Source organism: Trachurus japonicus, chromosome 5, assembly GCF_045865225.1.
Source record: "Trachurus japonicus isolate A0001 chromosome 5, Traja_1.0".
NCBI lineage: Eukaryota > Metazoa > Chordata > Actinopteri > Carangiformes > Carangidae > Trachurus > Trachurus japonicus.
In genome coordinates this window covers 29,842,179-29,962,558 of record NC_140911.1, presented here as the reverse complement: position 1 = coordinate 29,962,558, position 120,380 = coordinate 29,842,179, and the positions used below count along the sequence as shown (strand labels likewise).

The following is a 120,380-nucleotide window of genomic DNA, read 5'->3' as shown; positions in this document are numbered from 1 at the left end:
GCTATCTTGAACCAGTGGGTTTGGAAAGATTTAAATCAAATTTCTACTTTTCCTTCCAACCGTTGATATAGTACATTTTAAAAAATGTTTTCAATTCAACATCTTCTTTGGCTGGATGTTTTCACTTCTAAAATGTGTAGCTAATACAGTTTATATCAGTGTTCTCAGCAGCAGAAAGATCATATTATCATCTGCGCCTCTGTATTACAGTCATATCATGGTGTAACCCTATAGATTTCAGTGATATTATAATTTGATATAAATATTTAACTGAATGCTGTCTGCCTCCTTCATCACTCCTGCACTCGCTCTAATCTTTATTCACAGCTAATGTTTGATCTCCTCCATGAAAGACTTAGACACCTCTTATTATAACAGATCCAGTGAGGGGAAAAAAAGAAATGTACAGGCAAAATGGGAAAAGGGTAACAGACTCATTTCACACAGGTTACTCCAATGTACTGCCATACCATAGTGTAATGCAGCCATAATTGATGTGGACTGTTACAGCTGTATTTAGTATGCATGCAGTCTGCTCTGAGAATTCTTTATTTTGACACTTTTTCAATGAGAAGTCACTGCATGCTCAATAATTAATAGAATGAATTTGTAGTACAGATTTGCATACCAAGTGCACTCTAGCGGTGCCAATTTCAATGGATCAAATAGCCTAACGGACTGACCTTCGTCTATAGCCTCCTCCAAGCAACACATCCACACCGACGCTCCCCCAGGATATTACACAAAAGATCAGGAGCACAAAAACTCCCTATTTTTAATTGACCTCTTTGACTTTCCATCAAGAAATGTCAATGCCAACTTCACACAGCGGCTGTGACAGAGGGGCTCCTCCATCCCTGAAGCTCCCGGGCCTGTGCTATGCCCGACAGGCCTGCTCAGTGATTGATCGCCGCTCATGGTCATCTGAAATGTGTCAGGGGCTACTGATGAGTCAAAGCTTTAGGCTATTTATTTATTTAATAAATTGTGTGACAACCACAGCCATAGGTTTAATATTTAAAGCAGAAGTAAGCGAAATGTTTGTGTTAATATAAGTCTTAAATAGTTATATCTTCCTATCACTTATATAGAGTGTTTGGTCCGAAACACGGGTCTGTCAGTCACTCTGCTCTGCTGTAAGCCGAGGAGAAAACTTTCCTTGTATCCTACAACCTTTATCCAATGAGGAGAGAGAACGGCATAAAGGGGCGGTTAATGGGCCCATTTTCGATAAATATATCGTTTTGTCTCTATCGTTATTTTGTTATTATTAGTGGTGGCGGAAATGCTGATCGAGCCGACCAGTGTTTCTTTACTTTCAGTTTCGTGGCGAGTCATGAGAATAACGTCGCCGAATCGCTGTTTATGGTCGGAACTACGACGGTATGTGATCGTCTTCCAACCTCTGACTTTAATTCTTGATGAATGTAAACATGAGTCTGTCTTGCGCCGGTCAAAGAATTTTACGGTGCGCGCGGAGGCTCATAAATGTAGTGTGAAAACGCTTCGCTTTTCCAAAACTCCTCGTTGTCCATCTAAATGTCCAAAACCAGGTGACTTGTTGTAAATGTGAGGGCCCTTGGGGGTTTGGCCCAGTTGGTGACACAGAGAGAGAAGACAATTTTATTTATTAATTTATGTATTTTGTAATTTTTTTTTTTTTGCAGTCATTGATCCTTTAGGGCTTTAACTCCAGCATCCTGCCGGGCTGGCCTCCGCTCTCTGTTGAATAAAAACTAAATTTATGCCGATGACAAATCCCACGTGGCTCTGCAGAGATAAATAAAGCCAAACTAGGCTCTCCGACTCCGACTGCTCCTCTGTTGCCTGGTGAGCGTGAACGCGCCCTGGATCCACGGTGCTGCTGGAGAGAGAGAGAGGGAGCTGTCGTGCACGCGCCGGCCTGTGAGCTCGTGGCGGCGGTGCTGCTGGTGTATGTGGGAGCAGGAGGAGGAGGAGGAGAGACTCTGCAGTGTCTTGGCAGCTGCATTCGTGCATCTCCCACCGTCCGCGATGCCTCCACGGCCAATGCCTGCCTCCTCCGCGTCCACTTGACAATAGCAACCGACATGAACTCTTGAGGAAACTGAGCTCGGAGGTTCTCAACCACAGCTCCTCGTTTTTATTTTTTATTTATTTATTTTATTATTATTATTATAACACCCCCGGAGACGGTCCCGGAGCACTTCATTCACGCACCGAAACCTCGCGACGAGAATAGCCTATATTTTTTTTAATGGAAAATGGCGATAGGCAAAAGGTCTTGCAGCATCGTCTGCTTGGTATCTATCCAGATTATCTTGATTTTCAGCGCATCGTGGCCTGGAGCAGCGGCTCTCACATTCCCACAGCAGTACACGTAAGTGAACGGGCTCTCTGATTGAAAACATAACGGGGCTCTGATGGGAGACAACTTTGGGCTTGTCCACTCTCCTCTGTTGCCAGGAGATACTTCAGTCAGCCTGTTTGGGTTTTCTTTTTTTTTTTTTTTTTTTTTGCCGTTATATAATTTGACAGTGTTGGCTATTACATCAATGTAAAGGCTGTGTATTTAAAGCTCCGGGCTGTGGAAGGTGTAGTCCTCACTATGACTGGGCACACAGGAGAAGGCTGTTCATGTATTGTTTCAGTCAAACACAGGAGCTCATTTATGTTGATTCCTCAGATTAACCTGAATATGTGGTATCATTAGCTAATAGGACTTTGACAATAATTTATACTCATCAACAAGCCACTATGTAATTAGTTGTAGCCTTCATTTGTTATTCCTTAAAAAGTGAATGCTTTAGAATAATGGGCACATTTTCCTCAAATGAGATGTGTTTATATAAGTCAACATTACACGGATGATTTTCCCTTAATGTTAAATCTGTGGGTCATTAGTTTACAGAAATAGTGACAGAGATGGTGAGCAGTGATAAGAAGTCAGACTTGACTTTGAGTAAATGACCAGCGGTGAAGCGACAGATGAGCTTGACGACGGCTTTGATTTTAGTTGAAACAGTCAGAGACTAGATAGGACAGGGATCATCAAGTCTGTGCAATTGTTGCAAAACTGAGAGGAGCTTTTTCTTTTTTTTCTTCTTCTTCCTCTCAGTCTTCCCCCCTGCTGTTCTTGTGCGCCACTACTAGATTTTTCCATGCAAGCTTTCAAGTAAAGAACAAAAGCTTTCTTTCATTTTGTGAAAACAGCCGCCTTTCCTACAGCCTATTGAGTCAAACAACAGCCTACTGTAATAGCCTCTAGTAGTACTGCATCCTCAGTAGTACCAGTAGTAGATCTACTACATTGCATACAATAATAAAGGTGTGGTTTTTATTGTGAATGCTGGCTGAATTCCTGCATTGGAATGAACATTTCCTCATTCCTCCTTTTTTTTTTTTTTTAATTTAATCAATGGCGTGCTTAGCTCTTCAATCTTAACCTTTCACCCATTGCTGTTAAGTACAGCTGGCATTCAACTTGAGACTGCAGTTATCCGGGTCCACCTCCAGGCTCTGCAATCAGGATGCTCTGGAGGGAGGAACAGGCCAGATGGTCCACTCATCTTCCGGGCGCACAGTGAGGGATTTCTGGCCAATCACAACTGGAGAACAGGGATGTATTTACCAAGTAGGAATAGGGGTCTATAAATCTGGGAGGTGTGTGTATGTGTGCATTTTATGATGAATTGGGTTATTTCAGACAGGGTATAGCTGCTGCTTTCTCCTCCTCCTCCTCCTTTACACGGATTTTCTGCTGAGTGCTCCGAAACAGCTACACAGCCCTCTGCCCTGGGTCTCTTCATGTAAGCTAAGTGAAGCAGAATCACGATGCTGAAGAACAGCATCTCATTCCAATTAAGAATTAATACTGCAGCAGTGAGGATTTATTCCTCTTCTCCCCCTCTCACTTAGCCCTTTCCACTCCCTCCCCTCCTGTCTTGACACTGCCTCCTGCTCTCTGTCTTTGCTTATAGATGGATGGATAGATACATATAGATGGATAAATGAATGGATATATGTGGGATTTTTTTCTTTCGGTTTTGGAAGTATAGCACAGTCATGCTGCACAGAACAAGATACAGGGATTTGCATCTTACTACAAAAAGCACTCAGTTTAAGTGATGATGAAAATCATGGTTTTAAAGGTTTTGGTTGATTAACCAATGAGTGATCGTCATAGTGTGGGAAATGCATGACCATCAGTGGGAAAATGTGGAATAAACCTAGAGCTGGAGGAAATGGACTCGTGTGAACAATAAACAAACAACAGTGCCCCAGGCTTTCAGCTTTTCAGATCGCAAGATTTATTCTCTAGAAACAATAGGACAGTCCAAGTTGGATGGAAGAAGAAAACTAAAGTGGTGGTGCTTAACTGGCGATGAACACATGATAACATGACCAAAACCCAAATGTAATTAATTTACAGCGATCTAATCGGCTGCAGCTCTTACCATTAGTGTCTCATAACTGACCCGACAGATGTTCTTCCTTTTCTCGTGTGTTCCCTTGTTGATTAGGCTTCAATGTAGAGCTTTTCTATGGTGGCTTAATGCGCTATAGTAAGAGAACACACACAAAAACATCAGCAAAGTGATGGAACATCATCAATTTGACCACACATAGGCTGCACATAAACGCAACAATATAGAAATGTCTTATACACACATTTTCTGAATCTGGTTACATTCCGTCTGTTTGCATGTGTTTGAAGTTGAAGAACCACTCTCAGGGCACAAACACTGTATGTTTCCCTCATCTGTGCCCAGTGCTTCTGAGCTGCCCTGAGCACGGTCATAAAAATGTTCCTTACAGTGTAGCTGTGGGGATATAATAGAAATGTCCAGGCACCTGGTTAACCTGCTGAGGGAGGCAGAGCCCAACGTCTGTTTGTGTAGGGGACTGCTGCCAATAACTTCATAGCGGGACAGACAGTTTGCAGCCATGCTAGCAGCTCTGTGAGCCGGCAGTGGTGCTTTCAGCTAAATCTAATGTCAACATGTTCACAATGCCAACATTGACATGCTGATGATAATTTTGTTTACCCCCCACCCCCCTTCCTCCAGCACCTATAGCCCTAACAGATGGACACATAATGTTGAAAAGTAAAAAAAAACAAACAAAAGAAAATGCAAAAAAATATGGGTTGAAAGGAAGAGAGAAAAAGGATAAATAAACAAACAAGTCTGTCCTTTTTTACTTTACACCTCTCTTGTAGAACCAATAATGCTGACTGCTATGGTTCTGATGCTGTGCAATGCTGCTTTGTCTGTATGTCTATTGCCCGCATGTCTGCCACTGTACTTATGTCTATTGCCCGCATGTCTGCCACTGTACTTATGTCTATTGCCCGTATGTCTGCCACTGTACTTATGTCTATTGCTTGTATGTCTGTCACTGCGCTTACGTTTATTGCTCGTTTGTCTGTCACTGTACTTATTGTATTGTTGCTTTACGGCTCTATGCGCACTTTTGCCCAAGACAAATTTCCCCTTTTGGGGACAATAACGTTTATCTAATCTAATCTAAAGTAAATAAATGAATAAAAGAATAGCTAAAATAAATAATAATAATAATAATAATAGTTATACTTAAATTAGAAACAAATAAATAGATGGATAAGATCAATAAAAAAGGACAAACATCTAAATTGGCTGATACTGTCATAGCCTTTTTAGTTTAGTGTGTTTGGATGCTTATAGGAGAAAAGCTCCTGAACTAATAAAAAAGATGATGATGAGTCATACCAGTTCATCCTGAGAGGGATATGAAACAAATTCTTGACAATCCATCTAACAACTAGGACACACAATAACTTTCAGTACCGATTTACAATATCAGGCCTATCCGCCTGATATTGTAAAAAATTCACACTCAGTCCGATTATTAATTTTTTTTGCCAATTACTAGAGGTTTTTGCCCAAAAATAAACGCTAGACTTATACAAATGAAATCCGGCTTAATCATCACCTGTGGGCTTCTAGTCCTGTGTGGTGGTGACTGTGTCTGCAGAGCCCCCTCCCCCCTACGCTTCAGGGTGGAGAGTCATGTTTTCTCTCCAGCCAATGACAGCGCTAAGGTGAAGTTCTGTGCATCATGAGTACAGTAGAGGGGCTGCTAGCTCCACCACCTGTCACGGATGCAACAAGCGAGGCTAGCGATGCTCGAGCAGCTAGCATCCGCCGCTAGCACCCACGTCTCAGCTCATGACGGCGGCCCTCCTACTCATTACAGCATTTACTCTAGGCTCCCGTTGTTGGGGACGGCTGTGGATATAAACTATTAAAAATGTTAGCGGTTATGAGGGGCAGGAAGTTATCAGTATTGGTGGAAAAAAAGGTTATTGTGCAATGTGCATTCCTACTAACAGAGGAAACATTTCATTCTAAAAGCTTAACTTCACAAAAAGAAAAGTGAAGGGATCAGTGGAGTCAAGGTCAAAGTAGAATTCATCCTCATATGACAACAAAGGTGCACATTCAGTAACTAATGAAATATTTCAGTCTGACTGACAGACACTTTAGTCAGGACAACTATGGCTACACTGTAGCTGGGACAATGGTAGCCTAGGTTATGTCAGAGCGATAGATATAACAGAGTGGCGACACTCCCATAGGACTCCGTTGTAAAAAATGGCGGGCCGACTTCCGGGTTATGGAGCCCTCAATAGTTCCAAACATTCCTCCCGCGGCGCTGGACCACGTCTGTTTCTATGGCTGCACAGCAAGAAACTACTGAGCTACGTTGACGAAATACCGACCAATTTTAAGTTATAAAGTGGTAATAATCTTTCCCAAGTACAGTAACCATGTTGACTTAACAAAATAAAAATTATTAGACTGATCGTTTCATTGAAAAACATTTATTTATTTACGTAACTGTGGTGATTTCAGTCCGTAGCCCAGAAGCCCTGCTCACTTTTCATTCAAACAAACTAATGCCACTGCTACAGTTGTTAAATTTCATCAATTAGACCAACATTAATCTCTTCAAAATAATTTAACAAGCCAGCGGTAAACCTCTAAAAGCATGCGGATACGTTACTTGGCTCGTTTTCTCCGACGGGAGGACGGACGGTCGGCCCCGGCAGATCAGCTCAGTAGAGCGGCTGCTGCTGCTGTGACAGCCGCCTCCCCTGGTCCCCGGTCTGGGCTCACACAGACTCTGCACTTCTCCCAGAACAGACATCGGTGCAAGTTCCTAACAAACGTTATGAACTGACCACAGACTCCGGATTAAACGGTGACTTTCTTGCATGAACAAAATATTAAAACTGTGACGTGTTGACAGCGCTAAAGCCAGGTTTTGGCAGCTTTACTGCTGTGGCGCGGTTGCCGCAAAATGGCGATATCGATGCTAATTTCTGTTAGCCCGTCTATGAGGTTTTGCATTATACGTTAGCATTAAGCTAGCGGGCTTTATATTTAGTTGTGATACTGGCTGTGTGTGTGTTTTGAACGTTGTTTCAAACTGTGTGGGTTTGATTGAACATCTTTTATGCTTAAATATATATATTCCCGCTTAATATATTGCTTTACTCCTCTTCTTATGCCATTTTTACTGTAGGGCAGGCTAATCTTCACTTTAGAGTGACAAATAAAACCTTGAAGCAAGAAGATTTTGCCTTTTGTTTGAAAACTGACATTGATGTACATACAGTAATTCAGTAACAGTTGTAAATATACCTTTGTACGGTTTATTTTTTAATATTTACCGTCCAAAAGCAAGCTCAGTGCTGTCTGCCCCATAGAAGAACATGGCAGCGGCAGCCTCGTTTGGAACTATTGGGAGCTACATGAACCACGTGACCGCGCTGGCGGCGACATCAAAGGCTGTCGCCACTCTGTTATATCTATCGCTCTGGGTTATGTTTTCTACAAAATATATTTATTGCTCCAAATGTAATGTCTTAATTTTGGGGTTCCATTGTGCTAGATGAATGGATGGTTTTGTACGATGGATAGAACACATGGAACACATACACAAAAGGCTCCTGTAAACGTCTCTCTCTGTGCCTCCACCTATCGCTCTGCTGCTCCACCCTCTCAACCCCTCGCTCTCTCTGCTGTAAGCGAATATGGGTCACATCACGCAGAGCTCCTCTCGCTCGTGTCCCAGGGGTCTGTGAGTATGGCAGGTAACAGAGTAGAGGCACAAGTACGCTGTGCTGCTCAGCCGCCTCATTGCAGCACTGCGATACAGTTTCCTGACATCCCTCTCTAGAGGAGAGCAAGTGGAGCACACAATAAAAAAACTTGGATTTGTGCTTTAGCTGCACTGACTCACACAGTTAACTCAACTCAAAATTTATTTATATAGCACATTTAAAAAGCAACCTTAGTTGTTGCTAGCAATATAGAACAGCATAAATCATCAACATTAACAATAAGAACAATTACTGTACTAAGATAAGGTAAAACAAATAAAAGCTATACTTAAAGATGAAAATAACAGGTCAGGGTGAGTTGAAGGCCAGTGAGAAGAGGTGGGTCTTTAAAAGTGATTTAAAATGCCCCAGAGTTCCAGCTGCTCTGATGTGGACGGGTAAAGCATTCCAAACTGAAAATGCTCTTTTCAGTTAAAGGTGCTCTGCAGCTCTGTGGGCTACATCCTGTAAGAAAACTAATATACACTAACGTAAAAACCTAATTCAAGGATTTAAGATGACACAGAAAATGAAAGCATGATGTTTCCCTTAATGTAGAGAAAGACACTGATAACAATCAGAACATGCCATATGTTAATATCACAAAGTAAGTACTGTTCTGGTGTGAGATGATTCAGAACATATTGTTTATTGTAAGGATCCCCATTTGCTGTGCCCTTAAAGCACTGCTGGTCTTAATTGGGTCCACATGAAAGCAATACATTTAAAACACCAATTTAAAAACAAGAAATAAAGAAAGACAAAGCAAAAAAACAAAAACCTTCTTAAAGGGACAACGAGGAGTTTTGGAAAGCAAAGTGTTTTCACACTACATTTCCCATGAGCTTCCACGCGCACAGTGAAATACTTGGAGTCTTGGTCCGTCTTGTGCCGGGCAAGAAGGACAAAGGGCAAAAAAACATTTGCCAAGAATGTTTTCATTGATCAAGAACGAAAGTCGGAGGTTCGAAGACGATCAGGTATCGTCGTAGTTCTGACCATAAATGGCGATTCCGCTGTGTTATTCCCAGCGTCTGTGAAACTGAAAATTGGAAATGTTGGGCGAGTCGACCACTAAATAATAATAATGAAAACAACAATAAAAAAATAACTCTATATTTTATATATAAACTCTATATTTATGGAAAATGGACCCATTAACAAGTGTGGGTAACGTAGATTCATCCAAATTAATATGAGACTTTTTTTTATAACCAAATACAAACTCCTCGTTGTCCCTTTAAACTTAACAGTAGCCTACACATAGATCATTATTCTAAAGCAAAAAACATACATGAAACATTTCAGTGTAGAGTAATGAGGTTATCAGGCCATGAAAATCCGATCAAAATACTCCTAAGCCTGTGCAGTGTGTGTGCATACAGTATCAAACAAATATGATGTTCCAAGGTGTTTCTTTATTTGCTTTGCTTATTGATTTCTGTGTCAATTTAGTCAGTAGCAGTGATAAAGAATTCCATGTTTTCATTTCTCTTTATGCTACTGTACGCAACAGAAAATTGGTGTTGATTCATGAAGTATTTGTTGTATCTGACAGGCTTCAAAATTAATATTGCACAGTGTGGCTAAGTTTGAGAGTGAGATTCAGTGACAATTAATCAATCTTTATGTCTGTGTGTAAGAACTTGTACTTACTGACTATATACCTTACATGAGAACCAACTTTGGTAAAATCACTGCTCAGAGAATAATCCCAAGGTTGCTTGTGAAAGTTTCAAGGATATTTTTATTTGAGATGTTTTATTTCTGCTAAACATGTTAAGAATTGTGTGAAAATCACAAAGATAGTGACTCACCGTTGTGCCATGCAGTGTTTTATATTTGGAAAAGTGTCTCTGTAGCAGGAACTGTTCATATATCATTTCATCACCATATTCATTAGATCAGCCAAGGTGGCCTTGGTTCCAGGGCTACATTAATGCACTGGCCTATGACAGCTAATAGGAAATTAAGTCAACTGACAGTTGAAGTATGTTTTTGACATAGTTTTTCAGGTGAAGCCTATTTCCTGACTGTTATTATCTTCCTGGTTGTCAGCATGGAAAGGTGCCCGCTGCCCCAAACTGAAAATAATTTCACTTTTAAATAGCGCTGGGGTTGTCAAAGGCTCTTCATCAGGCATTCAATCACATCTTAAATGGCCCTTAGAGGGAGAGTCTTGATGTTGCTGGATAGCTTACATCTTAGTTTTTCCACATTAACTTGGCACTTTCCAGAAAACTCAGAAGTGAATTTCTACCTCAATGTAAAAAAGTCTAGCACTGGACAAAGAGCTGCAAGTGTCTGAGCTCTCACTAGCATCAAAAGAGAAAAGAAAAGCTCTGCAACATCCAAAGAAATGTGTGTCTGTCAGTGGATCTGGACGGCTGGGTTGAGATTTGTGGCTCGTCTACCACTGGAAAGAAGCTCCACAAGACTTTACAGCGCTCTGCGATGCGCCGGTGTTTCTCAGTGGAGGGAGGAGGGGCAGAGACCTACTGCAGATATTAAACTTAAAGGGACAACGAGGAGTTTTGGAAAAGCGAAGCGTTTTCACAATACATTTATGAGCCTCCGCGCGCACCGTGAAATTCTTCGACCGGCGCAAGACGGACTCATGTTTTCTTTCATCAATAATTAAAGTCAGAGGTTCAAAGAGGTTCATTTACCGTCGTAGTCCCGACCATAAACGGCAATAGCTTGTTTTCAGTCACGTGGTTATGATGACGCGAAGGGGGCGGGGCGATGTCAGATGGAGGGCAGGAAGTGGAGAGCGGTGCCTGAAAATAATGGAAAGCGAGTACTCCGAAGCTTTTGGTCGAGCCTGCACGTAGCAGGTATCACCAAAAATTAGAGAAATATATCGGATACGATCCATACAACCTTAAATCGGGAGAAAGGAAGCAGTGAAACACACCGCCTCGACCAGAGCGATTGATATAACAGAGTGGCGACACTGCCATAGGACTCCCATAGAAATACCGAGTAATTTTAAGTCATAAAGTGGTAATAATATTTGCCATGTACAGTAACCATGTCGATTTAACAAAATAAAATGTATTAGACTGATCGGTTCATTGTAAAACATTTATTCATTTACGTAAATGTGGTTTCAGTCCTTAGCCCAGGAGCAGCCCTGCTCACTTTTCATTCAAACAAACTAATGCCAGCATTAATCTCAGCGGTAAACCTCTAAAAGCATGCGGATACGTTACTTGGCTTGTTTCCTCCTCCGGGAGGAGGACGGTCGGCCCCGGCAGATCAGCTCGGTAGAGCGGCTGCTGCTGCTGTGACAGCCGCTGCCCTGGTCCCCGGTCGGGGCTCACACAGACTCTGCACTTCTCCCAAAACAGACATCGGAGCAAATTCCCCAGCGTTATAAACTGACCACAGACTCTGGATTAAACGGTGACGTGTTAACAGCGCTAAAGCCACAATTAAAACAGTTTTTAGCAGTTTTACTGGCTGTAAACTGCATGCTAATTTCTGTTAGCCCGTCTATGGTGTTTTACATATACGTTAGCATTAAGCTAGCGGGCTTTATATGCTTAGTTGTGACACTGGCTGTGTGTGTTTTGAACGTTGTTTCAAACTCTTTGGGTTTGGCTGAATATCGTTGATGCTTAAATATATATTGCCGCTTAATATATTGCTTTACTCCTCTTTCTATGTGCCATTTTTACTGTAGAACAGGCTAGGACACCGTTTGTTTACTATGGTCACTTCCGTCCCTCCCACACACCGTTTTACGGTCAGTTGTTGAAATTTGAGTCCTTTATGTCTTACTACCTTAGGAACTCTCAAGTAACAACAACAAAACACTTCCTGCCCTCCATCTGCAGTCGTGACGTTCCGCGTGACGTCATCTGAAAACCACCTATACGGCGGCGTTATTCTCATGAGCGTCCGCGAAACTGAAAGTAAGGAAATGCTGGTCGGCTCGCCCAGCATTTCCACCATTAATTAAAATAACAAAATAACGATAGAGACAAAACGATATATTTATCGAAAATGGGCCCATTAACAAGTGTGGGTAGTGTAGATTCATCCACATTAACGTGAGACTTTTTTTTATAACCAAATAGAAACTCCTCGTTGTCCCTTTAATGGCCATTTGCACTTCATAGAACCCCACTTCAAAAAAACAGAACTATCACTTTATCTGCTGTCTGGTAACTCTGCTGGGAGACTCTGCTGGACTGAGTCTCTGGACACTTACTGAACTTTCTGGGTGTTGACATTTATTTCTTGTTCAAATTAATTTAGCTAAAAAAAAACCCAAAAAACTAAAGTAAGTGTTTCACCACTTCTCTTAATGCTTTTGGCCATGCAGGCTGAAGTGTAGGCCCACCTGCTCAGCCAGTGACTGAAGGTTGAACCAGTGAACGGAGGGGGCTGTGAAGCTGGGACCATGCTGTGATGGTCAGGGTGGCAACATCTGGACATGCAGGCAGTCTGACTAAATACTATAGTCCTCACTAATCTTTGGAGCACATTCAGCATCTGAAGCGGTTCTATTCCCTGTGGCTTTAAAGCAGTGGATCTATAAAAGCCACTACTGTAGTTCTCATGCTGCAGTGTGCTGCTTGTGTTCTGACATGTTGTGTAGGATTGTGTGTGCTTGTTTGAAGTTGCAGAGTGGGAAATGATTATGCTGTAGTACGTGTTGCTGAAAGCACATTTTGGAATAAGACTGACTGAACACTATGTGCTGCACTGGAGGCAGTGTGATACTGATTCAGTTGTTGTTTTAAAATCATCACACACACTGTATTTATCAAAAACTGCTTCACAGGAACGTTGGTAGTGTCAACTGTAGAGTTCCAAAAGTTCATGTTGTTGCCACCGGCTTTGTTTCATCTTTGAGAAATGAAGCTGTGTCATTTTGATGTGAACTACTACAATATCCATGAGCCTTTAGTCATGGGCCTTTGTACTTGTTTGATCAGATGCATATCACATGGAAGAAAAAACATTTTGTTTGCTTGTATCCTGTTTCTGCATATGGAGAGAACTATACAATAAACTGTATGTTGAGGAAAATTCTGTAAGTTAATGAAGAATGTGTCATAGTTGCAGTTGGTAAAAAAAGCACTGTAAACTGTAAAAGCAGTTCAACACTGATGCTAACAGGCTGAATAAGCTTTTTTTTTTGTTGTGTTCTGTTTTTGTTTTGTATGACATGACCATATTCTTTGAGCTTTTATGCCTCCTGTCTTTGTCCAGCTTTGACCATCTAAACCCGTCTAACCAGGAGGCCTGTCACAATTATAACATAATTGCCAGATCACAATTAGTTTGCACATTTCTATTCATCTGTATAATCAGCTGGATGAAACTAACAGAAATGTCATATTTCATCACTGTTTTCATTGTCATTTTCCACCGTTTGAGGTTTGACTCGTCCTCTTTTAATGACATCATCATGTTGCACTCCCTTCTTCTACTATGGTTGCACATGATTAAAGCGGCACAAACTGTTCATCTCAAGGCACTTCATTTCTAATAATCGACGATTGCATTTTGATGAGCATCTATCATGCATTAGTTGCAAAGCCTGATGGCTTGGTGAATGTGCAGGTCTCAACTTGTTCACAAGAGCGTTTTGGAGTTGTTGGATTGTGTATTTGATGAATTTGATGATGGAAACCTGGAAATACCATATGTCTCCGTAGCGTTAGCTGAGCAGCTCACGTCTCTGCCCCACCAATCTAAAAACAGCTTGCACCGACAATTGAAGGTAACAAACCTACTGCTAAGACTATAGGGATTATGGCAAAGGGCAGATTTTCCCAAATGTTGAAATATCCCTTTAAACTATGTTTAGGCTTATACTATAAAAGTGGTATAAAATGATCAGAAAAAGACAATTAAAAAAGTTGCAATTATTTGTTGGCAACTAAAGTTTCATGATTGTGACAGCTCAACTAACCAGTGATCATTTCCGCGCCTGAGGCTCTGGTTAGGGGCAGGCTACAGTAAGATCAGTAAACAGCTCCAGATTTTACAGTGATCTTTTACTCACAGAAAAGATTCATATCTGCATTTTTCTTGAAAGCAGAAAGAAACAGAAACTGCAATTTTCAATTTTCCCGACACTGGCAAGAAAGCAGCTGGCCTCTGAAGATGCATCTTGACTTTCCTCTTCTGCCACCTCAGTGCTCGGCGATTCTCACCGTTAGTTTATGCTCTAAAAATAATGATATTGATCGAGAGGGTAAGAGAAGATGGTGTTTCCATGTCCACGGTGGATTTCTGGACATGTTTCTTAGTAAGTCAGAGAGTAAAGGTCTCTCAAAGCTTTCTGTACTTACAGTACGTTTTCTGTTATGTTCGGTGCATCAGGAGCCTTTTATTAATGTGTGCGTCCTCAGTTCTTTGTCGAAGCCTCTTCAGCATCCAGGAGGATGTCTGTGTGGGCTGGGGTGGAATTAGCTGCCGGGGCCACATGTGCTGCTGCTCTGCTGCTCTGAGGTTCTGCTGTTTCTGTGTGGTGTGTATTTGCTGGTGGGTGTGATTAATGTGTCGGATCTGACATTTAACAGAGAGATTAGTAGGAGTGGTGCTGCTGTGGAAATCTTATTCAATTCAATTATCCAGATACAGTAAGCCAAAAAGCTTTTGTTGGTCAAAAAGCCCCCCCACCCCACCCCACCCCGGCCCACTCCATCATCAGGTGCACTGGTTGTCGTGTTTGATGGTGATTCTGCTGCTGCCTTTCATGCGTGTGCAACACACTGTCTCCGTGTGGGGACCCTCTAACTAATCCAGCTCATGTTGTGAGTGTTTGTGTGGAAGCCACCCAGTGTAAACAGAATTACTGGGATGAAAGTGGCGAAGGAACAGACATGTAGACGTGTAGAGGAGGATCATCCAGCTGGCTGGAGAACAGGCTGCTCTGTCTTCCTGCTTCATACTCTGGAAACTAGTGACTTCAACAAGTGGTTTTATTCTGCTGTCTTAGCTCATATGTGCGTAATATTTCTCTCAGAGCAGCGTGATCGATATCATGTCCTTTGATTGAATATATTAAATTCTCCCCCAGCCGGCCCCCCCTGCTCATGAACCAGCCTCTCATCCAGTGCTCCTATTAAACTGGCCTGCTCTCCCTGCTCTCCCTGTATGTCATAATTCATTTGTAGATATGGCCCAGCCTGCTCACCAGAAGCTACCTTCATCAGCTCTTCTTGACTGAACAATCTCCATTATTCCATATTCCATGTTGTAAACTGTTTTACAACTGTGTACAACATCTATTGCCCGTCTGCCCGTCCTGGGTGAGGAATTCCTCCTCTTGGGGTTTTTTCCTCGGTTGATGTGAGGGTCTAAGGGCAGAGGATGTTGCTATGATGACTGTTTTGTAAATAAACTTGCCTTGTCCTGCCATCAAAAGCATCTAAAAGGAGACATATTCTGCCCCCTTTCCACAATTTAAAATAGTTCCCAGGTGTCTTAAAGACATGTCTGTGACATGCTTTGGTCAAAATACTCCAAGGATCAAACATCTCAGCTCTTTTCATCCTCTCAAAACAGCCCTGTTCAGAACGGCTGGTTTCAGTGCCTGTCCCTTTAAATGCAAATGAACCACTGCTTGCCCCGCCCCTTCTACTGGTACCAGGTAGGAGTGGGATTATGCAAATTCAAATCCCAGTTACATCACTGGAAGACAACTGACAGCTCGTAAAACCATGTGGATTGCACATTACAGATTTTTTTGGTCAATTTTCGCATTTTGGAGGCCAGAAGGCAAGACAAACACCCAGATATATGTTAAAGAGCCTTCAAAAAGTGATACTTCCATATGTCCCCTTTAAAGTCTAATCTGATATAAAGTGGTCTTGGTTACTATTCAAGAGTTCTAATCTGAGCATGTGGCAGGCCAGAAAACAAAATATTAGAGTGATCAAGTCTATTCACAAGTTTCCGAACGTCATCTACGGTCAAAACCAGAAGCCAGTTTTGCCGGTTTGGTGGAATTGTACGTTTACGTTTCCATGGTTTTCAGTCATTGTCATAGTTGCGGTAAACGCATGGATCTATTAACGCTGGCTTTTAACACGGATGTCAATTTGTGTGATATCCATTGTTAAAAGCCGGTTTGATGATCCATGCGTATTACAGATTTTCAAATCCATGCATTTACCGCGACTACCGAAACCATGGAAACGTAAATATAAAATTCCACCGGAAGAGCAAAACCGGCTTACGTTTTTGACGTTCGGAAAAAGGTGGATATGAAAGAAATGCATGAATTAGGATTTCAGTGCCCTTCTTGTAAACTGTTTGTAAAAACGGGATATACAAAAAAAACTTGCCTTGCCATGCAATATTTTTTTCTGAATAGAACAGTAACTTTGTCCTAATTTAGATAACTTGACCAGGTGATTAGAAACAAAGCAGAAAACTATGGATACAGGGTTTGATACTGTATTGTACTATACAATTGGAATGTGTGATATCTTCAAAGGTTGTGGGCTGATTCTGTTGACGGTTAAAGGATCACTGGAGCCTTTTGTACAGTATGGTGTAGGTTTCACTGTAGAAACACACCTGCATTCATTCAGTACATTTAAAAACAATATTTTTTTATTTAGTGTATTTTAATGAGAACCAAAAGAAGTCATTTGCAGAGTATTGTTGTCTCTTTGAAGGCAATAATGAGTTTTTAGTTACAAAGCACATTTTCATAATTTGTTTGATCCTTACATTGCTAAAAGCTTTTTTACCTAAACCATCACTGTATGCTTATGTGAACACACACACACACACACACACACACACACACTGACACACATCTTTTTTATTTGTGAATGTTGTGTGACAATCGGCCTGTGATGTTTCTCCACAGGATAATGCACTGGGCCAGACGCATCGAGCAGGAGATTGAGAGAGTCTTTCAGCAAATCACTGGAGCTCAGCAGTTGAAAGGGGTGAGTGTGTAGCTCTCTCTCTCTGTCTCTGTCTCTTTTTGAAATAGAATACTGGTCTTTCTCATCGTAGTGCTGCAAAAGCTTAATTACAAAAGCACTGAGCAGAGAGGTCAATAGGCAAAGTAGCTGTAAATCCATTAAGTTTAAGGATAAACAGGTTCAAACAACAAGAAAACAATCAGAATCTGTCTTTCAGAAAACACTTTGTTTCTTCTTCCTCGATTTTCTGGGACACGCTGCAGAGTAGTGAAGAGCCGGTAACATCATGTTGTTGTTTTCCCAGGACAGACATAAAACTCTTCCTTATACCTTTTGTATTATGCAGATTAGCAGAATGTGTGCTCTGCTTTTTAGGTGTTGTTGCCAGACTTTGCTGGCACTCCTATTGTTTGCAGTAATTATCAATCTTGAAAACACTGTAGGATTCCTTTGAAGAAAGATGCCTGAACGCACGCCAGCACTGGCTGATTTAGAATATCTGGTGTTATGTTGCACGAAGTTGTGCGTTTGATAACTCGAACATTCATCAATATTGATTCTTTGGAAGCTGATCATGTGATACCAGAGTTATGTGTTAATGGTAGAACAGGTCATCTGTCACAGGGCAGGTATCTGTCATGGAGCTCTCAGTCAGTCATTACATATCCACATCTGATGCATTTATGTGTTAAGTTTTACATTACATACAGTAAGACAATCCAACTCCCAATGCTCTGAAGTAACCTGATTTCAAAACTGCCATTCCTCATATATAAGAATCATGGTTCTTTTGTGGTTACACAGTCTCAGTTACTGGATTTCTAACAGCGCATGCTTACAAAGAGATGTTTCTGATGAAAGTATTAGAAGGATAAGGCTTTTTATGTTCTCTATTTTTCAAATTGTCAATAAACCTAACAATAAGAGAAAAACCAGCACAAACTTGTTGGTCTGTGTCTCCTCAGCCTGTCTGTGGCTCTCGGCTCTCAGTTCTCCGGTTCCAACTGAGGGTGTAAATCTTTCAAATCAGGTCACAGGTCAAAACAGCTGCACACTGTTGTTTTCACAAGGCAAAATGCATTTAAAAATAGTGACTATTTTCAACCACTTTTTAATACTGTTACACAAAAGAAATTCAGTTTACCTTTATTATAGGAATTTGCAACTCAAAGCTGGACAGAAATAATAAAATATTCAGTTTTTGATTTGTTTGAGTAAAAGAGGAGAGGGAAGAGAAATCTGAATCAACAAAAATCAACTGAAATTTTAGGAGAAATTGCGTCTGACTGTTGACTGCACTTATTTCTTTAATAGACAAAAATACTGTTGATTACAAAATAGAACTAACAAAATAATTAATTAAATAAGTTACATCTCTAAAATAATTAAACTCCAAAGTCTGAACCGAACTGATCTTTGTTGAAGAAACAGAAAAGTTGAACCGCAAAATAAAACCTTTCCACCAAATGTACTGAGAACATGTAGATTCATCCAACTATAAAGTGCAGTTCCTGCTTTCTCTCACAGTAATAGGAATAATGCATTAACAATAAGAATCCAACAAATGATCAGGGTTATTTCACATCTTCACTGTAACAGGTGGCCTGGAGTAAGGGTTGTCCCTGAAAAGGCAAATGCCAAAAAATCAGGAGCAAAGATGGTCTGCAGGGGGCAAGAGAGCCGTGCTCTGGAAAAGATGTGTGGGGGCGTTCCCTCAGCAGAGAGCGGCGGCACGTGTCCTCTCTGTTTGTGTCACAGCAGAGCAGATGGTCGGCCTGCAACCTGCAGTAATGCCTCGATGTGCGACTCACTCGTTCATTCTATCCTCATTAATCCGTCCGTGCTCCTAAAACCGCTCTGGTTCTGGTAAGAAATTGTTCTGCCCAGCCTGCAGCGCTCGGAGCCATCTTCTCTTGACCAGGAAGCACCTGGAATTTTTAATGAAATGTCAGTATGTTAGCACCCAGGCTCCCCATGTGAGGGCTACTGAAATCCATTCATGCCGCCCAATCGGGTGGATGTTTAATCTGTCAGCATGAGTGTGCGTTGGTGTCAAACTACCTCTTGTGTTTGGCGCAAGTTGGACCAGTTTAAAGTGAAAATATTTCATGAACATCATCTTGTTTTTCATTTTGTGATGATAGCCTTGACCTCTGACCCTAACCTGAGCTACATGACAGTTAGTTCACACAGTCCATGTCATAGTAAGTGAATACAGAGCAGGAACATCCTGTCCAGGTTCCCAGTGTGTGCTGTGGGAACATCAGGACTTCAGACATAAACCTGAGACTTGGGCAAAATGTGTTTTTGACCTAAAGGTTTTGCTGGAAGAAAAGTGAAGGGATGTTGAAAAATATTACAGCTCCTGAAGGTGACATAAATGTTATGGACCACATTTTAATAACAATTTAACAGTTGTTAAAACAATTCAAATAACAAAATACAAGGACATTTCCTTATCACATTTCCTAATTCTGTGAAAAGATAGAATATTTTAGATCTTCTTTATTATTAGTTCTTCTATGCACTAAAACAATGTCTTACATGCAGGAAATTGTGTTGCCACTGTCAACTTTTGGAATTTGATGGATACAAAGAAAGGAGGCAAAGACATGCTTTTGTCCTTGTAAAGGTTATATTGTCAGAAGTTTGACAATATGTTATATTAAGGACAAAAATGGCACAAGCAAAACAAAAACAGTAACATTAAAAAAAGGTATTTATTTAAGCATTGTTAAATGTATGAATCACCTTCTGTACTGTATCTCTACATAACAGTATTTATTCTAGGTTTTTACATTTCCTCATTTAAATATTTGTCTTTATCTATATGTGTTTGCTTGGAGCTCGTTCTAAAGACAGACTGGTTCTAACAGTGCGATCGACTTGATGAAGCTACTGCCGCTGCCCTGTAAACAGCTTTAATGGAAATTCAGCTGTATTAAAACTGTCTATGTGAGCACAGACAGCTGGAGAGAAACAAACAGATACAGGACTGAAACAGACAGGATGCAAATACAACAAAATCATGCATTCAGAGACATACATTCATTTTCATCCTTTTTATTTGTGTATGTATTTATTTCTCCATTTATCTATTCATGTGCCATTTTTTTTGTCCTTCATGCACAGTTCACAGAAACACACTGTTCATTACTGCCTGTTCCCATCTGTGCAGCGTGGGCCAGGAAAGCATCTGGTCAGTACACGACTTGAGGGATGTGTTCAAGTTCAATATGTGAAGCCCATTTTTAGGTTGAGGGCTGTCACATGCTTTGCTTGCACATGCAGGTTTGCCAAATGTATTTATCCAGGTCACTGTCTCCACTCCTGTCCTGTCTCCATCTTCTCTCTGACACGATGGGCTACAACACACAAGATACACAGCCTTTCATTTATTTATTTATTTCACATTTCGTACAGAGAATTTTCTTTTAAATTATTGCTTTGTCCTCCTGATTGTGATAAATGGTGTCTGGAAAAAAAAGTACATGATCTGTCAAACACATAATTTGCACCTCCAGAAAATTCAGTCAATATTTTGACTGTTATTCTGTATATACTGTTATATACACAGTTGGATAAAAGCATGAACTCTGACAGAGCTCTTCAGTATTTGACAGAGCTGTTCAATATACTGTTATAATGAAAATGATGCAGTAACATGGAGTTGTCCTTATTCTCAGAGAGGACCATCTATTAAAAGCCATTTAGAGCCACATATCGTGTTTTAATGCTCCAAGTCAAATATTGTTCAGATTCCTAAGTACTCAATAATGTTCTTGTAGTTCTTCTGCTTCTTGGATTGTATACTTATGTTATTTATTCTGCGTTTTGAAGTTGGAGTGAGAAAAACAGGTCTGTAACCAAAATCTTACAGACATTTACCTCATGCAGCTTTATCTGCTTTCACTGTGGTGTCTATCCCAGATGTCTCCTGATCATCTTAAAGCTCTCTGGTGTAAGGCATCATGAGGAATAATTTGATTAGCCATATTTCAGGTCCTCTGAAGCTAACTGTGATGTGTTTCCATGTGTGGTCTAATTGAACTCCAGGCTGTCTGGAGAAGCGCAGTAACAACATCATCTGGGTGAATCTGGCTCTTTCAGTTTGCAGGAAGCTTTAGACCCAAGGACATGGAGTGTTTTGTCGCAGCCATGGAGTGTAGTCGGATGAATACATTCAAATGGGTTTTAATATAGACAGAAAAAATTGTTATCTATTCAGTTTTTACCTTCATTGGAACATTAAATAGAGCTCAATCTAAAGTGCAATTAACCTCCTCATATTAAATAATGTCACAGGGTTCTACATTTCAACCAGGCAGCAACAAGATTTTTAGTTGGACCACATTCCGGCATCATTATCTCATCTTTTTGAGCAGTTTATCCTTTTTTGTTAAAGAGTTGAAGAAGATTACCTTCACTTCAATACTTTTACATTATGGCCAGAAGAATGTCTGCCACACGGTGTCAGTGTCATTTAGGAATTAAACTCAGTGACGACAAATCCAAAGACAACTGACATTGTGTGTGGATAGGTTACATGAAAGGAGCCATATTTAGATTTGAACATACAAACACAACAACCCACTGTTCCCCTGTGTTGGTATTTAAATATAAAAAGGATTTGCTTTTGCAAATTCATGAGCCTGGAATAACAAGGTCTGTGTCTAATTCAGGAGCGCTCTCTGAGAGGCTGCAATTCATCACATCTTCCACTCAAGTGCCTCTTGCTTTCATTTTTTTTTTTTTTTTACAAAACGCAGACCTACAGTACCAAATAACATCGCTCAACCGCTGCCCGTAACGTTCAGCAGCATTAATGGCCACGCAGCTTTGTGCCAAGTCAGCGTAGACAATAAAAGTCATAGGTTACAATTTATCAATAGAAAAACATGAGGTCAGCAGAAACAGAATGCCTGTGCAGCTGTTATTGCTCTTATGCTTCTTATGACACTGTCCATTAAAAATGTTCAGATATACAATGAAGAAAGAAGACGATTCAGTCTGGTGAAGAATCAGCCCCGGAAGATTGTGGAGAAGGTGGCCTCGGATATAGAGAAGCTGCTGGCTAAGAAGCGCAAAGCCCTTGATGTAAGTATATACGTATACTGTATTTTTTTCCTGATGAATATGAAACTGTGTTGTATTAATGTGACTGTGCTGTTCTACTGGATGTGCTGCTTATTTTATAATGCTTCTTTAATGCGAGTGAGGGGATTTCTCTCGACTGAATTGTAGCATGGAGTGATAAAGTTTGAATAATTCCATTCAATAACAGTGACAGATTACCTGTACATTTATACATTATTTTATTTTTTGGCACAAAAACATTGGGAAAGAGCTTCTGCTCTGTAGGAGATCTATTCAGTGATGATCAGAATTTGAATAGTTTGCTCTTTGGGAAGCTCTGGATGAGTTTGCTGACAAAGCAACTTTCAACTTTCTTGCAATACTCACATTTAAAGTTTGGTGAATTTAAACATCCATTTACAGCAATTCATGCTGCTTCTTATCGTTATTTCCTCGCACAAACAGATGCAACTCCACTCAGTTCTAAACTGAGTGGATACAGGGTCTGCAGTACAGAAGCAACAACTTTACACTGTCAGGAGGACAGCTCTCCTCATGTTGTCAGAGCAGCACTACAAAAAAATCAGATTAAATGCAGAGAATGTGAAATGTAAATAGCAGTAAGTAAACCCAGGTCTGTCCCAGTAGTGACACTGTAATACTCTGTGGGTTCCTCTCAGTAATCTGTCCCCTCTAATGATTCTCTCTGTTGAACATTTAGAGGTTAGCCAGTGAAGCAGAGCGGCTCCAGAGAGAGCATCTGTGGCAGGATGGGATCAAGGTAAGACCTGAGAACTGTGCATAGACTTCAAACTTCAAACTTTATTTATATATATATCACTTCATACATATACAACATTTACCTGACCCCTCCCATCGCACGTGCACATATACACACAATCACTCAGGCATGCACACACAGCTGTGAACACAAGCTTTTTGAGATCTGGCTGGGCACTGAGGATCAGGGTGAGGAAGGCAGAGCGGTCCACACCGGGAAGTATCCCAGGCCAAGACCATTAGCACTCCCCTCCCCCTTCCCCTTCAGGCTGCACTTGAAAATAAGAATTTTGTTCTTAATTTGCTCGCCTGGTTAAATAAAGGTTAAATAAAACCACAAGGGGTGGTGCCACAGGGAGCACCCTGACCCGAACAGACAGTGGAGACCACACCGCGGCCGTTAAGCCAAGGTGCAGTGCCCCTCTTGGCAGTCCAGGCTCAGCTCCCGCTGTGGAGGCCCCCCCATGAGGAAAACACTGGAGCTAGAAGCCAAAAGAAATAGATAGATAGACAGGATGTAATTAACACTGAAAGTAGTTAAAAGCAACACTGGATTTCAATCTAGGAGCCTGAAAATTACAGATCTTTTTGTCAATTCTCACATTTTGGGGGCGGGAAGGCAAGACAAACACCCAAATATATGTTAAAGAGCCTTCAAATGTGATATTTCCATAATATGTCCACTTTAATTTTCTTACCAAATTCTGTAGTAGAATAATTTTAGAATAAAGACATAGATCATATTCTGTAACTTCGGATGCACATTCAGAGCAGATGGCGTTGTCTGTGAGCGCTGTGGCTGTGAAGGCGACGACCTGAGACTGACGGAACATTTCCAGCAGTCAGCTGAGCAGCCCCCTCAGCGACGGACAGGGTGTAACAGATGACTGAGTGCACTCAGCCTTGCGGTTCCGTTTGAGTCCTACGCACACTGGCATTCCACTTTTCCACTCGGTCTACCTCACACACCCGACAAAATGAGACAAGGTTAACCTCATCCTCTCACACGGCCTCTCACATCCCTCTCTAAGGCACTGCAGCCCCCCACCACTCCCCTCTCTCTCATTTTAGAGGAGTACACTTGTGGTTTTTCATGTTTTATCATATTCTTTCTTCATCTCACTGTTGATCATGCTGTGATCTGTTGGTTTTAATTCTTTTCTATGTACTTTTTCAATGTGTCTCCACATGACATACCTCAATTAGAAACCAAATCAGAACATGATGATTACAATTAGATTGTTTTGTCAATTGCTGCTTCTCAGGGTAAGAATGAACTCTCAGTTAAAACATCTCTTGCAGAATAAAGCAATACATGTCATCATGTTAAAACAGTTGAAACGTTTGTCAGAAGACTGGAGCGGTTCTCACGGGCTCAGATCTAAAGAAACGTGAGTTCTCAAGAGAAATTCTCAGGCAGGATTAGAAATGTCACGTCTCTGGACTGACTGATACGGAGCATTGGCTGATAATGTCTGCATGTGTCGGAGCTGTAGTCTGCTGAGAGCCAGGACCCAGATCTGTTTGAGTAACGGCAAAAAGTCAAACAGCAGACAGAGGGGAGAGTTGTCATGTTTGTTTGAATTGTAATGTAGGTTAAGGTCCTCTTTGGAGATATGATTTCATAATCAGACCGGGCCAGAAATAGAAACATTTCAGCCTTTGAATAGATGTCACGCTTGTTCTGAAGTATGTTGAATCTCTACAAAAACTAAGACTAACAGATGGCGCTGCTCTGCCTGCGCCCTGCAGCCTGTCTACTGAATCATAATGTGACAGTGTGGAGTAGAAAACAATGGCAAACATTTGGTGCTTACAGCTTTGCAAATGGGGCGATTTGCTGCTTTCTGCTATTTTGAATCATTATGTTCTTATGTCACCATGGTACATTGCACACGGGACATTATGTCATCACACTGGCATCTGTTACTCCTCACAGTAGAAACTTCAGACTTGCAGTGACGGGTGGATGATTAGACTTTGGAGCACCTTTTCTATCAATTAGCATATTGAAGGGATAGTTGAAGTGAGGTTGTATGAGATACAAATGGCTCCTCAGTTTAATACTATTATGCTGTATAGCAGCATGTCCTCCTGTTAGCCATACCAGCTCATGGTGCTGGACAGAGGTACAGGAGATAAACAGCTGTGAACAGCCTCAAACTAACAGTGCATGTTTGCTGGCTACAAGAAGTCCCATTTCAAAATAATACACTAGTTTAAGTGTACGCTATATACAAATTATTTACAGTGCATCAGCTGGCATTACTCCGCCTCTTCCACAAACTGCGAAAGAAAGAGTCTGACCCGAACAGCTGATAAGCAAGAGTGGTAGAGTGCGTTGTGCAGCCTGTCTGCGCAGAGGAACTCTGAGTAAGTTGGTTAGTTCCAGATAAAATTGTATTTTTCCAACCGGTTGATCCACCTTAATAAATTTGCATAGAGCGTACACTTACACTGGTTTTATTATTATTTTCTTGGGACTTTCTTGGGACTTCTTCTAGGCTACTAGGCAGCAAAACACACTGTTAGTTTGGTTACATTTACCGCCGTTTATCTCCTTTATCTCTGTCCAGCACCATGAGCTGGTATGGCTAACTGGAGGAGAGCAGAGAGCTGTCTACTGCACATTTTATACTTAGGAGTCATTTGTATTTTATACAGCCACACTTCAAAAAAACTGAACTATCCCTTTAAGACAGCATGGAATTGCTGCAGAACTTGAAGCTGATGAGTAATATGTGGTCTGTAAAATAAAACATTTTGTTGTGAAAAATTGAATAAGCCAATTGCTCATTCTAGAAGCATGAATTTACATATTAGTCAGATTAAAATTATATCGCAAAATTTCTATTCTATTAGCATTTTTTATTTATTGGTGCTCTAAGTTGCATCTCGGGGTCACTGGTTGTTTCGGGTCTTGTGTCAGTCTTTCAAATTGTTTTAACTCTTAACTTTGACCAATATAAAGTCAGAAACGTTTGAGCAAAGGTTTGTTTCCACACTGCAGCAATTTTCTGCTGTTATTTCTGGACTTGATGCTGTTTTAATCCACTACTTCCTGGTTACAGATTTGACTGATTGGATCACTGTCCTTTGATGAACTGTCACATTTGACATCCGTAAAAATCAATATAAAATGCATTTCGTAATTGGATTTTTCCAGGCAAAACCTCCACATTCCTTTAATCCATCATAGACTAACAACAATTAATTTCAATACATCTTCATATGTATTAAGCCTGGTTGCAAAGTTGTAGTATGTCCATATTGGAAATGAAACAAGTAAAACAAATGTAGATTTGGGGATTGATAGAGAAGACTGTTATAATAATCAATCCAAATAAACTTGTGTGACTAGTAGGTGAAGTGACCTACATATGAGTGATTATATGTCCTCATATTGTTTCATGGTTGTCATATCTGTGTCTGTTTTCCTCCAGGAGCTGGACATGGCTTATTATGACTCCAAGGCTGAGCTGGATTATGTGAGTAAGGGACAAATAACCTGATTCCTCTGCTTCTTTATGCTCATTTAGATTTTCCGGCAGAAGGAAGATTTTTTAAATGTTATTAATGTTATTAAAATGTTTGATTGAAATGTATTTTTAATAGGCAAAGGGTATTTTAAGGCAATGGAATCCATGTGAGCTGGTCTCTCTTGTTATCCTGCAGTATTCCATGGATGGAGAAGGAGAAGTGGAAAACCCTTCACATATCAAGCTGGAGTTTGTTTATGATGCAAACTTCAAAAACAACGTCAACTATTCATACACAGCTGTTCAGATCCCTACAGATATTTACAAAGGAGGCAAGTGGATCTCTTCGTGTGTCCTTATACTGTATATCTCACTGCAGCTTGTGATGATATGACACGCTTGGTTTTTATTGTTAATGTCTGTCATGTGTGTCCCTTCAGCTCCAGTCATCCTGAATGAGCTGAACTGGACACAGGCGCTGGAGAAAGTCTTCATGGAGAACAGCCGGGAGGATCCGTCACTGCTGTGGCAGGCGTTCGGTAGTGCGACGGGAGTGACCCGCTACTATCCAGGCAGGTTTCAATGGAGAGATACTATGAAGAGTGACCTAAGTGTCTACGTGAAGTCTAATTCAAATTGATATAAATGGCATGAGGGAAACATTTTCTTCTCTCTCGCAGCGACACCGTGGAAAGCCCCTGATAAGATCGACCTGTATGATGTCAGGAGGAGACCCTGGTACAGTGAGCCGCTGCTCTGTGTCTTTATTTTGTCTTTTCACTTCTGCAGTCCATTCTCTGGGCTGACACCGTCTCTCCTCTCTTTCCCTTTGTCACAGGTACATCCAGGGAGCCTCATCCCCTAAAGATATGGTCATTCTTGTGGACGTGTAAGTAGTCAATGTTTCAGAAACAGAAGTTGGCTATTGTCTTGTCCTTAGTAATTTCCTTACATGTGGATATACTGAGTATTTGGAGTAGATCACCACACCCACGACTAGCGTATGCCAAGGTGCCAGAAAACAATGAATTAGTGTACAAGAAAGGAGAGTATCTGCACACTTGGATCAGATGCAAGTTGCATCTGATCCAAGTGTGCAGATACTCTCCTTTGATGTTGGACATAGGGTTGTGCGATACTTCATAATCTGGAATTGATCCAATACCAACTAAATTCAGGACCAGTATCCTGCTGCTGATACTTTTTCGACTCTGCTAGGCTGCTTTGTCTCTGGGCTTGGGGTTTTTTTTGTTGAAGTTTTGTTTTTCTTTGTCGTGATTTTTCATGTACCTATTTGAATACATTTGTGATGTTTCCACAATAGCGAACAGCTTTCTCGCTCATATTCTTGCAAATATTGACGTCCACAACATTTTCACTGACATTTGTAAAATAGGTCCACATGGCGCTTCTCTTACTCTCTGACATAATTAGTGTTGTTCTGTCTGTCTGATTGGTTGGCGCCTGTTGTCAGGGTGTGCGTAGCTGTGCATACACACGACATGTTTGTTCATGTGACACGGGTCACAGCACTGACAGCAGCAGCAGTGAAGGGAGAAGTAGTATGCAGATTTACGACAACAGCACGTTGTTTGTACACATAGTTCTGGGTAACACTTTATAATAAGTATACACTATTAAGCTAGCCTGACAAGCCAGACTATATCACTAAAATGTCTAGTCTGGAAACGACCGGTAGACCTCGGCTCAATCCAGGGGGCAGGATGAAGGCTGTCTTTCAAACTGCCTCTGCACCAATAGGGTAGCGCTATGACTAATCAGATCAAAGAGCAGGATGACGTTAGCCTGACAAGCCAATTAAAATGTATCCCGCCATCGCATTAAGCCCGCCCAACGACTCTCAGAGACAGATAGAGTGCTGTGATTGGTGAACACAATCGGTGTTCGAGACTCAAAAAGTTCCTATGGCTCGTTTCTAGACCCACCTACGGAGCAAATATATTTGCTGCCGCTAGGGTGCGTCTAGATTTCTAGGCTACTATTAAGCATTAGTTAAAGGGACAACGAGGAGTTTCTTTTTCGTTGTTAATGGCTCCATTTTCGATAAATATATCGTTTTGTCTCTATCGTTATTTTGTTATTATTAGTGGTGGTGGAAATGCTGGTCGAGCCGACCAGCGTTTCTTTACTTTCGGTTTCGCAGACACTCATGAGCAGGGTTGCCAACTTTTGGTCCTGGGCTGGAGTGAGATTCTGTTGGTCTGTTAGCGCGGGGGGGGGGGGCTGTCTATAATAATAATAATAATAATAATAATAATAATAATAATAATAATAATAGTTATGTTTATTGTAGTTTTTCTCTCTGTCTCTCTCTCTCTCACACACACACACACACACACATTATACCTGCAAACTGAGTAGGCTAGAGGTGTAATAGGTGACAAAATATATCCCTCTAGGGGGGTCTGGGGGCACCCCCCCAGGAAAAAATTGTGATTTTAACATGTATTTGAAGCATTCTGGTGTACTCTGAGAAGAAAATAAAGGGAAAACACAACATTTGCTTCAGATAACAGGGGAAAAAAAGCAGATCGGTGGTTCCTATCATTGTATGGCTGGAGTGTATGAAACTGGTCTAGTGGGGAGCTGTGGCTTTTGGCCTGGACCAGCCCAGAGCGATAGATATAACAGAGTGGCGACACTCCCATAGGACTCCGTTGTAAAAAATGGCGGGCCGACTTCCGGGTCATGGAGCCCTCAATAGTTCCAAACATTCCTCCCGCGGCGCTGGACCACGTCTGTTTCTATGGCTGCACAGCAAGAAACTACTGAGCTATGTTGACGAAATACCGACCAACTTTAAGTTATAAAGTGGTAATAATCTTTCCCAAGTACAGTAACCATGTTGACTTAACAAAATAAAAATTATTAGACTGATCGGTTCATTGAAAAACATTTATTTATTTACGTAACTGTGGTGATTTCAGTCCGTAGCCCAGAAGCAGCCCTGCTCACTTTTCATTCAAACAAACTAATGCCACTGCCACAGTTGTTAAATTTCATCAATGAGACCAACATTAATCTCTTCAAAATAATTTAACAAGCCAGCGGTAAACCTCTAAAAGCATGCGGATACGTTACTTGGCTCGTTTTCTCCGACGGGAGGACGGAGGGTCGGCCCCGGCAGATCAGCTCAGTAGAGCGGCTGCTGCTGCTGTGACAGCCGCTGCCCCTGGTCCCCGGTCGGGGCTCACACAGACTCTGCACTTCTCCCAGAACAAACATCGGTGCAAGTTCCTAACAAACGTTATGAACTGACCACAGACTCCGGATTAAACGGTGACTTTCTTGCATGAAAAAAATATTAAAACTGTGACGTGTTGACAGCGCTAAAGCCAGGTTTTGGCAGCTTTACTGCTGTGGCTCGGTTGCCGCAAAATGGCGATATCGATGCTAATTTCTGTTAGCCCGTCTATGAGGTTTTGCATTATACGTTAGCATTAAGCTAGCGGGCTTTATATTTAGGTGATACTGGCTGTGTGTGTGTGTTTTGAACGTTGTTTCAAACTGTGTGGGTTTGATTGAACATCTTTTATGCTTAAATATATATATTCCCGCTTAATATATGGCTTTACTCCTCTTCTTATGCCATTTTTACTGTAGGGCAGGCTAATCTTCACTTTAGAGTGACAAATAAAACCTTGAAGCAAGAAGATTTTGCCTTTTGTTTGAAAACTGACATTGATGTACATACAGTAATTCAGTAACAGTTGTAAATATACCTTTGTACGGTTTATTTTTTAATATTTACCGTCCAAAAGCAAGCTCAGTGCTGTCTGTCCCATAGCAGAACATGACAGCGGCAGCCTCGTTTGGAACTATTGGGAGCTACATGAACCACGTGACCGCGCTGGCGGCGACATCAAAGGCTGTCGCCACTCTGTTATATCTATCGCTCTGGACCAGCCTATTGATCCTATTAATATATGAAAGGACAGAACAGACATGTCCTGTGATTTTCAGTCTTCTACTACAGCCTGATGATACAAGTCAGGTCCTGAAATGTGTGTTTCTCTTCTGTAATAAACATTATATTAAACACCCATTCGGAGTTTGCAGGTATGGCCCACGTGCATGCATGCGCAGTTGCGCACACACGTACACACAGACGTACACACACACACACACACACACACACACACACACGCACACGCACACACACACACACACACACACACACACACACACACACACACACACACACACACACACACCTGTTGCTGCGCTGTCTCTCTCTCCTCTGCTCTCTGCACTGAGCTGCCTGGCTGTACTTTTGTGCTACCCAGTCTGCATCTTGATTTTATAGTTTTCAACGGACTGGCCCAACCAGCCCGACCGCAGGCGTCAGTTCGAGCCGCGTTCAGTCCGACAACATAACTCGGTCAGGTCAGGTTGTGTCTCGGGCTTCGCTCTCTCCCTCTTTTTTTTGGCCATCGGATTCGGACCAAGTCGGGTCCAGGCTTCAGCACCGTGCCGCTGTTGGTGGGGGGGGGGTCGCTGATTGACAACTCCCCGTCCTACTGTGCTGTGCTTGAGCAGCCGTCCAATCGACACGCGGATAAGCATCGCGCACACCAATCAGAGAGCCTATTGATGAGTGCCAAAGCTTGCTTTAATTTTTTTTTTTTTTTTTTCCAAATCGCTTGATTTTGGCGTGAGAATTGTTTGAGTGGCGTGAGAGCGTGAGACAGGACCTAAAAGCGTGTGACACACGCCAGATGCGTGAGAGTTGGCAACCCTGTCATGAGAATAACGCCGCCGTATTGCCGTTTATGGTCGGAACTACGACGGTACTGTATCTGATCGTCTTCGAACCTCTGACTTTAATTCTTGATGGATGAAAACTTGAGTCCGTCTTGCGCCAGTCGAAGAATAAATGTAGTGTGAAAACTAGGGCTGACCCGATTATCATATTTTGGTAATCGAAGCTTCGCGGACATAAAATCGATTTTAATCAAACACTGCATATCTCCAAAATCAGGCAGGTTTCCAGGATGCCAAGTAGCCTATTCATTGTAATGTAAAAAGTGCCGATGAGAACCGGTGTCAAAAAGGAAAAAAGGAAGAAAAAAAACCAATCGATCACGGACTTCATGATCGATTTTCCACGGCAACGAACGAAGCTTCGAAGCTTTGAAGCTTCAATTTTTTTGGGTCAGTCCTAGTGAAAACGCTTCGCTTTTCCAAAACTCCTCGTTGTCCCTTTAAAGCGGAACTATGCAGGATTTGGGCTGTAATTATTGTGGCTCAGAGTCACTGTGATGGTTGAGTGACCTGTTATGAAGTGAATGGGGTCTAGGCCAATGCGCTCACCCCCCCCACTGGCTGAAAACCGCACTTGCAAGATCAGTCGTCCGTCTCGGTGTTACAAATCTCGTCAATGGATAGAAGTATCGCGAGAAACTGCCTTACGGCAGTACGAGATAAGACCGCACATGACGTCATGCATGTCACGAATCGTGATTGGTTTGAGTTCGGAAAGTCGGAGGAAACCATGGAAACATGAAATGTTTACTGATGAAGTTCAGCTTGTGGCTAACGGGGAGCTAATGCTAACACAGATACACACACCATGGGTCTTTATAAGATAATGTAATACATCATGACACACACACACACCTTCGCGTTTTGGAACCTTTATTCCTGTGTGTGTATGTCTGTGTCTTTGTGTCTTTGTGCCTGTGTGTGGCTGTATTAGCGTTAGCGCCGTGTTAGCGTTAGCTCCGTGTTAGCATAGCGTTAGCTCCGTGTTAGCGTCCCTGCTGAAAAATCCGGTAGAATACCATTAGAAAAAACCATTAGGAACCATTAGGTTCCTAATGGTCTAATGGGAATTGGAACCTCCATTAGGAACCATTAGGAAAACCATTAGGATATAAAACCATTAGGAACCATTAGGATATAAAACCATTAGGAACCATTAGGATATAAAACCATTAGGAAATAAACCATTAGGAACCATTAGGATATAAAACCATTAGAAACCTACTGGTCCCATTAGAATGTAATACCATTAGAAAGCTACTGGTTCCATTAGGAGCTAAAACCATTAGAAAACTGGTCCCATTAGGATCTAAAACTATTAGAAAAATGTTGAGAAACCTACTCCTGCAACAGAAATTATAGCAGAGTCCTAACACTGGGCACCAGAGACATGTCTATACATATGTGTAATTGTGTATGTATTCGGATATTTTCCCCTCCGAATTGGGAACAGGACATATGGGGCGTGACAACTCGTTGCAGTTTGTGATTTTAATTACATCTTTTCAGAACATGAACCATCAAACCATCATGAAGCAAGTAAAAACCTTAAAACATATTGAACATAAAGAGACAAACATGGGAGAGAGACAGGGACACGGGAAGTGGGGTGTAGACAGCAGGACCCCCACTAAAAAAACCTTCCAGCGTCCCTGGAGGGAGATGAAGTCAAGGGTCTGCAGGGATAGCAGTTTACTCCAAGTGCTGAGAGTCTTTTGGTTTTCCCTGGAGAGGAAAAGAAAAAGACAAAAATATTCATATTTTAGTCAAAGTCTGACTTTCAAGAAAAAGGAATTTCAAGAACATTTCAAGACTTAAAGAGGGAGATTTTGCTCCAGTACAAAGCGAGGGACTGCAGGTCCAAATCTTGTTGAATATAATTCAAGCTGCAAAACTGAGTTATGTTGTATTTTTATGTGCCATGACAAATAAACATTCTAGTCTCAGGGGTGCAAACTCATCAGGGGTAAAAAAGGTGAGAAGATACCGACCCCCTGGGGGGGTCCGGGGGTATGCTCCCCCGGGAATAAAAAAACAAAACAAAACAACTTTAAAGGTGAATTTACAGTCAATTTTAGCATGAGACTAGGGTCCAGATTTACTCAGGTTTGCACAGCTTTTGCTCCTGTTAAACCTGCACAATCTGTCTCTCTGTGTTTGGTTTTGAAACATGTGAAGGGAGAAACATTTATTTATTGATGTAATGTGTTTTCTGTACGTAGGCTATGCTCCGAGGCAGCGCTACTCTTTCTGTCCAATAACACACACGAAGCTTAAAAATGCCATAGGCTACATAAAACATATTAAGCGGCAATATGTATTTAAAAGATGTTCAAGTAAACGGTTTGGTTCACGGTTTTGTGGTCATGGTTTTCGGTTCGGTTTGGTATACTTTGATCGTTGGGAAAATCAATCATGTCTTGTATATTCAGGTTAAAACTGAAAGAATGAGGCAGTCTGACATCTGATCCATCATTGTGACAGTCTGAGGTTAAAAGTAAGATTCTGGCTGCAAGAGAGGAGACATTGATAGTTCCAACATGTTTTAATTTATTGGGCAAAGAAAGTTATCTAACAAATGCTAAGAACAATTAGATATTCACTGAAATATATAACCTAAATTTATTAATTGTGGTTCTTACAAAAATGATATCTTATAAAATATAAAAGCTAAAATGTCTCTTAAAGCTCTGCCCTTAGTGCACACAAAATAATATAACTTTAGCCTACTACTTTTACAACCACATTATTTACCAGCAACATGAAGTGAAACAGAGGCAGAGGAGTCCTGCCACAGTCAGTCAACCACCTCCTCCTCCTGCTGCTGCTGCTCCTGCTGCTGCACAGGTCGCGCTGGAGTGCTAATAAATGCTAAACGCGCTAATCGCTAATTGGTCGCGATTCTTCTTCTTGTTTACCCATAGCAGCCATGCTACAGGGCAGATTCAATCTTAGCACAGGCATGTTTTGATGTAGCATGTGCGACATATAAGTCGCGTTAGTTTGTATGAAACGTGAAGCTTCAGGTGTGTATTGCTGGACAGAAGAGCAGCGCTGCCACCACTTGTTTTCATCCAGATAAGGTGCACGCGCCTTAAAGAGACAGGTGCATTGCCTCGCCTCGCCGCGAATTTCACCGAAAGGTGACAAGTTTGCACCCCTGTAGTCTGCATCCCATCTATCACTTTAAGATACGTTTTCACTTACCATAGTTGGTGTCCTTAGTGTCTGGGTGCATCTTCCAGTACTGGCTATGCTAGACCTTCACGTAAGCCTCAATGGAGAATGGGTCCTCGCCACGAACGCTTGATGCCTTATGAGAGTTTTGAGAGAGAGGGGGGGGGGTGTGTTTAGAAATACACATCTGACTTGTCTGATGTGCACCACTGACTTTGGACATGTTTCTCTGGCTGGTTCTTGCAGGTTCTAACTTTTGAATTTAAAGCTTCCTTAAAAACCTATCAACATAACTCAGGAAAGCTCTGAAAGCATCATACACACGTACATACTCACCTTGATGTAACTGGCTCCTTGAGATTGTTGATGAATTAACTGAATTTGATCTGCTATTTTCAATGATCCTTGAAATGGGCACCATGGTGTCTGCGAGGCCTCACTCAACTGTTACACCATCCGCATCATTATCTGAAAAAAGTAAACAGAGGGAAATGAAATGGCTGCACACTTGACAAGGAAAGCAGTCAAGATAAACTCAGATAATTTAACTTAACTAGGGAGATATTTCTAGCTTGTCCCTAACCCAAAGCATGTCTTAGCTGTGATAAATAAAATTCAATAACATTCAGTGTTTCCTCCATCATATAGATCAACAGTTTGAGAAGCTATAGCCCATGTCAAAAATAATAACACAGTTCAACATTGGACGATCTAACTGTTAGGCTAACCTCCAGCTGATACAGAGCACACTCATCTGGCGCTGATCAGCCGTTGCAGCGCAGGTGTGTTTTATAACAGCAAAAAAATAAAAATAAATTAAAAAGTCGATGTTTTTACCTCATCGGTTAAGGAGCGTTGGTAATTGGTCATAAAAAAAGGTGCATCTAACTTCACTCTCTCTCTCACACACACACACACACACTCCACAAAGCTGTCTCGCGCGCTGCTGCTATAACCGTTAACAGATAACGGACTTTTTTTTTTTTTTTTTAAATAGAGCCCTTAACGTTAGCCCATTTTACATTAACGTTAGCTGACCATGGCTAGACTTTTAGCACGAATTGACATACTGAGAGCAGGACAAACTTAAAAAAGGCGAGCTACATACACTGCCTCACTTTCTAACAAAGCTATATTGGGTAACGTTAATATTAGCAACGTTAGCGAGCGAGCTACAGGCCCGTTTTGTGTTGCCAGGCATGCTAATGTTAATGCTAATGCTAACGCTAACGTTTTGTCAACGGACATGACACTCCGTTTAAATTTAAGTTTAGCACCGGTACCTCTGAATCTCTGGGCTTCCTCTCCGGTCACCACGCCTGTATCACGCATCCTTTTTCATAGTTCTTCCATCAAAAGGACAGGGAGCTGTTGCTCTGGTTCCTTCTCCTCCAGCCGTTGTCGAAGTGCGAAAATCACCGGAGATCGTTGGGTTTTCAACTGCCTAATCCAAGAGCCAATCACAGTGACGCTGCATGTTCGATGCACCAATCAAAAGTCGAGCTGGCTGAAGTTCCCCAGCAACAGGCTAGCAACAGGCAGAGAGCAACCTCCCTCCCTCTCCCCTAACTATAAATTCACATTTATCTGCGTTTTGCCTGTCAGGTCGCAGATAGTTGAATTTACTCATATTTGACCATGTGTGTGTTGATTTTAATTTTCGTATAGTCAGTATTGAATCAAAATTACAAAATTGACTGGATAATTGTATCAACTTTGCTTCATATTTGCTCAGAAAAATATTTTATATAAGTTAAAATCTAACTTGAATAAATAAAGATAGCAGTACACCTTCAAAATTAAGAGTAAAATAAATCAATAATTTAATTTTATTGTATTGTGTGTATGTTTGTCACCTCCATTAGGTTGTGTTCTTTTCCCTCCTCTTGGATGGATAAGTCATGACATCTGTGTTCCTCCATAACAGAGACCACTACACCCTGTAGTGACCACTAGACCACTGTATAGTGACCATTAGACTGGTATAGAAACACCTGTAGGAACCATTAGACTCCTGTTGGAAACCATTAGACTCCTGTAGGAACCATTAGACTCCTGTAGGAAACCATTAGACTCCGTAGGAACCACTAGTAGGGACCAGTAGGAGATTTAGAATCCCATTAGAAAAACAAACCGAACCATTAGGAAAACATAAGTAACCATTACAAACCATTAGAAACCATCAGGAACCATTAGAAACCCATAGAATATTCCTAATGGTTTCTCAGATTTTTTTCAGCAGGGGTTAGCTCCGTGTTAGCATAGCGTTAGCGTTAGCTCGGTGTTAGCAGGGCTTAGCAAACAGCAGTAAACACAAGCACGTGTAGGGGGGGTGGAGGAGGTGGCGGCGGCGAGTTTTTTTTTTTTTTACGACAGTGACATGTGCCTCCCAGAACTGTGGGGGAGCTCCGGAGAGGGAAAAAAAGAGAAACCAACGAAGGAGCGAGCTATTTCCGGCCGACTTGCATTGTTCTGCTTTAAGCATTAATAAATACTGAATTCTTCATTTATAACTCATAAATTCTCATTAGTATGTAGTTAATTATAAATAAAGTTAGTGCTCATCAATGATGAGTAAAACATTTTTTTAACTGTGTTTATAAACGACATACTAATGAGTATTCATGTGTTATAAATGATGAATTCAGTATTTAATGCTTAACTAATGCTTAATAGTGTGTACTTACTGTATTATATTGTTACCAGAGACGACTTTGTTGTTAGCCAGTTTTGCTGTTTTTACAACAAATCAATAGTATCGATAGTTAGATCGATCCGTCCTCTCTTATTGGACAGATGATTCATGTTACAGCATCACACACATGAGCGACGTCTTTGGGTCCTGCAGCACTGGAGAGAGATGCTTTACTAAAGTTGTCGTGGAAACACAGCTGTGCACCAAGAACCAACTCTGCTGCTCATCCTGTTATCATTCAGACACAAGAACAAAAGAATGTTGTAGTTTGATCTGATGAAACATCCCAGCATTTAGTGGAAACACAGTTTGATGTGACATGAGTTTTCTATTTATTCTCAGCTCATTCACAACTCTCTTCTGTAGCATTAAATATAGTGGATACACACTTAGTGAGTGTGTTCAGACCGTTGACAATGTTCAAGTGCAGCCGTATGTTGTCGTCACTGTTCTGTTCTGGCCCCAGGTTTACAATTCATTGTGTTGATGAAGGGTTTTTCATTGGCTCCTTTTCACGGGTTAATCCTATTATTGAGGCGGATGAGCACCACAGGAGAGAAACCCTCACAAATGAACTTTCATCAGCATGAAACAACCAGCCACGTACTCAAGTACAAATAGGAAACAACAACTAGGAACTATAAACATTTTCTAACCCTACATGTTGTTTTTACTGTGGTCTCTCTGGATTGTGTTTCACCAACACCGAAGTGATGCTGCTGAGTAAAGTGCGGGCCAAAAACAGAATCCATATGAATTCATTCTCACCGGGGTTTTGTTCTTATCATTTTAACTACGCTGTTGAAAATAGTGTTTCTATTTATACAAACTTCACATCAGTGCCTTTCTCTGTGGACTGTGAAATACAGCAGGGGGGAGTGGAAATACAAACACATGTCTGCTGAAAAGGACATATCACAACTGGTTAATCGCTGCTGCAGGGGAAACTGTGTCTGACTGAACATCTGGAGGTAGCACAGTAAGGTTTTCAGCACCAGCGAGGATGTAGTCAGCCACTTTGGGGGAGAGAGAGAGAGAGAGAGAAAGTGTGCATTGTAATAGAAGAAGTTGCTGTACTTTAAATAGGTCCAGCCTGAATGTATACCCAACAGCATAGCATTTGGTTCTGTGTTCTAGGCTCATGTACTGCACAACCTCTGCTCATCTGGAACATGTGCTGCTGTCATTTCACCATGCATATCTAAACTTTTTTCTCTTGTATCATTAAAGGGATAGTTCACCCAAAATTGAAATTTCACTCATTACAGTATCTACTCACCCTCATGTCGACTAAGGGCTGGGAGAAGTTTTAGAGTCCTCCGTGGCTTCTCTGAGTTACAGGGCGTCTCGGCGTAGCAGTGCATGTCAATATAACGGTTGCAAATGGATACCAACAGTCTTCATAACAAAAAGACACACCAAAAAACATCCAAATACCTCCATGCTGCTCGTATGTAATGTCCGTCTTGTATTGAAGCCCCGAAATGCGAAATTGTCCCGAAAAATTAAATAAGTCTATATTTTAAGCTTGTTTTGTAGCGGAAGCTTCTCGAAGCTCCTCTTCCCGGTTCTTCAAATTTGGACGAACTGGGAAGAGGAGCTTCTGCTACAAACAAGCTTGGAAAATAGACTCTTTTTTTTCGGGACAATTTCGCATTTCGGGGCTTCAATACAAGACGGACATTACATACGAGCAGCATGGAGGTATTTGGATGTTTTTTGGTGTGTCTTTTTGTTATGAAGACAGTTGGTATCCATTTGTAACCGTTATGTGGACATGCACTGCTACGCCGAGACCCCCTGTAACTCAGAGAAGCCACGGATAACTCTGAAACTTCTCCCAGCCCTTAGTCGACACAAGGGTGAGTAGATAATGAGATAATTGAGAAATTTCAATTTTGGGTGAACTATCCCTTTAATCATCATTATATCATTGTGTCTAAGGGTGTGTGTGATGTGTGTCCTCAGGAGCGGCAGCGTCAGTGGACTCACCCTAAAACTGATCAAAGCGTCAGTGATGGAGATGCTGGACACTTTGTCTGACGATGACTATGTCAACGTGGCCAGGGTTAGTATCTACAGTCTGTTCAGATTGTTCTTGCTCTGTCCTACGTGTTTCCTTCATTTTGAAGTCTTTCTTTACATTGTCTTTCTATATCGCCGTGTTTCAGTTCAACGAGAAGGCCGAGGCCGTGGTTCCCTGCTTCAAACATCTAGTCCAGGCCAATGTGCGCAACAAGAAGATCTTCAAAGATGCAGTCCAGCAGATGCAGGCTAAAGGCACCACCGACTACAAATCTGGATTTCATTTTGCCTTCAACCAGCTGCTAAATGTAACATTATGTCATATTGATCAAGATCATGTTGATACCAGTGTCTGCACACACTGTTTACCTGTGTTCTCCCAAATCCTTCTGTCCTTTCAGAAGACAAACGTCCCCCGGGCCAACTGCAATAAAATAATCATGCTGTTCACTGATGGAGGGGAGGACCGAGCTCAGGACATCTTCATGCAATACAACTGGCCCAACAAGACGGTGGGTTTCTCCTCATTCTTCTGATTGGAGTAGTGTTGCCCTGTGACAACTAGGGATGAGTAGAACCGATAGCCACTGGCGCTGTATTTTTAATTAGACCCACAGGTACACGTGTTATTGTCAGTTTTTGTTGTGTGTCACACAGAGCTGCTGATACGACCAGAATTTTTTTTTAAATTGCCTGTTTATTCGGCTGTGGCGATGCGCCTAGTGCAGTGGTTCCCCATTTTTACATCATAAATTTCTGGCGCCCGTCAATCAAGATACTCCAGCTCATTAATTTTTACATGCTGCATTTGATTTGAACTCGATTTATATTCGAGAAAGTGAAAGTATAGAATACAGTTGTTTAAGACTGTGTGTAGTGTTATTAATTACAATTTTGAAAATAATAATAATTAGTTAAAGCAACATTGTGGAGTTTATCAGCCTTAAAATTAGGGGTGGGAGAAAAAATCGATTCACATACATATCGCGATATCTTTTTTGACGATTCTTAAATCGATTTTTTTTTTTTCAAAAATCGATTTTTTATTTTATTTTTTTGAATTTTTTTATTTTATTTTTGAATTTTTTAAATAGCTATTGTGCAATGTGCATTTGTTCGCCTTTTTTACATACAGAGAGTCCAGGTTTTGAAAAGGGTTTAAGTTCACTTTATAATGGAGTATGTTAATTTATAGGCTCCTACAGTATTTGTGTGCAGATAAATGTTAAAAATGCAGACTAAAAATCGAGAGAATCGGCAATATCGTAGAATCGCAATTCAAATCGAATCGCCATCCAAAAAATCGTAGAAGAATCGAATCAGGAGAAAAGCATATCGTCCCAGCCCTACTTAAAATAGTGTTTCCAGACTCATTGCAATGGTAGAAAAATGGTTAATAGGATGAATGGTGCTGCCGCTGCAGCCTGAGCCGGTTTGCGTCGGCTAAAACTGCACTATGTAACTTCCCTGTGCGAGTAGGAACATCGCCCCTCCCCCCTCTGCATAGAGCCGTAGAGTGCGACCTGCCTTACGGCATACATCACACGCTTACCTGACTGTAGCCTAGAGTGAGCCAGCAGCAAAGAAGAGAGCATAGACAGCAGCTAAACAGAAAACAAAGCTATCGAATTCTCTAACCAACGCCATGACTGAACCAGCTAGGAAAGCCAAGAGGTTTCTGTCAGAGGAGGCAAAGAAAAGAAAGAGACAAAGTGATAAAGCAACTCGCGAACTCGTTAGGGCTGCAGCCTTGCGTACTGATCCGTGGAGAGCAATATGAATGGATCACGGATCAACAACGATCCGTTGCACCACTACCTGTCCATTCCTCTGCTCTGGTGTCGGTCAGCTGAACCAGAGCACAGTGGAGGTGGCGCTGCACAGCTGTAGCATGTGTATGTGTTTTATAACATCAGCAGGAAAAAAAGTGATCGACACAAGCTGCTGGTGTTGATACACTGCTGTTTTTATTATAATAATTATGATAGTTTGTTGTTGTTGTTTTTTATATTGGTTATTTTTTTCCTTAGTCTTAGTTGTATTTATATTATTTAAATTAATATTCTGCTCAATTTGGACGTCACAAAATACCTTAAAAATGAAAAGACACAAGTAAGACAAAGTTTTACTGGTTTGCACCGGTATCGGATAAAACCTAAACGATACCCCTCCCTACTGACAACTCATGTTTGACTTGCTCTGTTTGTCACCCCTAAGGTTCGAGTATTCACCTTTTCTGTTGGTCAGCACAACTATGATGTCACACCCTTACAGTGGATTGCATGCACCAATAAAGGTGAGCTGGATTTTCTTTGTCATTTTTGACTTCCTCATATCACTTGTCACTACAGTGCAGCAGCGATGGGCTCATATACACCCTGTCATCAACTCTCCCTGTCAGCTTCCAGAAATGTTCATGTCATAAACTGCATTTTATTTGACAATATTCAGAAAAAGCACAAATCTTCGCACATCCACTTCTCAGGCAGGTGCGTCGGAGGGCGACAATCAAGTCCAAATTAGAAAAAGAAGAGTTCCCGCACACATGGCCAACTTGCAGAATTTATTATGCAACGTTTCGGTACTAGACCTTTTTCAAGCAAAAATATTTGACAATATTGAAAAAAAAATCCCTCATACAGCCTAAATGTACAGTATGAGGGATTTTATGTTTTAATGTAGCAGTTTTGTGTTTTTGTTGTTGCTGACATACAGTATCTGTAATCTGTTCACACCCTATGATTGACTGACATTTCAGTGCTTATTGTTTTTACTTTACTTAATCCAATTTATCTGCTTAAAGCAGAAGTAAGTGGTCCGGCCGTTTTCGCTAATGCTGCGTTCCAGGCAGGCTTTTGAAATCGTAAATTACAGCTTCAAGTCACAACTTACGACTTTGTAGCGTTCCAGGCAACCCACTCGTGTTTTTCCGACCTGTTTTACCGGTGAAAGTCACTATAACGGCCACTCGTAACTTCCGACCAGTGAACTCGTACCAGATCGAACTGGTACCACTTCACGGTCGGAAAAATACGAGTTTCCTTGAATGCACCATAACAGTCCTCGTCGCTACGTCACCACATTCACGGCGTTCCTTGGCTGCACACACAGCCCTGCATGCCGTTCTCTCTCCTCATTGGATAAAAACTGTAGGATACGATAAATGTTTTCTCTTCGGCTCAGAGCAGAGCAGAGGGACTGAGAGACCCGTGTTTCGGTCCAAACACTCTATGTAAGTGATTGCTGTCGGAAGATATAACTATTTAAGACCTATATTAACACAAATATATCACTTACTTCTGCTTTAATTTCCTCTTTCACTGTTTTCTGTAGAGTTTGGATAATTAGTTGATGTTTTCACTCACCGTCTGGAAACTGGAAATGCCCCTTTTATAACATGAAAAGGAGATCCTCACTGGTTTTCACTGGGGTTGCAGGGGCTGCAATTCATTTGCAACAGTAAAAAAAACAAAGAGTCTATAAGAGTCATTACTTTTGTGTCAGTACAACCGAGATTGTTGTAATAAGTTGGATTCTAAATCCCTACTGTGAAGTATCAGCAGTAACTTGAGCACATGTGCTTTTATCTCAGCTGGTAAACTGCCCATCACAGGCTCACTCTGTCAGTCCATACGATGGAAGACTATATAGCTTTATTATTTTATATTGATTAATGGAAGGCATAATGAAAAAAAAAACTCACAAATGTACATACAGTTGTCCTGATAATGGGCCTGTGAGCCTGTGGGTCCAGTCAGTGATGGTTCTGTTTGTGTGCACAGAGCTCAGTTGTGGTTGTGTGCATCAGATTAGCTGTATCTTTACAGAAGAACTTTGTTGTATTTGTCAGGATTGTGGTGAGGATTGTTTGGCAGTGACCTACTGTACTGACAGAGCCAATCCTGAAGGAGCTGCACTCTGTTCATACAGAGCTGTTCTGGATTTGCATTATTCTGACTCAAATGGTGGATTTAAGTTTCATTTCAGCATCTTGGAAGACTATTTATGTTAATTAATAATGATGATAAACATTTTATTGCTGGATATCAAACCTCTGAAAATGGTTGTTAAAATGCTCCTAAATTTGAGTTAATTTGCAGATCAGACAGATGCTTTTTATATAAGGAGGGGGAAATTAATTTTAGCCTTGTCTGAGTCCATGATTCTTCAGTGCAGGCTGCAGTGGCGCAGTATTGTAAATGAAGAACTACAATCATGACTTCCCAAAATGCCCTGGCTGCACCACATCAAGATAAATCTGCAAGAAGGAAGTTGTTGACAGTGTCAGACATGTCATTTATTATTATAGTATTCATAAACATCACAAAGAAAGGACACAGCTCAGCATCATCTGTACAGGTCATGTATAAAATGTCTGTATATAACTTGAAAGATAATTAATTGTTGGTGATTTTTCAAATGAGACAAAAACAACAACATTAAAAATATTTCCCTAAAACTGAATAGCACAATTATCCAATAATAATTTCTGTAAATAAATAGTCATTTCTAACAGGAGAATCTTTTTGGGACTATTAAGTGCTTCTTTTTAGCTGTAGGAATGCCAACACTGTAATCTGAGGGGATGTACACATACTCACTAAGACTAAGACTTAACATTAAAAACATTTAAAAACGACCTCTTACATGGGGCAGATCCAGATTTGGAGGTCATGTGATCTGATGGTCTTTACTGAGCTGTACTGTACAAGCACAGATTCCTCAGTGTTAAAGCTGAGTGTTATTCCTCTTTAAGCTTCCTATCTGTGGGATTTAAGTGGCTGAGTCACTGGGTCTAGTAGCATCTAGTAAAATCTGGAATATTTATGAGCACCACTCCTGTGTTTTTTTTTTCTTTCCTCCTAATAACATTGCTCACACGTTCCTTTTCTCTCTCTGTTTGTCGTTTTTCTCTGCTGCTTGCCAGGTTACTATTTTGAGATCCGTTCCATCTGTGCTATAAGGATTAACACCCAGGTGGGTTTGTCTAGTGCCTCTGACACAGCTGATCCCCGTTCACTGTTCCCTAGTTCTCCTTGTGGCGCTCTCTCACTCTGTAGACATCTATTTCCATCTACTTCACACACCCTGCAGATGTGGTTGGTTGTTTTGAAGCTCAAGTCGGTCACGTACTGTATCTCTCTCGTTGTGTCAGGAGTACCTCGACGTGCTGGGACGTCCCATGGTTCTGGCAGGCAGCGATGCCAAACAGGTTCAGTGGACCAATGTGTATCAGGATGCTTTGGTGAGATCGCAGTGGGTTTTATCAAACACAGTGAAGGCATTCAGATATATGGTACACACACTGACAAGCTCATGGTTTATATTATTGGGGTTTGTTTTTGCAGGGTCTTGGCATGGTGGTGACGGGCACTCTGCCGGTATTTAACCTCACCATGGACGGAAACTCACAGGTAACTGAACTAGTAGTAACATGTCAGGTTTAGTGTTTTGATGTAAATATGTTTTAGGTTCAGTCACTATATCTCGTTGCTTTACGTTAACACATCCTATCAAGCTGAATTTTATACTGTTGTTTAACCTTTTATGGGGCAAGTATATATACAGTATATATATATATATTTAAAATAATTTATTAATAAATTTATTAATACATAGGACTCTAACTTTATCTGTTATTGTTTTGGAAAGGAATATAACCTTCAAAGGTTGTACTCTTCTTTTAATCTTCTAAAATTTTGAATTTCAAGTATGATATAAACCCTATAAAGGTTAAATATCACTGAATACCTCTTAGTATTTTCTGACAAGTAGGTATAAAGATTGATACTATTTATGTCTGTACAGTAAATAATAAACTGTGAGCCTGAGCCATCTTCACTTAACCCCTTAACAAAGGAACCGATAATTTTTGTTTGTCTAAAGATTATTTTTAGGACATTATATCTTTTTTTATTTAACCTGGAAAACAAACAACCAAGAAAAGAAACAGAAATATCTGAAGTAGGGGTTACCTTGACGATTTGATTCAGAGAGGTCAGCTTCGACCATCATCCTTGTGGTCAAATCACCGCAAAATGTGGTTATGAAAAAAAGGATCATACCATTCTGAATATATAGGGGTGCTCTCTGCTGCTGAACATCTGATTTTACATAGAATTTCTTTGTTTTGTTATAATATACTGTAGGTGAGACTGTTCAGATACACAGTGAGTGCTCCAGCACTAGCACATCCGTTTCTCTCTCTTTGATGTTGTTTCCCTTCAATGGAGGGAAAATTAAATTCGGGCCTAAAATTTTATTTACAAGATTAAACTAAGGGACGCATTCTCTGTCTATTGATCACGCACACATATGCACACACACACAAAACAGCGCTGTCCATGATGCTGTGACTTGACCCCTGAACCTGCTGTTTTCATTCTCCATACACACTCATTAAAGGATAATTTCCGTTTTTTACAACCTGGACCTTATTTCTAGCATAAAATACGATCATTTTACTCACCCAGACAACTTTGGTGTCATTTGGAGTTGTTTTGACGAAATTAGCCCCAGTGGAGCGGCGCGTATATCCGTATAATGCGAGAGCACGGGGCACGCAATGCAGCCTCCAAATAACACATTATCCGCCGCAAAACTCGTTCATTTCGCCAATATTTTGTTATGATACACTAGTGCTATTCCCCTCCGAGCCCGTGGTGGCATGTTAACAACATCCGGGGTCTGTATGTTGACCTACTAACCTGGATGGAGAATGTCCTGATGCCAACTGAAGAGTTTACATTTGTTTATTCAGGTGTTTTAGCTCTTTTCTCTTGATCGGAAAAAGACGCACATGAGATCATGAATCAATGAGGGAAAAAACAACATTATTTAACGATTAGTCGACTAAATGCAAAATCTGACAAATCAGATTTGACTATGAAAATCCTTAGTGGAGGAGTTATCTGAAGTATAAGAAACATGGGCTATGTTAGCTGAGCTACAGTACACTTGCATTCATTCTCATTCTACATGTTTACCACAGAGATGTGAAGCATCTTGAACTGTTTGCTTGTATTGCTGCTGTTGTCTCTCCAGAATCAGCTGATATTAGGCGTCATGGGAGTCGATGTGCATCTTGATGAGATAAAGCGACTCACACCACGCTACAATGTATGAACATCCCATTAGCACCACTATCAGTTACAGTACATATATTTGTAATGGACAATACAGACAAACACACTGTCACACATTCTGACTCACTTTGTGTTTCCTAAACAGCTGGGAGCCAATGGATACATATTTGCCATTGATCCAAATGGATATCTGCTCCTACACCCAAACCTCCAGCCAAAGGTGATCTGTGCTTACCCTGGAAAAAAAGCATGATGATATGATGATCAGTGGAGATAATCAGTATCATACAGTACTTGATCTGTTTTACATCTGATGTCTCTGCATTGTAATTGTCTTTTCCCACTGGACTCCTCAGCTTGTGAACCTCCCTGAGCCTGTGACTCTGGACTTCCTGGATGCAGAGGTGGAGGACAACAATAAAGAGGAGGTGAGTGGAACCGTAAAGTGTCTGGTGTCATCTGTCTCTGGACATTCTGTGGTGTCCTACAGGTAAGTGAAGGCCCGTGCAACATGTTCTTGTAAGGTGCTTGTGATTCATAACACTGTGTTTTCACACTTTAGATCCGCCGACAAATGATTGATGGAAGACCGGGGGAAATGCAGATCAAAACACTGATCAAGTCCATTGACGAGGCACGTCATTTCTTTTCAGTTTTTTTTTTTATCTGTTTCAATTCATGACCCACTTTAATGTGCACGTAAGGAGCTCAGTGTTTCTTTATGGTTGTCAATCTTGTGTTGTTGCAAACCAGATATCACTTTGTATTTTTCCATTTTTTGGAGAAAGTAAAAAGTCTGAAATCATTTGGCTTATAACAGTGACAGGCCATAAAACTTAAAACTGGGCTTTTAAACTGTAACAACAAGTAAACTAACTGTTAATGACCCAATTCCCCACAGATGATAATTTCATAGAATAGATTTTAGCAGACTAGTCTTGATCCAGTAAGCAGCTGTCTGTGTTGTTAAAGCATATTGTAACCATCAGTTCCCTTCCACTGCTTGAATTTGTCTTCTTGTTTAAAAGTGTCAAAGATATATATATAAACCAAACTTGCATCAGTGTCAGAACAACATGAATACCTGCAGGTGAATTATTGTAGCTGCTGTCTGTTGTTAAGGTGAGACACTATAGGTGAGGGTAAAAAAATAACCTACAGATATCACCATGAAACTTCCCAAGTTTATTACTTATAACATTAAGACAATTATTTTTTGTATTACAAGTTTTGTCAAATTTAATGTTTAAATATGTAAATGAGGCAACATCTAATTAAATATGCACTAATTTGCATACATTTCCAGAACTGAAATCTGAATAATGGATAAAGCCCCTTTCAAAATTCTTGTTTTATTTTGTTGACATATTAGAGTCACAAGTCTTTACAGAGGGGATTTTAGATATCTCTTTTTATCACTCTGTCACCAGCCCTAAAAAAATTATCAAATTTTGCCATGTTTTTGTATAGATCAGGCTGTGAATTCATGACAGAAACGCTCAATACAAGTATCTAAGCTGTAGTCTGGTTACTTTGATTGCCTTGACTGAGTTTTCCCATTCTCTCCTTCACTGTAGCAATACATTGATGAGGTGTACAGGAGTTACACCTGGACTCCTATCAACGGTACAGATTACAGGTGAGTGGTCACTACACATACAGTACTGTACTAGCCAACCAGCTGTGGCTTAGTGACACACAGGGATGTAATCACCTGTATGACCTTTCCCTCTCTGCCCCCTCCCCTTACCCATGTACTTTTCCTGTCGGGATGCTGCCACCTGCAGCCTCGGGTTGGTACTACCCCCCTACAACGATTTCTACATCCAGGCGGATCTGAGTGATGTGATGCTGCAGCTCCAGTGTAAGTTATTTGTTCTGTTGTTTTCATAAGACACACAGTAGATGAGACTGAGGGGAAAGATGTCGTCTTTGTGTTACAGATATGCAGTCGTTGCTGCCCAGCTCCTTTGAGTCATCCGGACATGTGTTTCTGGCTCCACGGTGACTCTGATCTTTCCTTCCCTCTCTTCATTTCCCTCTTTCTTCTGTCTGCTAGTAAAGGGAACATCATTATTTATTTATGCTCTCTCTCCCTCTCTCTTTCTCTGCAGGGAATACTGCAAGCGTCTGCACCTCTCTGACAACAACACACAGTTTCTGCAGAACTTCCTGTCACTCATGCTGGATATTTCTCCAGAATCTGACGAGTGTGAGTCACACAGGCTCCAGTAGTAGTTCATCTGCCCCGCTGCAGACACAGCAATGACATCATCTGCTTGTCTTCCTGTCTCAGGTGACCAGGGCCTCATCCACAACCTGATTTTGGATTCTAGGATCATTGGGCAGCTGGCCTCTCGCGTCTGGAAGAACAAGGACCTGAATTCGTGAGTCAGCTTGTTTTGTTGCTCTGCAGTGTACTCGCACAAAAAGTATATCTGTGAGGAAGAGACACAATCATCGCTCAAACAAAACCGATCCCTTCAGGTACGGCTTCCTGGCTGTGTTTGCGTCCACAGATGGAGGAATAACACGGGTTTTCCCCAACATGTGAGTAAAACTGACATGCTTGGCTCCCCACACAGCAATCTTTTGGAAAATCTGTTTTTTTTTTCTTCCAGAAAACACTGAATGATTTCTGTTGTGTTTGTACAGAGCTGCTGAGTTGTGGGATGAAGATCCTGAACCCTTTAATTCAAATTACTACAGAAGGAGCCTGGACAACAGAGGGTACATGTTCAGAGCTCCTTCCAGATCCGGTGAGTAACTGAGCAGATGCACTTCACTGTCACAGACCTCAGTTTATCACATCAGACTACTTGTTTAAAGGATTGTTACACATTTGGGAAAATGCTAATATTTTTTTTTCCTTTTGAGAGACAGATTTTAGAACAGTGGTTCAATTCATTATCCATTAGGGATTTTTAAATGTTAATAAGCAAATATTATTTTAACCTCTCTGCACAGTCTAAAGCCAAGTTGCAGCGCCTGGTCCAGACTGCTATGAAGGTGATGGGGAGGACTGACAAACCCTCCCTTCAGTCCATCTATGAGCAGTCTGTAGTCAGGCAGGCACGGAGGGTTTTGTCAGACCCGTCCCATATCCTTCTCACCTGTTGTGAGATGTGCAGCTGACAGTGACAGTGGCAGTTGTGCCACCATCCGATCCTCACAAAGCCTCTTGGACACACATGTGTACATTGTTTGTTTCTCCTCTCTTGATTTCTAATCGGCTCGTTACAGTTTTGGCCGGTAGACGAATGTGAAATCTGGTGTTTCTCTCGCGTGCTCCCTTGCCCTCAGTCTGTATGTAAATAAAAGTTATATGAAAACAAAACTAGTCAGGAAAAAAAACAGACGAGCAGACACCACAAAAATGAAATGTACGATAGGCATTGCCAAGAAAGATTCGATCTGTCTGTTTAGACTACAGACACACTGGCAGATATCTGATATGTATCTCATTTATTTCCACATATAACAGGGGCCTGAATCTGATCTGACAATATCTGATTCCATGCGTTTTTTTTCCTGTTTACACGTTCATGTGACAGATCCGATGTAGTGTAAAGACGGCCTAGTGTTATTGTTTTGACTGCAGAGACTTCACCTGACTGAGACACAGTCCAGCACATAACTCCATGAAAAAACTACACCATGTTGCTTTTATACTTCAGTATAATGTTAAATCCTGACCACCTTCTAGATTTATCTGAGCTTTTGACCACATCTGACTGTATTCACGAGCAAGAGGAAATACATGTCTACAATGTCTGTCTCAGTCTTTGAGAAGATCCACAATCACAATCTCTGCAGACACAAGTGAAAGTCACTCAAACTCGTCTCTTTGTTGATGAAAACCATTAGATGTGGTTGAAAGCTTCTGTAGTTAGTAGACCTTGAGTTTTGAAATTACTTTGTGCAGTTTGCTCACCTCAAGGTCAACATGTATCATCCATGTGAAGTCATTTTTAACAGCTAACGAGACATCTTTCATCCACAGCCCTGGACGACCCTGCAGGTGCAGAGAACGGCACTGTTGGTATTCTGGTCAGCTCTGCTGTCGAGGTTAATTTAGGAGGAAAACTGCTCAAACCTGCAGGTAAGAAAAAACGTTTTAAAGAGGAAGATCTCAGCGTGATGTAGGGTTCCTGGTATCATCCAGGATATAATATTTCAGCTCCCTCTGCTTTGGCTTTCTCTGATTAAAACGCTGCTTCTTGTCTCCTCGTCACTGTTTTGTTCTGCTGCCCTGCATCTCACCACCCAGTGGTTGGAGTCAAGCTGGACATGGAAGCTTGGGTCGACAAGTTCAAGATCCTGGCCAGCAACGTGTCAGACAGTCGACCGGGCGCGCAAAAGGTTCAGTCAAATCTCTCTGTTTCCTCTAATTAGCATTAATCACACAAATAAAAAAGTGAATGTACTTAATTTTTATGTCATTGCATATTTTGTTAAATAGTGTGGACCATCCAGAAGCTGTGAAATGGACTGTGAAGTGAACACTGATGTAAGAAGCTTTTCTTTATTATTTATCTAAGTCCAGTGTGAACACAGCCACTAGACTGGAGCAGAGCAGCCATTACAGCTATATGTCTGATTCAGGCAGCTAACTCACAGATAAAACAGCACTTAGAAATGCTCACATCTCCAGTTTGAGATAACAAAATCCCCACTGCTGCCTGAATGCGTGGAAGATGAAAAGGCTGCAATGTTTCACTCACTACAGTATGACATTGTGAAAAACCCCTAGTGAGTCTTTTAGTTAGTTTTATCAAGGCCTTTAATTCTGTTTTCTTAAAGACAAAGCAACATGAATGAATTTTCCTTCAACCTTGGCATTAGATCAGTGAGATTTTTCTGCTGTAAAACCCAAAGAATAAAAATCCAGAGCAAGTACACAGAAATGAACACTCTTTATTATACAGAAATTGGTATGGCGCAACAAAAAATAATTTATTCAAACTTATGGAGAGAAAAGCAAGCAAAAATGTGACACAGGTGATGTAATTAACTATGTGCTATCAAATTAAGGCAAAAAAGCCAAAAAATATACTTAAAAAAAGATAGATAGTTATATAGAGAGATGTAGATAGTTTTTTGCTGTATGAAATACCTATTTCTAATAAGTTGTATGTTGTATCATTACAGTATTTTTCTTTCTTTCCAGTAAGATCATGTTGACTTTTATTCTGAAATCTGCTGCAGTTCAAAGACACTGAACTAACTACTGACTACTGAACAGTTGCTGTCTGTGCTGCTCTGCTGTCTGTAGGACCTCCACTGCTATCTCATTGATGATGGAGGGTTCCTGGTTATGTCCAATCAGAGAGATCATTGGAGGAAGGTATGTGTGTGTGTGTGTGTATATATATCAAAACCTACACAGTTCACCAATCTCAGTTTGGTAATGCCAGACAAAAGGCATCAATATTCACAAGCTTTGGTAACACTTTATTTTAAGGGGTCCTTGTTCCTGTGTATCTACCTAATTAATTACAGTGTAATTACCTATGTAACCGTATGTAATAACATGTACTTACATTGTAAATACATAGTGTATTTTGGTGTACTTACAGGTCCTTGTTACACTTGTAATAAGAAATGCTTGTGCAAAGAGAGAGGCCACTTTGGCATTTCTTATTACAAGTGTAACAAGGACCTGTAAGTACACCAAAATACACTATGTATTTACAATGTAAGTACATGTTATTACATACGGTTACATAGGTAATTACACTGTAATTAATTAGGTAGATACACAGGAACAAGGACCCCTTAAAATAAAGTGTTACCCAAGCTTCTTGTTGGAGATACAGGTACCTCAAAAGATTGTGATCAACCTAGACATTTTAGTTCTCTCTCTATATATTTTCCATCTTATTCCATCACAGATCGGTGTGTTCTTTGGTGACGTGGACCCTTACCTGATGCACGCACTCTACAATAACTCAATTTTCGCGCGGCGTCAGTCTTTTCACTACCAGTCTGCATGCGAGCCTGTCAGCAGCAGCCACACCGGTGCAGCACCCAGAGGCATCTTTGTGGTAAGAGACGTTCTGCAGATTATGGATTACCGGTATGTGAGCGTGAGTTCATAACATCTGCTTTAATCTCTACCTACACTTTGTCTCTGCAGCCGTCCATCGCTGACATCCTCAGCCTGGCCTGGTGGACGTCCACAGTGGCATGGTGAGACTCTGTTTACTGCACATCAAATTACACCCAGGGCATGAGCCGCCAGCAATCTTAACTGTGTCCAGACGTTTGCACATGAAACCAGGGAAGAATGTTTTGTCACAGTTGGCAGCTGCTCCTCTGTGCTCGGCTATTTGCAGCTCAGTGTCACTGTATAGCCATGACACATGTTACGCTGTTATTTATTGACACTTCCAGAACTCTCGGAGCTGTCGTTCATCCTTTAACAAGGTGCAATGTGACAACTCTTTCAGGTCTGTGATCCAGCAGCTACTGTATGGACTGGTCTACAACAGCTGGCTCCAACAAGGTTAAGCATCAACTCCATCTGTGTGATGGATTCATTACTTTCTGATAATAACTGTGAAAACTGTTTTTATTTCTACTTAATATTTACTGCAGCTATTTGCATTTCTGTCCTACTTCCTCTTTAAAATTCTATTACATTTCCAGAACTGTCCTCGTTAAAAAGGGCACAACGACAAACAGTCTTCTTACACCAGGAAACAACAAGTTTTGGGAGAATAAGAACATAAAATCTGTGTGAAAATCAGTAAAAAAAAAATGCAACAATTACTCCCTTAAGTAAAATGATGTTTGACAAATGCCTCATAAAATGCTGAATTATTGTGTGCTTGCCTTTTAGATGATCTTCTAGTTGAAGGTTTTGAGACAAAGGAAAGCAGCTGTGTGACCATCCAGAGCCAGTTCTACTTCACAAACACCACCAACTCCTACAATGTGCTGCAGGACTGTGGAAACTGCTCACGGTGTGTTTTCTGGAGTGTCAGCAGAATTTGCTCGCAGTGTGTTTTCTGCTCTCAGACGCGCACCGTACAGTACATGTGGAGTCGGCTGATTATCCATCACTGTCATTGTCTTGCAGGCTGTTCCATGCCAAGCGGATAGAGAACACCAACCTGCTCTTTGTTGTTGCTGAGACGCTGCCCTGCAGCTCCTGTGAGATCGAGAGGTTGACCCAGGTCTGGACGAAGTGTATCCTCTCTGTGCTCACACTCTGTGATGTCTTCATTTGTGCTGAGAGTGGACAGTTAGTCCATCATGTGTGACAGGTCCAACATCCACTGTCATTGTTACCTTAACTAAAAACCAACAGTTCAGGAAGAGAATCCATGTGAAGTTCTGAGCAACGCACGATATCGTAAAGGCCCGACTTCCTGCTTTGACTACAGTGCCTTAGTAAGTAGACACACTAAAGCATATACAGGTTGGCATTTTATTAGGAACACTATGCTAAAGCTAAGGGAGTGTATTGCTACAACCCTGCTGTAAATCCTGCTTCATGAAAGTTATAATGTTCAGTTTTTGTTTTTGGCTTAATGAGACATGTTGTTTCAACCATATAATCGGTTTGGAGGAAGATGTAGCCTAATCTCTGGTGCTCTTGAACTGTTGCACTACAGAGATGTGTTGTATTTAACAAAATCCCATAGAAACATATATTTTACATATTACATATTATTTAAAGAAATATCACATAAAGAATAACTTGCTATTACCAAACAAAAATCCGTATGTGTTTACTGTTGTCTACACCAGCAAATCCTGACTTTCAAGGATCTAGCAAACTTAAGCCACAAGTACAAGTAGGCCTAGGCTACTACTGTAGCAAAGCAAACTGGCTAACCTAAAAAAAACTTTATTAGTCTAAATTGAAATAAATGTCAGTGCGTTGATAAACGTGCATGTTACGCCCCCAATTGTTATGCCCCTCTGGGCCAACAAGTAATTACGTTTTTTTAAAAGAACTACATCATTAAGCTTAGCTTAGTTAGCTAATGTGTTGGGGGAACGTCTATGTTCCCCGGGTCCGTCCTATTGTCCCTGTTTTTCCCCAAAAAGGGTCCTATGTTCCCCAGTCACAATACATACTGGGGAACATAGGACCCTTTTTCAAATAAAAGGGTTCTACTGTATGTTCCCCGCTGTTGCTGGTTGATGGATTCTCTCCATCTATCTGGCCTGTCTAGCCTCCACCTGGTCTTTTTACTAAACTTAACCAGCTCCTTTCTTCATTGCCTAAACCCAACCAATGGGGCAATTACACTTCTCACTCAAAGTCACAACTCCACTTCCGGGTATGGGACCAAAAATTAGATGTTCCGCGGGTCCTTTTGGGGAAAAGCGGGGAACTTGGGAGCCTTTTTCTAAAAAAGGATCCTATGTTCCCCCGGTCACATACAAAGCAGGGAACATAGGACCCGGGGAACATAGTGATGACCCCTGTTAGGGAAGGAGTTAGCTGTCAGCCAAAGAGGCATAAGGGCTTATTGAATTATTGAATTGAATTTATGAAGTTACAAGAATATGGATGGGTAACAATAACTATTATTTGTGTGATTATAATCACTGCTGCAATTTGTATGCTTTAAAAATAATCAGAATATCCCATAGCATGCTCAGCTCTGAGTCAGTTCTATATGAAGTGCAAACAACCACAAGGATTTCATACTGTAGTGTTCAACCTGCTACTGCTGCATCTGCTCTTGAGAAAAAAAAGAAAAAACATTGTTCACTGTCTTTACAGGAAAACACATCAGAGTGTGGACGGGGTCACTCTCTGCAGTCGTCCATAGGAGCCCTCCTCTCTATTCAGCTTATTCTGCCTCTCTTTCATCTCTGACATGTGCAAACATCTTTCATCTGTTTGGGTTAAGGCTTGGATCTACTGAAAGTCAGATCAAACAGCAACTGCAAAATACCTTCTTTTTAAAAAATCTACAAATAGCACATGGATCATTGTGCTAGAGGTAAAAAAAAATAATACCTGGACCAGCTCTTTGTTTTTTTTGCCTTACGCATTTGCTGGTGTTTGAGGGCTTCAGCGCAAAATATAGGCAAAGAATGTGTTGAGTGTGCATGCTACTTACATAAGGACAAGCATGTCTGAAATTCTTTGCACACTGGCTCAGCCACATAAACAAGGATGAAAAAGTCAGGGAGGCAACCAAAATATAGTTTTAATAGGAAAATAAATAAACAACCTGCTGGAACAGATGTCAATCACAGTTTTGGATTCTGAATGTGGGTCAGAGAAGACCTAAAAACTCAGCTGCAGTCATACAGCAGTGTTCACATGTTTTTACTGAAGTGAGGTTGTCATATTATCTCCGTAACATGAAAAAGTCAGAATTCACTACGGAAAACAAAGTGAGTATTTACACACACAGACACACACACACACACACACACACACACACACACACACACACACACACACACACACACAAAACATTATTAGTTTTCATAGTATTATGCCTGTAATAAAGTAAAATGATAAAGAGGAACAAAAAGTGCAATATTTTTCTAGTGAAGCTGAAGTATTAAAGTTCCCTTAACAAAGCTTGTGTTAACATGCATAATATGCAGACTTCAGAAATAAGAACCCACTTAGAGAAGCATGGCTCTACCAGTGGTCAAAAACTCCACAGGGTCCCTTTAAATAGCATCAATCTTAAATAGTTCAGTAAAGTACAAACAAGCACAATACCTACTGTAAATGCAACAAACTAAAAAGCACTAAACACTGGAGCTGGAGACAACCTGTTTTTTACTGACAGGGCTCCACAGCTGAGAGATACAACTACTCTGATAAGACTCAGATGTCTGAGGTTTTAGATCTTTGTATCAGATTGTTAAAAAAAAAAAAACTCTGAATATTCTCTAATTCATTAAAGTTTTTTGTCGGTTTTGATTTACAGTTTCCATAAAGTACAAGTGCTGGGTGAAGAAACCACACACATTGTGCACACCACACATTCAAACAACTGCTACAGCATGAGCATGTAAATAGATAGTCGGCTGCTGGTTGATCTTTAGGGTTCAAACTCCAACCTGCAGTTTTGCTGAAATGCTGCTTGTGGCAACTTTTGCTTTCTTTGACTTCAGCTTATCAGCTAATCTGTTTTTTGTTTTTTTTTGCATGATCGGTCCTGGAAAATGTCTCTGCACATGAAGAAGGTGCGGTACTTGTTCTTACTTGACAGTAGATCTGAGCCTGAACCTCACATTCACTTCAGTGTCTTTCAATCCACCTCTGACCTTTTGCAGACAATTTCAGTTTTATAAATTGTACCACATATGACCCAGAATGATTCCCTGATGCCATCTCTTAAATCTTTAACTCCATCAGACAGTACTTAGAGGGGATTTTCACCCTATCAGTGTTTTCAGAGCACTTTGACATATGGGACAACAGATGGAGAAAAGCCAGTATGATGAGTAAACACCAGTGTGATGATGAAATGAATCTGTGTAGTTCATTGTGATACAGTACATGGATTGTTGAAGTCATGGTTTTTGTTGTTGAACTGCTTCCACAGATACTGGGTAGGATCTTGAAGTGCTTCCAGTCAGTTCCAGTAAGAAGTTGTCAAAAGATGTATTTAAAAAAAAACTCAAACAGACAACAAACTCATCAAACATTCACTGACTTTGAGTAGAAGTTCGTCCTGAATTGACTGTAATATTTGAGAACAGGTGACACTACACAGCGTTAGATGCAATAATTCTATTAAAATTGGATCCCTTATTTAGCAGTTATATTGGTTTACAATCAAATGAGTAATGAGTAATTTAAATGCAGTGGTATCTGTGTAGTCTTATAGCACAAACTGTACTGATATCTGTGCGCGGCTGCCATGTTTTTAAATGTACTTGTTGTTTGATTGATGGGAAGCTCTTTGTCCCCGTTTTTGTATCTTGTGTCATCGATATTTGTCAAATCTGACTTTATGCACTTCTGTATGCTTCTGTATGGGGAATGTAGCTTCTGAACAGCTTTCAGTGTTATCAATATATTATCAGTATGTGATGCTTTTTGACCCTGGTCAGCTCAGGGTCGACTCAACGATTCCCCTGATGTCTCATTGAAAGATATGCTCTCTGTGGCAGAATATTTTCACTTTATCATGCATACCGAACCTTGTCTTCACAGTGATATCTGATTCAACTTCTTACACAGTGGTGAGGCTGCAGGACATGCAGCTGTCTGCCCAGAGCTGAATGTGAGGCCTAATTATTGCTGGAGCGAGAAATGTTGCACTACGCACCACTCATTTTTTTGTTGCAGGGTTAAACTCTTTTTGTTCTGTATAATTTGATGTATGTATGTTATGTTCAGTATTGACCCTATAACACAAAAATAACTCAACAGTAATTAGCGCTGCAACTTACGGTAGTGGTTTTCATTCTCAACTGTCAATCTGCTCATTATTTATTCCAACTTAGTCAACCGTTAAACCCAATCAGTTTCCTAGAGCCCAAATAATATCCTTAATAGATGTATTTAATTCAAATGGATGTAAACCACTGAGATGCATCAAATTCTCACATGAGGCTGAGCCAGTATTTGGTGTTCTTGCTTGAAATGCCTCAACAGTTCATTGATTATCAATTAATGGTAAATTTTCTGAGAAATCTTTTCAGTCAGTGCAAGGGAAGGTCAGTATAATGTGTGTGTGTTTGTTCTTCAAACCCCATTCATTTATTGAACAAACAAGCCTAGGGTGTAAGACTTCCAGAAATGCAGAAATGCTCTGCATAGATAATGACTAGTTCAATTTAATTTTTCTACGGTGTCCCAGCAGGTTAAAATTGCATCCACTCTTTCTTTTCTTGTTAAAAATTCTGCTTGCAAATCTTTCTCTCTTTTTTTCTTTCAAAAGTTTAAAGAGACGAGGCAGACTGACAGTGGTAGAGACGTGTAACCCCGGTGTACCCATAAGGAGTTATGCATGATAAAAACCTGAAAACATTTTCCCACAGTGACCTATCAGCCCCCGACTCTGCTCAGAGTCAACAGGGGATATTTTTAAAAAGCTTTTCTGAAACGTATTTGTAAATCGCCCGTCTGCCGGGGTGCTCCACCCCGCAGTGCCTTGTTGCACTTGTTTTTAGATGGCAGGAACATTTGGTCCTCTAGCTGTGGACGTTCATCCTGCAGGCCACGAGGAAGACACACTTGGCTTTCAAGGGTTGCTGTGGTTCAACTCTAAATGGACTCCTCTGTGAGAGAGTGTTGCGATAAAGATGCTCTTCATGAACTGGCGAAACATTCTGAAGGAGCACAACAGACGCCTCCCCTCCTGCCTTCTCATGGACAGATGTTTGTGGATAACCCCGCTGCCCTCCCGCTCCGTGTCGTCTTTCTCTCTCTACACTGTGGTTCAGCCTTGAATCAAAGCACAGACACTGTCCATTTTCATAGATTTCTACTCTGTCTCATCTGCACACTGTATATTCTGTAATCTGAAGCCTGTTGGAAACTTGTACTTTTTTCCAGCAGGACTGACTGAAACGAGTGAATGTTTATGTACAGCTGTTACCTACTGTTGTGCTTCTCTGCCGGACCCCAGCATGGTGGGGACCTGGAGAAGCCGGTTAAAGCTCAACACTGTTTGGAGACCTCAGTAAAAAAAACAAACAAAAAAAAAACACTGCTTACAAAAAACGACCAACAACAAAAAGGCTTTTACTCTGAGACCTGCAGTCGGGTCATGTTGCATTATTCAAACAACACTGTTGTATGTTGAGGCAAAGACATTTTTTTGGAACTCTTTATAGCCTACAATATATTACTACTGTTGAGGTCAGTGTTGTAGTTTTGTTTTAAATTACTAGTATTTATTTGCATGATATTTTGGACGATTTCTGGATTTGTGTACATAGCCTGATGGATATTTTACATTCCTGTCCACACCCAGCTCTCTGGTCACCGTGGGGAGACACGAGGGCGTTGTCTGGATACTTAGGCTGATGTGGAGGCATCGGAGCTCTGTGCTGTGTGTAAACAAACGAAGCTGGAAGTTTGACTTCAGTGAAGCCTAGAATAACTGTCAGTGTTTGCAACTTAGGTGTTTTGCCGCAAGTAGAAAGCACAGAGACGTTTGGAGTTATGAGCAACATACTGCCTGATCAAACTTTTGTCATTTGTTTATGAAAAATGTCTCCAAGTGACATCAAATGCTGATAATGATTTATGCATTTAAAGGCTGTATAGCAACCAAACAAGGCAGTGGCATGTGTGGGGATGCCCCTTTACTAATGAACTTTGTTTATGAAATAGACTTAAATGTTGCTTATTACATTTCTTTCTGTATTCTTTAAGTTCCATGTTGATTTGATTTGGTAATTGTGAGTAATATTTGTATTGAGCAGAAAGGAACTGAATGTGATTGAAGCTTGTGTGGGCACAATAAGCAGTTTACAAGAAAATCTGCAAAACAGACAAAAATATCTATATTTACCGTACGTCTGTGTCGTTTTATTTGCCGAGTATCAAAAGATAAGAATGTAAATGTTTCTGCTGTAACTTTTTGCTTTTCGTTTCGCTGACATTGTCGTTTTCTCGGGACAGTTTCCTCTCTTTGTGCCAGTCTCCAACGCCACCTCATTTTTGTACAGACGATGTGAAACAGTCTGCAGAAGATGAAGGTTAACTTTGTAAAGATTTTGTCAGTCACATTACAAAATAGATATTTAAATGTTTATATCTTTGGTGATTAAATGCTATTGATATTTTTCACTTCAGCTCTGGATTGTTATTGTTCATCACTGATTATTTTTATATTATATGACAGAGGCCTGCAGGTGGTCACACACACCTCATACAACTAGTAACATTTCATACACTAAGGCTCAAGTACATAACTTCAGAGTCATATCTCTGCATCATCAAATATGCCATGAAATCTAAATGAAACAGAATAGAAGAGAAAGTTAGACTGTAAGGTAAAAAGTGAAGAATAGAATAGTTTGCGTCTCTGGAAACTGACATGATTTTACAAAGACAAGTAGAAAACCATCATTAACCTATGTACTGTATGACCTCCTTACCTGCAGGTTTAGGCCACTATAAGACTGAGATTTATTTCTAAGGTCAGGAGGACATCAACAAAACATAACTATGGTACGAAATTGATAGTTCTAAAATTAAAATAATATAATGTTTTCCCACTTTTTATTCAATGACGTGGCAGAAAACAGTGAAAATAGTCTGTTGTCCTTCTGGGTCAAATTGACCCAATCTGTTCCCTTCCTCCATCCTTCCTTTTTTCCACAATCCTTTTTTCCTTCCTTCCTTCCCTTCGTCCTTACCTCTTCTTCCTTCATCTTTTGATCCAATTGACCTGGTCTGTCCTTCCTTCTTTCCTCTCTTCTTTCCCTTCTTCCTTCCTTCCTTCCTTCTTCTTCCTTGAACGAATCTGTTCCCTCCATCCATCTTTCTTTCCTTCCTTTTTCCCTTCCTTCTTTCCACAATCATTTTTTCCATCCCTATCTTCCTTCCTTTTTGACCCAATTGGCCCAATCTGTTCCCTCCTTTCCTTCTTTCCTCCCATCTTTCCCTTTGTCCTTCCTGCCTTCCTTCTTTCCTTCCTTCCCTTTGTCCTTCCTTCGTTGACCCAGGAGAACAACAGGAGGGTTAAGTTTGAGTTGAAGTAGGAATCTTATTTCTTCCGAATGAATGAATGAATTTAAAAATTGAGTTACAATGAGTACTTTATTGATCTTAAACAGAAATGATGTTGTCACAGCAGCCCTATATAATTACAGTTAGCGAAACATTCAATCACTTGAAGACCTTGCAATTATAAATGCTCATTAAAAAGCTTTATTGCAGCAGTTATAGGAAGGCCCACCTGCTGCGCTTCGACTTGCACTGGTGCAAATTAACTGATCAATTAGCTGAGAAATCATTTTACTGCTAAATGAAAGTGTGCTGCTGCTCCAGTGCTGAGGAGAAGTAAATATCTAGGTCCTGGAATAACTTGGTTGTTATGTGGCTAAAATATGAGGTTTCTATAACCTTTCTACGGTTAATTCAGGTGTGGTTGGTCAGACTCTCCCATAGAGTTACGATGGAGCGCTCTGGCGTGAAGTGAAGTTCCTGAAGGTCTCATCACTCAAGTTTACTCCAGCTGGCAGTCCCTCCATCTTCTGATGCAGAGAGACGCGTGTGTGTGTCAGCTGCTGAGGATTAAAACATGAATTTTGTGCGGCCTCTTGAGGACCAGAAAAGAAACCCCAAGTGTCAAGCATTGTGTGCATTTGCTCCCAATGTCAGTCAGTAAGGAGATTAAGCAGTGGGCTGGGGTCTTCAGATGAAAGACGATAGGTCACTGACCACTTCCACAGACAATTCCACAGTCCTGGGTGTGGGGTTGTGGGATGTTTCGGCTTCTTTGGCTCAATAAACCAACACTGCTGCTCGCCAACTGACTTTGCTTGGGTGAATGACAGCTTCCCTCGAGCAGCCATATTGGCATCATTATGTGGCCTACACTGTCTGATTTAGCTATGATATCAGGGCATCAGAGTTTGGCAAAGGTGTTTAAATCTAAAATTCATTTTAGTGCATCATGTGAGGTATAAACCAGCAAAGCTCAGAGTCTCCTGTCTCACAGGCTGAACATAAGAGCTGGTGAAGAGGTGAAGCTTTCAGGAGGGACGAGGCTTGGTGCTGCAGTGTGACCTCCCTCAGGGTAAAACTGCTTCTAGTTACATTTTTATCAAGAATAACAACCAGGTCAATGGAAGAACTAGTTTTTCAATTTTCAAATCTTACAAATATATGATGCACTGTTTTCATGTATATGTGTCATTTGCATTTTAAAGGTTATAGCTGCAATTTTTTCATCAAAACGATTATTTTTTCTAATAGCCTACATCCACAGAACGTCTAGAGGGGTGCAGAATAAAAGTATTAATTTTACAGATTTTTTTTTTTTTTTTTTTTAAATAGTAGGCTAGGATGAATAGGTACTCGTTTTATGAATTCAAAATATATAAACATTTACATCTCGTTACGTTGGCAACATCCACATGAAATGATCTCTGCAGCTACTGTAAGTAGCCTACGTTGGTGTCACGTGAGGCGGAGCTCAGGCATCGTGCTAAAGCTAACTTCGGTCAGTCGGTGTTGTTGTCATACGGTTGTTGTGCCAGAAAACCGGTACTGTAACGTTTCCGGTGCAGGCGTGATTCTACGGGTTAGTCAGGTTCGTCAGCAGGTGAGTTATGTGTTTCCAGTCCGCCGTCAACACTGCTGCTCGTTAAATGCGGTTAGAGTTAGCTTAGCTTTAGCTACTAGCCGGAAAAAAAATATAAATGTAATAGCCTATGAAAAGAATGTTCAGTGTGGTGTAAAGCTAAGATCAATTAAATATGTACAATTACACACTTTTTTTCAGAATCTTTTAACAATTAGTCCGAAAGCTTGTGGTGTCAGTGAAGACTGTTGCACTTCTCTGTTGTGTTCATGTGTTTTGCTTCTTTGAACTGTATTGTATTGTACCACCTCTGCCTGCACAGGACAGAGTTAAACTGCACAGCTGCCAAGAGAGTCCTCTAACAATAACTGCACTTGTACAAAGTCATGTCTGACTCACTCTGAGCCAGAGTTCCAGGGGCAAACAGGTGCAATAAGATCTGTGGCTGGAGAGAGGCAGCTGGCATTTGTCACAGTGTAAATGAAATGGCTCCCCGAAGAGGAAACACATGGTACTGAGCGGCTGCTCTGGCTTGGATTTAATGTTTGCATTTATGGTTCTCTACTGTCAGGTGATGTAGCATGCCAAACACAGTTCATCCTTACTCCTTGCCACCCCAAAAATATTGATTAAATGATTGATTTTGTGGGGGAAAAAAGTAGTATACCAAGAGCTGATATATGAGAGCTCTGCTGTGCAGCATGAACACTTCAGTGCAGAGGAGCCCCACAGACTGCAGTTATATGTGCCAGATGTTTTTTGTGTTCATCTTCAATACACAACTTGTCACGTAATTGCTTTAAATATGAAACAACACAGGTTTGTCACTGTCTAAATAATATGTAACGGTTGGCACTGGGTAACACCCAGTTGTTGCATCCCCCAGTTCTCTATCTGGTCTTTTTTTAAATGACATGTTTAAGGAATTTTGCTTTTGTATTAAAGGTCCAGTGTGTAAAATTTGTCAAGGTTTATTGGCAAAATCTGAATATACTGTTGATATCATGACTTGACAAAGGCCTTGTCTAGCTGAAACGTCAATAAATCTCTTGCAACTGGAGCTGAGTGTGCGGCGTTCCTCTTTTCTTTCATAACTTTATCCATCGCCAGCACCTCTACTACAATTATGGTGTGCATTGTTTCTCATCTTAACAAAATCTGAATATAGGTACTACCAATTAATATTTTGTATTTGTATAAGTGTATTATCACTATAAAATAAAATCTGTTTGGTTTTCATAACCTTATAATTCTTCTTGTATACATGTAATGGAATCAGTCCTGGATGTGTGCTTGGACATCAGTAGGCTACTGTCTCTCCCTTCCTGGTCTTCCCCAGAGTGTTTGTCCGTCCTGACGTGTGGAGACCAGACAAATAAGATGCAGCCATTCGTCAGGGTGAGGGTGCTTTTTGTTTGTAGTGCAAATAAACATTCACTGTAACACAACATAACAGCAACATGTATTTATTGAATTTACATCTACAGTATTGAGTGAGAGCAGTGAAATGAAAAAAATCATATTTTATGATTCTCATTTGTTTCTCTCAAAGATGTTGCAGGTTATTCTTCTGCCTCCTTTGCCTAAGATGAAAAGAAATGAACACAGTGAATGATCCAGAAACAGGAACACTATTCTGTCACATTGTAACAACATCCACGTACAGTATGCTGCTCTCTAACACAATCAATGACAGCTTAAACTCTTACTGTTGAGTTTCATGTCATACTTACTTTTCCAATCTCCCGACTCTTGGCCCTCAGCTTGTTGACCTGGGACTCAGCGATGTCGGCGCGCTCCTGAGCCTCCTCCAGCTCATGCTGAACCTTCCTGTACCTGGACAGGTGAGTGTTGGCCTGCTCCTCCTGTTAGAGTTAGAGTCAACAATGACATCAACACTCATGGAGACCAGAGATCCAGAGTTGAATTATTCTAATCATGTTTTGACAAAATAGAAGAATTCTGTTCTATTGCGTGTGGTTTTATTTCAGGCAATACACTGCATAACAAGTGTCTGACTCACAGCTTCCTCGGACTGCCTCTTGTAGGCCTTCACTTTCAGCTGCAGCTTGTCAACCAGGTCCTGAAGTCTGCTGATGTTCTTCTTGTCCTCCTCAGTCTGTGGTCACATGAATTCATGGTTAAAATGGATTCAAATGCATCCTGACTGGAGCAATAAATAATGATAATGATGGTAAAATAAAAAGAAATACCTGATAGGTGAGCTCCTTCACTCTTCTCTCATACTTTCTCACACCCTTGACAGCCTCTGCTCCACGTCTCTGCTCAGATTCCACTTCAGTCTCAAGCTCACGCACCTGGAATATGAAACAGTGTCTGCCATTACTTAGAGGAAAATAAATCAGACTTAACTAAACATAACTACAACTGAGATTTGGTTAGCCAGCAAATTCATCTTTACCCTGGCCTCCAGTTTCTGGAGTTGCTTCTTGCCGCCCTTCATGGCCAGATTCTCAGCTTCATCCAGACGGTGCTGCAGGTCCTTCACTGTCACCTCCAGGTTCTTCTTCATCCTCTCCAGATGAGCACTGGTGTCCTGCTCCTTCTTCAGCTCCTCTGCCATCATGGCAGCCTATAAAACAGCAGCCATGACTACAGACATTCCTCCAGTGAGAGAAATAAGGAGAAACATCTGGAATATTTGGCTCACATCAGTGATGGCCTTCTTGGCCTTTTCTTCAGCGTTTCTTGCTTCCTGAACAGCATCCTCTACTTCACCCTGGATCTGGACAAGGTCAGCCTCCAGCTTCTTCTTGGTGTTGATGAGGCTGGTGTTCTATGATAAAATAAGCAACATTGAAATCTCATGTATTGAGCTAGAAAAGAAAAAAGTTTACATTTTTCTTTGTCAGTCTTTGATGGTACCTGAGAGTGCAGTAGTCCCACACGCTCGCTGGCATCAACCAGCTCCTGTTCAGCCACTTTGCGGCCTCTCTCCGTCTGCTCCAGTGCAACTCTCAGCTCCTCGATCTCGGCCAACATCAGGTTGTTCCTGCGCTCCACCATGGCAACCTGCTCCTTCATGTCTTCCTGACTCCGGATAGCTTCATCAAGGTGCAGCTGGGCATCCTAGATTGTGAAACATTGATTGCTATATCAGCAAAAACATTCAGTGACCTTTTTATAAAGAGAAAATGCTCTGCAGCAGATACCTTTAGCTGTCCCTGCACGTTTCTCAGGTGTTTCTGGGCTTCAGCTGCCTGGCGGTTGGCATGGCTCAGCTGAATCTCCATCTCATTCAGGTCTCCCTCCATCTTCTTCTTGATTCTCAGGGCATCATTCCTGCTCCTGACCTCAGCGTCCAAAGTGCTCTGCATCGACTCAATCACTCTCTGGCTGTTCCTCTTGATCTGCTCCATCTCCTCGTCCTTCTCCGCAAGTTTCCTGTCAATTTCACTCTTGACCTGGGTGAGCTCCAGCTGAATACGGAGAATCTTGGATTCCTCATGCTCTAGGGTAGCCTGTGAACAAATGCAACCTTTATCAACTGGAGCACAGAACAGCTCCTTCATTAAAAATACAGAAACTGAGACTGTATGCCAGTGGTTCCCAACCTTTTTTGGCTCATGACCTCATTTTGACATCACAAATTTCTGGCGAACCCAGACCGGTCAATCAAGATGTGCAAGCTCAGATATTTATATATGCTGCATTTTATTTGAACTCGATTTATATTCGAGAAAGTGAAAGTATCAAATATAGTTGTTTAAGATTGTGTGTTGTGTTTTTAATCATAATCATATCAATTACTAGACATTTCAGGTGACCCCATTTGAATTCCAGGCGACCCCACTTAGGGTCCCGACCCCATACTGCCGTATGCTAATGTTACTAAACTGTCCTGCAGCTTAGAACTGTAGTGCATACAGTAACTTTCAAATGTCCTAATAAATAATCATGGTGGATTTACTGAACAAAATTCCAGAGAAAAAAACCCACTGCACTTGCTGGATTGAAAACCTTCTGGAAAGGATATTATTGTCCAGATTGCCCACCACAGATCGTCCAGAGGGTAAGTTTCTGATTTCTCCTCATTATGTTACGTTGTGTGTGTTTAGAGATGTTAAAACAACATATTAATGCTACTGCTATTTCTATGGAAAATAGAACCTTTTTTTGCGGGGAACATCTAACCTTTTTTCGGGTGAGGGGAAAACATAGAACCCGGGGAACATAGAACCTTTTTTCGGGTGAGGGGAAAACATAGAACCCGGGGAACATAGTACCTTTTTTGGGTTACTGGGGAACATAGAACCTTTTTTGCAGGTTTAAGAGGGGAATATAGAAACGCTCCCCCAGAGCACCGCGAGCGCTGCAGTCGATCACAGCGTAACTGTTAGCCGGTAAGCTAAGGGGAGGCGGTCTGGCTGTGTACACCTACGAATTATGTAGGTCGACAGAATTTACACACTATAGTATAACATAGTATAAGAGAAATACAACTTGATTTTTATTTTTTGCTACACTTTTGATTTCTCCCCTGCAATGGCTGAATGATTTGAACAACTCAAGCTATAATGACTGATGATTCAGTTTTACCTCTGCCTCCTCTAGAGCAGTCTGGATCTCCGTTTTCTCACTTTCCACCGTCTTCTTTCCCTTCTCGAGCTCATGGATTGTCTTACCAGTCTCACCCAGTTGTTCACTCAGGTCTGAGATCTCCTCTGTTGGAGCAGGTTTGTAAAACATGAATTTTATGATATTAGGCAGCATTTAAAAAACATTAAATAATGTATTTCTGATAAATTGAACTGAGTGTGTGATCTGACAGTATCCCTTTGGGATTTGTTGTCTTACGTTGCAGGTTCTTGTTCTCCCTCTTCAGAGTCTCTAAGTGGTCCAGAGCTTCTTCATATGAGTTTTTCATCTTGAACAGCTCAGTACTCATTGACCGAGCTTCTTTCTGAGCTCCCTCCAGCTCTGCCTGGCTCTCCTCGTACTTCTGCTTCCACTCAGCAAGAACCTGAGCAGAAAAGACACTAATTAGTGTTTTTTGTCACGTCATATTCACCAGTTGAAGATGTGCATCTAAAAAATATCAAACCTTGTCAAAGTTCCTCTGCTTCTTGTCAAGGTTAGCAGCCAGAGCGTTAGCTCTCTCCACATCAATCATCAGGTCCTCCACTTCACCCTGCAGTCTCTGTTTTGTCTTTTCCAGAGAGGCACATTTTGCATTCACAGCCTCAATGGACTCCTCAGCATCCTGAAGACGCTGGGCAAGCTTTTTCCTGTTAAGACATACAGTAAACAGGTTGAATGGTCAATGATCATATACAGAATCAGTGCATGTGAACAAAGTGTGACTTCAGGATGGTCCATTACTTAGCCTCCTCCAGCTCCTCAGTACGCTGAATAGCATCAGTCTCATATTTGGTTCTCCACTGAGCCACCTCGCTGTTGGCCTTGGACATGGCACGCTGCAGCTCAGCCTTGGCCTCCTGCTCCTCCTCATACTGCTCTCTGAGCAGGTCACAGTCATGACGGGCTGACTGAACCGCATGAGCCAGGGCATTCTTAGCCTGATGATCCAGATGAAAAACCTGATTAGCATTTGTTACCAATTACCTGGTGCCTTTCTCCTCTGTCTGTTTTCATAGACAGTTACCTTCACTTCCTCCTCTATGTGCCTCTTCAGCTCCTCAATCTGCTGGGTGTACGCCTGCTTGCCTCTTGTCAGCTGAGAAACAAGAGCTTCTTTCTCCTCCAGCTGACGAATAATTTCACCTAATCAAAGATTCCAGGTCAACTTAGATTCAGAATAAAACCGCAAGAGAATGACAGAACATTATACTAAGGTAAGGAAAATGTGTTAAGTGCAATGCACCATAGTATTGTGCAGGTTTGCAGCTTGTGTTATGCTAAGAGTACATTAAAATGTAGGGTAAAGAGTGAAGGCAGTGTAATAGGACAGTGAACATTGGGGAATAAACAATGGGAAATAAAGTTTGATTCTCGTATACAAGGAAGGATTTTTCTAGACATTGCATTAGCATTACTGCAACAACAGAGAAAGAACCTTCAACCTGACTCAGTTTGATCTAGCTAAAATCAGACTGATCAAAGATCAGCATTTATGATCAGGATGGTGCAACCATACCATTTTCAGTTTGAAGTCTTGCTTTTTGTGCACTGAAGTCATTCAGCTGACGGACGTTCTCATCATTTTTGGACTTGAGTTCACTCAGTTGATCCTCTAATGTCCTGCACAACTTTTCAAGGTTTACCTGATAGAACAAAGCATGTGTCAGTGTAAACTTGCAGTATTTACTGTTACATTTGGCTCTCTGTGTGAAAATGCAGTGGCCTCACCTTCGATTTGGCGAGAGACTCCATATTGCTTGAGAGGTCATCGATCTCCATCTTGAATTCACTCTTCTCTTTCTCCAGCTTCTGCTTGACTCTCTGCAGGTTGTCAATCTGTTCTCCCAACTCTGCCACACTGTCAGCCTGCTTCTTGCGCAAAGCTGCGGCGGTGGCTTCGTGCTGCAGGGTGGACTCTTCAAGATCACGACGCAGCTTCTGGAACTCAGCCTCGCGCTTCTTGTTCATTTCAATCTGAGCTGCAGTTGCTCCACCAGCCTCTTCCAGCCTCTCGCTGATCTCCTCAAGTTCCCTGGAGAGATCAGACCTCTGCTTCTCCACCTTGGCCCGAGCAGCCCTCTCAGCCTCAATCTCCTCCTCCAGCTCCTCAATACGAGCCTGAAACACACAAAGTGTTTGAAAATCATTCAAGGTATTTGACTTTTATCTTGCTTTAGGCTGACACTTTTCAAAACACACCTGAAGTTCTTTGATCTTTTTCTGTAGCTGGATTCCGAGAGACTGCTCGTCCTCGATCTTACCCAGGAGTTGGCTTATCTCAAAGTCCTTCCTGGAGAGGGAGGAAAACAATATCATGTATTATAATGGTGTTCTACTAGAATCTCTCATGGAATCTTTGTAAGTGGATGGATGAAATAGGATTCTGACTTCTTATTCTTCTCCTCAGACTGTTGCTTGTCATTCTCCAGATCCATTATGGATTCCTGGGCCAGTTTCAAGTCTCCCTCCAGCTTCCTCTTTGCCCGCTCAAGATCCATACGGAGCTTCTTCTCTTGCTCCAGGGAGCCTTCAAGCTATCAAAGAAAGAATTGCCCCATGAAATCAAGATTGAGAAATGATTGTTATGTTCATCATTTGTTCCTGTGTTAGATAGATGACATACATCATCCACTTGCTGCTCCAGCTTGGTCTTGGCCTTTGTCAGAGTGTTGACTTTGTCTTCCTCTGCCTGCAGATCATCAAGGACCTGCTGATGGGCCTCTTGGAGGGCTTTCTTTTCTTTGCTCAACTTGGCAATGGTCTCATCTTGAGAAGTCATTTCCTCTGTAAGGTTTTTGACCTACAAACATAAATCCGAATTAACAAAGAGTATTATCTACATAGATGTGAAAAAATATCTCATTAGAAGAAAATAATCTTGTCACCTTGTTCTCAGTGGCATGTTTCTCCTTTTCCACCTTTGCTAGAGTGAGCTCCAAATCATCAATGTCCTTCTTCAACTCGGAGCACTCATCCTCCAGCTTCCTCTTCTTTGCAGTCAACTCAGCATTCATCTCCTCCTCATCCTCCAGTCTCTCAGTTGTCTCTTTGAGTTTGGCCTCAAGCTGGATTTTGGCTTTAATCAGCCCCTCACACCTTTCCTCAGCATCAGAAAGGTTTTCACCCTCCTACAAGTCAAAATGAGCATGTTCATGTCATCAAAGCTGGAAATTGATGAAGGATATTAAGTGGAAATACACATCGAGCAGGATGGTGCAACTTACAGACTGCACTTGCAACAGGAGATCATTCTTCTCCTGCAGGAGAGAAACCATCTTCTCTTCCAGTTCTTTCTTCTTGGCCAGGGCCTTTGTTAGGTCATCTTTGGTCTTTTCAAAGTCCTCTTTCATTTGGGCCATCTCTTTCTCAGTCTCTGCACTCTTCAGCAGAGGCTTAATCTTGAAGTATAACTTCATCCATGGCCAAGTTTTGACATTCATGAATGAGCGGATGTTGTACTGAATAGCGTAAATTGCCTCTCTGTTATGAGAAAACCCCCCAGAAAAAGTAGTTAGCAATGTTAAGTTTTGTAAACACAGTTCTCAACATTTAGACAGTGATAACAGACACATTACTGTACCTTCTTTCCATCATTTTGACAAACTCTGTCCTCATGAGGAAACCTCTGCACAGAGCCTGAGTCATTGTGACCAGTTCAGCCAGTTTCTCATCTCTCATCTCCTCCAGAGTTCCCAGCAGACCAGCTTTGAAGAACACCTAAGAGTGAAAAATAGCATCTCAGGGTGAGTGAGCAGATGATGTTACACCTCTTTTCTAGACGGACAGTTTTGACTCTACCTTGGTGTGTCCAAACTTGTACTGAGTATGGTCCACATTAATGGATCCCAACAGTTTCTCTGAGGCCTTCTTGTTGTCGATAAACTGTCCCTCAGGAATGACACTGGCATTTAATACTTTGTATCTACAAGTAAACATTCCATTAAGTTAGAAAGCACTGGTTTGATGATAAACATGTTTAAGTACCTGCAAAAACAATATTTCTGCTACCTCTGCTTGAAGTCACCATAGAGGATTCTGCTGGGGAAACCTTTCCTGCAGATCCTGATACCTTCCAGCACACCGTTACATCTCAGCTGGTGGATGACCAGGAAGTTCTCCATCAGACCTTAAAGACATGCTAAATTCAGTTCTGTGTTGCATGAATACAGTATTTGTCTTTGTTAACATACATGTAACACTAACAGTAGAATTACCTGGAGTCTTTGATTCATTGGGAATCAAGCAACGTACAAAGTGAGGGTGAGTGCTCCTCAAGTTGGTCATCAGCTTGCCCAAATTCTCCTAAAGAATTGAGAGGACATTTAAACATGATTGCAAACGGCGCTAAAAAGCCATAACTACAGTGAAGTGTGAAAGTGATTCTCTCACAACCAACATACCCTAAACAAAGCAGACACAGTCTGGAAGGAGCCGCCCTTCTTCTTGCCAGCTTTCTTGCCGCCACCACCCTCAGCTGTCAGTGGAACAACAATCACATTAAAATGGTTAAATTCAATTCCAGTGATGAGTTATATCAGAAAGTGTTGAGAGTGATAATAGAGATGGATGTTAGCATGTACCTTCTGCTCCAGCATGTGATGCATACAGATAGGCCAGCAGTTTGACTGAGGACTTCTGGTAGAGCTGAACCACTGAGTCGTTCAGGGGATCCTTGTTCTTGTCCAGCCAGCCAATAATGTTGTAATCAACAGTGCCAGCATAGTGAACCAAGGAGAAATGTGCCTCAGCTTTGCCTTTGACAGGTTTTGGTTTCTGGAAGGAGCCGGTCTTCCCCAGATGCTGGTCGTACAATTTGCTCTTGAAGGTCATGTCTGTTGCCTTGGGGAACATGCACTCCTCTTCAAGGATGGAGAAGATACCCATGGGCTGTCAGGAGGAAATTATTATTTAACACAAAACCTCAGAGTCATCAGATAGTTTTCTGTATTTGTGAATATGTAGCATCTCCTCACCTTCTCAATAAGCTCAATGCAGGCAGCCAAATCCATACCAAAGTCAATGAACTCCCATTCAATTCCCTCCTTCTTGTACTCTTCTTGTTCCAGGACAAACATGTGGTGGTTGAAAAACTGTTGCAGTTTTTCATTGGTGAAGTTGATACAGAGCTGCTCCAAGCTGTTCATCTTGAAGAGATGAAAGTATGAAATGATATAAAATGTAAGCACAGGGCCTCAGCAACACCAACTATACCCCCCACCACCACCCCCCATCATCATCATCATTATCATCAGCCAGGCATACTTACATCAAAGATTTCAAAGCCAGCAATGTCTAAGACACCGATGAAAAAGCTTCTGGGCTGCTTGGTATCCAGCATCTCATTGATTCTGACGACCATCCACAAGAACATTTTCTCATAGACGGACTTGCAGAGAGCCATGACGGCATTGTTGACCTGGATTTACAAATGAAAGGTGCACACATATTGATTGTAAAATGTAATCAAAGTTATTTCTATGTTTTCGTGTTGAAACATGCTTAAGAGCACATAGAGCTGAGATAAGAAGTTGGTATGAGAGGCCCTTTGAGAGATAATCCATACTTCCACATGTAACATACACTTTACCATTACCATTCTCTCACTTTTTGACTAAAATACTCTGTCACATACACTACTACACTCCATCACACACATTACTATATTCTTTCACATGTACAGACAGTGTATGATGTTACATGTGAGAGCCATGTGATGTTATCTACAAGTAAAACCATCTTGATATGTGAAAATAGAGAACAGACTTTATTTGTCTATTGTCTTCTGTACCTGAGGGACAGTTTGACCTTTGGTCACAAACTCGTTCCCGACCTTCACTCTGGGGTAGCAAAGTGCTTTCAGCAAATCAGCAGAGTTCAGACCCATGAGGTAGGCGATTTTATCTGCCACTGAAGAAAAGAACACAAGTTGCCATCTTTAAAACACACATTACCAGAGCGAAGCTATTAGTGCAGTTCTAAATCACAAGTCAGAACATGTGCTCCTCCATTCAAGCTGATGGTGTGTGAGTTTCATACCCTCAGTGCCATCAGGCTCAGCTTGCTCTTCACGCTGCTTCTGCTTAAACTTCATGTTTCCATGATGCATCACAGCTCCAGTCAGCTTGAACATGCTAGCCTTCTCTTCACCAGTGAAGCCCAAGATGTCAATAGCAGTCTGCAATTAAAAGAAAAGATTGTATTGTATAACACTTCTTGGAAATAACAGGTGTCACTGCACCCTACCTCCTCTGCAAATGTTCAGCATCCAACACACACCTGTCACACAGCATATCAATCCATGATGTAATGAGCAGCATGCTCTTTATGTGTAAATGGAGGAATACCCATCTGGGTAATTTGATTACAGTACTACAACACTACCACCAAAATAACACTTAAAGGCTTCATAAAAATTCAATTTATTGCTCTAATGAATTGGCATGGTGTAAAAAAATCGTTACCAAAAGTTAACATTAGCCTGATTTGTTATAGAAATAAGTGCAACCATCAAACTAAAGTTGTTCTTACATCAGTTGCGACAAATTCTTCAATGTCATCGATACTCTTGACAGTGATCTCACCGTGACTGATCATGGGGAAATCATAAGGGTTGGTGGTGATCAGCAGAGCCTCTGAAGAAAAGGACACCAAAGGCATTAAAGTACAGCATCAGGGGGACATCAGTTTATTTAGAATAACTGGCATTAACCATTATTGACAATGACCAATCACACACCTATGAGCTCAGGCTTGTGTCCTGTTGCGAGCTGATAGAAGATGTGGTAGCTCCTCTCAGCAGACAGCTGGAACGTCACTCGAGACTTCTCCAGCAGATCTGTATTGGTTGAAGTTGTTAAAAGAAATTTCAGGGCAATCTCATGAGTTACAGCTGAAGGATTTGGCAATGCAGTAGACATATATGTGCAATGAGTTTCACAAAAAGTCTTACATGTCTCAATATCAGCTGAAGCTAGTTTTCCCGATGTTGCAAAGTGAATTCTGATAAATTTACCCTGCAGAAAAAGGTTAACATCAGAATCAACTCATCAGTGAGGGCATATCAGTGACTCACTGTGAATTATTTATACTTGGCAGAGGTAAGAGGACTAGGAGACCACAACCAACACACACTTTTTTTTAAGATAGCAGGAGAAGAACTTACAAAACGGGATGAGTTGTCATTCCTCACAGTTTTGGCATTTCCATAAGCCTCCAGCAGTGGGTTAGCTGCAATGATTTGATCCTCCAGTGACCCCTGAAAATTATATTTCATGGTGTAGCTTAGTATTCCCCTATATTAATGTTCATCAATATCATGTACGGTATCTGACATTATTTACCTGCATTTTTCCAGCAACTGGCTCAGCAGCCTTCTTTCCTGAAGCTACTGCGATTGTCGCAAAGTACTGGATGACACGTTTGGTGTTGACAGTCTTTCCTGCACCAGATTCTCCACTACAGTCATTCATGTGACAAAATGATATGATACGTTTGTTGGTGTAAGTCAGACATAATACAGCACAGAAATGATCAGTGTGAGTTGTATCAAACCACTTAAGGTCTGTGTTGTGTTGACTTACGTAATCAGGATTGACTGGTTCTCACGATCTGTTGAGAGAACGCAGTTTGAACAATCATGTTTTATTATTTCATCCGTTAACATTAATAGTAGGACTATGGAAAGACATTTTTAAAAGTTGGCTTCTCTGAAATAATTGATACCTTGGAGCATGAACTGATAGGCATTGTCTGAGATGGAGAAGATGTGGGGTGGAGCTTCAATCCTCTTTTTTCCTCTGTATCCTGACACAACCTTTGCATCATACACTGGGAGCCACTTGTAGGGGTTCACAGTGACGCAGAACAGCCCTGAGTAGGTCTGTGTTAAGAAGAGGACATGAACTGTAAGTATCTATAACAGTTACTCTAACTCTCTACCCAACTACAGTATTAGTGGTCTAAAGTGGTCTTACGTAGATCATCCATGCTGCATAGCGCTCTTTGAGGTTATACAGCACAGAGGGCTCACTGAGGTGGGTCATCATGGCCATGTCCTCAATCTTATCGTACTTAGGAGGGTTCATGGGGAAGACTTCATCATCCTTTACAGTTATAGTCTGTTACAGAGACAGAAAAGACACAGTATTAATTTACAGCAGTGGAGCAACTGAAACAAATACAATTCATGACTATACATACTACAGTCCACAGCTTAAATAATGAAAACAGATTTGCCAGGCACTCAAAAATCTCTTTAGTAGGAAAAAATGATAGATATACACTGATGACTGTTAACTTGTACTTTAAAAAGTTCTGCTTCCAACATTCTTTAAAACCACATCAGGATCAGTGTAGATATTATAAAGCTCTCCACAGCAGTGTGATATCAAAACTGATGTGGTTTTAATTCTTTTTTCTTTCATATGAACTATGTAAACATTCTTGTCTGTCTTCTTCCTCTTACCTTTCCACAGAGCGTGTCCACCGTGGCTTTGCCGCCCTCCCTCTTCGTAAGTTTCCCCTTGAGGTACATCTCTTTGGGCTCGGTCACAAAGTAAGCTGTTTTAGCATCAAAGGGAGTGTTTTGAGCTTCAATCCGCTCTCTTTCTGGCTTCCGGAGGTAAACGGCCGCCGGGCCAAAACACTCCATTTCTGCGTCTCCACTCATGATGATCCTTCACTGTCAGTGGGTAAAATAAAAAAAGGAGGCAGCACTCAGTTATTTCAGTTCTTCGATCTACTTAAGCTCTTCTTCAAGACGTTTCACTGGAAGAATTAAGAAAAACTAACAGGGCTGTGTTTTAGATATGTATTAATGATGCTAAATGAATTACCCAGGAACTATTTATCTTAGGTTGTTAAACATGATTACAGTGAACTGTTACAGACAAGACAGTAACATCACAAATGTTGATTGAAATGTCTTTAGATGGAAGAGACAGTGAAAGAAGTAACATACCTTCTTCCCTCCCACTTAGAAGAACAGATTGTGATGGTCTGATGAAGGAAGGCAGAAACAAAGACTGTAAATGAATAACTGCAATTAAGATATTTCAAATTAAAGCAAACTTACTGTACACCGCAGGGCTGGCATAAACACAAAGCAGCTCTGTATTCACTTTGCCTGGCAATGAGTGGTCATGCCCTGCATTGTTCATTAAGCTGTTGGCTTTCCTCCTGCTAATAAAAGACTGTAACTCACTCACCTTGACTGGTCGCCTAACAGTCCTTGAGGGGGTCCAGCCTTCCTTCTTATATAGTGAGATCAGTGTACACTCAGCAGAAATGACTGGCTTTATTTGGTCATGTAGTTTTACGCTCTTTGCTTGAGTATTTTTTTTTGTCACTAATCTGATCTCTGGCATCTTTCATCACTGATCATCAGGCAGTTCATCACTGATTAAACTCCTGTCACTTTTACTTTCACAGTCACTGAGGCTAGTTTTGGACAATGGCAAGGATTTAATTGGGAAATACTACAAAGACTTGTCTGAATGATAGAAATGATTGTGGTTAATTAGTGTGTATAGATGACAAAAGCCCCTTATTGGTGTCATCACCAGATTAGATAAGAAATATAAACTTAAACATACATAAACAAACTATTGTTTTCTCCAGTTATGCATATGAATATTGTTTAGTATAATTAATATATTTTACATAGAAACAATAAGTTTCATAGGGGCTGACATGTATGGTAAGACAAAGCACATACAGTAACATATTTGTGTTATTGTTAACTATTTTTGCCAGATGAGGTTAAAATGCAAACAGAATATAAAAGTGTAAAAATAGATCAAGACTTAACAATGTAGCATTTTTTTTTTAACCTTGTATAAATATTGTTCTGGCAGCTGTGCCAGTTACTGAAGTTCAGACATTGTTTTGGTCTTTACAATAATCTCTTTAATGCACCTTGGCACTGCAGAGGCTCTGAGTTTAGCCGTGGAGAAGCTCTCATATGTCACTGGTATTCTGTTGCAGAAGCCTTGCAAGTCTTTCCTGTGACAAAGGAGCAGAATTGGACCGAACAGTTGCTAATCTAAGAACTTGTGAGAATGATGATACCTCATGATAACAGAAACCCACGCTGAGGTCTGAGTTTAATGAAATCCCAAACCTAATTAGATTTGTTCTGTGTGGAGGAAGGACAATAGATAGTAGAACAATAATCATATTTATAGTGCTTTAATTTCCTCTGTCCACTAAAATGTGAACCACAGCCTGCGTCCTCTGAGAAAACACTTGTCAAACAAATGGTGGTGGTATTTGCTTTGATGCCCTCTGCTGCCCCTCTTGATGGAAAAGTCCATTTTAGAGCTTTAATGTGTGTATAAGTGAGTATTTTCCATCCAAATATTTTATTTTGACATAAAAGCTGAGTGTGGAGTGATAAAAACAACTGTTAAAATGAACAGTCATCTCATTATGTCTGCCCAGAGAGAAGATCTTGGAGCGGAGCCTGCGTTTGAGTTAATGTGATGAAATTACAAATGTGATAACATCACTGAGACACACTTCAAGCTGGAAAAACACATGTGCTTTATATCGTTACAACTCCAAACAACATTCAGCAGTCATAATAAGGAGATATGGAAACATTTAATAAACTGTTCATGACACATTGCATTATATGTTGATAAGTTATATGTCTAGGTTAAATATGAATGTAGATGTCAACTACTTTAAACTCTTCCTGTGGAAACATGATAACTATTGCAATCGTAGTGATGAAGAAGTGAGGTTTGGAAAATGCTGTGTGTTAATTAAGATCTAAAATGTCCCTATATCTGCTTATAACTATATCATAGTGTAAAAAAAACATGAATAAGGTGTTCACTTTCTTTAAATAAGGAAACTCTAAGTAAGGTGTTACCTGAATGTGTATAATTTTGACATTGTTCACATCTTAATACATGATAGAACACTGACTAATGGTAGAGAGTGATGTTAAAAGTTATTTCATATTTTTTAAACAACTGAATTTACATTACCAATGGGTCTCAGAAACACAGTCCTGTTTTTAGACTAATGACACATTATCCTCAAGAATTTCTGCAATTACAGTGGAATACTTCAGGCTCTGCAGCCATAGTGGGCTGATTATACTGCATAAAGGAACAGATAGATGACGATTGCAGGGTTCCTCCCTCTATTTTTGAACATGTTATTTCCCAACAAGTGACAGTCCGAGTCTTTTAATACTATCTTACACTGTACTGTTCCCAAGTCTTCGTTTACTTTACCTCTGCTCTTGTGTTCAACTGTTTCTTCACTATGTTGATGCTTTGTTTTAGTCTATTCATACCATGTCATTTTGAACTTTCTTTGTTTGAAGGTGTTCTGTGCAAATAAACATGAAAGTATATGAAGCATGTGCTCCTTCTTATGACTTGTGCCATGTGATGCTCTCATAAAAGAAAGTAAAGAAAGTAAGCTATATGAAAGTAAATGGTTGCCATGTTTATACTCTGAGTGTACATGACTTTGAGCATCTGGGGGAGGAAGGGGGGGAGGGGGGGGGGTTCCATTAATTTCACACTGACAGTACCAAACACAGTTTGAGGATCAGTTTCATCATTTTTGACCCACATTTGGCTCTGAGCTCACACCACTATAAACCTACAGTGCCAAATATGTAGTAATTCACTGGGTTGGGTTTCATTTTTGTTGTGCTTTCTGAAGGTGTGATAATCCTGCAGCTCAGACTGGTGACAGACGTGTCCGTCTTAATAAGGTTGTCTGTCTGGGGCCAGCCCAGGTTAAAGGGCTTCAGCTTTCGAGGGACCACTTCTGAAATCTGATACGTTGAACTGCCAGGAACACATTTAAATATCATAGGGCATTTGTAACTTTTTAGACTTTGTACAGTAAATGAAAAGTCTGTTCTACACCAGTAAATTACAGTACATACATTACCAACATAGACAAACCTATACAACATCTGAAACTTGACATAGTTACTGTAATGAACTTCAGTGTCTTGTTTTATTAATGGATATTCAGTTATAATCATCCCGTGGCAACAAAAATAATGATGACACCCAAATGACTATAGAGATACAGTGAACCTCTCTCTCTCTTTGGTCTATTATAATGTGTTTATGTTCCTGGACCTTTTCTAAAAAACCTCAACACTTCCAGTTGACTGCAGCTTTGTTGAATAATAATAACACTTAAATCCCTAAAGAGAATCGTCTTTCTTTCATCCCAGTTTACTCCACATTAGTTTGAACAAACCTTTTCTCACTTTCACCCCTCATACTTTCCAGCCTCTCAGATTGCATCTCTGCATTTCTGGTCAGGAAGGTTGAGGTTGGGGGGGCTCAGACGCTGACCTGCTCATCTCACCTCTGTGCTGCTGAAAGTCACAGACAGCTTTATCCTCGTGTCCAACCGCTGCTGTTGACAAGTCAGCTGTTTGATGTTTCTGACCCTACACCTCCTACTCTAGCTCTCCTTGTGAATTGTTGTGCGTCAACAACAGAGCTCCATAGTGTCCCGGGTTTCTTTGTCGGTGGGACAGTAAACCCTAAAACTGTTGGTTACAGCTCCATTGTCCGACGGGCAACAGGTGATTAGACGTGTGTCTCCAGGTTTTTCGAGACGGGCGCTTGTTTTGTCTCGAGGGTGCGGATGTATTTTTAAACCCTTTCTTTAAATGGTCTTGTTGCACTGTGTGTCCTGACAGATGGACTGAAGACAAGGCCAGGCTTGCTGCTTGACCTTTCTCTAAGTCAAGTGTTTGTTCCCCATACGAGGAAGAAGGGGATCATGTTATATGATGTGTAGTAGTTGGCATTCTTTCCTTGTTGAAAGATGACACTGAACTGGCGAAGATGGGCAGAGGGCATTAAGAGCTAAATACTGAGGACTTGACACCTGACAGAATAGGCCTATATATTCAATAAAAATGTGATACTTGATCTCTTATGCTCCTGGATGCTCTTATTTGGAAGAAATACAAATATAGCCCTCTCCTCAGCAATGTCCTCAATGCTCAGCCATTTGTCACTACTTCCAAGTCTTATTGTGGAACAACCTTTGATATAAATTACTCGATTCCTTGGTGGGTCTCAAATCTCCTGGTTGACAAAGGGGCACTGTTGCTCTACAACTCTAAGATGTGAGTCCAGTTTTATCTGAAAAATACACAATAACTCATCAATAGGTTAATGATGCTTATATGATTTCAATGCTAGTGATTTCAGATTTGTTCGATTCTATTGAATCATTGTTCAAATTAAAGTAATGATGACAAACTTTGTAAGAATACAGATGATGACACAGTGCACAACCATTAAGTCAGTGTTTTTCAACCTTGGGGTTGGGACCCCATGTGGGGTCGCCTGAAATGTCTAGTAATTGATTTTAAAAAACAATACTGATAAAAACATTTTTTAAACTAATTATTATTCTTTTTAAAATTGTGATTAAAAACATCACACAATCTTAAACAAGTGTATTCTATACTTTCACTTTCCCAAATATAAATCAAGTTCAAATAAAATGCAGCATACAAAAATATCTGAGCTGGCACATCTTGATTGGCGAAATTTATGATGTAAAAATGGGGTCACGAGCCAAAAAAGGTTGGGAACCTCTACATTAAGTTGTTAAGTGAAGCTGGGAATAGGAATAAAAACTCATGTAATTACTGTATACTCTTGCATTGTACTGTAGCATGAATAAACACTCTGTATGTATTTTTGGAAATTGCATTAAGGAATAGTTAAAGGACAAAATGACACAACTGGAAAAACTGTTTTTGACAGAAGTGATCTGAATACCAGATACATCTAAATACTTTATATTGCTGCAAAGGTTCAGTTCTGTCAGTTCAGTTTTGGATATAATACGTATAAATTAGACATACAGTAGAATCAGATCTGTAAAGCACTTTGTGCATTTGCTTGAAAAGTGCTATATAAATACAATTATTATTATTATTATTATTATTATTAATAATAATAATAAAGGTGAAGCTATCTAAATACAACAGAGGGATTTCTGTTTACTTTTTTTTTTAACTTACTTTTTACAAACATTCACTTTTACTTAACCCCTCCTGTAACTCCTGATGCACCAACTCTGATTAGTTTTTAATCAGAGTCAGAATTCAAGTCAAGTGTTGTAATTTGTTTGTGCTACTATCTGTACTCAGTCCTCTTTGCAGTCAGTAACACCTTCTCGCATAATCTGAGAAGATAAATCTTTCATTAACTGATTCGGCAGCAGTGTTGACTTACATCACATTAACCTAAACAGAGGTGTCGCTGCTCAGATGGAGTATCAGTGTGCATTCAGGTTAACTAATAGGTTTATTTTCATCATAACACCCCCAACCCGACATGGTGCAACATTTGTGTTGAAGCACATAGAAAAACTACAAGGTCACCAGAGTGCCGGGAACATTATCACCACTTGCAAAGATTTGCAGTTATCGTGACCCAGAAGACTTTTACGTGGTAACAGACGACAGTTGACAGCCATGTTACTCTGAATGATGGATGGGCGGCAACACTGTCCACATTTAGACACAAAACACAACACGTAGGATTAGAGTTCAAGTCCGGTGCTACTGCTGGTTTGTAGATTTATGTTCTTATGAAAATGAAAAAAATTAATCCGATTTTTATTTTTGCTGTGCAATTGGGTTGTAGCGATCTTGCAAAAAAATAGATATTTTCACAGAAGTTTATATATACAACATATATATATATATATATATTATATACAGTATATATATATATATATATATATATATATATATATGTTGTTTTAACTGTGTTTTTTGTAACCATGTGGTCTTCATTTCTGAGAGCCACAACAAAGATGAAATTTCACTGCTCTTGCAATGGACAATCAAGTTTTTTCGGATTCTGATTCTAAATGTATTTGTAATGTATTTTAATTTTGTATTTTTAATTTTGTGTACTTAAAGAGTAGAATAAAACTTTGATAGTATCTCAGTTTGCAGTTCTTTTGTTTTCTATTGTTACATTGTGTCAATAATGTTGATAATCTAGACAGTTTAATTGCCATAGTTGAGATCAGCACTCTTGTTAGAACTCATTCAGCTTCAGAATTAAGTGAGATATAAATTTAACAGCACAAACAGGGAAATGAAAAATTGAAACAAACACACTGACTTGCTTGCAAGTTTATTTTCATGTTCCACACTTCACAAAAACATCATATTGTATGACTTCTTGTGCTGTGTCTCATGTAGACTGGTGCTCATTCTTCAGCCTCCTTTCCCTTTAAAATCAATAGAAAGAGACAGAGTGAAGTTACTGGTCAAGGAAAGCGATGTGTTCAAATATAGTGAAATATACTAAAGTTTCTTTCATCATAATTATTTTGTAATCAGGACTGAATGAATCAACATACTCTGACGATCTCCCGGCTCTTTGCCCTCAGCTTGTTGACCTGGGACTCAGCGATGTCGGCGCGCTCCTGAGCCTCCTCCATCTCATGCTGAACCTTCCTGTACCTGGACAGGTGAGTGTTGGCCTGCTCCTCCTGGAAAGCAAACATTTACAGCATGGTGATATCCTGAACCAAGTTGGTGTTAGTGGAGTAACTCAAATGTATTTCACACTCACAGCTTCCTCAGACTGCCTCTTGTAGGATTTCACTTTGAGCTGCAGCTTGTCCACCAGGTCCTGAAGACGGGCGATGTTCTTCTTGTCCTCCTCAGTCTAGAGGCCATGCACAGTATAATCTGATTGAGACTACAGCTACAGGGAGCTCCATCATCCTGTCTTGTTGTAGAAATATCTTTAAACCACTCGAGAGCACTCGGCCTATTTCTATGTACATCTTCCACAGCAAAGGAATATCAGCACAGCCACACAGACCACAGTACACACACTGTGGATACAACAAAGGATCTGCATATTGTCACTGTCAGAACTTGAAGAATGTGAAAATGTGATCCTCCCTCAGTGCTGCACACACACTGTCATTTCTGTCAATCAAGCTGTCTGTGAGTGAACATTCAACAGTTCCTCCTCTTTCCAGTTTTCCATAGTGAAAATCTGTTAAACATTTCTATAAATGCCACACATGTAGCAACCTGACGGAAGAACAGTTGGTATTTTCAGCTGTGGTCTTCTATAATCGACTCAGTATGCCAAGCTCTGTTGGAGCTTCAGACTTATGCTGGCAATGCATGCCCTCTAGGGGTATGAAACACAATTTACAGCCAGTTGGTCTTTAGAAGCACAGATTCCTGTGTGTGTGCATGTGTGTGTGTGTGTCTGTACCTGGTAGGTCAGCTCCTTCACTCTGCGTTCATATTTGCGGACTCCTTTCACAGCTTCAGCTCCACGCCTCTGCTCAGCCTCCACTTCCCCCTCCAGCTCTCGAACCTGATCAACAACAAGTTGATAAAGACATTTTCAGACAGAGACAATATGAATGAGGACATACAGTGGCAACTCTCAGTTATTGGTGGACCTTCACCCCCATAATGTATAGCGGCGTACATTTATTTAGCACTTTTTTTTATTGATACCCGATACTTAATTGATTACTTCACATTTATTTATTCATTTGTGCCCCACACATACCCTGGCCTCCAGTTTCTGGAGTTGCTTCTTGCCGCCCTTCATGGCCAGATTCTCAGCTTCATCCAGACGGTGCTGCAGGTCCTTCACTGTCACCTCCAGGTTCTTCTTCATCCTCTCCAGATGAGCACTGGTGTCCTGCTCCTTCTTCAGCTCCTCTGCCATCATGGCAGCCTAAGGGTTAAATGAAGAGCAAGCAGTATGATCAATAATAGAAAACACACAAACATAACCTGTAAGTCAAAAAACAAGCGATGCTGTACATTTTGTCCCTTAAGGTTATTATTATATATATAATATATATTATATTAAGGTTATATTATGTTGTATTTTATTTCTCCTCTCATCTGTGTTTGACCAAACTCCACTGACCACTGCTAGGATGTACTGTATACATGTCTATTTTAACATTGTTTTGGCCCCTGGCTGAATGAAAGATAAAACTGATCCGTCATGACCTCATATAGTCTACTTAAGTTCAGTTAGTCTACTTCAAGTCACTGCATTAGTCATCCATTTCATTTAGCTGCCATTTAAAACCCGGGTATTACTGCTGATCCAAAGGAACCATTAGAACGTCTCAAATAAACTAGTGATGGTATAAGCAGCTGGGTTTTGAATGAAGTGCATGTTGAGGCGTCAAACACTGCTCACATCAGTGATGGCCTTCTTGGCCTTTTCTTCAGCGTTTCTTGCTTCCTGAACAGCATCCTCTACTTCACCCTGGATCTGGACAAGGTCAGCCTCCAGCTTCTTCTTGGTGTTGATGAGATTTGTGTTCTAGGTAGACAGTACAAACAGTGGAGGTTTCAGTTTCGGTTTTTGCATTTACAAAAGCGTTGAATATTTGAATATTACCTGTAAAGCAAAGCTATGGTACCTGAGAGTGCAGTAGTCCCACACGCTCACTGGCATCAACCAGCTCCTGTTCAGCCACTTTGCGGCCTCTCTCCGTCTGCTCCAGTGCAACTCTCAGCTCCTCGATCTCGGCCAACATCAGGTTGTTCCTGCGCTCCACCATGGCAACCTGCTCCTTCATGTCTTCCTGACTCCTGATAGCTTCATCAAGGTGCAGCTGGGCATCCTAGATTGTGAAACATTGATTGCTATATCAGTGGTTCTCAAACTTTTTTTTACATCAAGGACCCCTAAATTGACACAAATGAGACCACAGACACCCATTGGACAACATTTTCAAGCAAACACCAGAAATACACAAATATTTTATCTGAGACTGAAGAACATTACTTTTTTAGTTAATATATGTTCAAATTAGGGACAATGGCGTGAATTTGTTGAAATATTGTAGAGAAATTTCTGGAAAAAAGTGGTACAATTTCTCCAAAAACATTTAAACATTTCTAGAAAAGTGGTAAAAATTCTAAAAATAATAATAATAATAAAAAAAAAAAAAAACTAGAAAAAAGTGATTAATTTCTAAAAAAAAATAAAAAATAAATAAAGTTAAAACATTTCTGGAAAAAAGTGGTAACATTTCTCAAAAAAGTTTTTATAAAATTTTAGAAAAAGTGGTAAAATTTCTCAAAAAAAAAAGGTTTAAAAATTCTAGAAAAAAGTGGTACAATTTCAAGAAAAAGTTGGGGACCCCCTTGAACACTCTCGAGGACCCCTGGTGGTCCCCGGACCCCACTTTGAGAACCACTGGGCTATATTACAAAAAACATTCAGTGACCTTTTTATAAAGAGAAAATGCTCTGCAGCAGATCCTCCGGTGGAGATACCTTTAGCTGTCCCTGCACGTTTCTCAGATGTTTCTGGGCTTCAGCTGCCTGGCGGTTGGCATGGCTCAGCTGAATCTCCATCTCATTCAGGTCTCCCTCCATCTTCTTCTTGATTCTCAGGGCATCATTCCTGCTCCTGACCTCAGCGTCCAAAGTGCTCTGCATCGACTCAATTACTCTCTGGCTGTTCCTCTTGATCTGCTCCATCTCCTCGTCCTTCTCTGCAAGTTTCCTGTCAATTTCACCCTTGACCTGGGTGAGCTCCAGTTGAATACGGAGAATCTTGGATTCCTCATGCTCAAGTGTAGCCTGAAAAATTAGATTACATTTTCAGTCATTATTAGGTATGGGTTTGCAATTTGGTCCTTAGTTTCTGAGTTCCTTGTTTGAGTTTGTACTGTATTCTTTATGCGGTTGCTTTAAATACCTCTGCCTCCTCTAAGGCAGTTTGAATTTCAGCTTTCTCGTTCTCCGCTGTCTTCTTCCCCTTCTCCAGCTCATGAATCGTCTTTCCTGATTCACCAATATGTTCGGTCAAGTCAGTGATTTCCTCTGTTGGAATAAAAATGACAAAGAAAGACAAAAATATCAAACGAAAAATCATATATGATGCATTAATATTAATAAGTTAACATGTATTTATCAACAAAGTTTAATGTTGAACTTCCTCAATTATTTATCAAATTTTCTGCAGTGAGATCAGGACTGCCTTTGAAGCCCATGCAATGTCTAGAGTGTTAAATAACGATGATCACGTGCAGGATTTGTTGTCTTACGTTGCAGGTTCTTGTTCTCCCTCTTCAGAGTCTCTAAGTGGTCCAGAGCTTCTTCATATGAGTTTTTCATCTTGAACAGCTCAGTACTCATTGACCGAGCTTCTTTCTGAGCTCCCTCCAGCTCTGCCTGGCTCTCCTCGTACTTCTGCTTCCACTCAGCAAGAACCTGAGCAGAAAAGACACTAATTAGTGTTTTTTGTCACGTCATATTCACCAGTTGAAGATGTGCATCTAAAAAATATCAAACCTTGTCAAAGTTCCTCTGCTTCTTGTCAAGGTTAGCAGCCAGAGCGTTAGCTCTCTCCACATCAATCATCAGGTCCTCCACTTCACCCTGCAGTCTCTGTTTTGTCTTTTCCAGAGAGGCACATTTTGCATTCACAGCCTCAATGGACTCCTCAGCATCCTGAAGACGCTGGGCAAGCTTTTTCCTGTTAAGACATACAGTAAGCAGGTTGAATGGTCAATGATCATATACAGAATCAGTGCATGTGAACACAGTGTGACTTCAGGACGGTCCATTACTTAGCCTCCTCCAGCTCCTCAGTACGTTGAATAGCATCAGTCTCATATTTGGTTCTCCACTGAGCCACCTCGCTGTTGGCCTTGGACAGGGCACGCTGCAGCTCAGCCTTGGCCTCCTGCTCCTCCTCATACTGCTCTCTGAGCAGGTCACAGTCATGACGGGCTGACTGAACTCCATGAGCCAGGGCGTTCTTAGCCTGATGATACAATGCATGATGCACATTAATCACATAGATTTTTACATTTGTCATTACTGGGAAACATATATTTGTTGGTACATTCAGCTAAAGTGTAATATGATACCTTGACTTCTTCCTCCAGGTGCTTTTTGAGCTCCTCAATCTGATGAATATAAGCCTGTTTGCCCCTGGTGAGCTGTGAAACAAGAGACTCCTTCTCCTCCAACTGACGGCCAATCTCCCCTGATTGGAGTCAAAATCAAAATGAATTTCTTAAAACATCTTTGATTTAAGATTTGAGTTTTGTCAAACATTACAGCTTCTGCTTTAAACTTTAATCCCAGCTACTGCGCTCACCATTTTCAGTCGTCAGTCTCGATCTCTGGACATTTATGTCGTTTAGCTGACGAGCTTGCTCTTCACTCTTGGCCTTGAACTCACACAGTTGATCCTCAAGAGAGCGGCACATTTTCTCCAGGTTTCCCTACAGACAGAAATTAAGAATGTGTAAATGAAGTCCACCAAGTCATCATTCTCCTGTAGACGATAAAACATGGATTGCTGTAGTGCTATTCTTTAATTGAAATTATCATTTGTAAAAATTACTTTGGATTTGGCCAGAGACTCCATATTGCCTGTGAGGTCATCGATCTCCATCTTGTATTCACTTTTCTCTTTCTCCAGCTTCTGCTTGACTCTCTGCAGGTTGTCAATCTGTTCTCCCAGCTCCGCCACACTGTCAGCCTGCTTCTTGCGCAAAGCTGCGGCGGTGGCTTCGTGCTGCAGGGTGGACTCTTCAAGATCACGACGCAGCTTCTGGAACTCAGCCTCGCGCTTCTTGTTCATCTCAATCTGAACAGATGTTGCTCCACCAGCCTCTTCCAGCCTCTCGCTGATCTCCTCAAGTTCCCTGGAGAGATCAGACCTCTGCTTCTCCACCTTGGCCCGAGCAGCCCTCTCAGCCTCAATCTCCTCCTCCAGCTCCTCAATACGAGCCTGTGATGCAAAAAGAAAGCAGCTGATCAAACTGGAAATTGCAATTGTGGAAATTATCTTTAAGAATATGATTATTTCTAATGATACAGATTCATTTTTTTTTTGCCATTTTATGTTTTTGTTAGTTGATAGGACAGAGTAGAGTGACAGGAAGTGAAGAGAGGGATGTCATGCAGTGAAGAGTCAGGCCGAACAGCATTTGTGCCCATGTGGTAAGCACCTGAACCACACAGCTATCAGGCCATTCCATAATACAGAAAAACAAAATAAAAACATAAACTGCCTGATCGACTGACATTCAACAAAATGTACCTCCCCGAAGTCCAAACACATATTTAAACGTCACCTGCAGTTCCTTGATTTTCTTCTGAAGCTGAAAACCAAGTGCCTGTTCATCTTCTATCTTGCTGAGAAGCTGGCTCGTTTCAAAGTCCCTCCTTTGATAGGAAAAAAAAAAAAGTTAACTGTGCAATGCCATTTTAGGAATTTGTGGGGGTCATAAATTAAAGGAGAATTCCGGTCATTTTCTAAATAACGCTCTAGTCCCCCAGTGTCAGTCAGGACCTAGCTCTCCTGCTAGCTGCGCAACATTGCAGTTAAACAGTAAAGTACTTTAGGGGCAGAACTTTAAAACCATGACTTTGGCCTCTATTAGGCTCAAAATATCACTACACATGCTTTGCAACATCCAACAGTGCCTTACCACACAACACTGACTGTGCATAAACCCAGTTAGTATGAGAGAGCAGTGCTACATGTGTGTTTTTGTCACATAGCTCTGATGATGCTGGCTTCCTTGGTAGACCTTACTAGTCGACTGTCGAGCTCATTCCCAGTCTGCATCAGTGCAAGAAGGAGAATATGTCCGGTTCCGGTGTTTTAGAGATGGAGGAACATTTTAAATATGATGGTCGTGCGTGTTTATTCGAATCAGAATACAGATGAGGAGCAGTCTTCATTGATATGGAAACAGTCCTGAGCTCGACAGTCGACTAGTAAGGTCTACCAAGGAATCCAGCGTGAACAGAGCTATGTGACAAAAACACATATGTGGCACTGCTCTCTCATATTAACAGAGTTTATGCACAGTCAGTGTTGTGTGGTAAGGCACTGGTGGATGTTGCAAAGCATTTGTAGTGATATTTTGAGCATAATAGAGGCCATAGTCATGGTTTTAAAGTTCTGCCCCCATTACGTCGCTGTTTAACTGCAGTGTAGCACAGCTAGCAGGAGGAGAGCTAGGTCCGGTCTGCACATATTTTTCTCGGGTCTTTTCCTATGGTAGCACTCAGGGACCTACTGTAGAGCTGTAGAGTGTTATTAAGAAAATGACTGGAATTCTCCTTTAAGTTCATTCATCTTATGCTCATACTTCTTCAGTTTCTCCTCAGACTGCTGCTTGTCGTTCTCCAGATCCATAATGGATTCGTGGGCCAGTTTCAAGTCTCCCTCCAGCTTCCTTTTTGATCTCTCAAGATCCATACGGAGCTTCCTCTCCTGTTCCAAGGAGCCTTCAACCTAGGCATTCAGATTCAAAGCACTGTGGTGAGTATCAGTGGGAATATTTTGAGGAGGTGCAGCATGTGTAAAATCTGCATTAATGTGGCTGCCTTTTCTTCAACCACTCAGAGAGACTCACATCATCCACTTGCTGCTCCAGCTTGGTCTTGGCCTTTGTCAGAGTGTTGACTTTGTCTTCCTCTGCCTGCAGATCATCAAGGACCTGCTGATGGGCCTCTTGGAGGGCTTTCTTCTCCTTGCTCAACTTGGCAATGGTCTCATCTTGAGAAGTCATTTCCTCTGTAAGGTTTTTGACCTAAAGAGTTTAAATGAATGAAGTGATTAAATAATTGATGAAAGCATATCTAAAATGCACCCTTAAACTACAATAAACTGATAGTCACCTTGTTCTCAGTGGCATGTTTCTCCTTTTCCACCTTTGCTAGAGTGAGCTCCAAATCATCAATGTCCTTCTTCAACTCGGAGCACTCATCCTCCAGCTTCCTCTTCTTTGCAGTCAACTCAGCATTCATCTCCTCCTCATCCTCCAGTCTCTCACTTGTCTCTTTGACTTTGGCCTCAAGCTGGATTTTTGCTTTTATCAGCCCCTCGCACCTTTCCTCAGCGTCGGCGAGGGTATCACCTTCCTAGATTAACAATGGCATACAATCAAATAATATTTAGTCAAGTGTAAAACCAGGATCTTGGAGGTAGCAGACATCCTCTTTCTTTTAAACATACAGACTGAATCTGCAGCTGCAAGTCATTCTTCTCCTGCAGGATAGAAACCATCTTCTCCTCCAGTTCTTTCTTCTTGGCCAGGGCCTTTGCGAGCTCTTCTTTGGTCTTTTCAAAGTCCTCTTTCATTTGGGCCATCTCTTTCTCAGTCTCTGCACTCTTCAGCAGAGGTTTTATTCTGAAGTACAGCTTCATCCATGGCCAGGTTTTGACATTCATGAATGAGCGGATGTTGTACTGGATGGAGTAAATTGCCTCCCTGGGGATACAAGACACAGAAAATAGTTTTGTATGTATTATTCAAGACAGCTGTGTAAGACTGTTTCTTATCTACATTCATTCTTGTGGCTAGAGACATAGTTTCATGAGCTTAACAATACAGCATGTATTAAACATGTCACTGTGTTATTGATGTCAGGAACCAAGTCTTAGCTGAGAAGCTCTGGGTCAATAAAGGAGGAGACATCAAACAGACTCTGAGCTCTGTCTTCTACATGAACTGCAGTGTGATGATGATAAATAAATAAACTTCCCTTGTCTGATGGATCCCCAAATAGACAAGAGTTGTGCTGAGTTTCTGATATTCCACATCCTCACACACACCTGTCTGGAGTTAACTCACTCCACTAAGAGCTTAAACTCAACATGTGTAGTGATATTTTTATATATTTTTTTTCTTTCAAAAGTGCCAGTTTATTTAGACTTTGCAAAAATCATGAACCTACCTTCTTGCCATCATCTTGACAAATTCTCTTCTCATGACATAACCTCTGCAGAGAGCCTGAGTCATTGTGACCAGCGCCACTAGTTTCTCATCTCTCATCTCCTCCAGAGTTCCCAGGAGTCCAGCCTTGAAGAACACCTGTTCATTGATGTAATAACATGGATTTATTTAAAGGGACAAAGAGGAGTTTCTATTAAGTCTCATATTAATGTGGATGAATCTACGTTACCCACACTTGTTAATGGGTCCATTTTCGATAAATATATCGTTTTGTCTTTATCGTTATTTTGTTATTATTATTAGCGGTGGAAATGCTGGGTGAATGAAAACATTCTTGGCAAGACGTCTGTCTACACTGTGGTTTTTATATTTAATGATCATCATTACGTTTCTTTATTTACCTTGGTATGGCCAAATCTGTACTGTGATCTGTCCACATCGATGGACTCTAGCAATTTCTCTGAGGCCTTTTTGTTGTCGATGAATTGTCCCTCGGGGATGACACTGGCATTCAATACTTTGTATCTGAAAGAATTAACTTGGGTTAGTCGCCATCAGTCCAGTTCGGTATCAGCTGACAGGAACCATACAGTAGTTACTGTACCTCTGCTTGAAGTCAGCGTAGAGGATTCTGCTGGGGAAACCTTTCCTGCAGATCCTGATACCTTCCAGCACACCGTTACACCTCAGCTGGTGGATAACCAGGAAGTTCTCCATCAGACCTTAAATAGCAACAGCACAGTTTAAGTGATGAGTGAATGATAGTGTCTGTCAACAGTTTTTATGTACAGTCTACACTTTTGTTAGTAGCTGTGACTTTTTTCGGGACCTACCTGGTGTTTTTGATTCATTGGGAATCAAACAGCGCACAAAGTGAGGATGAGTGCTCCTCAGGTTGGTCATCAACTTGCCCAAGTTTTCCTGGTGACAGACAACATTTATAGTTTCTATTTATTTCACAAATAATTTCTTATAATATAAACTTGTCTGATGAAGGGCAGACGCCCGAAACGTTACATGTTGTGTGACTATTAAATTAAGTCGGGAGCTATAGTCCAGTGTGCGGACTCGTTTCTTTTCATTATAATATAAACATGACATCAGATGAAAACACAAATGTTGGCAGACACCAAAGTCTTCATTTGTAAAGGTTAAAAGAGGGGCGTTTTGTGGTCTATCTGAACTTAACTTTTTCTTTTTTTTCGTTCTGTTTCTGTAAATTTGACTAAATCCTGGCATCTACCCAAGTCTTCACATCACAGATACTGTGTTAGCAATTCTGGTGTGTGAACAATCCTGCGCACTACTGACTGACAGTGTGTTAGTATTGAAAAGTGAGTGTAAAATATATGAGTAAGAGCAATTTACCCTGAAGAGAGCTGATACAGTTTGGAAGGAACCACCCTTCTTCTTTCCAGCCTTCTTTCCACCTTTAGCATCTGTAAAAAATAATTTACAGTTTTATTTTATTTAATATCCTCATTTAGCACTTTGATTAGTCTGATGATTTCTGTGTTGCTTTTTAATCCTTTTTGGCTTGAATACAACAGCCCCAACACTGTAAATGCAATTACAAAACCCCATAAAACCACTTCAGTCACTAATTCATACTTTGTTGTTTAGCAATAGATACAGAAAAAAACATACAAAAAGAACAGTTTGTTAGGAATCCAGCTGTATTCAAATATTGTGTATGTGAGCAGAAAGAAACAGTACCATCTGATGCATGTGATGCATAGAGGAGAGCCAGCAGTTTGACTGAGGACTTCTGGTAGAGCTGAACCACTGAGTCGTTCAGGGGATCCTTGTTCTTGTCCAGCCAGCCTATTACATTGTAATCAACAGTGCCAGCATAGTGAACCAAGGAGAAATGTGCCTCAGCTTTGCCTTTGGCAGGTTTTGGTTTCTGGAAGGAGGCGGTCTTCCCCAGATGCTGGTCGTACAGTTTGCTCTTGAAGGTCAAGTCAGATGCCTTGGGGAACATGCACTCCTCTTCAAGGATGGAGAAGATTCCCATGGGCTGTTGATAATAAAACAAAATCAGTTTTGCTCTGCCATATTCTTGTGAAGTAAATATTTTTAAAAAAGAAAAAAAAGTTTCCTACTGTACCTTCTCAATAAGCTCAATGCAGGCAGCCAAATCCATACCAAAGTCAATGAACTCCCATTCAATTCCCTCCTTCTTGTACTCTTCTTGTTCCAGGACAAACATGTGGTGGTTGAAAAACTGTTGCAGTTTTTCATTGGTGAAGTTGATACAGAGCTGCTCCAAGCTGTTCATCTTGAAATAAAACAGAAAGAACCAAACTTTGTTTTTAATTGCGCTGCTTCACTCTGAACAAATGAGTGTATGTGTGTATGAATGTGTGTAGTTAACTTACATCAAAGATTTCAAAGCCAGCAATGTCTAAGACACCGATGAAAAAGTTTCTGGGCTGCTTGGTATCCAGCATCTCATTGATTCTGACAACCATCCATAAGAACATTTTCTCATAGACAGACTTGCAGAGAGCCATGACGGCATTATGTACCTATAGATTGAAAGGGTTGAAGTTCTATTCATGGAAGTCAAGTGGCATTTTCATATTTATCAATGCATTCATGTTCACAGACTAGTATCTCAATGTAAATTACCTGTGGCACAGTCTGTCCTTTAACTACCATCTCATTTCCAACCTTGACCCTTGGGTAACACAATGCCTTCAGCATATCAGCAGAGTTCAGACCCAGGAGGTAGGCGATTTTATCAGCCACTGATAACAGAAACAGAAACCATAGAGATAATGCATACTAAGTTCACACATTTATCCTTCCTGGATCAAGGCACCGGTGACATCAACTGAAGGAGAGTAGCCCAGATATGACTGACACTGCCAAAATCCTCCAGCTGCTTCCAGGCAGCCAGCATGTTCTAGGTCTCCCTTAGGATCTACTGCCAGTTGGATGTGCTCAGAAGACACTTAGAAAACATCTTGAAGATATCTTTAACTGGCTTCTACCAGCAGGTATGCTCTGATTCCCCTGAAGTTACCAGACCTCCTCACAATGCACTTCTCAATTGTAGAAACATCATTTAATATAAAAAATAGCCCATAGCAGAGGGTAAGAATCTGGCACCCAACCCTCTGGTTGCCATTCTACTGTAGGGGCCACAAGTGTCTTTTTTTCTGTTAATAAATTTGAAAGAAGAGCAATTCAATTTGGGATGGTGATCGCAAAAAAGCTGATTTTACGTGTGTGGAAAATGGATTCTGTGCCTACATATAATTTATGTTTGGGAGAATTGTCAAACACTTTACATCTGGAGAAACTGAGACTATACAATTAAGATAGAGGAGATTAGAAGTTTGATAAAACATGGGAGGGACCTGGTACTGAATTATCTTAAAAACGTGAGCTCATAGACACTGGCTATTGTATAAAACCTCACAGTGCAAACAAGTATATGATTCTGTGTATTGTCTACCAACTTAATTTATTATCTCTGCTCTTATGTTTTCTATCTACTGTATAGTAGATACTCATCTTATAATGCCCATGAAATAAAGTTGTAATGCTAGATGTGCTGTGTTCTACATGTTGTGTTCTTTTTCTTTTCTTCTCTTCCATCCTATCTGAAAGAACTAATCATTCCTTACTGTCCTACCAGTGCACTCCGCTCCCAGAATGCAGGTCTGTTAGTGACTCCCAGTATCTCTAAAAACAGACTGGGAGGTAGAGCCTTGAGTTACCGGGCTCCTTTACTGTGGAACCAGCTCTCTCCATGGGTCAAAGAGGCAGACACTCTAACTACATTTAAGTCTAGACTTAAGACCTTCCTTTATGACAGGGCTTTTAGTTAGGGCTGGTTCAGGTAGCTCTGAACCATTTTATAGCTACGCTGCTATAGGCTGAGACTGCTGGGGACACATTTGGTTACATGGAGCCCTCTCCTCTCCTCTCCTCTCCTCTCCTCTCCTCTCCTCTCCTCTCCTCTCCTCTCCTCTCCTCTCCTCTCCGCACATTTTGAACTGTCATACCCGTCATACCTGCCTACCCCCCCCCTTTCCCCTGCTGTTAAACCGGCCTGCCCTCCCATCCCATGAATCAGTCTGCCATCCAGTCCTCCCATTACAGTAAGCTGGCCTGCTCTCCCTGCCTCCCTTACCCACCAGAAGCTTCCTCCTTCAGCTCTTGTTAACATTTCCATGTTTCTCACATTCTTTGTCAGAAACTGTTTTCTTGTCTGTATACAACATCTATTGCACGTCTGCCCATCCTGGGTGAGGGATCCCTCCTCTGTTGCTCACCCTGAGGTTTCTCTGATTTTTCCGTGTTAAAAGGGTTCTCTATGGAGTTTTTCCTCAGTCGATTTGAGGGTCTAAGGGCAGAGGATGTTGTTATGATGCCATGTAAAGCCCTTTTGTAAAAATGGGCTATACAAATAAAATTGCCTTGCCTTGCCTCTTTTTCTTCTATGTATTTTCTCTCTCTTTTTTCTTTACTTTTCCTATATTGAAAATCAATAAACATATTAAAAATAAATAAATAAATAACCCATACAGTAGCTATAGAACTGGCCTTCTGATTAAATGAACACAATAAAGAAGAATACAGTATATTGGTAAAAATAAACTGTCTACCTATGATATTAGGAAAAGTTACTATTTATTTACCCTCAGTGCCATCAGGCTCAGCCTGCTCTTCACGCTGCTTCTGCTTGAACTTCATGTTTCCATGATGCATCACAGCTCCAGTCAGCTTGTAAATACCCATCTTCTCCTCTGCTGTGAAGCCCAGGATGTCGATGGCAGTCTGTGAAATGAATAAACAATTACAGGTTTAAAAGTGTTCCCCTCTGGTTATCTCCAGTATTTATGGTTGTTCTATAAGGAACCATCATTATTAAGGAAAGTTTTGCTTGTTCATGTTACTGAGATGATCTGAGAAATGTTTGGATCCGGTGTGTTTAATGTCTTCAGGGTTACTGTGCACTGTGATTTTGCAGCATGTCTACTCACATCAGTGGCAATGAATTCTTCAACGTCATCGATACTCTTGACTGTGATCTCACCCTGACTGATCATGGGAAAGTCATAAGGGTTGGTGGTGATGAGAAGACCCTCTGAAAACAGACATTAATATTTCATTATACATACTCAGGTGTGAAATGGATTTGTTTTAACAATGATATGCTGCATGAATAAACTGCTTACCTATGAGCTCAGGCTTGTGTCCTGTAGCGAGCTGATAGAAGATGTGGTAGCTCCTCTCAGCAGACAGCTGGAACGTCACTCGAGACTTCTCCAGCAGGTCTAATGAGACAAGGCAGGAGGATGGTTAACACTTTGTCTTTCATCAAACCTTCTGGACAATTAGAGGTTGGAAACTTACATGTTTCAATATCAGCTGAAGCCAGCTTTCCAGTTGTTCCAAAGTGGATTCTGATGAATTTGCCCTACAGAAGAATCAACTCATCAGTGAGGGCATATCAGTGACTCACTGTGAATTATTTATACTTGGCAGAGGTAAGAGGACTAGGAGACCACCACCAACACACACTTTTTTTTAAGACAGCAGGAGAAGAACTTACAAAACGGGATGAGTTGTCATTCCTCACAGTTTTGGCATTTCCATAAGCCTCCAGCAGTGGGTTAGCTGCAATGATTTGATCCTCCAGTGACCCCTGAAAATGATATATCATGGTGTAACTTAGTATTCTCCTATATTAATGTTCATCAATATCATTGTATGTACAGTATCTGACATTATTTACCTGCATTTTTCCAGCAACTGGCTCAACAGCCTTCTTTCCTGAAGCCACTGCGATTGTCGCAAAGTACTGGATGACACGTTTGGTGTTGACAGTCTTTCCTGCACCAGATTCTCCACTACAGTCATTCATGTGACAAAATGATATGATACGTTTGTTGGTGTAAGTCAGACATAATACAGCACAGAAATGATCAGTGTGAGTTGTATCAAACATTTTGGCAAATTGGCCCATTGCCGTAATCCCTATAGTCTTAAGAAGGAATTTCTTGGTTTCCCTCATCAAACTCATCAAATACACAATCCAACAACTCCAAAATTCACCACGCTATGAGATACAGTAATAACGGAATGTTACGAGACAGAGTTGTTTTCAGGGCAGTTTTTCGGCAAGCAGTCTCTGCATTTGCCTCAAAAACAACTCAGTCTCATAAAATTCCGTTATTATCTCAAAGTGTGGTGAATATGCAGGTCACAACTTGACCACGAGAGCGTTTTGGAGCTCTTGGATTGTGTATTTGATGAGTCTGCTCCGCCATTCTAAAAATAGATTGCACCGGCAATTAAAGGTAACAAATTATGGCAATGGGCCAATTTGCCAAAATGTTGAACTATCCCTTTAAGGTCTGTGTTGTGTTGACTTACGTAATCAGGATTGACTGGTTCTCACGATCTGTTGAGAGAACGCGGTTTGAACAATCATGTTTTATTATTGCATCCATTTATCATAAATACTATGGAAAGACAATATAATACTGTATGATTTTTAAAAGCTGGCTTCTCTGAAATAATTGATACCTTGGAGCATGAACTGATAGGCGTTGTCTGAGATGGAGAAGATGTGGGGTGGAGCTTCAATCCTCTTTTTTCCTCTGTATCCTGACACAACCTTTGCATCATACACTGGGAGCCACTTGTAGGGGTTCACGGTGACGCAGAACAGCCCTGAGTAGGTCTACAACAGTGAAAAATATTGAAGAATGGTTATTTTCGTATGCAAAAGTTTATTCAAGCCTTGGATTATTAGATAATGCACATGGAACAGCCACCAGGGTATACAATCTGACCTGAAACTTTAACCATCTATGTCTGATGATTGCAAGGGATCATCTGGATACGCCAGGGTCAATTTGATTTGGGCAGATGAAGCTCAAACTGAGCTCCCAGAGAGAATTTGGAGAAAAAAATTTCAAGTTCTTCTTGCTGACTGTTGAAATCTTCTTTAAATATTTTGAGGAGGGTTTGTAGGAGAGCCAGTGTCACAGGAAATGTGGAAGAATGTATTCCACTAAATATCAGCAGTTTGGACTAGAAAGGGGTTGGCTTCTACACTAGGATAATGGTCCAAACACACCTCAAAATGCACCATGAACTATTTGATGAAAGGGGCTGAAGCCTATGGCACAGTCCGTCACAGTCATGACCATGAACATCATTCACAATCTGTGGGCAGAGCTTAAAAATGAGCTGTGTGTGTGTGCAGCATGGCTTAAAAACATATCAGAACCTGGTGTGATCCGCAAGGAAGAGTGGTTGAAAAAACCCCAAATCAAAAATAGAGATTGTCGGTCATTGCTGCCCAAGTGTGACCAGACTATTGTAATCGCCCTTAGACAATACTCACATAGATCATCCATGCTGCATAGCGCTCTTTGAGGTTATACAGCACAGAAGGCTCACTGAGGTGGGTCATTATGGCCATGTCCTCAATCTTATCGTACTTTGGAGGGTTCATGGGGAAGATTTCATCATCCTTTACAGTTAGAGTCTGCACCAAATGTAGAAGTATAAGATTAGTACTGGACGCGTATGCAACATCTAGGATATAGTCATTACTTTTACTTGTCCCATGGCATCAACATACCTTCCCACCCGCAATTTCCACGCTGGCTTTGCCACCCTCCTTCTTCACTAGTTTTCCCTTCAAGTACATCTCAGCAGGCTCAGTCACAAAGTAAGCTGTCTTGGCATCAAAAGGAGTGTTCTGAGCCTCTATTCTCTCCCTCTCAGGTTTCCGGAGATAAATGGCCGCCGGGCCAAAGCACTCCATTTCTGGATCCCCACTCATGGTGCCTCTGTTAAAAAGAATAGTTATCACTTTAATATTTTCAACTAAGAAAGTTAATTTAAGATTAGCTTTATACGAAATGAAAAACTGCAAAGCTTACAAATACATTTTTAATTAGATTACATTTTTTTATTAATCAGTCAAGTCACTAAAGCTAAATGCCATTTACCTTTATGATGCCAAGTGATGCAGTCACTGTGTGGAAGCTGCAAAAGTCAAATTGGAGGTAAACCCAAAATAAACAAAAAAAAAAGTAACAAGACTAATGAAGCTAAAGCACAGATGGCAGTCAAAGCTGTATAGAGGACTTACCTTGCTTGGCAGCCTACCAGTCCAACACTTGGTTGGAGCCTGTGAGTGCCTCTTTTATACTGAAATATCTGGCCACCATGCAGGGGCAGCCCTCCTGTTTAGGTCACTGAGCTTGTCTAAGACAAGTGGTATCAGATGGCCCCCCAATCTCATCATCACCACTGGTGTAACCTTATCCCATATAATACAAAAACAAACAGAAAATAAACCCCGGATTAAAATGGTAAATTCTTGTCCAAAAACAAGTGGGCTTTGACCATGCATTGTAATGTCTAAGTATTTCATGTTTTACACACAGTTGTTCTACTTGGACTAACAAATATTATATACTCCATTTGAATATAATTAATTTATTCATATAGGGCATTTTTATATGAATGAAAATGAAGAATCAGGCTGTGGCTTAGAATCTTTGTGAATGTGAACCAGAAAGTCTTTTTTTTTTTTTTTTTTTTACAGGTTATGGTCTCCATCTGCATCCATCAACACACATTTGACATTGTTTCAAACATCTCTTGAGCAGAGGGGACCAAGTGTTTGGCTGAAGCTAATTTAAGATCCATTATGGTCCATTATCCTGTTGTGCATTCATCCAAAGAAAGCCTACACCTCAGATGCACTGAAAAGTACTCTCTTGTGGTGTGATTCAGTTGCAATAAAAGGTGATATTTAATATGTCTGGCCTTTCTTTACAGTCTTATTAGGACCTAAAGCAAATATAGCCTCCAGCTCAGGAATATCCAAGCCTTACGATCACATTTGTTTACAAATGCATTGAATGCTTCTGTTAATTACATGTCAGATGTATTTCAGCATCCAGTTACTAAGCACACCAGAAAAATGTGCATGCTATGAAGCCCCTTTTTCCAACTTCACACTATCAGTCTTGAGACTAGCTCATAATATTTTACAGTTTCACTTAGTTTTGTGTTGTGGTGAGTAGAGATGTTTGTTGTTTGTTCTCTTCCTCTTTCCTCTCAGTTTTGTGGGGCACTGCTCATAGTTTGGTTCCTGTATAGCTTCTGATGCTACAAACGCTTTTTAAGTATCCTAGTAATTGAGGGATATGTAAATGTGTGGTTTTTTTGCATCCAAAGTTTATGTGGTTAAAACAATTAAGCAATTAGCTTCTAAGTTATGGCAGTATTCTTTTAAAAGATCTTGATATGCTTCGTCAACAAAAATTCAACTGGATTCTGCATCTTTCAAGTTTAATTGAGTTGTAAGGGTCATGTTGTGCTGCACCAGTACTGTGAGAGTGTGCAATTAATGTATCTATTGAGCAGCCTAGAGGAGATGAGGCAGGGGAATCTGGTACATGCATACAATGGTGAATTGCTTTTGACACTACATGATTAACATGCTGCACTGTGAGCAGGGGAAAGTGTCTAACTTAAGGCAAATAACAATTTGAAATCCTGGGACGCTCATAATGTGCATATGAGATTGACAGAGTTAGCTGGTCAGTGCAGCTGCTGCGACTCCACATGGCCCACATATATCAAAACATATGTGCCTATATAATTATCCACGTAAGCGCTTATAGTAGGCTCCTTATACTGAATAGTATCATATATAGGTCTTAGCATATATTGTCTATATGTAACAATTTTACAATTTTTGCTCATAATACACCACCTGTTGGTTTTCTGTAAAACCTGTCAGGTCTTCTGGGTGGCCAAGACATTTCTGGCTTTAGCCAACCAAGAGCCCCTTGAGTGTGATAGAGAAGACATTTCTGTGGAGGTGTTACGCAGCACACTGACAATTTTGTCTGTGTGTGTGTGTGTGTGTGTGCATGTGCATATGCATGCGTCTATGTTTGTGTTACCATTTACTCTTGTGTGAGAGAGAAATCTGAATTAGTAAGGACAGAAGGAGAGTGAGGAAAAGATAGTCTTGGTTCTTTGTGTGGTGCTTTTCTTTGTTATTTACTCCCCAGCAGAAAGGTTTGTAACTGTGCCTGAAAAGCAGACTGAGAGCAGCAAGCAGGTAAGTGAAAGATCTTGTGGGCCTTCATGGTTTCTGTTTACACCTGAGAAATGTACTTTACTTATTGCATTGCAGTTTATTTTCACTTTCATTGTTTGAAGGTTTGACAATCTATTGCATTTGTTCCTTGTAAAAGTTAAAACTCTGGCATGTTATTCTTAATAACATGAAAATGTATATTGTGGGGTGACCCTGTCCACAACCTTTAACTCTGAAAACCTAAATTCACCCTCGAGTCAGATGGACAGTTGGATCAAATTTGAAGAAATTCCCTCAAGGTGGAACAGAGAGTTCCTTAATATGGTATGGGACATACAGATGGATGGACAACCTGAAAAGATAAATCTCCTGGCTGTGACCACCGCTGGCACAGAGGCATCATAAAAAGTAGCCTCTGATAGTTAGCTACATTGCTTAATGCATAATTGATGCATGGATGATGGACTTTTGTGGGTCACTTTCATAGGAATGTACTCAGGTAAGTGTGGAGAGGAGGTGAAGGTAAGAAGGTGGATGTGGTGGTAACATAATGTCTCATGAAATCTTCATGATGACTTAAAATGTAAACACTGTCTCTTTTGTAAATGTCAATGATAATGTCAATGTTGTAAATGTTTGGTTTAGTTTGCTGAATTGAGAATCATGAATTTCAGATTGTTTCTGCAAATGACCAGCTCAGTCTACACCTCTGAAAAGTGTGACAGTCATCATCATCACAATGCCTACTGTTTTTCTATGTACAGCACTCTGTTCATTTCAATATTTATATTTAGTAATATTTTCATTCATATATTGGCATGAGTGTTATTCTAATCATTTATGTTCCCCACAGGTAGATGGTTCTTCACACTGTCAGACAGACCAGTCCAGTCCTTCACTTAACTCTGCATGCTTCTTTATTTCTTAATACGCCTTTAGCATATTTGTATTCCCAGATCATTTTTGTCCAGGCATACTTTTAATTACACAGAGCACCACTTCACGTGTTCACTCTTTGAGTTATTCACACCATAGTGAATTAGGGTATTTGGATGATTTTTTTTTTTAGAATAGTAGTTCTTTCATACCTACAGTGCTGCTAAACATGTCTGTCAGCATGTGGTAGGTAGCTTCTCTCTTTTTCTCCTTCATCTTCTTCCACTTCCTGTGTAGATGAGAAATAATACAGGATCAATTGGTTTAATTAAGTGAAAGTACAGTAATAGTTGTAGTATCAGCTAATAATATAGAACACAATACATTTGATCTAAAATAAGTGAAACACATGTCTGTGAAAAAGTGTAACAAGTTCTTTTTCCCTGGGTGATTCAAAAGTTTGAAAGAATAACTTAAAGCAGAAGTAAGTGGTCCGGTCGTTTTCGCTAATGCTGCGTTCCAGGCAGGCTTTTGAAATCGTAAATTACAGCTTCAAGTCACAACTTACGACTTTGTAGCGTTTCAGGCAACCCACTCGTGTTTTTCCGACCTGTTTTACCGGTGAAAGTCACTATAACGGCCACTCGTAACTTCCGACTGGTGAACTCGTACCAGATCGAACTGGTACCACTTCACGGTCGGAAAAATACGAGTTTCCTTGAACGCACCATAACAGTCCTCGTCCCTACGTCGCCACATTCACGGCGTTCCTTGGCTGCACACACAGCCCTGCATGCCGTTCTCTCTCCTCATTGGATAAAAACTGTAGGATACGATAAATGTTTTCTCTTCGGCTCAGAGCAGAGCAGAGGGACTGAGAGACCCGTGTTTCGGTCCAAACACTCTATAGAAGTGATTGCTGTCGGAAGATATAACTATTTAAGACTTATATTAACACAAATATATCACTTACTTCTGCTTTAAGTTAGCTCAGGTTTTGTTATAGCCAGTTTTTTTTTCAAAGGGAAGCCCACTCAAAATGGAGTTAAGGTTTCAAAGCATTTGTCATTTAGAAGGCAAGCACAGTCTATTTAGATATACTTTGGAGTTGCATGATGGGAAATGTAGTATGTCAAGATGTCTTGGGAATTGCTGCTTTATTTTTTTTCTTCCTATTCTTCTTTTACCATTATGAGCTCTTCAAGTAGCTATAGCACTAAATCAGAGCTTAAACAAAAACTTGCAATGCTCAGTATTGCCCACTTGGGACAGATTAGTTACTGGGGGCTGAGTGATTGTGAATGAATATTTTAATCTCTGCAAATGATGCAGTGCATCAGCTGCTTAAAGTAGGTGACAAATAATTGAACTCTGCAATCTCTGCTGGTTTCATTTCAGTTGCACTTTTCAAACCATACTCTGGTGATGACAGGCAATGGAAAAGCTGTTCAATATTTAAATTAGCTTAAATTTCAGTTCTTTGTGAACTACAGTACTTAATGACATATGAAATCACATACAGGACAATACAGAGTGCAGATTTTATTCACTCAAACTATGTATAAGCTCAATTTGACCAAGAACACAATGTCAAGGCATAAGTGATAAGTTTTCTTCTTTTTTTAAACTTTTTATTGTGCAAGTTCAGTGATTAACAAACAACACATATGACGCAGGACAGTAGGAACAAGAGGAGCAACATACAGTAGGCAGACAATATATAGGACAACATGGACAAAACCAAACACACAAACAAAACAACAACAACAACAACAACAACAACAAAATAATAATAATAATGGTGATGATAACACTTTGTCTAAGGCAACAATGTATATGTAAGCACTGAAACTTTCCATACACATGCAGTGAAAGAGCAGGCCAAGGCACACAGGTAGGCGCTGACATGTTTGTACTGAAACTATGACAAATATGAATAACAATCAATAAATGTAAGAAATCTAAATGCATCGTACCATATTTCCATGCCGATTTCCATGTTGATTCACGGTGGGATAGCCTCCACAGTGCCTCTGTGACCCTGTATACTGTAGAAACAGACTGGAAAAGACAAAACATAAAAAAAAACGGTTGAGGTGTTGAGTGTGATGATGATAAAGAAGCTGATAACACAAACGGCGTGCTCACATGTTTGCAACTTGAGGCTCCCTCTGGTGTTTATATGATGTCAATGACCCTCACCACCACCTTGTGACAGTCATTGACACCATCAGGAGTTGACAACGGTGCTGAGCACCATGATATATGATCATACAGTATAATAACCCTTATCTATATAACACCTTTCAAAACAGTTACCAAATGCCATGACAAGAAAAAAAACCTGAGAAACAATGAAATATAAATTATGAGAATAAATAGATTTTTTAAAAATAAAATAAATAAACTTCTACAATAAATATAAAAACAGAACATTCTAAAAAAAATTAAATCAATTTATCGAATAAGAATCATGGGAAATAGCTCCTATCAACTTCAATAACTTTATTTGTCCCCAATGAGGCTATTTATTGTGCAGGGGTGAGGAACATAAGAGCATTCAACACATCAGATGAGAACACTAAACAAACAAGGACACTGAACACACTAAACACAGATGTAACAGATACCGGTATAAATAAAGAATTGACCATAAATTACCCAGAGCAGTTCAGTTTTCACCCTGTGCTATTTACTGGGCAGAAGTTACTAGTAAAAATCTTATCTCAGGTCATCCTACTGTATATTAATATAATGATAGATTGAAGAAGTTGGAAATGCGTCTTTAAGAGGGTGAGGAGGTTGATAGTCGGATCTCCTCAGGGAGTTTGTTCTAAAGAGTGGGGATCCTAAGAAGCCTCAGTGACTCTCAGAGAGTGTGGAATGGTAAACAGAGCTTTGGCTCAGGTTGCGACTATGCACATATGTCGTCAGTAGATTAAGGTATATAGAAAAGCTGTTTCATGTTACACCACAAATGTTTTGAATTTTGAATCTATTATTGTGCCAAGAGGCCACTTGCAGCTTATTTTAAACATACATTGTTCTATCATTGGTATGATTCTGCCAGTTCTTCTACATGAAGCTCATGGTTGGTAGACTGCTGGAGAAAGATCAGTCATCTCCTCTTCTCAACATGATCTCAGGAGCTCTACTGTAAGATGGACAAGCAGCCAGAGCCAAAATTCAACACTGAGCTAATTTTAACCAACAAAAACCAAACCATTTCAAAAATAAAATGCTTTGACTTTCTCTCAGATGACAACAATTGCACTGTTCACTTGTTGATAGAACAGCTTCATGTTAACATGCAGTGGAAGATTATGAGATCATAATACAATAAAAGGACACATGAAGAGAGACACTTCTATAAAGACATGACATTCAGGAGATTGTTCATGACCTTACGGCTCCGGCTACAGAGTCAATGAGCTTCACATGCACATCCTTCCTTCCTGAACAATCACAAATATTTGAAATCACTACCATACGACAACATATAGTCAATATTAGATGATATGAGTTAACCCATTGGCAATTACTGTTTACACCTAACTACAAGTGCAAGTTAAACACAGCTACACTGAGATAGAGATTTACCTACATTAATGCAGAATCACACATTTACAAAAGGTTTGAAATAAACTAAGAATATGTATACTTACATTGTTGAACATGGATGCTACCGTAAATGTTTATCCATGCTCTCTGTAGCCAGTTAGTGAACTGGAATGTTACTCAACACCAACCTTGGTTTGTTATGCTAAGCACAGTTGCTATTTGACAAATGAAGAAACTGACAGGCTGAGATCAAAGGCCATAAAAACACAATAAGCCTCTTGAGCATGTGGCATCTGGCTGGAGAATCAACTCAAGCCCTGAGCTATATTTGAGTTTTGCCCTAATAAGACAGAAGATTTCATGGCAGGAATCGTGTAACACACGCTAACTGAAGACAGTGGCTCATTATATCTTGTTGGTAACCACTTTAGAATTTCTTCTTCTTATTCACTGCCATAAGAAGATCCTCTTTCTAATGGAAACAGTGCCTAATGGCACTCTACCCACACTTTAAACCCCACCGGCTGTGTCCACGTTCTTGTCAAAGATGCTTGGTGCACTTGTCATCTTTGACAATATTCTCTGTCTCATCTCATGCTGTAGACATTTAATGAACAAAACACATGCTGAATCTTTACAGATATGAAAATTTGTGAAAAAGTGATAGTGAATCCATCACTGAGCTGCTCTACATTTAGGGATTGTCTCAGTCTCTCCTGTGTACCTATTAAGAACAAGAATAGAATAAGCTGGCACTGATGTAAGAAATCATGGCACTGGTTTTGTTTTTTAATCATTCTTGACTTGTAAGGACTTTGAAACACTATATCAGTGACTTTTTAAAGGTTCTCCAAAGCATAGCAAAGAGGTTACTGTTGTGCCAGAGCATTATAAAGATGTGCTAGTCACACCTTTGGACTGTGTGTAACTACTGACTTGCCCTTGAGCACAAAGTTAAAAAAAAAACTTCACATCTGTACCTTGTTTGCACACAGCACAATCCATGAGCAGGAATAACTTCACGTTGACATGCTTCTTGAGCATGCATTATACTCATAATCTCTCTCTTGAAAAATGTTGCTCTGTTCCTCACACTTTCAAACAATTACTGTATCACTGAAGACAAAGCAAAAGACAACAACAGTAGTTTAATTATTCAAGAGTAATCGCTGTGTATATACACATATCTATAAAAACCTCCATTCCAAATAGATTCCAAGTTAGTCAATGAAGTGACACGGAAGACATCTAATAAATAGTGTAATATTACAGCCAGAGGTAATAACCACTGCACACCACAAGCATTGTGCCAGGCAACATGACCAAATACAGCAAGACACATGTGATCACTCTCTGATCACTCTTTATAAACGGAGCAGCAAACCTCCACCATGGACAGAGCCCCCAGCAAAGGTAGGTCTCTTATTGGAACATATTTAGCTAGAGTTATTCAACTGCTCCATTACAACTTATCATACATTGTATTGAGTAAGTATTATTGAAAATGCAGTTACTTCAGTCTATTGGTATGTGTAAAGATATACAGTATATCTTTGTTTATAAGTATACACATGCTTTCGCTCAACATAATTAAAATAGAGTATGATAGTAACACCAAAAGTAAACTGTGTGAACCTTACATCTTTGCTCTTATTTTCAGTCTGCACTGAAATCTGCTAGAAACACCTTCTTCACCTGCTGTGCTCCAAGGTAAACTGGGTAACATGACATGTCTTGTAGAATAACTCAGAGTGAGATGTGATTTAATCATTAGTTAATATATACTGAATTACAAGGCAAGGCATCTTTATTTATATAGTTAATTTCATACCCAGTTATTTGCAACAGTTATTCCCAATGATCATAATAACTTACTTTAGGCTCTAGTATGGTGGTGGCTATTGTATCTGTATTTCACCAAATTTAATGGAAGACCATTTGAGACTATTAACAGATACCATAGGTCACCATTTGTTCCTCCATCTACTGTATCTGATTTTTTGTTACTTCAAATGAATGGCTATTGTTGTGTTTCCTCACTTGCAGTAAAAGGTCACCATGGGGGACGCAGAAATGGAGTGTTTTGGGCCGGCGGCCCCTTTCCTCCGCAAGCCAGAAAGAGAGAGAATTGAAGCTCAAAACACTCCCTTTGATGCTAAAACAGCTTACTTTGTGACCGAGCCCAAAGAGATGTACCTCAAGGGGAAACTTACGAAGAGGGAGGGCGGCAAAGCCACTGTGGACACGCTCTGTGGAAAGGTAAGAACAACAGCCTTTTGTTTTACAGAGCTTTACTTTTCTAATTGAGATCTAGACTACTGCAACATGTAAAATTTTTGACAAAAATAAAAGGAAGTTAAAAAAATGTGACTATAGCAGATAAGACGCATTTTAAAATCTGACTGTTAAGTCAACAACAGATTACTTCTTAATGGTAACTGTGTCTTTTCTGTCTCTGTAACAGACTCTAACTGTAAAGGATGATGAAGTCTTCCCCATGAACCCTCCAAAGTACGATAAGATTGAGGACATGGCCATGATGACCCACCTCAGTGAGCCCTCTGTGCTGTATAACCTCAAAGAGCGCTATGCAGCATGGATGATCTACGTGAGTATTGTGCAATTGGAATTACTTTCATTGCATATAGTGTACATGCACATCATTACAACAGTCTGGTCACACATGGGCAGCTATGACTGACTCTCTCTATTTTTAATTTTGGGATTTTTCGACCACTCTTCCTTGCAGATCACACCAGGTTCTGATATCTTTTTAAGCCATGCTGCACGCACGCACGCACGCACGCACGCAAACATGTACACACAGCTCATATTTAAGCTCTGCCCACAGATTCTGATTGATGTTTCTGGTCATGACCATGAGGAGCTGCTCCATAGGCTTCAGCCCCTTCCATCAAATAGTTCATGATGCATGCATGAGGTGTGCTTTGGATCTTTATCCTAGTGTAGAAGCCAAACCTTTTCTAATCCAGACTGCTGCTGATTACACAAAATATTTAAGATCTGTTTACAGTAACAGTTGGCAAGACAAACTTCTGATCAAATGCTGCTCTTTTTTTTTTCTCCAAATCCTCCCTGGGAGTTCAATTTGAGCTTCATCTGCCCACATCAAATTGACCCTGGCATATCCAGATGATCCCTTGCAGATCATCAGACATTCATGTTTGCATTGAGGTTCTAGATCAGGCTTTTATACACTGGTAACTGTTCCATGTGCATCAATGCTATACACTGGAATGATGGACTACCATCTCAGTATTAACTAATCATCCCAGACATGCCTAAACCTTTGCATACAACTGAAGTCTGTAGAAAAATGTACCATTCTTCAATATTATCCATTGTTGTAGACCTACTCAGGGCTGTTCTGCGTCACTGTGAACCCCTACAAGTGGCTCCCAGTGTATGATTCAAAGGTTGTGTCAGGATACAGAGGAAAGAAGAGAGTTGAAGCTCCACCCCACATCTTCTCCATCTCAGACAACGCCTATCAGTTCATGCTCCAAGGTATCAATGTGTTAACAGTCCCTAAATGTAGCTGCTGCACTTCAGGAAAAGTATGTTTTAAATGTTATATGCCATTTTGATATCTTACAGACAGGGAGAACCAGTCAATCCTGATTACGTAAGAACCACCATTTTTCTATTTGTGTGAACAGTAATAATGTCATTTTGCACATTTTTAATATCTATCTATCCATCTGTCTGTCTCCCTCTCTCTACAATAATTTCATTATTTCTTACATACAACTAAACTGCAGCGGAGAATCTGGTGCAGGAAAGACTGTCAACACCAAACGTGTCATCCAGTACTTTGCGACAATCGCAGTGGCTTCAGGAAAAAAGGCTGCTGAGCATGTTCCTGGAAAAATGCAGGTGAGATAAGTTGAACATAAACATGAAATCCAAAAATCAAAAGAAGCTTAGGACTGTCAGAATGACAAAATGCAATGTTATGTTGTTTAGGGGTCGCTGGAGGATCAAATCATTGCAGCTAACCCACTGTTGGAGGCCTATGGTAATGCCAAGACTGTGAGGAATGACAACTCTTCTCGTTTTGTAAGTTCTTTTCAAATTTCTTTTGGATTTTGTAATTGTTTTGGAAATTGTGACAGTGATTATTCAACAAAAAATTATTCTAATAAAAATGTTAACCTTTTTCTGCAGGGTAAATTTATCAGAATTCACTTTGCAACAACGGGAAAACTAGCTTCAGCTGATATTGAGACATGTAAGACTTTTTGTGAAACTCATTGCACATTATATGTCTACTGCATTGCCAAATCCTTCAGCTGTAACTCATGAGATTGCCCTGAACATTTTTTTAACAACTTCAACCAATACAGATCTGCTGGAGAAGTCTCGAGTGACGTTCCAGCTGTCTGCTGAGAGGAGCTACCACATCTTCTATCAGCTCACAACAGGACACAAGCCTGAGCTCATAGGTGTGTGATTGGTCAATAATGTGGAATGTCAATTATTCTAAAGAAACGGATGTCCCCCTGATGCTGTACTTTAATGCCTTTGGTGTCCTTTTCTTCAGAGGCTCTGCTGATCACCACAAATCCATATGACTATCCAATGGTCAGTCACGGTGAGATCACTGTCAAGAGTATCGATGATGTTGAAGAATTCGTCGCCACTGATGTAAGGACTACTTAAGTTTGATATTTTGCATTCATTTCTATAAGAAATCAGGCTCATGTTTACTTTTGTGATACCTGGTTTTGTTACTATTGGTAACACTACTTCAGCAATTCATGAGATAAATCCTATTTTCATGAATCTTGACTGGACATCAATCATATGAAATAAGGTTTCTAATGCCCTCCATTTAGGTTAAAAAAAGGAAAAATACACTTTTAAAATTTTGGGCAGCTCAGTGGAACAGTGATTAGACCTGTTGACTGTTGAATCTGAGTAAGCTGTATTACCTTTTAATTGCAGACTGCTATTGACATCTTGGGCTTCACTGGTGAAGAGAAGGCTAGCATGTTCAAGCTGACTGGAGCTGTGATGCATCATGGAAACATGAAGTTTAAGCAGAAGCAGCGTGAAGAGCAGGCTGAGCCTGATGGCACTGAGGGTATGAAACTCACACACCATCAGCTTGAATGGAGGAGCACATGTTCTGACTTGTGATTTAGAACTGCACTAATAGCTTCGCTCTGGTAATGTGTGTTTTAAAGATGGCAACTTGTGTTCTTTTCTTCAGTGGCAGATAAAATCGCCTACCTCATGGGTCTGAACTCTGCTGATTTGCTGAAAGCACTTTGCTACCCCAGAGTGAAGGTCGGGAACGAGTTTGTGACCAAAGGTCAAACTGTCCCTCAGGTACAGAAGACAAAAGACAAACAACAGTCTGTTCTCTGTTTTCACATACGGAATACTTTCTGTACTAATGGTTTAGAAAGGCTCTCACAGTTATGAGAGGCCATTTGCTTTCACATGTACAGTAACACCATACACTACTATTCTCTGTATGTGAGAGAGTATAGTAGTGTATGTGATAGTGTTGTAGTATATGTGAGAGAGTATGTTAGTGTAAGTGTAAGAGAATGGTAATGTCAGTATGATGTTACTTAAGGAAGTAAGTATGGATTATCTCTCAAAGGCCCTCTCATACCAACTTCTTATCTCAGCTCTATGTGCTCTTAAACATGTTTCAACACAAAAACACAGAAATAACATTGACTACATTTTACAATTAATATGTGTGCACCTTTCATTTGTAAATCCAGGTCAACAATGCCGTCATGGCTCTCTGCAAGTCTGTCTATGAGAAAATGTTCTTATGGATGGTCGTCAGAATCAATGAGATGCTGGATACCAAGCAGCCCAGAAGCTTTTTCATCGGTGTCTTAGACATTGCTGGCTTTGAAATCTTTGATGTAAGTATGCCTGGCTGATTATAATGATGATGATGATGGGGGGTGGGGGGTGGGGGGGTAAAGTTAGTGTTGCTGAGGCCCTGTGCTTACATTTTATATCATTTCATACTTTCATCTCTTCAAGATGAACAGCTTGGAGCAGCTCTGTATCAACTTCACCAATGAAAAACTGCAACAGTTTTTCAACCACCACATGTTTGTCCTGGAACAAGAAGAGTACAAGAAAGAGGGAATTGAATGGGAGTTCATTGACTTTGGTATGGATTTGGCTGCCTGCATTGAGCTTATTGAGAAGGTGGGGAGATGCTACATATTCACAAATACAGAAAACTATCTGATGACTCTTTTTCTGACTCTGGTTTCGTGTTAAATAATAATTTCCTCATGAATGACAGCCCATGGGTATCTTCTCCATCCTTGAAGAGGAGTGCATGTTCCCCAAGGCAACAGACATGACCTTCAAAAGCAAATTGTACGACCAGCATCTGGGGAAGACCAACTCCTTCCAGAAACCAAAACCTGTCAAAGGCAAAGCTGAGGCACATTTCTCCTTGGTTCACTATGCTGGCACTGTTGATTACAATGTAATAGGCTGGCTGGACAAGAACAAGGATCCCCTGAACGACTCAGTGGTTCAGCTTTACCAGAAGTCCTCAGTCAAACTGCTGGCTCACCTCTATGCATCACATGCTGGAGCAGAAGGTAAGGATCATATTTTATATTGTAAAGTATAGGCTTTTAGTTTGTGGTAAAAACAGGTCACCATGAAAAAATAAAAGTATTAGTTTATGTAAACAATTCAAATGTAATGTTCTTGTCACAGCCGAGGGTGGTGGAAAAAAAGGTGGCAAGAAGAAGGGTGGATCTTTTCAGACTGTGTCTGCCCTGTTCAGGGTAAGTATCACAAATAACTGTCTAACAACAGTAAAGCAGTATAGTGACTGGAGGGATGGATGGACACCCCCCAAATGCTAGTGGTACAAGAAATAGCAAATGGATTGTGTAATTTATTATTAACTGTGCTAGTAATTCGCTTCTTTTAACATTTTAGGAGAATTTGGGCAAGCTGATGACCAACTTGAGGAGCACTCACCCTCACTTTGTACGTTGCTTGATTCCCAATGAATCAAAGACCCCAGGTAAATCTAGTATTAGTATTGATGTTGACAAGACAATACTGTATTCAGGCAACATTGAACTGAATTTAGCATTTCTTTAAGGTCTGATGGAGAACTTCCTGGTTATCCACCAGCTGAGATGTAACGGTGTGCTGGAAGGTATCAGGATCTGCAGGAAAGGTTTCCCCAGCAGAATCCTCTACGGTGACTTTAAGCAGAGGTACCTACTGATTAACCAAGATTTACCAGTTTTTTCTTCACCATCTTATGATCAAATATTTTTCCCTGATCTGATCAATTTCCCTCCAATCAGATACAAAGTATTGAATGCCAGTGTCATCCCAGAGGGGCAGTTTATTGACAACAAGAAGGCCTCAGAGAAACTTTTGGGCTCTATTGATGTAGACCATACTCAGTACAAATTTGGACACACAAAGGTAATCAGTTATTCTGTTGTGAATTGTAGGTATTTATAGGAATACAAACCCTGATTCTGTAAGTGAGTGCAACTTCATTTAAAGTTACACAACTAACACTTTCTTTTAGGTGTTCTTCAAAGCTGGTCTGCTGGGAACTCTGGAGGAGATGAGAGATGAGAAACTGGCTGAACTGGTCACAATGACTCAGGCTCTGTGCAGAGGTTTCCTCATGAGGAGAGAGTTTGTCAAGATGATGGAGCGCAGGTACCGTAGACATTTCAAAAACCGTGCATTCATCGATTTATCAGACCACATATTTATTTTGAAAACTTAATCCATACTTCTTATCAATTCAGTTTTCAGTAGCTAAATGAATCTGTGCATTCTGCTTCTTACCCATTATCCCCAGGGAGGCAATCTACTCTATTCAGTACAACATCCGCTCATTCATGAATGTCAAAACTTGGCCATGGATGAAGTTATACTTTAAGATTAAGCCTCTGCTGAAGAGTGCAGAGACTGAGAAAGAGATGGCCCAAATGAAAGAGGACTTTGAAAAGACTAAAGAAGAGCTTGCAAAGGCCCTGGCCAAGAAGAAAGAACTGGAGGAGAAGATGGTTTCTCTCCTACAGGAGAAGAATGATCTCCTGTTGCAAGTGCAGTCTGTAAGTTGCACCATCCTGCTCGATGTGTATTTCCACTTAATATCCTTCATCAATTTCCAGCTTTGATGACATGAACATGCTCATTTTGACTTGTAGGAGGGTGAAAACCTTTCTGATGCTGAGGAAAGGTGTGAGGGGCTGATAAAAGCAAAAATCCAACTTGAGGCCAAACTCAAAGAGACAAGTGAGAGGCTAGAGGATGAGGAGGAGATGAATGCTGAGTTGACCGCAAAGAAGAGGAAGCTGGAGGATGAGTGCTCCGAGTTGAAGAAGGACATTGATGATTTGGAGCTCACCCTGGCGAAGGTGGAAAAGGAGAAACATGCCACTGAGAACAAGGTGACTATCAGTTTATTGAATTGTGTGCATTTTAAATATGCTTTGATATTACATATTTGATTTCATTAATTTAATAATTTCACTTGTTTGAACTCTCTAGGTTAAAAACCTTACAGAGGAAATGACTTCTCTTGATGAGACCATTGCCAAGCTGACCAAGGAGAAGAAAGCCCTCCAAGAGGCCCATCAGCAGGTCCTTGATGATCTGCAGGCAGAGGAAGACAAAGTCAACACTCTGACAAAGGCCAAGACCAAGCTGGAGCAGCAAGTGGATGATGTGAGTAAAAATGATTGACAGGGCTTTCAGTCCCTGAGAAAATTGAAAACACAAAAATAATGCCTTGTCTTGGTAAAAACAGCTTGAAGGTTCTCTGGAGCAAGAAAAGAAGCTTCGCATGGACCTGGAGCGAGCTAAAAGAAAGCTTGAGGGAGATCTCAAGTTGGCCCATGAAACCATCATGGATCTTGAGAATGACAAGCAGCAGTCTGATGAGAAAATAAAGAAGTGAGTGAAATTATATTAATCAGTTTAAACAGTGTAGTCATGTTTGGTCTAACTGCATTGATCAGGACATACAATAGCCAAAGATCATTGAAAAGTTTTCAACAAACCTGCCGTACAGTTCAAATTCAGTTTTGAACTGAAACTGCATTTACAAGATAAATGAATGTTGAAAATTGATTTCGATAAATTGTCCAACACAGGAAGGACTTTGAAACAAGCCAGCTTCTTAGCAAGATTGAGGATGAGCAAACACTTGGTGCTCAGCTTCAGAAAAAGATCAAAGAACTTCAGGTTGGTACAGCATTAATTTTTTAAGGACCCAGATACGCTTGACTTGTTGACAGCAAGGTATTAGAATGTGTATGTGTTCATTCCTTTTGTGAACATATAAATATCAGGCTCGTATTGAGGAGCTGGAGGAGGAGATTGAGGCTGAGAGGGCTGCTCGGGCCAAGGTGGAGAAGCAGAGGTCTGATCTCTCCAGGGAACTTGAGGAGATCAGCGAGAGGCTTGAAGAGGCTGGTGGAGCAACATCTGTTCAGATTGAGATGAACAAGAAACGCGAGGCTGAGTTCCAGAAGCTGCGTCGTGATCTTGAAGAGTCCACCCTGCAGCATGAAGCCACCGCCGCAGCTTTGCGCAAGAAGCAGGCTGACAGTGTGGCAGAGTTGGGAGAACAGATTGACAACCTGCAGAGAGTCAAGCAGAAGCTGGAGAAAGAGAAAAGTGAATACAGGATGGAGATTGATGACCTCTCAAGCAATATGGAGGCTGTCGCCAAAGCAAAGGTAAAGCAAAACATTTCAGGTCTGCCTCTGGTCTCTCTTATAATAAGACTACTGTATGTTGCACTAGCTGCTTTATACCAACATAACCTTTGTTGATTTAAGACCAATCTGGAGAAAATGTGTCGTACTCTTGAGGATCAATTCAGTGAGATGAAATCTAAAAGTGAGGAATATGTGCGACAACTGAATGACATTGGGGTTCAAAGGGCAAGACTGCAAACAGAAAACGGTGAGAAAAAATATATTGTTTGCATTTTTTTACTGATTCCAACCAGTTAAAAATCTAATTCAACGTCCATCCTTGTTGTGCCTTAGGTGAAATGAGTCGCCAGCTGGAAGAAAAAGAAGCCCTGATCTCTCAGCTGACACGTAGCAAGCAGGCTTACACCCAGCAAACTGAGGAGCTCAAGAGGCACATTGAAGAGGAAGTTAAAGTATGTGTGCATTAAAAATACAGACCATAACAGAACTGAGATGAAGTGTGAAGTGAGAGAAAGTTCAATGAACAAAATTAAATGAGTATATAATAAATGACTTTATTGTTTTCTCAGGCTAAGAACGCCCTGGCTCATGGAGTTCAGTCAGCCCGTCATGACTGTGACCTGCTCCGAGAGCAGTATGAGGAGGAGCAGGAGGCCAAGGCTGAGCTGCAGCGTGCCCTGTCCAAGGCCAACAGCGAGGTGGCTCAGTGGAGAACCAAATATGAGACTGATGCTATTCAGCGTACTGAGGAGCTGGAGGAGGCTAAGTAATGGACCGTCCTGAAGTCACACAGTGTTCACATGCACTGATTCTGTATATGATCATTGACCATTCAACCTGTTTACTGTATGTCTTAACAGGAAAAAGCTTGCCCAGCGTCTTCAGGATGCTGAGGAGTCCATTGAGGCTGTGAATGCAAAATGTGCCTCTCTGGAAAAGACAAAGCAGAGACTGCTTGGGGAAGTGGAGGACCTGATGATTGATGTGGAGAGAGCTAATGCTCTGGCTGCTAACCTTGACAAGAAGCAGAGGAACTTTGACAAGGTTAGATTTAAATTTTTGCTTTGTGCTTTTGAATGAAGACTACAGAACTGTGTGTCACTGAAACATTTGGTTCTTCTTTATGGTTTCAGGTTCTTGCTGAGTGGAAGCAGAAGTATGAGGAGAGCCAGGCAGAGCTGGAGGGAGCTCAGAAAGAAGCTCGTTCTCTCAGTACTGAGATGTTCAAGCTGAAAAATTCATATGAAGAAACTTTGGATCACCTGGAGACCTTAAAGAGGGAGAACAAAAACCTGCAACGTATGAAAAGTTTAAAAATACTCAATACTCGTATAAGCCAAAGAATTAACAGTGGTCTGATTTGCAGTTCATGATTTTGCAGCTGACTTTCCTTTGTACATTGAGGCTAACACCTTTTCAGAAACTGTTTCATGTGCTATATGTATAAGAAGAGGTTATGAAGAGTATGGCCAGTCAACAGGTTTAATGTGCATGGTCTATTATTTTAAACTAACATCGGTAGTGTAATCTCATTTTATGTGTTGCAGTCTTGTATATTTTTGTACAGTCTTCATACCAGACATCCTAAATTCCCTTTTCACTTTGTTTCTTAAAGAGGAGATCTCTGATTTGACTGAGCAAATTGGTGAGAGTGGAAAAACCATCCATGAATTGGAGAAAGCGAAAAAGATTGCAGAGACAGAGAAGTCTGAACTCCAGACTTCACTTGAAGAGGCAGAGGTACAGTCAGACAAAATATATTTTCATAAAGATAATATTGAGTAATACTGAAGCTACATAACATGTATTTATTTTTGTCAAGGCTACCCTAGAGCATGAGGAATCCAAGATTCTCCGTATTCAGCTGGAGCTCACCCAGGTCAAGGGTGAAATTGACAGGAAACTTGCGGAGAAGGATGAGGAGATGGAGCAGATCAAGAGGAACAGCCAGAGAGTAATTGAGTCGATGCAGAGCACTTTGGACGCTGAGGTCAGGAGCAGGAATGATGCCCTGAGAATCAAGAAGAAGATGGAGGGAGACCTGAATGAGATGGAGATTCAGCTGAGCCATGCCAACCGCCAGGCAGCTGAAGCCCAGAAACACCTGAGAAACGTGCAGGGACAGCTAAAGGTATCTCCACCGGAGGATCTGCTGCAGAGCATTTTTTCTTTATAAAAAGGTCACTGAATTTTTTTGGTGATATAGCGATCAATGTTTCACAATCTAGGATGCCCAGCTGCACCTTGATGAAGCTATACGGAGTCAGGAAGACATGAAGGAGCAGGTTGCCATGGTGGAGCGCAGGAACAACCTGATGTTGGCCGAGATCGAGGAGCTGAGAGTTGCACTGGAGCAGACGGAGAGAGGCCGCAAAGTGGCTGAACAGGAGCTGGTTGATGCCAGTGAGCGTGTGGGACTACTGCACTCTCAGGTAGATAAAGATTCAATGTGTAACACATAACTGTTGGAAATGGCAGAACATAATTAAAACTGATATTTGTACAGAATACCAGTCTCATCAACACCAAGAAGAAGCTGGAGGCTGACCTTGTCCAGATCCAGGGTGAAGTAGAGGATGCTGTTCAGGAAGCAAGAAACGCTGAAGAAAAGGCCAAGAAGGCCATCACTGATGTGAGTCATCCGAACACCTGTAGTGACCAATTGTATACAGATTAAAGTGCTCAGACAGTTGAAACAATACACATTATTTAAAATTTCAGGCTGCCATGATGGCAGAGGAGCTGAAGAAGGAGCAGGACACTAGTGCTCATTTGGAGAGGATGAAGAAGAACCTGGAGGTGACAGTGAAGGACCTGCAGCACCGTCTGGATGAAGCTGAGAATCTGGCCATGAAGGGCGGCAAGAAGCAACTCCAGAAACTGGAGGCCAGGGTAAATGCCATGTGGACCTACCATTTTATATTCATTGTGCACCAGGACAATCTGTTTTTCATTTTAAAATCACTACACTTTTTCATTCCAGGTCCGCGAATTGGAGGCTGAAGTTGATGCTGAGCAGAGGCGTAGTGCTGAGGCTATCAAGGGGGTGCGAAAATATGAGAGGAGAGTGAAGGAACTAACCTATCAGGTCAGTCACTATCAAAATTGCTACAACTACTTATAATCACAATGATGTGCTGTATTGAAAAGAGCAGAGGCATGTTTCTACCACAATGTTTAACCATTTCCTGATTACTACAGTATGAGGAGGACAAGAAGAACATTACTAGACTTCAGGACCTGGTTGACAAGCTGCAGCTCAAAGTGAAATCTTACAAGAGACAGTCTGAGGAGGCTGTGAGTAAACTTCTCATTATCAGGCACGTAATAAAAATGTCAGTCGACAGGTTTTGACTTCACTGTGGTTTATTATACAGGAGGAGCAGGCCAACACTCACCTGTCCAGGTACAGGAAGGTTCAGCATGAGATGGAGGAGGCTCAGGAGCGCGCCGACATCGCTGAGTCCCAGGTCAACAAGCTGAGGGCAAAGAGCCGGGAGATCGTCAGGGTAAAAATAATTATCCGTGTCCCATCGAGTTAGCAGAATTGTTTGTTTGTCTTATATATATATATGTTATGTTTGTTTTTTCATTTCAGACTAAGGAAGCAGAGGAGTGAGGTGGAAATCAAGGTTCTCCAGTAACAAGAAATCATAAAATATGAGTATCTTGTTACTTGTTCACTATGGCATGTTAAGTATGCTGTGAAATCCAAAAGTCAATAAAAAGGTTGACAGTTTGTTGTGTTGCTTTGATTCTGTCTCATCATTTTTGAATACCTGATTGATTGATTGATTGATTGATTGATTGATTTTGCATCCAACATCAACATTCTTATTTTCAGTATAATGGCTCATACACTATTATCAGCTCAAATTCATTTCATTTTCTGTTCTGCAGTGCTATTTTTTGTGTTTTTTTTTTCCTGTGGTGTCTATTTGGTCAGGGCTTCATGATGTACATGGCACACAGCTACATTATTAAGGCGCTGCTGTGACATGGTTGATCTTTTTTTAAGTATATTTTTTGGGGCCTTTAATGGACAGGAGAGTTAGGAGAGAGACAGGAAACGGGAGGCAGAGAGGGGGAGAATGACACACAGGATAGGGCCGCTCGACACAGGATTCGAACCGGGGCCGCCTGCAGTGAGGACTATTAGCCTCAACACATGGGGCAGGTGCTCTACCAACTGAGCTAAAAACCACCGTAGACATGGTTGATCTTAACCAGGTGTTCAGTCTTTTCAGTGTACTAAAGCTTCGTTCAGCTTCAGCTGAGGACACAGGAACGCCCAACAACATAGTGATGGCAACAGCAGTTCTTTTGAAGTAGCCTAGTAAATCACTAATATCAGTTCATTAAAAAGATTTGTTCAAAAAATCCGTTCACCGAATCGTTCAGTGCTTGGCGGGAGCCCTGACTGCATAGTGCATAGTCTGACTCCCAGCCGATCATAATTCAGTTCATGACTCCGCCCTGCGGCCCTAAGGTTCACTGTGAAGTGGGCACAGACCTTCACCAACAAAACGACACATTCACGAACAGCAAAACACTACTTACTACATTCAGTAAACAACAAAATTCTATCCTGTACTGTAATATTCCAGCAGTGTTTTTGGCCTGTGCTGACTAACTAGCTCTACCGGTGTAACTATCAGGGGGATTTCTTCGGTGAGGGGTTTGAATTGGCTCAATACCCAGGGAGTCTGACATTGACACTGCTTTCTCAAACACTTCCAAAATGTTTCTCATTCCTCTTTTTTTGAAGAGTTGAGCTAACATATTCAACAGCAGTCTGCATGCCTGGAGTTGTTTGGGACTGCTTTTGTAGTGACTTCTTTAGGCAATCAAGCTCTCGCAAAACCTCTGATGCTACCAGCAGTCGAAGATGTTTAACCCTTCTGGGAGCGATCTAGGAAACCGTTGGCCCTTGTGCCAGTGTCAGAACCAACTGAGGCCATTTCCTCCAAAGTGGACAAGACAGCCTCATACTGACTAAGGACTGTATCAACAGCTTGTCCACACCTACTCAGACACAGAGGTTTCACAGTTTTTGTACATCCCTCTGACGTTGTCTGTCCAGCCAACAGCCCCTTCAAGTTGCTAAGAGTTCCAAGTTCATGGACCCACTGCAATGAGTCACGTACCAAAGGAGAAGCACTGCAAGCACTTTGTGTTATGAGCTTTACACAATGTGCACCACAATGCACATATAGAGCCAATGGCTGCTCCCTCTTCAATATTGCCTGTGCCCCTGAGCACTCCCCCGACATATTAGCAATGCCATCATATGTCTGACCTCGTATGAGTTGGCAGTAACAATTTCAGTTTTCAATTTCAGGCTTACGAGGTCAGACATATGATGGCATTGCTAATATGTCGGGGAAGTGCTATATAAAATGACATCCAT

The 120,380-nt window shown here is 40.8% G+C and overlaps 3 protein-coding genes across 8 annotated transcripts; 2 read left to right on the top strand and 1 right to left on the bottom strand.

Moving 5' to 3' along the window:
- The first annotated feature begins 2,100 nt into the window (after nucleotides 1-2,100).
- On the top strand, nucleotides 2,101-55,508 carry cacna2d2b (calcium channel, voltage-dependent, alpha 2/delta subunit 2b). The gene is made up of 38 exons (XM_085777334.1): nucleotides 2,101-2,359; nucleotides 16,977-17,058; nucleotides 22,018-22,134; nucleotides 22,835-22,894; nucleotides 26,337-26,381; nucleotides 26,569-26,704; nucleotides 26,813-26,944; nucleotides 27,053-27,110; nucleotides 27,211-27,261; nucleotides 38,998-39,097; nucleotides 39,201-39,362; nucleotides 39,456-39,566; nucleotides 41,272-41,350; nucleotides 43,982-44,031; nucleotides 44,210-44,299; nucleotides 44,403-44,468; nucleotides 46,099-46,173; nucleotides 46,285-46,359; nucleotides 46,496-46,567; nucleotides 46,702-46,773; nucleotides 47,717-47,778; nucleotides 47,927-48,003; nucleotides 48,083-48,143; nucleotides 48,254-48,351; nucleotides 48,436-48,526; nucleotides 48,627-48,689; nucleotides 48,795-48,898; nucleotides 50,143-50,241; nucleotides 50,410-50,501; nucleotides 50,602-50,649; nucleotides 51,415-51,486; nucleotides 52,034-52,186; nucleotides 52,279-52,331; nucleotides 52,592-52,647; nucleotides 52,984-53,107; nucleotides 53,224-53,333; nucleotides 53,455-53,537; nucleotides 54,886-55,508. Exons 1-38 carry the CDS (start codon nucleotides 2,244-2,246, stop codon nucleotides 54,979-54,981), a joined length of 3,291 nt encoding a protein of 1,096 aa, XP_085633460.1. The 5' UTR covers nucleotides 2,101-2,243; the 3' UTR covers nucleotides 54,982-55,508.
- Nucleotides 55,509-63,802: 8,294 nt separating this feature from the next.
- On the bottom strand, nucleotides 63,803-98,728 carry LOC146987875 (myosin heavy chain, fast skeletal muscle-like). Of its 5 annotated transcripts, none has more exons than XM_085777320.1 (40): nucleotides 98,692-98,723; nucleotides 98,319-98,529; nucleotides 98,079-98,222; nucleotides 97,253-97,409; nucleotides 97,100-97,127; nucleotides 96,459-96,573; nucleotides 96,276-96,368; nucleotides 96,077-96,140; nucleotides 95,899-95,997; nucleotides 95,704-95,807; nucleotides 95,359-95,497; nucleotides 72,738-72,856; nucleotides 72,216-72,365; nucleotides 71,923-72,093; nucleotides 71,530-71,836; nucleotides 71,350-71,423; nucleotides 71,164-71,251; nucleotides 70,958-71,075; nucleotides 70,748-70,871; nucleotides 70,530-70,666; nucleotides 70,174-70,429; nucleotides 69,835-70,077; nucleotides 69,573-69,749; nucleotides 69,338-69,483; nucleotides 69,149-69,239; nucleotides 68,678-69,067; nucleotides 68,466-68,592; nucleotides 67,974-68,092; nucleotides 67,691-67,887; nucleotides 67,413-67,596; nucleotides 67,166-67,331; nucleotides 66,908-67,032; nucleotides 65,521-65,829; nucleotides 65,234-65,437; nucleotides 65,019-65,144; nucleotides 64,770-64,940; nucleotides 64,561-64,665; nucleotides 64,371-64,466; nucleotides 64,081-64,212; nucleotides 63,803-63,930 (listed from the first exon to the last, which is right to left on the bottom strand). In XM_085777320.1, the coding sequence occupies exons 2-40, from the start codon at nucleotides 98,520-98,522 to the stop codon at nucleotides 63,910-63,912; spliced, it is 5,820 nt and encodes a 1,939-aa protein (XP_085633446.1). In that variant the 5' UTR covers nucleotides 98,523-98,529; nucleotides 98,692-98,723; the 3' UTR covers nucleotides 63,803-63,909. The 5 variants fall into 5 exon arrangements, with proteins under 5 accessions (XP_085633446.1, XP_085633445.1, XP_085633447.1 ...); XM_085777319.1 differs by lacking the exons at nucleotides 95,359-95,497; nucleotides 95,704-95,807; nucleotides 95,899-95,997; ... (6 more) ...; nucleotides 98,319-98,529; nucleotides 98,692-98,723 and adding exons at nucleotides 72,986-73,124; nucleotides 73,478-73,581; nucleotides 73,686-73,784; ... (6 more) ...; nucleotides 75,414-75,629; nucleotides 75,909-76,126; XM_085777323.1 differs by lacking the exons at nucleotides 63,803-63,930; nucleotides 64,081-64,212; nucleotides 64,371-64,466; ... (24 more) ...; nucleotides 72,216-72,365; nucleotides 72,738-72,856 and adding exons at nucleotides 82,097-82,210; nucleotides 82,343-82,474; nucleotides 82,558-82,653; ... (24 more) ...; nucleotides 93,085-93,234; nucleotides 93,338-93,456 and having other exon boundaries at nucleotides 98,692-98,728.
- A 7,502-nt stretch (nucleotides 98,729-106,230) lies between these two features.
- On the top strand, nucleotides 106,231-118,715 carry LOC146987874 (myosin heavy chain, fast skeletal muscle-like). Of its 2 annotated transcripts, XM_085777301.1 has the most exons (41): nucleotides 106,231-106,655; nucleotides 106,903-106,952; nucleotides 107,289-107,501; nucleotides 107,707-107,850; nucleotides 108,614-108,770; nucleotides 108,861-108,888; nucleotides 109,025-109,139; nucleotides 109,230-109,322; nucleotides 109,431-109,494; nucleotides 109,610-109,708; nucleotides 109,807-109,910; nucleotides 110,211-110,349; nucleotides 110,479-110,597; nucleotides 111,005-111,154; nucleotides 111,279-111,449; nucleotides 111,550-111,856; nucleotides 111,978-112,048; nucleotides 112,206-112,293; nucleotides 112,375-112,492; nucleotides 112,586-112,709; nucleotides 112,819-112,955; nucleotides 113,101-113,356; nucleotides 113,453-113,695; nucleotides 113,796-113,972; nucleotides 114,055-114,200; nucleotides 114,401-114,491; nucleotides 114,599-114,988; nucleotides 115,091-115,217; nucleotides 115,304-115,422; nucleotides 115,540-115,736; nucleotides 115,831-116,014; nucleotides 116,104-116,269; nucleotides 116,586-116,710; nucleotides 116,793-117,101; nucleotides 117,199-117,402; nucleotides 117,477-117,602; nucleotides 117,692-117,862; nucleotides 117,954-118,058; nucleotides 118,172-118,267; nucleotides 118,348-118,479; nucleotides 118,569-118,715. In XM_085777301.1, the coding sequence occupies exons 3-41, from the start codon at nucleotides 107,301-107,303 to the stop codon at nucleotides 118,587-118,589; spliced, it is 5,814 nt and encodes a 1,937-aa protein (XP_085633427.1). In that variant the 5' UTR covers nucleotides 106,231-106,655; nucleotides 106,903-106,952; nucleotides 107,289-107,300; the 3' UTR covers nucleotides 118,590-118,715. The 2 variants fall into 2 exon arrangements, with proteins under 2 accessions (XP_085633427.1, XP_085633428.1); XM_085777302.1 differs by lacking the exon at nucleotides 106,231-106,655 and having other exon boundaries at nucleotides 106,903-106,961; nucleotides 107,295-107,501.
- The last annotated feature ends 1,665 nt before the right edge of the window (nucleotides 118,716-120,380 follow it).

Coding starts and splice junctions, on each gene's coding strand:
- cacna2d2b (XM_085777334.1), top strand. CDS start 2,244: ATGGCGATAGGCAAAAGGTCTTGCAGCATCGTCTGCTTGGTATCTATC. Junction 48,527..48,626: donor AAGAACAAGGACCTGAATTC/GTGAGTCAGCTT, acceptor CGATCCCTTCAG/GTACGGCTTCCTGGCTGTGT. Junction 52,648..52,983: donor CAACAGCTGGCTCCAACAAG/GTTAAGCATCAA, acceptor CTTGCCTTTTAG/ATGATCTTCTAGTTGAAGGT.
- LOC146987875 (XM_085777320.1), bottom strand. CDS start 98,522: ATGAGTGGGGATCCAGAAATGGAGTGCTTTGGCCCGGCGGCCATTTAT. Junction 67,888..67,973: donor ACATAGAGGAGGAAGTGAAG/GTAACTGTCTAT, acceptor CTGGATCATCAG/GCTAAGAATGCCCTGGCTCA. Junction 67,332..67,412: donor AGCAGAGGAACTTTGACAAG/GTTTGATATTTT, acceptor TTTTCTGCTCAG/GTTCTTGCTGAGTGGAAGCA.
- LOC146987874 (XM_085777301.1), top strand. CDS start 107,301: ATGGGGGACGCAGAAATGGAGTGTTTTGGGCCGGCGGCCCCTTTCCTC. Junction 107,851..108,613: donor ATGCAGCATGGATGATCTAC/GTGAGTATTGTG, acceptor CCATTGTTGTAG/ACCTACTCAGGGCTGTTCTG. Junction 111,857..111,977: donor ATCACATGCTGGAGCAGAAG/GTAAGGATCATA, acceptor TTCTTGTCACAG/CCGAGGGTGGTGGAAAAAAA.